We start from the raw sequence: 111,960 nt of genomic DNA, 5'->3' as shown, positions 1-111,960 counted from the left end.
TGTCCAATATAAATGAATTTCTTGGAAAGGTTGTATATGAAGACTATATGTAACAATTATTGAATAATGAAAATATTACAGTACATTTGAATTGTTTTGATTATAGATTTCATTTTTATTAATAAACGATAAAGTAATGCATTTGAAAATTAATGTGTAGAGATGAATACAACAAACCAGAATATATGTATTAATGCATCAAAGTACAGTACATAGATCTGTAACATGGAAAACTATACAAAAGGATGTACTATAATTTGGTAATTAAGTCTTGTAGGATAATTCAAATAATTGACTTTGTATAGAGTTCAAGCCAGACCATGTATTTTATTAGATAGCATCACTCGAAACTCAATATGACTGTTTCAATATTCTATACTGCAGTCCACTTAACGGGTGTTTCAAAAAATGATTTCTTTATTGCTCATCTATCAGCTTGCCTAGCAATACACAGATGGAACATCACATCTTCCTTGTCTCATAAATAACTTTGGAAGAAAAAAAGCCTTGGTGCATGTGAGTCACTTGTTAGGGACATTGACCTTGGTCAGAAGATGACCCTATTGTTTTCGAGGTCAGTAGGTTAAAATCAACATGGCATTGATGACAAAAATGGATTATATTATCAAGCAATGTATACTTCAGTACGTTCAGTGCTTTGATTATTATAGTTCTAAGCATCTACGATATCAGTGCATGTATTGTTCTTATTCCTATTATGATATACATGTACATCAATCCATGGACATATGGCAGTGTTTTTATGTTTAGAATCCATACGTTCATGATGGGTTTAATTTTCACTAGATCAGTTTTCACCCTACTATAAGTAGCTGTTTACAGACAAGTAATTTTTATGATAGAACATCATTGACGTCGATATAAACATTTATACATAACATATTTTACAGCCAAACCACTAATGCTAGTATTTGTTGAAAGAATACTATAATTTTACTAAGCAAACAAATAAAATAACAAAGTACTCGTAGTAACAATTTATTTATAGCGTTTGTTTATAGTCTTTAAGTGTTGTTCCAGATTGCAAATAAACATGAACTTAGAATTTTCCTTAAAAAATTCTATTTTTTACAGTTACTTCTTTATTTCTTAAGGGATCAACTTAATACTTCCAATTTATGTTCCTTATCCCTGTGAGTGACAAGGTTCATAACTCTAGCACCAATATTTTCAGATTTATCTCCCCTTGAAAATTTTCCTTAAAAATATTATTTTTTATGGTTACTTATTTATTTCTTCATACTTTAAATATACGTATTTTCCTTATCATAAACCACATGTTATGTGACAAGGTTCATAACCCCAGCACCAATATTGCAAGAATTATCTCCACATATACTTAAATTTTTTACTTGAAAAAATATTATTTTTTACTATAACATTTTAGTTTTAAAGGTATCTACCTCAAGCTTCAAATACTTATTTCTTATCATCAATTACATCTTATGTGACAAGGTTCATAACTCTTGAAGAAATATTTTCAGATTTATCTCTTTTTGAACAAAGGATGTTCTTTAAGAAATATTTTATCTTCTTTACTTTTTAAGGTATCTACGTCAAACTTTAAATATATATATTGTCTTGCCATTACACATATGTTGTGTGACAAGGTTCATAACTATTTCCAGAATTATTCCCCCCTTGAACTTTGAATTTATTTTAACAAATGTTGTTTTTTTACTATGAATTAATACATGTACATGAATATACACAATTGATTTTTCTTTCAGTTTTGTCTTCTTTACTGATTCCAGTATTTTATCAGTTGAGCTTCGCTGTCTCCTGTGACAGCTCTTGTTTAAGAGTTAGAGGCCCTTTAATGATTTTTATTTTTAAAGATTGTCCGGACTATTTTTTTAAACCACTAACGCAATTTCAATGAACCTCTACAGGATTGATCAGTAGCTCATGTCCTTGTGCATGTTACACGAGTTTTCTGCTTGAATGATATTTAACCGAGTTATTGCCCTAAATAAATAGCTAGTATTTGTGTTGCAGGCTACACAGAAGCTTGTCTGGACTACTTGTCATCCAAACTTTACAGGAATAATTAGTACCAAGTCTAGTTGTGAATATTATCGGTATTTTAAGGTTCAATGATTTTTGTCACAGATAGGCCCTTTAATGATTTTTTGTACAGGCTAGTCCTCTAACACGACTAATGAAATTTTAACATGATTGGTAGCTCAAGTACTCGCGCATATTACACGGGTTTTCCGCTTGAATGAATTTTGATTGAGTAAGGGCCCTTGAATAAACAGGTGTATTTTTGTGTTGCCAGCTACGCAAAGGCTTGTTATAACTAATTGTAAGAAACTACTAGTGCAATTCTATCCATATTTTACCGGAATGATCAGTATTAAGTCTAGTTGTGCATATTTCAGTATCTTAAGGTTCATTGATTTTTGTCGAGTTATGGCCCTTTCATAATTTTATTTTTTAAAGTTTTGTTCTGACTACTTCTCTTATACTACTAATGCAATTTAAATGAAACTTCACAGGATTAATAGGTACCTCAAGTACTTGCATATTTTAAACGGGTTTTCCGGTTGAAAAAAAAATTTTGGTCGAGTTGTAGCCCTTGAATAAACAGTACATTTCGTCCTGTTAATGATTTTTGTGACATTCAAATGGCTATGATTAGGCGAGACATGCGATCACTGATGGCTCTTTACATTTTAGACAGTTTTATTTATTTTTTCTAAACATTATCATGCGCTCATTACCATGAGCTGGGATACAAATGGCCCCAACATAATTTAGGTCATGACGCCGAAACAGGAAAGCCAATTTTGGCTATATATATATACTATTTAAAAGGTTTAATAACAATCATAGCAAATTAACAATGAATATTCAATATTTCAACCTTCAAGGTCAAGGTCAAAGTTAGTTTGATCTTCACAGAGATCTTGTCCTTAAGGATGCCGTTTCTAAATATTAAGATAACCCATTCGTAAATAACAAATTTATGGCCAGTTACAGCAAAACAATAAGCAAAATTCAACAATTTGACCTCAAAGGTCAGGCATTTCTGACTCAAGGTCAAGGTCAGATTGGTCAACTTAAGGGATTGTTGTGTCCAAGTATGGAGAAAATTCATTTATTAACAATACAAGAGGGCCATGATGGCCCTGAAAACGCTCACCTGTATATAGGCCCCCGAGGCGGGGCCAATTTTAACCCAGGGGCTTTTAATTGAACAAACTTGGTAGACACCCATGATAAATATCTAAGATCTAGCTCTAAGAAGATTTTTTTTAAAAGTTTTAACTATACACATATAGGGAAAAACAATGATCAATGGGCGGGGTCAATTATGTCTCGAGGGCTTTTATTTGATCAAACTTGGTAGACAATTAACGCTTTATATCTAAACTCTAGCTCTTTGGGTTTTTTAACAGAAGATTTTTTAAGTTTATACTATATACATAAAGGAAAAAAACAATGAAAGTTTTTTCTTTTGGTTGCCATTGATACCAGAGTTCTGCTTCGAATTAAATTATTTGAACAATTTTTAAAGTTAACTACCAAAGGAACATTCCTGTGAAGTTTGGATGAAATTGGCTCAGCGGTTTATGAGGAGACGCCGGACGAAAAGCGATCACAAAAGCTCATCATGTCATTTGTGAGCTATAAAAAAGGTCAGAAGAAGGGCGGGGCTCTACTGAGCCCTTCATGTTTTCATGCCAAACCTGATAAATTTTATGATATAATACTCTTGTTTGGTATTTTACTAATCATGCTTTAAATTTTAGTATGCGTTTGTTTCTTTAAATGTCAAATAAATCAAAAAACCTGCAAGGAACCTTTCGAGTTCATGCCCTGCGCAGTAATATGCCATGGGTCATATCTTTAAGAAATAGTCCCAAAATTTCAAACCAGTTTGAGATAAAAATAAGCCATTCTCTTAATTTTATTTCAATATGTATTGATGAGGTGTGTGATAAAGCTAAATTTATCAGGCAAGCAGTTTATCAACAGAACTAAATGTAATAACATGATAAATAACTTCCTTTGTTCACTTCACAATATTTTACTTTTAAATACATTTTTCAAATTGTTATGAAAATAATCATGGATCTTAAAACGATATCATTACATTATGTTTATTGATGAAATTTAAAAAAAAAAACATGACATTACATTTAATGATTTCTTTCTCTCAATATTATATTTTATGGGGGTCATTCAATTCGTAGCTGCAATTTTACTTTAGAAATTAGCCTATTTAGCCAGAATCACTCAATTTTTATTCAGTTGTACCTGATTATCATCCATTTCCCGCTACTTTCAACAAATTAAGATGTCATATTCTCAGAGCCACTTAATTGTGACCAAAACTGTTTTTTTAAATAAATAAGTTTAACAGCAATAATTATTATAAAACAAGGCGTTTCAGTTTCGGTTTATTTTTTCCCATTAATTTGAAATAAAGCAGGACGGGATTTGAACAAAATAAAGTGTCTTGCACACACACGCACTAAACAGAGCAATTGCCTCTTTATCATATACTCTTATTATTTAATGTCCGTTATATTTAAAACTAGAAATGTGTCCATAGGACACTGATGCCCCCACACGCCACTGTTCTGTCAATCTTATGACTCTAGGTCAAATATTTTTTGGACTACATGTGCCACAAGTTGAAAACTAAAAATCAACAAACGGCCATAATTCTGTTAAATTTGGTCGCAGCAAAATATCCTTCCTTTACTACGATCTACACATTAAGGTTGTTAATCCCTGGAAGTTTAAGCAAAATCTGCCATCCGGTTTAAGAGGAGTTGCGTTCACAAAATTTCTACATAGTATAAAGTGAAAAAATCAACAAAGGGCCATAATTCTGTAAAATTTGGTCGCAGCGAAAATTCCTTCCTTTACTGCCATCTACACCTTAAGGTTGTTCATCCCTGTAAGTTTAAGCAAAATCTGCCATCCGGTTTAAGAGGAGTTGCGTTCACAAAATTTCTACATAGTATATAGTGAAAAAATCAACAAAGGACCATAATTCTGTAAAATTTGGTCGCAGCAAAAATTCCTTCCTTTACTACCATCTACACATTAAGGTTGTTCATGCCTGTAAGTTGAAGCAAAATCTGCCATCCGGTTTAAGAGGAGTTGCGTTCACAAAATTTCTACATAGTATATAGTGAAAAAATCAACAAAGGGCCATAATTCTGTAAAATTTGGTCGCAGCGAAAATTCCTTCCTTTACTACCATCTACACATTAAGGTTGTTCATCCCTGTAAGTTTAAGCAAAATCTGCCATCCGGTTTAAGAGGAGTTGCGTTCACAAAATTTCTACATAGTATCTAGTGAAAAAATCAACAAAGGGCCATAATTCTGTTAAATTTGGTCGCAGCAAAAATTCCTTCCTTTGCTACCATCTACACATTAAGGTTGTTCATCCCTGTAAGTTTAAGCAAAATCTGCCATCCGGTTTAAGAGGAGTTGCGTTCACAAGATTTCGGGACGTACGGACGGACTGACTGACGGACGGACGGACGGACGGACAAGTGCAACGCTATATGCTCCCACATTGTGGGGGCATAAAAATGATACTCATGTGCTGTAATATCTTCCTTATTCTACTTACATTAAAGTGTTTATTCTGATTTATAGAATTATATCAGCCCCTACATGTTACTATATACGTGTATATGAATAAAGAGATTATACTTGGAAAACATCTTGACACTGGAAATAAAATAAAAAGTGAAAGTGTTCCCTGTAGCAAGGACAATATATCTAGTGTCGTTTGAATAGATGAAATTTGATTTGTCAACTCATAAATTTCCTTGAAATTCTCTTTCCAATGGTACTTAAAATAAGATTGAGGGAGTGTCTGTCAGAGGTTGAAGGTTACTCGAACAAGTTAATAACACAGTTGTTATATTACCAAGAACTGTCGGAGGACATCGATGCTCGACTATTCGAAAAAATTGTCACAAGGGTGTTTCGTTCAGTTTAATAATGCTTACCTATATGAATACATAAAATTGTCTGAAAAAAGGGTACAAAGGCTTGTTATTAAGATGTTTTATCGAGTAAATCAATGCTTGATAATTATGAATGCATAAAATTGTTACAAAAATACACAAACCCTTCAGAAGTTATGGAGATACCAGCTTATAAGCAAAACCTTAACCATGAATTGCTTAGTTGAAAAAGGGGCATAATTATGCAATAAAGAAATCAGAGTTATGGACTTAAGCCAATCAGGTTAGATAATCACAGAGAACAAGTGTGTGAATATTCAATCCATTTTCTTCAGTAGTTATAGAGGCAAACCCTTAAACACAGGGACGCTGACGCCAACAAATGGGTGACTGAATTAGCTCGAATATTCTATGAAAAGTCGAGCTAAAAATGAGTTTAACTGCGGAATAACATCCTCATTGAGGTGGAAAAAAATATTACTTTAGTGCAGTTATTGCCTTTGAAGCAAGAAATATGCTTTAAAGAATAAGATACACATTACATTTTTAAGTAAATTTAAGGAGTCATGAATTAATACGTAGGCCACAAAAAAATCGGCAAAGCTATGTTAACAACACTATGAGTGATATTCTCTGAGTAATATGGGTTTTATATCACTAAATAGAAATCAAGACTTTCATTTATAACAATTTGACAGAGTATTTCTTGCATATCAGACTGGTGTTTCCATCAATTTTAATCATGCCGGAAATTTCATCTGTCATGGGGGTGCCAGATGAGTCGCGTGCTATACAATGTCATACTTAGAATGATGTAATTTTGCCGTATAATGAATGAAGTTGAAATTACATACGCTGTTGTACGAAAATATATACGGTTGTTTTGACATAAATTTCCATGGAAATTTGTTTTATTAAGGTAAAGAATTAAAAATATGCTGGATTATGGTAGAAAATGCAAGAAAAAATGACATATGTTTGCGGTTCGGATCGGAATATCCGTCCCTCTGGAACGGGTCCATGAATGGGACGCCAGGGGATATTCTGATCTGAACCGCAACATATGACAGCTATTATCAATCTCAAACTAGAACTATGGTCCCATTTAGTTAACATAAGATAAACTTATAAAATGATAAGATTATATTCAAAATATTATAAAAGATAACCAACAAAAATGGATCTAGCATAAATAAGAAAGGATCACTTCTTACATGTATGCATGATTGTGTTTACTATCTGACTTATTTCTTCCTACTGACATCATAAAACAGAACAATAAAACTCTAAATTGCCAATCGTTTCTTCGTAGACACCAATCGCAACTACTTGGCCCTTTCCGTCAATCTTAGGATAAGGACCTCGAACACAATAGTATGAATACATAGAACGGATGCGGTATTTCTGTCTAACCTACGCTAAGCACTAAACATGTAAACAAATAGAAATTTAATGTTGGGAGTTGTTTACAAGTTCATTTCCAATATATGTAGTAAAATTCCACCTAAAATAAATTAAGTGAATTCATAGATTCAAAAGCAAACAAACATTATTTGTATATTTATTATTATGGTTGTAGGAACCGAAAGTACAAAAAAGAACCACCTGTTGACATTCAGTTGGATTTGTTTAAAATTGTACATCAGTGGGGGTATTTAAATTACAAGTTGTTGTCAGAGATATTTTTAGTCATAAGTGTACCGACTTTTCTTTTGGATATCAAATATATACATTCGTTTTACATTATCTCTGTTTCTGTTTACATCTGAAACCACGTGGTAAAACTACTTTCAATCCGTTTTGTTTCTGAGGTTATTATAGATAATAGCCGAGGCAGTTCCGATTGCGTAGACATTAAATAGTAAACCGAAATGAGGCGGAGTTATGCCAGCCGGACTACTTAACAAAATCGCACTGGGCTGTTATGAACATAAACGCGTTGCTTTTCAGCCATTCCGGAATGTTTTACATAAAATAAAATGGCTGATGAAATAAACTCGGAAATTTTAATTCCAGCTGTGGTTTTTCTGTCTTGTCTGATGGTTGTTGGATTTGTTGGTAATCTGCATGTTATTTTCGTTTATGCGTTCAGGTTAAAGCCAACAAACCATGCAATTTTTATTATAGTTCTAAGCATTTACGATATCAGTGCATGTACAGTTCTTATACCTTTGATAATATACAAGTGCATCAATCCACGGACATATGGCAGTGTTTTTATGTGTAGAATCTTCGCGTTCATGATGGGTTTAATTTTCACAGGATCAGGTTTCACTCTACTATTAGTAGCTGTTTACAGGCAAGTAATTTTTATGATAGAAATATGATAGAACACCATTGACATCAAACATTTATACATAACATATTTTATAACCTCTAATGCTAGTATTTGTTGAATAAATATTATAATTTTACTTAGCAAAACAAATAAAATGGTAACACACATGTAATTTATTTATAGTGTTTGTTTGTGGTCTTTTAATGGTGTTCAAGATTGAAAATAAACATGATAATTGTCTATATTGTGGGTGGTCTAAAATGATGTTGACCTTTGCTATAACTGTTGCGAAAATGTACTTATACTTTCTGTATCATAAGCTTATTCTTGACCGACACTCTGATAATAATCTTCCAAATAATTAATGTCATATGCTTTGGAAAACAGTGTAAACAAGGTAATTTGAGAATATGTGCTTAAACTCGGATTTAAACGTCAAAAATTCCATTTATTTAGTTTCGCCTGTTGTTTCTCGTTTAGGGCAAACGCATTTTTTTACCTGGGGACCATATGACGCTTTTCATGGAATGGCACTTACGTGTTACATTGAAGGTTTCATGATAATTGCAATATGTACAGATCTGCGGATGTTTCAAAATTTTACCAGTTCATGTTAAATGTTGAATCTCCTTTTGACGGTGCTAGGGACTGTAGACGGTAACTTGCACATTCCAGTACAGTCCATGAACAGGCTCAATCAAACCGAGCCTGCAACATTTTCAATTTCACCGTGTTGGGCTTTCTTTTCTCCTTTTTATTACTGATTTATCAAGTCTTTATTTCTGTTTTCATTTCAGGTATAGAAAGGTATGTCGGCCACATGGATGGCAGATAAAAAATCGAGTTGCTAAACTGCTTTGCTTTATTGCTGCGATATTTGCCTGTGTTTGTGCATGTCCATCAATTGCAATCAGCGAGGTAAGGACACAATCCTTGGAAAATAAAACATTTACAAAGTGCGTTTCAGTTGAAGGGACCTTACAATATGCCCTTTATTATCGTATATTTTTGGCGCTGGTGTCTTTTATGTCTTTATGCGCTTTGGTATCTCTGTATGCATGTATTTTAAAAGCAGCATCAAGATTACACACCAAAGAAAGCTTTCGTGTTGTTAACAAAAGTGGTGTAACAGGTTTGAAGCATATAAAACTAAATGTTTTAAATAGACATAAAGAACTATCGACTTCATCTACAAAGACAATTGATTCGCTAGATAACATTGAGGGCAACACAAGAGATAACAGCGAGACTTTAGCCACCTGCTCAGCCAACCAAATCAAAACAGAGACAACGAATGACAATCACCAGAAAAGGAAAAGAATAAGAAAAATAACACTAGCTTTTATATTAGTGACTGTGTTCTTTTGTATTAGCTATATTCCATTTTTATCTTTGCATATCTTTGTCAAACAGAGACAAATGTCCTCCTCATACCTCAGTATAGATAGTTATATTGCAATACGCATTACAATGACCTGTATATTTATCAACAGCGTGGTAAACTGTTTTATATACAGCTGCTTTGACATACAGTTCAGACAGGAAATAGGGATGCTATATAAAACGTTATGTCGCAGACGAAAAGACCGACGATCCAATTAATACATAAAAACCTAAGAAAATCATCTACTGGACTTTCTCCTGACCAATACAAATGAATAAGATTTAATCAATATAGCTGCACGTATGGATTTTTTAGTATTTTTTCGACTTTCACTATGCAATTTATTTTCAGTCTTGGTACAAAATTTTCAAAGTTTATATAATAATATTTAATAATTAAAGAAATAGTAACTTAAGAAAATAACAGGAAAGAAATGGAATGCTTATTGTTTCCGCTTTGTCAGTCCGTCCCTTAATTCCCTTAAGTTTACCCGAAATACTTCTCGACAACCACAGATTTGAACCTGTCTGCGATTTTGATATTTCAAAAATAAAAGCGAACAGAATAAAACACTGATATATAAGATCGTGCAGCGGGAAATAAAATGATTTATTTCCATTTTTTTTGTAGATGAAATGTTTTGAGCAAATTTGTACATGGGCTGTGGCTGTCTACTGACTTAGTTAAATTTTCGACAGTAATGGTCAATGGTAGGAAATTTTAGTAACATCACAACCTCATGATTGTAGTTGCTGATAAAACGAAAATTTCCTACCATTGACCACTAATGTGGAAATTTAACTAAGTTGGCAAACAGGAAGTGGATGAGTGACATACTTGAAATTGTATTAACGGTATATGGGACCACATGATGATGCTGTATACCAAATATTAAAAGGCTGTGATAAGTAGTTGCTGAGAAAACTGTTACGAAAATTTCTAATCATTAACCATTAATGTTGAAAAATTAACGAAGTCGGCAAGCAGGCACCATACTATAATCCTTCACCTGTGCAACCTGGCCAAAAATCAATCTTCAGGATTGAAAAGATTCAATATTCAAGTAATAATTTACATGTTGTATGCGATTAATGACTGATTTTACGGTATTTACAAATGTATCACCATATTTCTACTGCGTGACTAAGGCGGTAAGGGCTATATTGCATATTCTGACCTGGTTCTTTTATATAATTTACGTGGACCGTTTGCAATGCGTAAATTATTTTCTTTGTTAACTGCGCAATATCTTACGATATTTTACTCTTAAATACTTTTTCAAAATTTTCATGAAAATCAACACTAATCTGGAGCCTTGCTGCTTTAAAAGTAATAATCAAAGATGTTAAATCTGCAATTTGTCAATATAAAGTATATAAACAGTTACTATAGCCAAGTTTTGGAAAACTTGTTGCATGTTACAAAAATGAAAATTTGATCGATCTTTTTAAAATATTTGGCAATTATATTTTAACAAAGTTAATCGTTATTATGTCACGGATAAATTAGAAAATGGCGCTAAACCAGTATATTGTCACAGTTTTTACACAATTTTGGTTGACGCAATGCATTTTCCTACTGTATTCAATCTCTTTTTTTGTTTGTTGTTGTTTTTTTGTGTAACAACAAAATAATTAAAGTATTTTCTCATCCATCATTTCATTTACCATGTTAATAAATGTATAAATTCTGTAGTTCTACTTTGTAAATATGTTATGTATGTTGTATTTTATTCATTTACTTTTTTGTTTCATAGATTATTAAATATATGTAGGTGGCGTACCTTTAGAAATGTTTAGGGCACGTTTTCCCGTTTTTCCCCGGTTTTAATGTATCTCTCCTGCAAACTTAATCAATGGTCATATAATATTTCTGTCGCCACTCGTGTATGTATGTGTTACCCAAATAGGTAATAGTTTAAATGCGATAGGATTGTGTTATAACGGTTTGCAGGGTTATATAAAAATATGTAAATTATATATGTATTCATCAAGAATTCTATTTTTAGGCAACTTTAAGCAAATAGCTTTATTATACGTTTAAATGATTGTAATAACCTGTTTGTACAGATCAGTTTGTGACGAGAAATCATTTAGTTTTGGAAACTTTCAGGGTTGTATTCTAATTTTGACTTAAACTAGCATAAGTTTTTTAATTGGCACTATCATGTTACAATTACTGACAATTAGCGGAATCCCGGTCCTAAAAGTGAATTGCAAGTTAACTGTTAATCGATAAACAGGCAAAACATTAGAAGCGTGCGAAACAAAATTTCATACATTAAAGACAACTGGCTCGACTTCGACATACTTTGTTTCACGGAAACTAATCTTGATAGTTCAGTATCCGATAAAAGTTTAAAAAATAGACAACTATTCTTTCTATAGAAAAGATGCCTCGTATCATTCTGGGGGAATTCGGATATATGTTTCCAATGAGGTAATTTCTAAGAATAACCTCGACCCCAACATACGAACCTCTCAGACACTCAACATATTTAAATCTAGACTAAAAAATCTGTTTAAAGCACCAACGGTTTCGAAGCATTAATTTTATGGCCAGAGATACTTATCAATATTGCATACACGTTTAAGAAATAATATTTCATTTAAATAACGATTTATATAATAACCATTTGCGCGAAGACCCTTTTTCTCAATGTGATATTGTGATTGAAAATGCCGAGCATTTATTTTTCAAAAGTAATCGTTACGTCGAACAACGAATAATACTCATTCGAAAAACCCGATCTTATCCATTAAACATTGATACATTATTGCTCGGTCGTGAAAACTTAGAATACGAAGATAACGTTGTCATTTTCGAATCAGTTAAAAAATTTATCAAGACGACCCATCATGTTTTTATTCTAAATTTTGTCATTTATATTGGCCAATTTGTTCTAATCTAACTTATAAATGTTCATTACCAATCATTCCCCAAAAATCAAACTACAGTTCAACTATTTTAACAACTACAGTGAGATCAGGATGGCAACATGTGGATGGATCGCACATCAAAATCGAAATTGTACATTAAATTTTAATGAATAAATGACCTGTTCAAAAATAAAATACATATTTTAAAGTTTAAATGCATGTTAAAAGTAGTCATTTTTGCCTTAATAGTATTTTCTTCTGTAATATTAATTTCTGTGAAGGGCTTAATATAATGTAAGAACTTGTTGCCCAATCCATTTACATTTTGATATATACACATTATTTGTATGATATGTTTGTAAACATGTATTTAATGCAATAAAATATGTTTAAACTAAGTTTGGACTATATCAATATGAAATGACTTTTATTCCGTTATGTGCGTAGCATCCCTATACAAGCCAAAGCTTTGGAGTGTCAGCTTTGACTCTTCGCCGGTTGTATAGAAAAGGAAATAAGTTTTGTTATATTTTTTTGATATGATTTTTTATATACTGTCATTTTTCTACAGCGTTTACTTTTTATGGATTATGTGATTTAAATTTGGTTAAAGGTATGCCAACAGTAATAGTTTTATAGAAGTACCCTTCAAGCGTCAAACAGACAGACGACGGGGAACAGTGTTGTTCGGATGCGCATCATTATATCCTTGATACGCCCTCGTGATATAATTCCTCGCATCCGAACTCCAAACTGATTTTATTTAGCGATAAAATCACTGTTTGGGATATATTATTTCCTAAATTACACTTGGGTTTGTGGGTAACAGTAAAAATATCATCCCGAGGAAAATACTCTTACCCTAGGCGTAGCCGAAGGTAACATTATTTTTACAAGGGATGATACTTTTACTGTTATTTTCTCCCTCACTTTGTTCGTCCGAAAATAAATTATTTCTTTCCTAAACCATATAATCCAAACCAAGACATAAGATAAGGTTCTATAGATTGGGGTTTACTATAATGTTATATGAACATTATTACAGCAATACATCACACAGTATAATGTCATATCATTGGAACGCCTTAATCAGTACATAGTATTCCTATATATATAAATACTTCTGTAATAGCAACAATGTTGATAATAATTATACTATAAACATACTTCATCTGATGAATTTGAAATCAATTGATCAATACTATGAAATGGGACTTTTTTATCAATCCTGCCAAAAAAATATATATATATACAAAACGAAAAACAACCATTTTAAAAAATAAATATTCAGAAACACAGGTTAATCATATGCTGCGAGCCAGCTGTCCCAACCCCAACTCTTATTATAATTATTTAAATTTATTGTTTAAGAGGGGGGGGGGTAGGGAGAATCCAAAGCTCTGGCCAGCGAACAGTCTCTCACCGCCCCCTGCTTTCCGAATATTCTTTTTATATTAAAGAATTACTTAACGATTGGATAAAACTTAAGAAAAATAAATCAATTTGACAAATCCTCCTAATACAGTTATTGATAAGTCACATTGTAAAATCCAGTCTTTGTCAACTAACTTGAAATGTTCATTTATAAAACATTCTATTAATATATATCAACCGTCTCCTCGTGAATATACAATTTATAAAATTAAAGAAATTTGGCGAACCGTGCGTACTGTGTAGTAAACCTCGAATGATTTAAAACAGCGCAAAAACTCATGAAAATCTCGTGTCCCGTGCATTATTCTACCCAATATAAACCAAACACCAAAAAGATTAAAAAGTACCAAAAAGAAAAGAGTATTACTCACTTACCCATGCGTTATTTATTTTATTACCCCGAACAAATTCTGTGATGATCTGAAATTGTCAACTAAATCTAACTGTAACAAAAATAAACCAAAAGTAACAATAACTAATCTGTCCTTAAGTTTTTAGTGTACTGTAGGCCTACTTGAGAAGTTTTCGTTTATTTTATTCTTTAAGCAAGTGATGATATCTAGCAGTAAGCTGTGTTTTATTTAGAAAACAAAACACTAACCCATTTATACGGTCATGATCTGTGAAATCTGATCCTTCTGTATCCAGTAACATCACAGTCTCATGATTGTAGTTGCTGATAAAACGAAAATTTCCTTCCATTGACAATTTATGTCGAAAATTTAACTACGTCCTTAAACAGGAAATGGATGAGCCACATGCCTGAAATTAAATCCCACGGTATGGGACGGGACCGCGTGATGATGCTGTATACGAAATATCAAGAGTCTGTGATAGTAGTTGCTGAGAAAACTGTTAGGATTTTTTCCCACAAGACATTCATCATACTATAACCCGGGTTTGCACCTGTGCAACCAGGCTAACGTTCCATTGATAAAGAGTGGGACTGTCTTTTTGTGTCGCCTCGACATATAGGGATCACTTCTTCGTCGTTTGTCTGTCCGTCCGTAACAAAGCTTGTCTGGACTACTCCTCAGAAACTACTGGTGCAATTTCATTCAAACTTTACAGGAATAATCAGTACCAAGTCTAGTTGTGCATATCGTCGACATTTTCCGGTTCAATTATTTTTTAAGAGTTAGGCCCTTTAATGATTTTTATTTTAAAGTTTGTCCTGACTATTCCTCTTAAACCACTAAGCAATTTCAATGAAACTCTACAGGATTGATCAGTAGCTCATGTCCTTGTGCATGTTAGGCGGGTTTTCTGCTTGAATGATCTTTGACCGAGTTATGGCCCTTGAATAAATAGCTGATTTTTTTGTGTTGCAGGCTACACGGAAGCTTGTCTGGACTACTTGTCAGAAACTACTGGTGCAATCATCAAAACTATACAGGAATGATTAGTACCAAGTCTAGTTGTGCATATTATCGGTATTTTAAGTTTCAATGATTTTTGTCAGAGTTTTTGCCCTTTAATGATTTTTTTAAAGTTTGTCCAGGCTAGTCCTCTTTCACGACTAATGCAATTTTAACATGATTGGTAGCTCAAGTACTCGCGCATATTACACGGGTTTTATTGCCTATTTGTCAATCTGTCTTTCAATTTTAATTACGTATATAATCTGGAGACCGTAGATTTGTGTAATAACCTACGAATCGACGGTCTCCTACAATTGACGGTCTTCGACGGTCTTTGGAGATCGGGGACCGTCGAAGATCGGAGACCGTCGATTAGTATCCCCCCTAAATCGGCTCAGTTTAGGTTCAACAATACAAAACTAAAATTGTTGTTTTTTGTAAAAGTAAAAGAGGTTTATGTAATATTCCAGCCTTTAGTTTTGAAGGTAATTTGCTAGAAATTGTTGATGATTTTTCATATCTGGGTGTTAAGTTCTCTTATAATGGTAAATTTGCTAAAACAAAGAATCATTTATTAGAACAGGCAAGGAAGGCTATGTTTTCAATTATAGTTAAGGCTAGAAAATTGGATTTGCCTATCAGTATGCAAATTCATTTATTTGATAGCATGGTAGCACCTATATTGTTATATGGTAGCGAAGTGTGGGGAATTGAAAATGTGAATATCATTGATAGATTTCAATTAAAATTTTTATAAACTCATATTAAATTTGAAACAAAGTACTCCAAATTGTATGCTTTATGGAGATTTAGGGATATTACCTTTATCTATTCATATAAAAAGTAGAGTTTAGTGCTTTTAGAATAAGATTTTAAGTAGCAAACAAGAGTCAATATGCCGTATCTTGTAAGTTATGTCACACACTTTGTATTGTTGAAATGTGATGAAACTCCTATGGATAAATAGTGTTTGTAAATTACTAGATTCACTGGGTTCATCAAATTATTGGATAATAATGTTGCCACTTCTCTTCCTTCGTTTAAGAAAAGTGTTAAAAAAAAGACTAAAAGATCAGTTCATTCAAAATTGGCATAGTGAAATTTCAGAATCTAGTAAATATCTGAATTATAGAATGTACAAAGTGAATTCAGATTTGAAAGGTTTTTAGATATTTTACGATCTCATGTACATGTATCTACAGTACTATTGCGCTTTAGATGTATGAATCAAAAATTGCCTGCTGAGTCTGGTAGATGTTGTAATATACCAAGAGAATTAAGGGTGTGTAACTTGTGCAATACTAGCTCAATTGGAGATGAATATCATTACTTATTTAACTGTCAATTCTTTAATACTGATAGAAAAAAATATATTACTAGAGAGTATAGTACTAATGTTAATTCAATCAAGTTTTCTATGTTAATGAATAGCACAGATAGGAGTATATTGTTAAAACTTATTCTGTAAAAAAATTATTTCAGCATTTAAGTAACTGATAACTAAGCTTGTTTTCATAATGTAACACTTTCATTTTTGATTTATATTTGCCATGTAATACATCAGCATATTTCGTGGATATCTCTTTATATGTCATACTATATGTATATATTATTGTATATGTGACTGATGCCTCTATGAGGCCCAGCATTTTCAATAAACTGTTCAAACTGTTCAAACTAATTATCCCCATATACACTGGTTGAAGTACTTTAAATATAAACAAGGTTAGCTTTTAAAAAAGCTAGTAGCGACTCGCTTCGTAATTTCTTTCCAGGGACGTGTTTTAATGTAAAAATGACAGTTCTGTTAGCTGAAAAGACTTCAGCGAACATCAAAATAAAAGTGACATATAAAGTTAAGGAAGCCAGTTCTCTCAGTTTAACAAAGAGGAATATGAGTATATATATATGAAGATGCATGTAAACAGATAGAATGAAGTCCCTATGTCTATGCACATTTACTATATGGCCTGTTGACCTTGACCAGAAAAAAAAAATCATAAAAATGTCTCTTTATACGATTAAGTTAAGTTGTAATATGTTATTGGCGACGCCGGTGAGTGGCGTCGTCTATTATGGAACGCTTTTTATTTTTGCCTATGGAAGGAGCTGTTATTATTAGCAGTTAATTTCATGTTGTGTTAATTAGTTTTATTTTGATTCGTAAAAATCAAGTAAACAAATGTGTTATTATATTTGTATTTAATAACTTTTTATAAAAAGCATGTGCATTGTGATATTATTTTCACGAAATTTCAGGTTAAGTTTAACAGCTTGTCCCTTAGTTTTAATGACAATACTAAAGCCCGGATTTCGAATATCGTTGTGGTCTAGATTGACCACATTTTCAAAATTTTCCTACAAGAAGAAAGTTCACCTGCAATTGAGTATAAGGATAGGTAATGGAACTGTTGTAAACGATTATCCTATTGATTTTATCCTTATTACATTTATCTGTTGCGCAGAATGGTTGTTTTTACAAAGTGTACCAGTATCCGGATGTTGAAAGCTATCCGATTTTCTGCAATTACTGCTGACACATGGCCATCTATTTTTTTATGAATACATTACCATTAATTTGCATGGCTTGATAAAACTGAACCTGCAGCATTTCATAATTTTGCTGTTTAGGATGTTCTTTTGGGTTTCAGGTTTTCTTTATTTTAAGGGGAAGTAACTCATGTTTACTAAATTATTTGTTCTTTTCTGTCTATCTTAGGTATTACTTATAATACTATTTTTGTTGTATATAATTCACCAGTTGTAAGGTCATCAAAAGCATGTTAATGTTAGGATTTCATATTTATTTAATATAAACTGGGAATTATTAATGTTATGTGCATACATGTATATCTTAGACAGTAGTATATTGATATATTGAGACTTATATTTTCTGCATTTAAAGAGATACAGTTATGTCATTATTATTAAAGGGATGAGACTTTCATTTAAAGTTATAAATGATAAAACATGTATTGATTGAAAATGTCCTTAAACTTGGATCAAGCAATGTAATTAATAAAGTCTCAAAAAATCATATTCTGAATAGTTATTCTATTTTTTTTCTAACATGTGCATAGTTTGAAAAAAACAGCTTCGGTCTTATCTATTTGTAATGAAGAGACACCGGTCTCAACCTCCAGGTCTCCTGCATCAACCCGACAACAGACTGTACATAGAGTAGATTGTTACTTGCCCTTGAATAAATTTGTGCACTAAATTTATAGTGGGTGATTTGTGCCACATGAAAACCAACATAGTATAAAAAGTAACTGGGCGCCAGATGAAAACATGAAAATACAATCTACCACAAAGTGGTTTGTTTGTTGCATTTTCATGTTTTTGCCCGGTGCCCTTGATGCAAAATACAAATCAGCCTTCGTAAAATTTCTTATGTTGGTCACAGGTTTGAGTTCTGGTAAGGCTCAAAGTTTTTCTCATCCTGTGACTGCATATAAGCATGAGTTCAATTTCCTATGCTCTGTAACATAAGAAATTCACGAACACAAATCGATATAGTGGGGAAATATGTTGTGGTTTAGAACTGTTTCATTATTAAAGAGAAAATGTGTAGCAGGCCGGATAGCTCAGTTGGTCTTCTGAAAGTCATGGGTTCGAGTCATGGTCAGGCAGTTTCAGTCAGGGTTTAGAAGTGGTTTTTCAACTGACACATGTTTGATTCATTTAACAGATTGCATTATTTGAAATGGACAAAGGCAGTATTGCATGATACTTTTAGATCTACAAAGGGCATTTGATACAGTTGAACACACTATACTGCACATCTGGGATGAAGAAGTTGTTTTTTCTTCTTCTTCATGAAACTTCAAGCATCTGCCATATATAATGACATTCTTACATGGTTTAAGTCTTATCTCTGATAGTAGCTGGTTGATGTGGCTGGTACTCATTCTACTACTGCTCTGGGAGTACCTATGCTGTCCCCCTGATGTTCATTTTAGGTCCTCTTTTATGTCTAATATATGTCAATTACATGTCTTCAACCCTAAGCAATAAGCTTTTATTATAATGCACAGGCACGAGTATCAGACCTTGGAAGAAAAAATATGGCCAGATTGATAAAAAAACCTGTGTTCATCTTAAAAGTGTCAACAACCGAAATAAAATGTAAATAATGACCCCCTTTAAAAATATACTTCAAGTTGATAGTATATTTTTAAAGGGGATCATTATTTACATTTTTTGTTTTGGTTTTTATAAACACAGTTTTTTATCAATCTGGTCATCTGGTCATATTTTTTCTTCCCAGGTCCGATACTCGTGCCAGTGATTATATGCTGATGACTCAGGAATCCTTGTGTCTCATAAATAAATCTGAAGAAATTCTTTCTTATAGCATAAGTCTTATAAGATTGCTTAATTGACTATAAATTGTCTTTGCATCTTGGCAAGACAGAGTCTATTCTTCTTTGGTTTAAGTTTCAACTTAAACTGGCCCTAGCCTCCAGGTCACATGTAATGGTACTGCTATAAAGTACACATCTTTTGTTAAGTATTTAGGTGCAAATCTGGATCAAATTCTTTTGGCGTCGCCCTTTGACGCTTTGCATCAATGATTTTCTTGTTTAGTATTGGAATAAGTGACAGATACAAGTCCTTAAGTAAACACAAGTTGTCAATCAATTCAGCCAGAAAAGCCGGGATCCTATTAAAAAAAATAGGATCCCGGAAATTGACCAGTCCAAGAATATAGTTTTCAGAAAAGCCGGGATCATATTAAAAAATAAAGAGATCCCAGGAATTGGACAGTTCAAGAATATTGTTTTCAGAAAAGCTGGGATCGTATTAAAACATATAGGGATCCCGGTATTTGACCAATTCAAGAATATAGTTTTTGATTTTTCCAATTAATTAGGCATATAATTATAAGTATTACGATTTTATTAATAAATAACTCTAAATATATCTATATCCTAAGTTAAATCAATTTAACTTTCATAACATACAATAAAAAACTTAACGTTTAATGGCCTTTCATTACGACAATATAAATCAACACAAATATAGTTTATTAGTTTTTTCCTCTATTATCTTATACGATCCCGGATCCCGGGCGTCCCGGATCCCGGCCAGTAAATACATACACTAAATACCGGAAAGGATGAAATGACCGGAAAAAAGGAAAATGAAAAAAAAAATGCACAGAACCAAGTGTCGTTTATGTTAATTAACCAAACGAAAACTTACTACAGAGTAAACAGGACTGGTGAAATCGCTAAATCAAAAGTCAGTGTAAATATGATTTACTGAAAAGAATCCATGAAAACAAACATTTTAATCATCATTATATCTTTTCGCTCAAAACAATACTTGCTGTTTTTTTAAAAATGGCGTGAAAATTGAAGGTTTTTTGACGCTATATAAGATCAAATTTGATTGGCTAAATAATTTTGGATCCTAGCCCTGATAGATAAATTTTGTAGAAAGCTGGGAGCTAAGCTTCGATTAAATTTTTGGATGGATTCGGAGTTTTAGGTTGTTTCTCAGTAAAATCCTAACGTAATACCAGCGAGCCGGCATAAAGTTTCCCTTTAAAAGGAAAGGCTTGCTCAGTTGTGCCATCATCCCAACCCTTTAATTTTTTTTTGTTTCAATTTATTATCACAATTTTTTTAAACTACGGTATTTGTATATCATATATATATATATAAAGGGTTTACATTTGTATTTAGTTTTTTTGTAAAAACTAATATTTTTTGTCAAAAACGATTTGAAATCTATTCTCTATTGTATGAAAGTAAACACTAATAAAGAAAATAATCAATCGTAAAAATACTAACATTGGCTCTCCCACATGGAGATCTATCTATCATACTGAAGGGAAACGAGTGTGCACATTTCATTGCAGAGAGAGTCATTCGTTTTTCATTTATATAGCAGCTTCATAGACAAGTAAATGCACTAAAAGACTTCGTTACGTGGTACCAATTAATAAGCATGTATCAACTATATGTTACACCTAAAATATCTATGATCACTATCTGTAGATCAGCACATGGTAAGGTTAATGATATGCATGGGCTATTTTTAGATTACCTCACCAAGACGTTTAAACTCTACTTAAATAAAAGACTCAGTAGATCTAAATATAACTCGATCATGCACTAATATTCTGTGTGATTGACAGAGCTGCATTACTGGTACTGGTACTGGTACTGCAGTACGTACTGCAGCAATTTTGCAAGTACTGGTACTGATACTGAATTACTCTTACAAAATTTTGCTACTACTGGTACTGGTACTGCATTACTGTCTTAAAAAGTGGTACTGCTACTGCATTACCCAGTACTTTTGGTTTTGATAGAAATTAAAAATAGCATCAATTTTCCTCATAAAATAAAGCTGTAAATTACATTAACTATATTTTATTTTTGTGAAAAAGTAAGTTATCAAATCTAAAGATAATTTGCTGCAATATTCCTTCAAATGTTAACATAGTATTCATCATAAAAAGCACCAAAGACTTTAAGTAAATAAACAGACTCAATTACTCTTTACCCTAAAATATCCTTATTAAAATCTTTTATTACTTTGTATTTACTAGTGTAACGTTTTTAAGGCACACAAACCCTGTCGGTGAAAAGCTAGCTCACCACCGAGAGTGGTTTGTGTCCTTATATACGGGAACTATTCCCTTCTGTTAATTCAACAACTTAAGTATTTGCATATTATCATGCTCATTATGACGTTCTACCAACGTCGTTACATTACTTTCCCCTCCGAGAAGTCTCGTCCCGAGACTTGGCCTGGGAAATCTTTGGGTACGGCAACTCCAGTCCGGCAGTTGTCTACATCCCCCACACTGGCCACCAAATGTAACGTTTTTAAGGCACACAAACCCTGTCGGTGAAAAGCTAGCTCACCACCGAGAGTGGTTTGTGTCCTTATATACAGGAACTATTCCCTTCTGTTAAGTCAACAACTTAAGTATTTGCATATTATCATGCTCATTATGACGTTCTACCAACGTCGTGTCATTACTTTCCCCTCCGAGACTTGACCTGGGAAATCTGTGGGTAGGGCAACTCCGGTCTGGCAGTTGTCTACATCCCCCCACACTGGCCACCAAATGTAACGTTTTTAAGGCACACAAACCCTGTCGGTGAAAAGCTAGCTCACCACCGAGAGTGGTTTGTGTCCTTATATACGGGAACTATTCCCTTCTGTTAATTCAACAACTTAAGTATTTGCATATTATCATGCTCATTATGACGTTCTACCAACGTCGTTACACTAGTAAAAGAGCAAAATAAACAGTAATTAATTTCTTCTATTCTAAATAATCCCATTTCAAGTGAAAAAAGTGACATTGGTAGCACCATAAAAAGTTGTCATTTACTTTGGTATAAATTGAACAGAGGTGTGAAAGGCAACAAAAGACTGTTGTGTTTTAAATGAAAGATGTTTGCGTTGTATTTATACACTTGACTGGTTACTAAACAATTAGATATGACATGAATATATGTTGTAAATATTGTTTGTAAAAAGTATGTTAAAACCATAAAGTTGTAAATATGTTATGTTAACTTTAAAGTAAATGATTTTATTTCTTTGCTGAATAATATTTGCAATTATTTGTTTGAGACTGTATTAATTCAAACTTAGATGAATATATAAAAGTAATGGTACTGATACTTAATTACTTCACCAAAAAAAGTACTGGGACTGCAGTACCGAGCTAAAATCTAGTACTGGTACTGGTAATGGTACTGCATAATTTGCCAAGTACTGGTACTGGTACTTAAGTACTACACCCTTAGTACTGATGCAGCTCTGGTGATTGACCGCCCTTTGGAGACGGAATACTACTATAGTAACCATTCTCTATTGTATAAAACTAATAAAGACAAAAACCAATTATAAAAGAAACTAACTTTTGCGTCTTGAAAAAGAATTGAAAAGGAACAATTTCGTTTATAATTTATTTCTTCCTTCTACCGATAAATCAAGTAAAAATAGAAATCCTATTTATATAAACAAACTGGGATTACCGAAGTAACTAAAATAGCTTAGATTTCCGTAATATTACTTTGTCTGATTCCGCAGTATAACGGAATCGCCCGAATTCTCACGATTGCAATCGGAACTGCCTCGGCTATTATTATTAATCCGAAGAGTGACGGAAAGGGCCGAAAAGTTGCGATTGCCACAATGATAGATTGGTTTCCCGTTCAATCATGCACTAACAAATGTAAGCAGGAAACCACCTGACCGGAACAACTTTTCCAAAACAAATGGCTTGGCTGCAAGCCAAAAAGAATAGCTATGTCTGTCGCCAATTGACATGCTTGTTTTATTCCTGATCCCTGATCAAATTGAGAAATTCAGGTTTATAATCACATGAATGTTTAAGCTGATATAATTCTCTAAAACATTTTTGGTTGTAGTCTTAGGACAAAATATTAAGAATTGCAAAGCATTAAAATTTAACAAAAGGGCAATAACTCTTAAAAAATGAGGTGGAGGGTTGTCAATCTTACTTAATGTCTCTAAAGCTTTATGAAAAAATATTTCTGGCCAAATATTTAGCATGGATAAGCTTGAGCACTGCATGCAGTGTTTAAACGCTTGTCACGTGCAACTATCAATGACCAATTTTTCGACCAACTATAAAAAAGACGTATATTGTTACAGTCATGTCATCTTTGCCGTAGCAGTTGCCATTTCTGTTGCCATCCGCAAACTTTAACCTTGATCATTACTTTTTAAGTTCTTGGTGAATTGTCTTCATACTCGGCCATAACAACACTTAGGGAAAGACCTTCAAGTAGACCAGACTAAACTTGACCTTCATTCATAAATGACCTTGACCTTCAAGGTTAAATGTCTAAATTTTGCTTGTTTTCTGCTATTAGTGGCTTTAACTTTGTTATTTTCGAATGGAATGTCTTCAAACTGGAACACAACAATTAATACTTTAGCGTAGACCCTCAAGTTAACCAGAGATACCTTCACTCATAAATGACCTTGACATTGAAGGTCAAATTATCGAAATTTTCATGTTTTTGCTGTAACTGGATATAACTTTGTTATTATATATTGAATGGATTGACATCATATTATAACAGCTAGAACAATCTTTTGAATAAGACCTCCATGTATAATATCAAACTCAAATTGACCTTGAGTCATGTATGACTTGGACTTTGAAGGTTATATTATTGAATGCTTAAATTGACAGTAACTTTGTTTTTATAAATGAATAATCTTCATACTTTGACAAAACAACATTTTCGACAAGACCTTTTAAAAGATTGAACTGATCTTGATCTTCAGGTTTAAATGACCTTGACTGTCAAGGTCAAATTATGAATTTTGGTTAAATTTTCATAATTTTGTTGGACAAAAGAAAACTTGCTACCAGACATATTGAATAATTAGATGTGACATTGACCTTAAGTTGACCTTCACTTTCAAGGTCAAATTGATGAAACTATCTTGTTTTTCTTTAACTGGCTATAACTTTGTCATTTATAAATGGATTAACTTCATATTAATACACAACATATTTTAGGTCAGGACTTTCACGTATATCAAACTTAATTTGACATTGACCCATCTATGACCTTGACCTTTTAGATCAAATTATTTTATTTCCACTGATTATCGCTAAATTTGGCTGTACTTTGGAAATTAATCAATGGATTATGTTCATACTTTGACAAGCCTTTTTGACAAGGTTCAACTGACCTTGACCTTTAAATGACTTGACCATCAAGGTCAAAGTATTGAATTTTGTTTAAATTGTCATTATTTGTTATAAATGTACGAATTTTATTAATATTCTGACAAAACAACACTTATGTGACCAAACAAATATTTGGAATAATTTAGATATGACCTTGATCTTCAAATACCTTGACTATCAAATACATGTAATTGAATTTTCATCATATTTTCTTAATTCAAATTGTCATTTATTTACAGAAAGGATTCATACTTGGACGAAACAATTAACATGTGTAAGTTAAAAATAACAAAGGGCAATGTTATGATATCAAGATCAGCTAACTCTTTACATGTTTATTCAAACAGGTAATTGCATTACTTCCCTTTACTTGATATTCATTAATGCTATGTTATATATATATGATAAAGCCTCTCCGATACCTGGACATACTCACTTGAGCTCTGGTATTAGCAACATGTATTAAATAGTCATAATAAATAGTTTGAATCTCATTATCATCCATACAACATAACAGGCAATATCTAAAATTTATGAAACTAAGAGTTATCATGAAGTTTTAAGTATGAAAAATTAAGAAAAGACAGTAACTTGGAAGTTATGAAAGGTACAGTTATTGTTCTAATGTGCAATGCACTTCTCCTCAAAGAGATCTATAACTACCTATGAACTTCCAAGTTAATATTTCAAATACCTTTCAAGTTATGCTCTAGACAATTGTTGAACAACAAATGTCGCCAGATGATAGCCAATTGCATGTCGCAGCTTCTGAGTAGCAGGAGACACAAAAATTGCTCACATTCATGCTTAAGTAGACTTGGAATTGATCATTCCTGTAAAGTTTGGATAAAATTGAAGGAGTTCTCCGGACAAGTATGTGACAGATGGACAGACAGACAACGGAGAAGTGATTCTTTATCTGTAGCAGGAACACAAGAATGTGGGACAGAGGAATGGACATACAAAAGAACAAACAGATACTATAACCTTATCACCACCAAAACCCCTGCCTTTCTGTGATAGATAATTAGCCTGTGAAGACATGTTAACATAAATATTTAAGATAAAATAATTGATTTTAAGGTTTGGAGGAGATAGTGTGCGAAAAGAAAGTCACCAGCTATTACGTTTGCAGCCATTCAACACTTTTCAACACTTGATAATTCTATGCACCAACATGATACATATCGTTACCTTATAGTATAGTAACTCCTATAAAATTATAGAAGGAGTTAAACCTCTTATTGCACTAAGGTGATGCTACATGAAAGATACTACATTTTGGGATGGGAATAGAGAAAATAAATAATGAAAACAAACTTCTGATGAAATATTCATAAGTGTATTTGATTTGATTGTACAATATTTCTTTATTGTTTCAATTCCACATGATGTAAACAACAGCTAGCAAAATATAAATACTGAACAACTTCAAACAATACATTTAGAATGCTCTATGAAGCGCTGAAACTAATCTGGGACATAATACAATGGGACATAAGAGCAGCGTCATGACAAAAACCAACATAATGGTTTTGCGACCAGCATGGATCCAGATCAGCCTGTGCATCCGCGCAGTCTGATCAGGATCCATGCTGTTCGCTATCAGTTCCTCTACTTGTAATAGAGTTTGTAAGCGAACAGCATGGATCCAGATCAGACTGTGCGGATGTGCAGGCTGGTCTGGATCCATGCTGGTCGCAAAAAACACTATGCTGGTTTTGTCGTGACACAGCTCAATTAATATAATGGGACAAGCAACAACCAACTAGATGACTTCATAAGGAATCTAATGTTGGCGTCCATTATTGATAGTTGATCCATCAATTATAGTGTACCGTATTTTGATCACATATTATGCAATTAATTATAAATAATTACATATATAAATTTTCATAACAACATATTTTAAGACCAGACAGGCATGTAAAAGGACATGTTTAAATTTTACACCAATGAGCTTATAATTCTCTTCTTTACACCATTTGCTACAGACCCAAAAATACTCATTCACAATGATCAACAACAAATTGGTGGTGTGCGCGCCTCATTGATGGAAAAGACCTATTGGAACTTATATACAGTAATTTATTTCCCATTACATTATGTCCCAGAACTTATCAAACCTGTATTTTAAAATAACCAACATAATAATACAAACACTAACACCAGTTAAAGTTTAAAAGTGAAATCTATACCATTAAGATACCGCATTTCATTCTCTTTTTAAAGGAACTCGACTGATGTCCTTAAGCATAAAACATAAAATTTGAATTTCTTATATACATCAGCTAGGGCACATAAAACAGAAGTATGTGCAAATATACTCTGAAAAATAAATGGAAAATTGTATTTTTGTCCTATTTTTAGCCCGATTTCCGGATCATTTTTTCATAATTAGAATAATTTTTCTGGAAAAAACGAGCGAATGATCAGAAATTTTGCATATAAGTTATTGGGCTTGACCTACATCAAATGGAACAAGTGGAGTCCCTTTAATGATAATACAGATTTTTTTTAGATAATCCTTTGTTGAATTATATGTATACAAAATTCTTTTCAAGAAAAGAACTTCGCTTAATACATGTATGTTTAAATACATAAATAATAATGTAAGCAAAATGCTATAAATGGCATACATGTATTTATTGTAAGCTATCGACAGGAAGTTGCAGCTTATTTATAGTAGTGATCTGCTAAATTTTGATAGTTTAAAAGGTAGGTTAAAACCTCTAAAATTAAAACTGCACTGCGAGTCTATAGCACAAAATGAAGGTTCATTAGGTACATTGAGTTAACTTATTTTTTTATGAAGGAGTGCCTCAGTGTGACAAATTTTAAGTCTTTTTATATAGTTTCATTATGTAAATATGAAATTCACTAATGATTACTTTCAACCTTTGGCCATAATTGTGCAACATCCTTTAAAAAGAAGGCACACATTGAATAAAAAAAAAAGTTTATTGTTTGTATAGGTATCAAATGTATATATAATCTATAGAAACAAAACTTATGACATGTAAACATCTAATTTGAGCACTGACTTTAAATGCCACCTATGCTTATAATGCCACAACTTTTAGATTTGAAAAAAAAAACAGTCAAACTAGTTCAGAAGACCATTATTTTTTAATTGGATTAAAAGCCAACAAATGCAAAAAAAGTCCTAAATGTTAAACTAAGCCACACAAAAATTACACCTTTAACTAGGATTGTTGTATATAGCCTGTATTGTCAGATAACATGCATTGTAACATTGTGATCATTAGACACGAAGTTTGACTGTACCTTGAGAAATGTCCCAGAATGAATAATCCTTAACCTGCTGAATTTCTTACTTGTCTAGCTTCCATGATTGAACTATTTATTATTACTTTTTGGAATATAAAGATGAAATTTTAAATCTAGTCATCCCAAAGAAACGAGCCTGGGCAGACTGCATGGAAGTGCAGGCCAGCCTGGCTTTATACTAGTAGCAAAAGCTTATCACTTTTGGTTCCAGCAAGGTAAGGGCTTATAAAATAACCATATTAATTCAATTTAAAATGAATGAAGAAATTCTATGCATGTAACAATGAGTTATTCACTATATGCATCATTAAAGAACTAAGAACTAACACCAAAAATTAGTTATTATAAGATGATAAACTAAAACAATAAATAAAATCATGCCAAAATCTACAATTATACTTTAATATTTAAATAAGTTTTATTTTCACTTAAGCATTTCTCTTCTGCCAATTATTCTTTGGTTCATTAAAGAAGCTTTTCATAGCAATTGACTACGGTACTAAAACTAATTTACATTAATAGTCAAAATTTAATAAGGACTTTAAAAAGTTTCTGATAAATTTGTATTGATTTTGTATTTATACATTAAATAGAATGCCTCTAACTGAAAATACCATGCAACCACCATGCAACAACTGCAGACCATGATCTATGCTATCTGATCATTGCACTGTTAAAAATTCAGTTACTACTTATTTTGGAATTTTCCCTAAAAATGATAAAAGTTTTTTGTTTTTTTTATCAAGATTGAAAAACAGATCTGATATTAATATTTGAGATTCTTTAAAATTTACATGATGGTGAAAACAGATCAGATAGATATGACACATTATTTAGAGATTCTCTTTCTTATTGCAAAAACAACTTACTTGAAAATGAAACAAGGCAGTTTTAAGGATGGCTATATCCCCTGCCATAGTATAATTTTTAACCCCACACCCCCAGACAACCTTGAAAGAAGCAATCTGGTTTTTGAGATCCGCAAATATCTCATAATGTTTATCATTAGTTCAAGTGACTTTAAAAACTTTAATTCCCTCCCTGCTATGTGTCAGGAGATTAATAATGTTCAAACTCATACCAATTTAAGAGATTAAAATTTAGTAAAGATTGATGATAAAAAAGTGCATGCATTGACTAACTAAAGAGAGTTTAACAACCATAATTCTTTTAATATTTTGTTTCATAATACATAGTGGAAATTGTATACATATTATACCATGGGTTTATACAATGACCTGCCATAAGAGACACAAATTCCTTTTTATCTCAGGACATTAATATTGTCTATCCTTACTACTTGATACATTTCATTTTTCAGTTTCCAAATTAAGTTTTGTATGTCATTTTATCATAGTCAAACTCATCTTAAAGTGAATTGGTCTATAATATTGGGTATGTAAAACAATAAATAATTATGTTGATAGTATTTAGTAGTGGAAATTACAACAAACCAGGAAAAAATTATGTAGTGAGATACTTTACCCGATTTCACAAATAAAGTGTTGTTCTAGAACAAAATATTATTGCTCATCATATAAAATTTAATGTTCATAATAAACATAATAAAATCACATTAAACTTTATTCTAACACGACCCGCATTTTTCCCTATTGAACATAGAAGAACCGAAAGTGTGTGTTATTATGCTATAAAATCACTGTTTGACGTTCTATATTTAGACATGTGACGTAATCATTATACACGTGACGTAACCACTAAAAATGTGACGCGCTGACAATAAGTACGGAAACAAATCAGGCGCAATTAAGCTAATTATAATGTACGGCAGCATTTATTTGTTGATGTCGTGTTAGAATCGAAATAATATATCCAAATCGGTGATTTTATTGCTTGATAACATCACTGTTTGTCGTTCGGATGCGCATCATTATATCACTCGGGCTACGCCCTCGTGATATAATTCCTCGCATCCGAACTCCAAACAGTGATGTTATTGAGCAATAAAATCACAGTTTGGGATATATTATTTCTTAATCAACATTTCACTTTCATTTCAAGCATTACTTTTTGGGAATATCCAAGTGAACTATTCCTATTGTTTTTATCCATATTTGAAATCCTTACGGAAAATGTTACGATTGTAGATCAATCCTCTTTAGGTTAATGAAACATAAATACCATAATACACCAAGGAAAGCACACAAGACTGTAGGGTTTGACAAAAAATAGGAAACTCAACTAGTTCTGGTTTTGGAGACAATATTATTTATTAATAATTAAAAAAGAAAATGACTTATGAAATTGCATAGATTAGAGCAAAAGTTTAATAAATATATCTTCTGACATATATGATATCACATGTATATATATAATCTGTATCATATATACACACAGAGCAATCATTTATCATTTAACAACATTACATCACTAACAAACTATTTACAATGTCAATATGAGATACAACATTAAAAACTCACAAAAATAACAGTTAGAAATATTTTCTAAGACTTTAGTCAAATTCTTTACATCCCATGGTTAAAAAGTTAAAAAATATGAACCAGTCTATGATGGCAACACTGTCATTGGCCAATTTCAAACATGAGCAAACAAGCAACCAATCAGATGCTGCATAATTAGACTGGTCTTGAAATTTACACGTAAGGAGAAGTAAAGGCCCCTCATCCAGTATTCAAAAGGCAAACTTGGTGAAAACAAAGTTACCTTTCAGCTTGCTTAAGTGCTTTAATAATGACAAATTAAATAATGCTTCAAAATTCATATTCTATTTATTTTTTGATTCATAATTTAAAATTATTTATGCCAAATTAACACTCATTAGATTAGGACAGATAATTACTGAAGGACTGAAGCAATCCTATACAGCATTATTTTTATTTGCTGCCAAAATATTTTTGAAACAAAGTTAAGACTAGAAATACACGAAAAATATCTTTGACAAAACATAACACAAATTCATAGAAAAAATCAGCTGCATAAGTACTTTATTCGTTCTTGCATAACTGAACAAACTTGTGATTGTTTAATATCTAAAACAATATTTTGTACTAGTAATTCAATTTTTTTAAATGAGCATATAAAACTTAAAACCGTAACATTTCGAGGTGGGAGTTTTCAGAGACACAAGCAAGCAACAGAAATAGAACTGTAAACATAGTAGACGACAGCTTGTATAATATTATGTCAAAATATAATCCAAAGTTTAATTTTTCTCTGTTTGGCTGGGTGCAAACACATTATGGAGTAGAGGTGCCTTCAATTTAAAACAGTCTGTTATTTTTCCCCAAATAGTCTTATTTTTCCCCCAAGTAGTGGTGACACTGATGTTTTTGAGCAATTTATTTTAATTAAAACAAAGGTAGTCTGAAACTTGAACCCAATGATTTAAAAGATTGAAAATGAAATCTTAAAAAACAAACATATATCAATCATTAAGCTTAAAACAAATGAACCAAGTTGTAAACAGTATATGCCCAAACTTCTAACAAATGATATGTAGACATCATGTAAAAATAATTTAAAGCAGCACTCCACCGTGAATTACCAAAATAAAAAAAATATGTGAAAAAAAAAGCCCTTACTGCATTTAGTCATGCAGTAGAAATACAGTAATAATTAATGCAAAATCATTTATTAATTGCACATAACATCTAAATTATTCCTTAAATCTTATTACTTTTCTTAAAATCTTAGTACTTTTTCTCAAGTTTGATTACCTTGAAAAATATTTGTGCTCATCTGGAAGCATGCATATTTAAAACACACTTAAATGTAGTTATTCAAAATGCTTCTACTTAATTTAGCAATTAGACAACAACCATTTCAATTTATTTCTAAAATGTTTGATAAATGGCATCCAAGACAATCATTTTGAACACAAATATATTTTTCTACAGTAACTGTGATTTTCAAATAATTTCAAATATTTAGTATTTGGAAATGCTACTTTGCATATGTATAAAGGTTTAAAGAAAATAAACAAAGAAAATAAAAACTGAATTTTTAATGACAAACTAAAATCTAACATAAAATATATATTGATACTTGTCCAGAAATATAGAATATGACAACATTCTGTAAAATAGAACAAATATAACAAATAAATTGTATCTTTAATATAAAGCTTAACAATACTTTAACAGACATTTCTGATTCACATCTTCAAATAACTAAATAAACATAAAACAAAATAAAAAGTAAAAACACTTGAGAGGATGCTGCCTGCGTTGTAAATATAAGCTGTGTTTTGAAAGGCAGTCACTGATTGGTCAAAGCAAGTCATGTGATTGTATTTCCTGGTCCCACAAAGATGATTGGTTGATGAAAACTAATGAAAGTCCAGTAGTAGTATATATATATAAAATGTATATACATGTCCCTAATGGTATGAACATCTTTAATTTAGGTGAACTTTAAGTAAACTGCGCGGCTGATCTACCTGTAATAGAAAGAAAACATGCATAATAAAAGATACATTAATTTTAGGAGAAAAAAATCTATCTATCAGTTACATAAAGCATGATGGGTATAAGTTGCTCACCAGCATAATTTGTATTACATATAAAAGCAAATTTATCGATATGAACTTTTTAAAAATATTATCATTAAAGAAGTCCAATTTTTATAAAAAAATAACTAATTAGCTCCCTTATGGAGCCAAAGTCTTTAAATTGAGTGATGACAGTCTGATGGCCAGTTTGAATGGGAAATGGAAGAGCTACCAGAGTTAGAACAGCTCTTCTGGACTGTTCATTTGGTAGCCTTCTATTTTTAGAAGCTCTTCTATCTATTCCACCCATTAGACAGAAGACTTGGAAGAGGTAAAAGTCACAAGATCAAGCATTACTGACAAGGATTGCGAGTAAAATAAAAACATTTTAATACTGCGGTTGTTTACATTTTTACTTTTTTCTGATTGAGAAAATAAATATTTTATCACAAATCAAGCACAAAGTCATTTGAGCTGCGTCATGACAAAACCAACATAATGGGTTTGCGACCAGCAAGGATCCAGACCAGCCTGCGCATCCACGCAGTCTGATCAGGATCAATGCTGGTCGCTTACATACCCTATAACAAGTCAAGAAACTGATAGCGAACAGCATTGATCCTGATCAGACTGCGCAGATGCGCAGGCTGGTCTGGATCCATGCTGGTCGCAAACCCATTATGTTGGTTTTTTCATGATGCGGCTTATTTATTATTAAGGTCAAAATAGTTTGACTAGACATCATTTTGAAATGACTGTCTAATGTTCGATCGGTTGGCCTTCTTTTCAGAGGTCTTCTTAACTTGCCAATTCTCTAGCTAGAAGAACCCAATCGAATTAGATTTAAAATCAGATATATGTACCAAGCATTTATTAACCTTCCATATCCCTGGTCATTCCAGAAATCAATGTACACTATTTTAAATGAGTTATGGCTGTTCCAAACTTATATATATTTATAATTTAGTCAATAACAATAAGTTTTTTTATATTCAATTACCCTGCCCCTTGAATTGGAACTTTTAGTGACCTACATAGTGAGGTATTGTTTCAAATAGGAAAACATTGATGGAAAAAGCTTACACATTAAATTACAACAATACCCTTCTTAAAGGCACCATTATTTCAAAAGAGAATTCATGAAATCAGTAAAAATCAATCTGTGCTTTCTTTTAATTTTACCTGATTACTAATTTAATGTATGGAAAATGGATTTAAACTGTTAAATGATAATGAAAAGAAATTGCTAATTGCTGGTTGTCATTGAGTACAAGCTGTTCAAGAACCTGGCAAAGAATGTCCATATTAATAATTATATTTTATTATTACTAATTATAATTTATTATTAATAATTATATTTTATTATTAATAATTATATTTATTTATAACAAGACAATGTTGTTAAACAAGAGCTGTCGGTAGGACAGCACGCTCGACTATTCTAAGTGCTTGATAGTAAAAGAGCCTTGATAATGTTAAATTTTCTAAGTTCACAAAAGGGCTAATCTTTTTTTATAAATTCATGTTATAGGCCTTCGAGAGAGTCTAATTATACAGTATTGGCTTGACTATTTGGAAGGTAATGTCACAAGGGTGTTTTATTGAGTATAATAATACTAATTACCTATGAATACATAAAATTGACAGAAAAGGTACAAAGGCTTGTAATTAAGATGTTTTATCAAGTAAATCACTGCTTTATTATTATGAATGCATAAAATTGTCCCAAAAAAGGCACAAACCCTTCAGTAGTTATGGAGATAACAGCTTACAAGCAAAACTTTACCATGAATATTTTAAGTTGAAAAAGGGAAGAAAAATCAGCCTAAATGCAAGATAGAATTATGGATCTTTGTCAGTGACCTACAATTCTGACCCTAAATGCATATGGGAAGTTTTAAATAAATATCTTTAATAGTTATTGAGATGTGTAAAACTTGCATGTTAACATTAACCAAGAGACTAAGTAGAAAAGGGGATATGAATCAGCCTTAATGCAAGATAGAGTTATGGAACTTGGTCAGTGACATACAATTATGACCCTCAAATTATTACCCTAAGTACATGTGTAAAGTTTCAAGTAAATATCTTTGAAGACCTTTAACCTTTAACCAAAATCTCTAAGTTTCAAAGGGGCAAATAATTCTGCAAATATTGCAGACAGAGTTATGCAATTTTGCAAAATGATGTACATTGTTACTATAAAAAAGTATTGTAAATTTCAATTGAATATCTCAAGCAATAATTGAGATATTTGACTTTACAAAAAAACTTTAACCAAAATTTCTAAGTTTCAAAGGGGCATAATTCTGTCAATATTGTAGGCAGAGTTATCCAACATGTCAATCTTATGAACCTTGTTACTATAAATAAGTATTGTAAGTTTCAATTGAATATCTCAAGCAATAATTGAGATATTTGACTTTACAAAAACTTTAACCAAAATTTCTAAGTTTCAAAGGGGCATAATTCTGTCAATATTGTAGGCAGAGTTATCCAACATGTCAATCTTATGAACCTTGTTACTATAAATAAGTATTGTAAGTTTCAATTGAATATCTCAAGCAATAATTGAGATATTTGACTTTACAAAAAACTTTAACCAACGTCGACGCGGATGCTGACGCCGGGGCGACTACAATAGCTCTCATATTCTTCGAATAGTCGAGCTAAAAATTAGTAACTTTAACCCATAACCTGCTGGAATTGAAAATGATTAGCCTTTGCCACCAGTATAGAACAAGGCCAGCCTGAACATCTGTGCAGTCTGACCAGGCTCTATACTGTTGGTAGCTCAGTTTTTGTATTTTGATATTGAAAACCCTATAGACTTTAAATAGACTGTTCCAAATTGGAAGTAGGACAAAACCATTCAGCAGATTATGGGTATGATATCTTAAAAAAAAAAAAGAATTTTTTTTTAGTGCATGTATTTATGGATTGAACAATTCAAAATTTAACTGTAATGCAAGTTATTTTATCCCATCCACAGCCCTAAATCTGCATTATGCCCTCAACCTACATAATACCCAAAGAGGAAATTAAACAAATTTAAAATGAAACTTCAAAAAAAATTGCGAAGATTGGAGAAAAAAAAAGCATTGTTTATCCGAAAAATTTAACATGATTATAATTTTTATAACATACAGCAGGCATGCAAATGGTTTAAATTAAATTTCTAGCTCAAAAGGAATAGGCTGAATAACACAAAGCGCTAAGGGAATTAACTATACATGGATTATACAACTGTACATACTATATGTATATTAACATAATAGATCAATGATATATTTTAAGAATATGACAGTAGACAAAAACATAAGCACTTCAAGTGTTGTGGACAATGTTAAAAGACAGATGCTAACAGTACAATAACACGTGCCTTCATTATAGTCATGTGACCTATAGTACCAAGATAGTCATACCAGCCTGATCATCAGTTAACACAAACCTGTGACCATCACCAGCAGTGCGGTTATTCACTCTCACAAATCTGTAACCAATGCCACAAGTACAGTCATGCAAGTCTACAAATTTGTTACCTATGTCACCAGGCAAGTCTACAAATTAGTTACCTATTTCACCAGTACAGTCAGGCAAGTCTACAAATTAGTTACCTATGTCACCAGGCAAGTCTACAAATTAGTTACCTATGACACCAGTACAGTCAGGACAGTCTACAAATTAGTAACCTATTTCACCAGTACAGCCAGGCAAGTCTATAAATTAGTTACCTATGTCACCAGTACAGTCAGATCAAACTACAAATTAGTTACTTATTTCACCAGTACAGTCAGGCAAGTCTATAAATTTGTTACCTATTTCACCAGTACAGTCAGGCAAGTCTACAAATTAGTTACCTATGTCACCAGTACAGTCAGGCCAGTCTACAAATTAGTTACCTATGTCACCAGTACAGTCAGGCCAGTCTACAAATTAGTTACCTATGTCACCAGTACAGTCAGGCCAGTCTACAAATTAGTTACCTATGTCACCAGTACAGTCAGGCCAGCCTACAAATTAGTCACCTATGTCACCAGTACAGTCAGGACAGTCTACAAATTAGTTACCTATATGTCACCAGTAGAATCAGGACAGTCTACAAATTAGTTACCTATGTCACCAGTAGAATCAGGAAAGTTTACAAATTAGTTACCTATGTCACCAGTACAGTCAGGCCAGTCTACAAATTAGTTACCTATGTCACCAGTATAGTCAGGCCAGTCTACAAATTAGTTACCTATGTCACCAGTACAATCAGGCCAGCCTACAAATTAGTTACCTATGTCACCAGTACAGTCAGACCAGTCTACAAATTAGTTACCTATGTCACCACTACAGTCAGACTAGCCTACATGTCATTGCATTCTCTTTATACACTGTTTTGTTGGCTACCCAATATTTTCATATTGAAAACCAGCCAAATAGCTCATGAACACCTTCATAACAAAAGAGGTCCACAAAACAAATTCAGTGTATTTTTTTAACAAAAACATACTTTTTTTTGACAAAACAGTTATGTAGTGATAAAATAGAAGACACACAAACCAAAGAAAATGTAATACACACAACAAAGGGAGACAATATAGCATGACTCTTACATGAAGCAGGGGAGATTACTCCACAGTAACACTCTTTGCTAGGTTTCTTGGGCAGTCAACCTATAAATATAACCATAATTATAACTATAAAGAAATATTTTGCAATAAATAATAGAAAGCTTTGAATTTTTACATGATTTAGGAACAAAACTTATAAGGAAACTAAATGCTGAAGAAAAGTAATTTATAATCAGATAGCATGTTCAATACACCTTTATAGGTAAAAAAGTGGAATTTTGATTATTAATTTATTTGTCTGTTTTCTTATTAATATGAAATTATAATGGTAAAATCTTGTAAGTTTATTAATAATAAATTTACGATTTAAAGATTCAAGTTTATCATAAGTCTACACCAATCAGAGTGTCATCAAACAAGGATTTTTGTAACTATGTTTGTTTTTTCTTTAGCATTGATTACAAAATTGATGATTCTTTGATGATTGTCAAAAACGCTTCTTTGATAACACTTTAATAAACATTTTGAAAAATCATTTTCATTTACACTCTTCACTAAGTTATCTTCTACAGCTGGGTTTGTAATGGTGATTTTACATTTTACTACAGTGAACTAGTATTGGGTGGGAGGTTGCAGTACTGGTACCTGATATATTCCTTTATGATTACTTTGTTAATAAGAGCTGGTACCCGGTATATTCCTTTAGGATAACTTTGTTAATAAGAGCTGGTACCCAATATATTCCTTAATGATAACTTTGTTAATAAGAGCTGGTACCTGATATATTCCTTACTGATAACATTGTTAATAAGAGCTGGTACCTAATATATTCCTTAAAGATCACTTTGTTAATCAGAGCTGGTACCCAATATATTCCTTAATGATAACTTTGTTAATCAGAGCTGGTACCCGATATATTCCTTAATGATAACTTTGTTAATTAGAGCTGGTACCCAATATATTCCTTAATGATAACTTTGTTAATTAGATCTGGTACCCGATATATTCCTTTATGATCACTTTGTTAATTGGACTATAATTATAAAAAATACGTATGAATTTCACATGGTTACAACCAGATAACTTAAAATGAGCCAGCCAAATAACAGAAATGTCATTTTTTCAACCAAATTACTGAAACATACTTTTTTCAACCAAATTACTGAAGCATACTTTATCAACCAAATAAATTACTGAAAAGTTAAATTTGCTTTCCCTTACCAAATAACTAAAATGTGTAATTTCCCAAAATTACTTTTCAGACTTAATGTACTATTTCAACCAAATTAGTGATATGCATTTTTCTTTTCAACCAAATAACCAAAATGTGTAGATTTTTTAATAACCAAATTACAGAAATTTACTTTTTCATTTCAGCCAAATTATGCAAATTTGCAACTAAATTAAAGAAGCGCAACTGAATTTTTTTTTCCTATAATGGGAACCTTTCAATGGAAATGTAAATTTTCTGCTAAATTACAAATATATTTTTCTACTATATTTTTAAATTTTTTTTGCGGGGTGGTAGTGGTGGTGGTGGTGGGGGGTTTACATCGTTTCAACAAAGTATAGGTCATGTGGCAACTTTCCAGCTTAAGTGGTAAAGGAAGACCTCACATGGCCTTCCATGCATTATTTCAGACACGAACAGGCACCTGAGTAGAACCACCGACGTTACGTAAGCTAGCTAGATAGCTTCCTCACATGAAAGAATCCAGAGTCCCTGTCACAATTGAAACCCATATTGTGGTGAGGGGCAAATGGCTTGTCAGAATATATTTTATAGCAAATAATGGAAAAATATTTTCCAATTTATGAATGGAAATGTACATTTCGATAAAATTTTAAGAAATACATGTTTTAGCAGTCTAAAATGAGCTTGTTAGCTGAATTATAGAATTGAACTTTTCAATAAAATGATTGAAAATGTTGTTTTTTCCCTGACAAATGATGGAAATTAATGTACTTTTCAGATAAATTAAAAAATGTTAAAAGATTAATGAGTCATTGTACATTAAAAATAATTTTACTTAAAAATAGTACTAGTAGATTAATTAATTGTCCATTAATTCAATGTTAGACAATGGCTATAAAGTTGCACAATATGTCTACAATGTAATGTCATATTAAAATGATATTTTAGCCGTGTCATGACAAAACCAACATAATGGGTTTGCGACCAGCATGGATCCAGACCATGCGCAGTCTGATCAGGATCCATGCTGTTCGCTTAAAAACCCTATAAGTAGAGAAACTGATAGCGAACAGTATGGATCCCGATCAGACTGCGTGGATGACCAGGCTGGTCTGGATCCATGCTGGTCGTAAACCCATTATGTTGGTTTTGTCATGACACGGCTCATTTAAAGATGTGAAAATTAATTAATTTCTTTCAAGTATGTATCCTGTATACAGAACAAACATCTAATTCAACACACACAAAAAAAAGAAATGACATTAACTTCATTAAAACACATACAAATGTCTGAAATCTAGAACAGAAGTGAAACCTCAACCAAAACAAAGAAAATCACCTCCTCATCCAGAGCAAGAACGAACTCTAGAGAAATTAAACAGTTTCGTAAAGAGACTTTTGAAACATCATTTAAGTAATACAATTTGATGTAAAATGATTTGTGGATATGGGATAAAGCAAAAACATTCTTTTCTTTTAAAGTTTACTTTACCTGAATAGCCTAAGACACAAAATTACTATGGTTTTTATCAAGGACCAGGTTCAACGTTATTTGAGTTTTAAAAGCTGTCCTGCCATTGGTCAAATTTAAAGTTTTGCGCTTAAAACCAACCAATAAAAATAAGTATACTTTACAACAGACTGATTTCCAATATTACTTTTATTTATTTTTGACCTTAGACCAAAAATAAGCCTTTTTATTACTCAGTCCAGAGATTTATTTCAACAAAAACCTACCTTTTTTCATGCATTGTTTTTTTTTTCTCGGAAAAAATTACTTTAAAAAATATTCTTACATCATATCCTCTGAGAACAGCTATATGAAATGAGAGCAGTTGCATTGGGATCACTGTAAGTACTCCTTGAAGGCAGTCAACTGTATGGGGGACCCCAATGCACTTATACCCATACTTGGACGTCTCGTCATCTCCAGAATTACAAACTAAGATTGGACGACCCTAGAAATAAGAGTAACCGTATAGGGACAGAGCTAAAGAACACTGAGATAATCATAGTTTGCAGGACGGGTTGTCAACTCTAGAAAGCACTGCATAAGTGACACAGTCTAGCTGGATATGTGTATGAAGACTGGTTCTGTAGCCTGAACTTCGGAGATGTGTAAACCTTCTAAAACCATGTGAATAAAAACGACATAAGGACTGCAATATGTGTTTACACACTTTGTCACAGAGGGTATAAAGCATTGCCTGCTGAAAGCTGAATATTAAGCATAGAAAATTATCAACATCTATGACAAACAAAATAATGGATGATGTACAGTTAGCATTGTAAAGAAAGATTCTGGGACCTGAGAATGTTAAACAAAATTTCAGAGGGAAAGAGAGTAAATGATGTTTTTATTTAATTTATACATTTTTTTTTCAAGAAAATAGAGCAAAAGCAATCAAATTTTCTATAATGAAACTATCAAATAATACATGCATTTCAAAAAAGTAAAAAAAGTAAAATAAAAGAAGTTTTGTCTCTCCATTTTTCAGGGAAAAAAAAAAATAATTTCATGCGAAAAACATACTTTTCCAAAATAAGAATTTAGCATAGAAATGAGATTACAAGTCATGAAGTTACTGGGTATAATCAAAGTTCTGATGAGGGTGGAAAATAAAGTGGCTACATCTCCAATAAATCTAATAAGGGTTAAGTTTAAATCAGGGTAAAGGTATTAACATGCTATAGTGTTAGTCATAAAAGATTAGTCCACCCTGTGTTATATAGAGCTATTCCTGGCAATGACCATTAAATATGTGCAAATAAATGTCAAATTTTATAATGGTTTGTACTGCTTTCAACATGTTATCCTGATCTACATTTGTATGTTAACTAAGCTTTTGAGTTTTTATTTTATAGAATTATAATGTACTGAAAATGTCACAGGATGAGAAAAATATGCAGTCTGAACCTCATCGGCACTTGAACCTGCAACCCTAAGAATACCATTCTGCAGCTCAACCCACATAGCTACCTAGCCCCATACTCATTTTCTCCCCTTGAAGTGAACAGTTCACCACAGTGTTATGCAGGCATTTACTTTTATACTAAAATATCCTGAATTTTGTACGAGACTGACAGACATGTGTATACAAATTTATACAATATGCCATGAACAGTTAGAAAGCACACAATCACCAATAGCAATATGAAATGTTACAATTTTCACAAACAATATAAGAAAATTATATAATAGAAGCAACAAACACTTATGAGTCTTTGATATTCATTTGCACATTAATCACACTGGATAACCTGTCATGTATTATGAAGGATGCTTTGCTTTGCATTATGCTCAATCATAATTTTAGTGTAAAATAATCAATAAAATTCATTAAAAAAAATAAAATAATACAAAAATAAATAAAACTTTAATTCATAAAACATAATTTCTAAACATTTCTGTTTCCTCCTAGCATATTCAAAATTGTTATAATATTTAAATGATTTGCTGGTGAAAGCATCCTGCACCAAACATTACACATTATCCATGGTGATTTTTTTTTCACACTAGCAAAGTATCTACTGCAGTACAAAAACACTATTGGTAGTATAGTATACTGATCCAGTAAAGCTAAAATATTATGTTGCCAAGCCAACACCGCAAGGCTCGTTACTTGATAGCTCTTACATCACATTTTCGTAGTGTGGCGATATGTAACGAAAGAAGTTGCATCGGGATCACAGTAAGAATGCCCTGAAGGGCGTCGATCGTGTGTGGAACAGAAACGTATTTACTGGCATGATCTTGCGTCTCTTTATCATCTATATTACCGATTACAATCGGCTGACCCTAAAATGTAATTAGACATTACTATCTGACTATCCAAATACAAAAAGCTGCAGTAAATGTTCCCCTTAACCAAAGTGCATTGAATGCTTTCTTCATATATTCCTTATATTGTGCATAATTATGATGATGAAAGGAAAATTAAATGATCACCGACTGATAATGTAAATATCAAGACATAGATTGATTATGTCAAAAATCCATGTCAATTTCCAGTTTTAATTAAAATTTTGGCAAGTTCATGATGAAATTTTCAATTTTGGCAATCAAACAATGAGCCCTTTCCAAATTTTTATTGAAACAGAATTTCAATTTAAATAAAACAGAAAACAACCTCCTAAAATGTGTGCCAATATTGTTAAAAGTGTTTTAATGTGACCAAAGATTATTTCAATTACACTGAAACAAACGTTTTAAAAACCGTTACAAAAAAATTAGAGTGGAATTTTTATAAAACAGTCTATTCTCTGACTGGTTGATTTAAAAGTTGATAACTTGGAATTAACCAAATTAGTTCCTAGTTGCCAATAAATGATCAACTCAAATCAACTAAGAACTAGGTCATAACCTCTGTTTAACCTTTAAGCGTGCAGCTATTTAAGCAACCAGTGCAGCCCAAGATAAGTCAGCTTATCCGAGCCATTTTATCATGCTCTGCACTGTTTGCTATTCAGTTAGTAGAATGATTATTTGAAATTTTCCCAAAGAATGAAAAATGGTCTTGTCCAGATTGAAAGATAGACAAGTTCAATTAATATATTTAGGGTGGCAAGGGTTAAAATCCTTATAGCAAGATGCCTTATAATAATACATATATATCAAGGCAAAAACTTAGCAATTTTCTTTCATGCAAAGAAGAACAACAACAATAATATTAAATTAAAGCATTGGAAAACTGCATGCTCTGACTAAACAGTGTGCTCTGGAGTGAAATCATTTTGTTAAGATACATTCATAATAACTTTGATCAAGATGTTCAAATTAAATCTCACAATTGCAATAAGCAATTTCTTTTTTCAAGTCTAGAAATATTTCAAAATTTCCTAACATCACAATAATCAATTATTGTAAATCTAATTCTACATGGTCACATATTTCTAACTTGCATACAAAAACAATTAACTTCTCTGCCATTTTTTAGAGACAAAATTAATGAATTCCTCAGCAATGTGTTACATTCCAGGTAAAATAGCAATAAAAAACAACAAAAAATTCCAGACGTTCATCTAAAAATAGATTATTTTCCATATCAAGAACATTATCTATTTTTGCTGATTAAAGAAGAATAACTGACGTAGCAAATGATTTCACAGGACACAGCTGCAACATCTTGATCAAAGTTAACCTTTAACCTGCTCAATTTGTGTAACGGATTTCCCCAGCTTTGAATTTGGAATAGTCCATAAAACTTCCAAGGGATTTCCCTGGCTTTGAATTTGGAACAGTCCATTTAAACTACAGGTATTTCCCTAGCTTTGAATTTGGAATGGTCCATTTAAACTTCCCAGGGATTTCTCTAGCTTTGAATTTGGAATGGTCCATTTAAACTTCCCAGGGATTTCCCTAGCTTTGAATTTGGAATGGTCCATTTAAACTTCACAGGGATTTCCCTAGCTTTGAATTTGGAACAGTCCATTTACACTTCCAAAGGATTTCAGTATCAATATACAAAACTTTGATTAACCAACAGTATAGAGCCTGGTCAGACTGCACGGATGTGCAGGCTGGCCTGGCTCTATACTGGTGGCAAAGGCCTATCAACAGGCTCCAGCAGGTTAAAGGTTAAGATAAAACACCAAGTGATATACATGTATGACAATCATGATATAAAGAGCATTCATCAAAAGGAAGGCTGTGACATCCATCATGCTTCAATAAATAACATACAGACAACATACAATAATGATTGTAGTTAATGCTTATTTAACTGTAACCTGAAACAAGAATTGTTTGCTCAACTATTCTCAGTGCTTGATAGTGGAGTAAAGACTAATTTTGTAAGTTCAAAATGAGGCATATTTACATCAAAATGAATAACATAGTTATTTACAATTATGCAAATGGGCGTGAAGGTCAAAAATATGTATTCCATGTTTAGTATTCCATGTACAAAAGCAATATTTTCAAAGGTTTTTCGATGAAAGGGTGGTATAAAAAACCTTAACCAAGGTGAGATGCTGGCTGAATTCTGGGTGAGGAGGGTAGCCCTCCTTGTTTATATTTATATCAGACTAAAATACAATTCAGCAGTTTCTTTCCTTTCTTTAACCACAAACCTGCTGAATTTCTTAAATGAACCTGTCCAGCATCCTTTATTTGGAACTATCCATTATCAATTTAAGGGATATCAAGATAAATAATTGAAGTTGGTCAGCCAACAATAATATAAAGTTTGGTCAGGCTATTACAGCTGATAATGGGTTAAAAAATTAGGAAAGAAAAACCCATGCTGTCGATTTGGAAATAGTTCAAGGTACAATGTTTGACACTGGTAACGACCAAATTTCTTCACATAAGCTGACTGCATACCCTCTCCAATTCTAGGGAAGCATCTCTTTGCCTTTATATCATAGGGTTAAAAAAAAACAAGAAAAAATTAAATCATAACTCATCAACACCTGAAACTGATAAAATCTTATAAATTTTTGATTCAGCTCACTGTGAACTTAGGTCTGGAAGACAAAAGAAATTTTTAATTATTTACAAAACTTGTGCTGAAATAAATCCATAGTTATTAAGTCTTAAATCAAGTTAGGACAAAATAGTTAAAATCAGTTTAAATTTTATGTTATAATACCTTATGAAAAGTGATGTAATAGTTAGTGTTTAATGAATAATCATACTTTCATATCTTATATTGACTTTCTACGTGCATAAAAATGTTATGAAACCACCAAACAAAAGTATGATTTTTTGTTATCAGCAAAAACTATATTAGGCCATGTACATGAACATCAAATTTTATGGGTTTTTGTTTTGTTTTTGGTTGTGTTTCATGTCGCACCAACACAGTAAAGGTCATACAGCGACTTTCCAGCTTTATTGGTGGAGGAAGACCTTGAGTACCCTTTCAAGCATTATTTCAGGCATACAAACAGGCACCCGAGTAGAACCAACAATATTCCAAAAGCTAGCTGGATAGCTTCCTCACATGAAAGAATCTAAAGTCCCTGTCAGGTTTTGAACCAGCAGCCGTGAGGGGCAAATATTATGTATTCCAAGAATAAAATCATTGATCAGTTGGAAATACAAACAGCCTACTAAATAGACTTTGTACTTACATGTCTTGCTTTAACTTGCTGCAAAGCATTCATACATTTCTGAAAATAAATATTATAGAAACTTAAATATTTCAATTATTTAATAAGATACTGGGAATTCGCTTAATTTCATGGACATGAAATTTCGTGGTTTTTGTCACAAAGAACATTTTTGTGGATACTTTAAGTTGTGGACTATTAATCTAAAGGGTAAAATGTAAATGATTTGATGAAAAATAATCTTATAGCAGACAAAATGAAATTTCGTTGGATCTTAAATTTGTGGATTGACCTTCCCATGAAAACCATAAAAATTAGTGTACCACAAAAAATAATGATTTTGAAGTAACCATACAATATTCTACAATTATAGTATGACTATGAGGTAAATATCCAAATTTATGGACCTGGCTAATGTGATAACACTAATAACACATAAACCTGGTCCATACACTTTGATATTCACTGAAATCATCATGCAATAACTGTTTTATTACATGACCATAGAAAAAGTCTTCATTTGGTAAATTTTTTAAAGTTGACCGATTTCTTTTTTTTTCCGTGTAAACAAGCCCTAAATAAGCAGAGGAAAAGCCTAAAAGTTGTTTTTCAGTTCACAGCATTAGTTTTGTTTTTAAAAGGGAATAATAGTTCATAAGAATGCAAAGTAAAACACATAATTATTTTTTGTAGACTTGACAAAAAGTCGTAATCTGTAATTTTAACAGGATGTTTATATTACATAAGGTTGGCTAGTACCCCTCTATCCCGTTAAGCCATTAAAGACTTGTTTCTAATAATAGACGGTAAAATTTAGCACCATAATTTATTATGTTGTTTGTTAATATCAATATCCCCTAGAATTTATTGACTGTCATGTGACCTTGTCTCAATCAATCGCAATGGAGAGAAATTGTTTGTCATATAATTATTATTTACCATTCTAAGTTATGACAGATTTTTCAAGAAACTGTTTTCAAACAAGTTCACTATTAATAAAGTTAAGTCATTGTGCAAATTAACACATGGTAAGCCCTGCCCAAAACTGAACTTAACAACTTTAAACAGCTTCATTATCTTCCAACATCAACCTTTTGTGTTACATAAACATATTTTAAGAACATTAAACTTAATAGAATTTAATACAAAATCATGGCAGATATAATCTCCTTGAAAACTACTAATTTGTAGCACAACAATAACTGAATATTAAATTCTAAATCCATAAATTGATAGCTAAACAGCAACTTACAGAGTAGACTTTATCACGTGTTACAACCATCATTACAGGCATGGCTTTATCCACTAAAGCCAATGGTCCATGTTTGAGCTCCCCGGCCAATATACCTTCTGAGTGCATGTAGGTCAACTCCTTGATTTTCTGTAATACATATTTTCAATATACATAATAAATTGAGCTGTGTCACGACAAAGCCAGCATAATGGGTTTGCGACCAGCATGGATCCAGACCAGCCTGCGCATCCGTGCAGTCTGATCAGAATCCATGCTGTTCGCTTACAAACCCTATAACAAGTAGAGAAACTGATAGCAAACAGCATGGATCCTGATCAGACTGCGCAGATGCGCAGGCTGGTCTGGATCCATGCTGGCCGCAAACCCATTATGTTGGTTTTGTCATGACGCGGCTCAATTATTTATTGACCTTAATATGTTTTGATTTGAATTTTAAATCATGTATCTATATATTTCTTATGACTGATGAGAACCATATGGCTAATATCTTCCATATTTTAGTGTTTTAATGATTTAATATTTTACAATATTTCAGTTATATGGATAGCTTTTGTTTGTATTTGTTGGGTTTTAAGTAGCAACAACAATTTAAAGGTCATACGGCGACTTTCCTGCATTACTTGTAGAGAAAGACCTAAGGTGTCCTTTGCGCATTATTTCAGGAACAAGTGGGAACCTGAGTAGAACCACTTATGTTCTGTAAGCAGGCTGGATAGAATCCAAAGTCTCTAGGGAATTAAACCCACAGCTGTGAGGGGCAAATAGTTTCAAGTTAACAACATTAAACACTCAGCCACAGACGCCCCATATGGTCTGCCCCATATGGATAACAGTTTATGACAATAACCATACCAATTTAGTTAAATGAATGAAAGTACATGTAAATTATTGACACCATACCAATGCTCCTTCAAGGCATGTGGCAAAGTTGTATCCTCTACCCATCACCAGCAGGGATTTTTGTGTATAAAGTTCTTGAGCCAGTTTGTGAATTTGTTCATCTAGTTGAAGGACCTCTTTAATTTGTTCTGAAAATAAAATGTCACTGTTATAAATATGCACATTTTTTTTCTCAGCCCAACCTGGTTTAAGATTGAGCACCAATCAGTACTGGATGAGACGAACCTAGCTTTTTTGTTTTGCTAAAAATGCATGACACATCCACTCCTCTGGTACAAAATCTGTACATATAGAGTTTTAAATAAGAGCTAATATAAGAGGTTTATACCAGAGAAGAAAGTGGTGGGGTGGCCTGTGTACACTACTTTATCAGTCTTTATGGTTCAATATCCCTATAAATTTTCTCAACATCTCAATTCTAATTTTTAAACATGTAGACCAGAGATCTAGATAGTGTACCTGGCAAATGTTTGAGACCCTGTATGATTTCTTTCCGTCTTTCCTGCATTGAGATTCTGTCATCACACATCATAAGGCCAAACATCACCAATGATATAAACTGACTGGTGTACGCCTGAAATATATCAAATCTTTATGTATAAACTAGGTCAAGTATTGAAATCAAATTATAGCCCCTAAGCACACATTTAAAATTTAACATTTATATACAAAGCCTTACCTCTTTCCAGGTAATTTTTAATTAATTGATATAATTATCATGAAATTAGAATGAGCACAATGTTTGTTTGTTTGTTTGCGTATATCAGCACATTGACACATAACTGGCCATACCATGCCAAACCATATAATTGTTAACATGAGCACAATGTAAGACATAACCTGTTCTAATTAAATCAATATGATAAATACAATTCCTTTTGGCCAGTTAATGAACACTTCTCAGTTGTACCCTATGTGCATCTTAATTCTTTTGGTAATGTAATTGTGCTGTCCCATTTACAGTTTTCAGGATATTTGACAGGCCTTAAATATTACCTTGAGGGGGAATTTCCTTAAGCTCCATTGCTTCATACATCAAGCAAAAATTAATTCCTAAGATTCTTAGCTCGAGCCTCCATTGCTCAATCTCATAACTAAAGCTATTCATTTGATACTTTGAATAAAAATATGAGACGCGTCACAAAAAATAACATAATAGAAATATGCGACAGCATGATCGACCCGCTGAATTCGACGTTGATAGGTCCATTGTTGCTTCATTCTGTACTTGTTAAAAGGGTTTGTACGAAAAGGCATGGATCCTGTCAGGACTGCAAAATAGTCGCAGTCTTGCGTCTATATGCTGTTTGCAACGCAACTAAAAGTTGATTTTGACTGGAAACTAAAAATATGTAGGGAGACAAACTTTGTACTGGCCACACCGATTTCTGGTCCGGCATTGATGTGAACACCACAGTGAGAGCCTCTACATATACTGCTGCCTACTGTGTTAGTGATACCCACAATGAGGGCTCCACGACTTTTACAGTAATTTAAGGCCATTAATGTGTCCGCAGTTTCACCTGGAATAATCATTAACCAGTAGATGACAAACACTGAATAATACATAAAATTTCTGAATCTGTAAAAAGCATAATCAAGCAATAAGCCAATGACTGGAGTGTGTATTATGATTTATCCGATCCTTTTAACACGACTCTTGACAAATTGCAATTTCTGCAAGAAGTAAAACTGCGAAACTCTACTGTTTTAAAATTGAGATATTGACCAATGATGAAAACTACATTTTTATTCAAATTTGATAAAAAGCCTTTTCTAACAATATCATAAGTAAAATATTACTTCTTTCTGCCTTTGAACTGAATTTTATGCTCTTCAATGATGCTGAAGAGACTGACAGCAAATTTGAATGCTATACATGCCTGTAGTGTCTTCATGCTTGGTAACATGATTTGCCTATATTGAGTAACATTTGCCTGCACATTACACAGAAGTGCAGTGTGACCAATACACTGACCGAGTTGTTACCCATTGCTTCAATTTTCATGCTAAAACCCTGCATATTAACCATGGACTGTTCCAAAGTCAAAGAAGAACAAGTCCATTCTACATGTAAAAACTAAGCATAGGCAGGGTTTTAAAAGAGAAGGTGAAATTACCTGACTGGCTTATAAAGAAGCAGACATCATCTCTGAAGACAGGTGTATTTCTGTCCAGAAAGTCACTTGCTAACTCCACCATCACAGGTAATTCTGTGAGCTCCTCAAGCAGCTGCCGAGTCTGCAAAAAGAAATTACATGAAATATCTAAAAATACATTTCTTTTTGCAAAATATCCTCTTTATGGGAATGAAATTAAGAACTTAATATTTAGCCCTTAGCTTGCTGGTAGCGAATGATTCTGTGATCAGTACAGCCTAAGATTAGATGGCAAAGCAGTGACATCTGATCTTGGTCGTCAACTGTTCCCTATTCATTTAGTACAATGTACTTACCTTTAAATTTTGATTTTGTTTAAAAAAGATGAATGGTTTTGTCAAGATTAAACGAAGGACAAATCCATTTAAGGAAGATATTCAGTCTGGTAAGAGTTACAAGAAATCAACAAGCAGTGATTTAAATGAAGAAATTGAATTTTACTAATTTCATATACAAAGTAAACTAGTTCTAACATCTTTCTAATAAAACCAAAACGATCAGAAAACAGTTATATCGGGTACAAATTTAGCAAGACAAGGTATAACACTTACTGCTACTGTGCTATGATAACTGGTTCCACAAGCTATGAACAAAAGTCTTCTACACCGCTTTATTTCGCTCATGAACTCCTTGAGTCCACCGAGGGTGACTGTATTCTCCTCAAAATTGACGCGCCCTCTCATTGTGTTAACAACAGACTCTGGTTGTTCAAAGATTTCCTTTTGCATGAAGGAGCTGTAGTTACCTACGTACATAAAATGGCAAAAACTTTGATCCAGTGCTTGTAAATACATGTATAAGAGTTTATAATGCTGTATAAATGACACCTAGGAAATTGTTACGAAAAATCTTTTCAGACTGATTTTCCGTCTTGATTTTCGACAGTTATTGCCATGGAAAAGACAATTTTTAATGACAAAATTGACATCTGCATCTAACACAGCTACCTAAACTCTTCATAAAAAATTCCTAAAAGAAATTTGTTAGCCTACTGCTGTTAAAGCTACAACCACCCAACAATTTGAAATTTATGAGTAGAACCGTAAGTGTTATATTATACATGTAATAATAAAATTTCTTTCTTTTTAACAATAAAAAACATCAGATCTAAAAATAGCTCTTTCAAGCAGACATACCTTTCATGATCTGTTGAAGTTCCATCTTAAGTGTGATCACCTCTCGAACACTCGACTCATCAAGCTGGTTCCGCTTGATCCGGTGCAAGGTAAGGCTACCCTTTGTAACTGCGGCTACATCATCATCCTCAAGAAATATCACCTGGTTGGTATGTTCAATTATTGCACTGCACGTAACATAAAAAAAATGTGTCTGAATAGATGTGTTTTTTTTATTTTTTTATTTTTTTTTTATTTACGTAGTTGAATCTATTATTTTTTATAAGACAATTTAGATTGACTGTAATACAGGTCAACATATGTTCAAGAAAGATATAAAAAGATAAAATAAAAAATAAACATCCATAATACCTTAAGCTATTTCAATGAATGATATTTAAATACATGTATATCAATATAAAGAACATCTGTTCGCAATTTTTATATAATTATTTGTAGTTCATAAAGGTTTTTATGCAACTGACAATTTTCAACATATTTTTTCCACTTATAAGAGCAAAATATTTAGGTAGATTTCAAGAGGTTGAATTTTCTACTCCAATGCATAATAAAGCTGACGATAGGGGAAAAGGGGTCCGCCTTAAGACACATAAGTTTCCTCCAATAGTGACGCTGAGATACAGTTTTATTACAATGTTATTGCAGCTTTAACAAACAAAAGTACAATGGTGTCCCCCAACCTTCATCCAATTTTCTAAAATACAAATTGCCATCTAATCAGTCTGTGTTAATTGCTCCATTTTACTTTTCAATTTAAGTAAAAATATCATTCCTTCAATGTTTTTTTTCAAAGTACTGACTTAATTTAGACTTGTATTTCAAATACTATTTCCTTAATGATTAAATTGATTGGTAACAATTTATACATATAGAATAACTTAACAAACATTGGATACCAATATAGTGATAGAATACCAGTATTCCATTTATGTTGCATGTAATGTAATCAACAATATAACCTTGTTTATACATTCACAACAATATCTCCATTTATCTGATTGTTATTTTATGGAATATGTGATTTACAGAATGTTAAAGCACACATCAAATGATAAACAGACTTTCCCAAAGTAAAAAAAAAAGGTGCAGACATGTTCAGACATTGCAGAATGATTTTATTTTTTAAATATCTGCACATACAGAAGGTGCACATCTGGTTTCAAGACAATCTCTAAATATCATTTTGTCTTCACATTGAACTTTCACTTAGAAATAAGATCATGCAGCTATAAAAAGGAAAATTCAGAATCAAAAGAAAAAAGTTAAAAAAATTATATATACAAACAATGAATAAAAAGATGCAAATTTAAGGCAAAGGAAACAAACAGGGAAAAAGAAAACCATTCTGAGGAAAAGAAAACAAAAGTAGGAAAAACAGGGAACTACCAGGGAAAAAACATGCAAATGGGAGAAAATGAAACTATTAAAATGGGAGAAATGGAAACATAATTAATAGCGTATTGGTGAATAACACAAATTGGGGAAAAAGAAAAGAAATTGAGAAAGAATTAAACAGATAGGGTAAAGAGGAAGCAAAAGAAGTACTGGTACCAAGAAACTGACTGGTACCAAGAAACTGTGTCCACAGGACTCAGTTTCTCCCCTACATTCCACTGTTCTGTTTTACAGACTGTCAGCAGGAAGCCTGTCAGATAAGGGAAAACCATAAACGACCCTACCCCAAGTAATGGGGGCGTAAAAAGTAAACAAATAAATCATAGTAAGTAGACACTATAATTACCTGGCATCGGATGCAAAGAAATACTCGACCTCCTTTTCTGGCCCGACAGTATGATATTCAGTTTCCGAGAAAGATCTTTGAGCTGTTGGCGCCGTCATGAACCCACGGTTATCTGGTGGTTATTAAAGAAAATAACAACTATAACAACAAAATATACCACACATATCAAAGCAATCCTGTTTCCTTTTTCAATATCATTTAGATGACCAAAAATTGATAAAATATTTATCACTTAATAAAACAAGAGGGCCATGATGGCCCTGAGGTCGCTCACCTGTATATAGGCCCCCCAACCCCCACCCCCCCCCCCCCCCCCCCCCCCCCCAACGTTGCAGAGCCAATTTAACCCAAGGGCTTTTATTTGCACAAACTTGGTAGACACCCATAAGAAGATGTTTCATGCTAAACATTTAAGCTCTAGCTCATTGGGCTTTTTAAAAGAAGATTTTTTTAAAGTTTTTACTATACACATATAGTTAAAAACAATGACACCCCTGGGGCCGGGCCAGTTTTGACCCCAGGGCTTTTATTTGAACAAACTTTGTAGACACTTACTAGAAAATGTTTCATGCTTAATATCTAAACTCTAGCTATTTGGGTTTTTTCAAAGAAGATTTAAAGTTTTTGCTAAACACATATAAAGAAAATCAATGACCCCCGGGGCGGGGCCAATTTTGACCCCTGGGCTTGTATTTGAACAAACTTGGTAGACACCTATTAGAACATGTTTCATGCTAAATATCTTAGCCATAGCTCTTTGAGTTCATTAAAAGAAGATTTTTTAAGTTTTTACTATATGCATATAGGGAAAATCAATGACCCCCCGGGGCGGGGCCAATTTTCACCCCAGGGCTTTTATTTGAACAAACTTGGTAGACACCCATTAGAACATGTTTCATGCTAAATATCTTAGCTCTAGCTCTTTGGGTTCTTTAAAAGAAGATTTTTTAAGTTTTTACTATATGCATATAGGGAAAATCAATGACCCCCGGGGGCGGGGCCAATTTTGACCCCAGGGCTTTTATTTGAACAAACTTGGTAGACACACGCTAGAAGATGTTTCATGCTTAATATCTTAGCTCTAGCTCTTTGGGTTCTTTAAAAGAAGATTTTTTAAGTTTTTACTATATGCATATAGGGAAAATCAATGACCCCCTGGGGCGGGGCCAATTTTGACCCCAGGGCTTTTATTTGAACAAACTTGGTAGACACTCACTAGAAGATGTTTCATGCCAAATATCTAAGCTCTAGCTCTTTGAGTTCTTTAAAAGAAGATTTTTTAAGTTTTTACTATATGCATATAGGGAAAATCAATGACCCCGGGGCGGGGCCAATTTTCACCCCAGGGCTTTTATTTGAACAAACTTGGTAGACACCCATTAGAACATGTTTCATGCTAAATATCTTAGCTCTAGCTTTTGGGTTCTTTAAAAGAAGATTTTTTAAGTTTTTACTACATGCATATAAGGAAAATCAATGACCCCCCGGGGCGGGGCCAATTTTTGACCCCAGGGCTTTTATTTGAACAAACTTGGTAGACACTCACTAGAAGATGTTTCATGCCAAATATCTAAGCTCTAGCTCTTTGAGTTCTTTAAAAAGAAGATTTTTTAAGTTTTTACTATATGCATATAGGGAAAATCAATGACCCCCGGGGCGGGGCCAATTTTCACCCCAGGGCTTTTATTTGAACAAACTTGGTAGACACCCATTAGAACATGTTTCATGCTAAATATCTTAGCTCTAGCTCTTTGGGTTCTTTTAAAAGAAGATTTTTTAAGTTTTTACTATATGCATATAGGGAAAATCAATGACCCCCCGGGGCGGGGCCAATTTTGACCCCAGGGCTTTTATTTGAACAAACTTGGTAGACACTCACTAGAAGATGTTTCATGCCAAATATCTAAGCTCTAGCTCTTATGGTTTTTTAAAAGAAGATATTTAAAGTTTTTTCTTTCGGTTGCCATGGCAACCAGAGTTTTGCATGGAATTAAATTCTTTGAACAATTTTTAAAGGTGACCACCAAAGGAACATTCCTGTGAAGTTTGGATGAAATTGGCTTAGTGGTTTATGAGGAGATGTCATTTAAAGTAAAAGTTTACGGACGGACGGACGGACGGACGACGGACGGACGACGGACGGACGGACGCCGGACGAAAAGCGATCACAAAAGCTCACCCTGTCACTTTGTGACAGGTGAGCTAATAAACATTTATGATTTTTATTTTTTTTTCGCAAACAGAAAACGAAACATTGAGTGACACAAACAAGAATTTGACTAAAAACAAAGGAAAACATATACATATAACTAGCAACTAAAATCTGTTTCACAGCTCACAAAAAATAAATTTTCAGTAACAACATGATATTGTATAAATCATGATAATCTTTGTCATGTTTATGAAATAAGTAAACATGAAAGTAAGAGTTAATGAATCTGTTAAGCTATTTTTAAACAAGCCTCATTGACAATATATGAAGATCATATTTAAAAAAGCTTCCTAAAAACGTAAGCCACTTTATGTACAGAGTTCTACCGTTAAGACATTTTTATGGTTCTACACATGTCGAAACGTGTACTGATTAAATTTATAACTGTAAGATAATATAGAATGTTAAATTAACCAATCAAATATAAGAAAATGAAAAAAAAAACTTACGAAGATGTTAAAACTAGTTTACTTGGTATATGAAAAAATAATAATTTACAAGTTTGACAAATATTTATTTAAAAAAAATAGATTTATAGGAGAAATGATTAATATCTTTTTTTTTGAAAATGAAGTCTTTAATACTAATGTCTTGATATTTCATCTACGTGTCTGTTGTAGCATTGGGCAAGAATATTTTTTCAAGAATTTTACAGGCAACATTAGGGTATATCATTTTTATATATACATGCATGATCTTATATTATATTCCTGGTTATACTGTAACATACTGCATCAGTCAATTTTTATCATACTCCCAACCCCCTTTCCGGAGATAGCAAGGTCATTGACTTCCTGATTATCAAACCCTTTGTAAAGACCTCGATCCACTGTCAGGACAGTCAGGATAGCAAAATCCATTGCTAAATTCATCAGTACTGCTAGTTGAACACATTGCTGGACAAATCCAGGGTAATTCACTGGCTCATTACCTTATATCCATCCACAGCCAGGATTGGGGGTTGGGGGTAGGGGTGGGATAGGGGGTTGGGGATGGATGAGGTTTTAATTGACTGATGTATCAGTATATCAATGAGACAGACAGACAGACAGACAGACAGACAGACAGACACATCTGTGAGGTTTAAAAAAAATCTGTTGCCCATAACTGATGTTAAAACTGTTTACAGGCCCAAATTTTACACCTTTCTCATTTTGTCACCTTAGTGCAGTAAGGAAATAAGTTCTTTTAAGTTTAATAGGAGTTAATCAGTTATTGCACTAAGGTAACAAATTTTGATTGTAATTCTCAAATCTTACCCAGTAACTAAAATGTCCACTTATATAACACTTGTACTTAATTTAAAGGAGCTCCACTGAGGTCAAAAGGCCTAAAACATAACACTTGAGCCGCATCATGACAAAACCAACATAGTGCGTTTGCCACCAGCATGGATCCAGACCAACCTGTGCATCCGCGCAGTCTGATCAGGATCCATGCTATTAGCTATCAGTTCTTCTACTTGTAATAGGGTTGGTAAGCGAACAGCATGGATCCTGATCAGACTGTGGGGATGCGCAGGCTGGTCTGGATCCATGCTGGTCGCAAACCCATTATGTTGGTTTTGTCATGGCACGGCTCATTTTAATTTCTTTCATAGATCAGCTAGAGCACTTATACAGAATGATATACAAAAGATAATTTAGAAATATACTGAAAATGAATTGCAAATCATATTTTTGAACAATTCTTGACACGATTTTGGCAGAAAGCTTGGCAACGTTTTTCAATTTTGGGTATTTTATATAATCAAAAAACTTATTATGATGAAACAGAGTAGGCGTATGATCTGAAATTTTGCACACAATTTATTTGTCTAGACTTACATCAAATCGAACATTAATCTCGAAAATTTTTATTTCAAGTCCCTTCAGGTCAAAAAACCTCAGTGGAGTCCCTTTAAACCATAAATAACACATGACCTGCCTGAAATGTTTGTTCTTAGACCAGGTTATTCTTCTACATTAGCACTCTTATAAATTGATATATCATATTTACTTTAAAAACTGCACCCATTCATTAACAGTATTTGTATTTACTATATTCCTTAAGATCTGCATGAAAAAAGGTTTAGCTTTCTGAAATTTCAGTATATGAATTTTGATTTAAAAAGTAACTTTATATACCAAGGGAGACAACTTAATACAATTCGTCCTATATATTTTATTTAACCAGAGTTATCCTTCCTGATACATGTAGCATAAGTCTGGTTGCAAATACACATGGTTGCAAATAAAATAGTTAAAATTATGAAATAATTGTATTATTATTATTATTATTATTATTATTATTATTATTATTATTATTACAGGATTAAAGACATTTATTTCCCCAGACCATAAAATTGTTTAGCTTTAAAAATTATGAATAAAAATGTAACTTCAAACTATCTGAGAACAGTTTAAGAGTTTTATTGGATATTTGAATGTTTGAAGACATTGAGTAAATAAACGTGTAATTTAACTATAATCTTAATAACTGTTATTCACATTTCCATTACAACAAACAACCTATCATGATTGCATGAATTTCGTTCCCTAGACATTTCAAATTTTAATCAAATCCCTACCAAGAGGTGCTGCGAGCTTGACCTTATTTTAGAACAAATACGGTAACACATCTTCTTATCTAGAAGTAATGGGATTTTCAAGTACCATAAACAACAATATCAATTCAAGAAGATATCCTTCTAAAGCTGGAAACTTCAATATATTTGTCTTTCTTGTACTTTAACAGTATTTCCCTTTGTTATATGGTGCCATTGTAAACGGTTTATCCCTCTCGCCCACTACAAGATTAAAACAAAGCTTTATGAGAATGCACCCTTAACCTTAAATTTCAACTCGAACCAGACACCAGTGTTTTTGTACATTTCATTAATTTTTTTTTTTCAATTAAATTCTGCAAGCTTGTGTCTTATATCTATATTGAACTTCAAGCCGTATAGTTATATATATCATTCACAAAACCAACCAGATTCTTTATCCAATGCTTACGGTATAAGCTTTATTTAAAAAAAGAAATAAATACAGTGTACAGATTCAATATTTCACCGTATTTTTATTTAACCATATTTTTTTAAAATGTAAAGAAAGTTTAATTTTAAGTTTTAAGTATGAAGAGGGTGCTTATCACATTTACATTTATTACAAAATCTACATTATTTTATTAATAGTAAACATTTTATATGAGATATTGCAGATGTCTAGCCAAAGTCTTTAAAGCTTTCCATATCAAGGCAATGCAGAAAAAATTGCTGACAGATCACTTTTTGTTAGAGATATTTTAAAATGGTTACTCTGCTTTTGGTATTGAAAAGAAGATAATAAATGTTATATCAATAGATGTTTACAAATGTATACTAAATTAAGAAATATCATAAATAAATATTCATAAAAGTTAAATATTAAGGATAGGGTGTGTCACAGCATTTAAATAAAATCTAAAAAAATTACGAAAATTAATAAAAAAATAAAATTCTAATTTCCACAGCCAAATATTATTATTTATTATTAATAAAGAATTAAACAAGAAAATGTCAGATCTAATGTGATTGTAATGAAAGTGTGGAGACAAAGATATACTCAAAACCTAAATTTAGAAGAACTGATAATTGGTGCCGTGTCAGGACAAAACCAACATAATGGGTTTGCGACCAGCATGGATCCAGACCAGCCTGCGCAGCCTGCCAGTCTGATCAGGATCCATGCTGTTCGCTATCAGTTTCTCTACTTGTTATAGGGTTTGTAAGCGAACAGCGCAGGCTGGTCTGGATCCATGCTGGTAGCGAACCCATTATGTTGGTTTTGTCGTGACGCGGCTCAATATTGGTGCTGCAAATATGTGCCTAGAAGTTACTCAAGAGAGAAAGTTTTCCAAAAAATTTTGTTTTGACATCACCATTTTATGCAAAGCAGGAGATGCAAGCAAAACAGTTATAAAGCACAGTATTGCAATCTGCCACATAAAGAACAGCCAGTTGCAGTATGCAAGAAGTCTCTTTATAGGACATTGGCAAAGTACTAATACATTAATATATTCAAATTTTTTGCATTCCTTTTTTTATACAGTGAAAAAGTAACAATAGGAAGGAAACAATGAAAAAAAAACAGTTCCTTTTATGTCCTTAAAATAAAACATAATGAAACAAATATTTTTTAAAGAAATAAAATTGAATATTGACATTAATTTTTCAAGAATAAATTTTACCTTAAAAAAAACTATTCATTTATTTTTACAAACTACATCAAATTTACTAAACCCCAGCAAAATGCATTGATATTCACATTAAAGTAGTCCTATTCATTTTAAATGAAACACAGTAAATAAACAACACTGGAAACATTTAAATGCAATTTACCAAATTAACCTTTGCATCATATAATATTCCAAAGATTCGTAACTCAGAGTAAAGACTGATACTCTTTTAACTACTAGTAATATACTCTTCAAATATCATAAACCGAATTTTAGTAATGTCATTTTGTGCTGCTAAAATACACATTTATTGTGAGATACTATTTATATAGTTTTACAAAAACCATGATATATAATAAAGTCCCATAAATGATTTTAGCACGCAGGTCCCCTAAGCTATATATGTAAAACCCCTTAAATACGGCATTTGTGTACGTAGCCAATGATAGTGTTGTACTTTGCGAATGTCAAGAATATATCACACATTAATGTCACCAATACCTTCGTTCTGATTAAAGTCTTTCGTTCCTAGAGTCAAACAAGGATTTTTATGCTCATTACATAGTACAAACAGCATGGTACATACATCATTAGTACATACTTTATAGTACATACTTCATAGTACACATACCTGTAGTACATACTTAATTAGTACATACCCTGTGATAAATGTACACTTAACTGTACACATTTTACCAGTATATACTTCATAGTACATATGTACATACATTATTAGCACTTGCTCCATAAGTACATACTTTGTAGTACATAATCTCACTAGTGTACACAATCATGCACTACATACATCACAAGTTTAGACCAAACCAGTATGTACTTAATAAGTATATACTACATAGTACACAGAAATTGTACATTCAATACAGTACAAACATATAAATTATAGCCACAGAGTTATTAAATAAAGAACACAATGTCATACAATTAGACCAATAATAAAAAGGTATGTAATTAAAAGGTTTAGTGTCACAGAAAATCATTCCAAACAGAATAGCATGACAGAAATAGGATAGTTACAATCTGATGAAATGTGAAAAAAACACTAAAAATTTGTAAAACAAAAACAAAGTAGAACTATTTGTATGATTTGGGTCTACTATTTTTATATAAATGTACAATATTTGTAAATCAACAAGGATTATTCTACATGGTATAGGGCTAATAATCGTGTATACATGTTGTCCTTATTACAAGTTGCTAGGAAACGCTATTTCCATAATCATGTATTTTCATCTAATTCATTTGACTGAACTAATATTAAAATCTACAACCGAAATTTTATTATAGCAATATCAACACTAAAAATAGAAACATAAAAAAATAGAAGAATTAATTTATATACATGCAGTTACTAATCATGCAGCCATCCTGTTTTTGTCTAAATTATCTACAAATTACAATATAATACTCTTTTATACCAATACAATAAACAGAATTACTCTCTCGACTCCCACTGGTAGCATGGTCTTAAAAATATAAAAAGAAAACCAAGCAATGAGCAAAGCATTAAATTGAAAATCATGGCATTTTATGTCAAGCTCCCGCTCTTAATTTTTTGGGCAAAATCTGAACAACCCATCAATCTACTCTGCTCAAATTCAACATCCAATACCCTCTTTCTTCTCCGTGCAAGACATGCAGTCTTAGATAAAACAAGTTGTTATACATGTATTTAATACAATGGAAATAATTTATCTATTGGATACTTAGAGTACTGTCAAATTATTTCAAAATATTCTAGGGATAATTTTACACATATATTGCACAAACAAAGACAATGAAAATATCCACAGGTCATTTTTGAAACTGGGAGAGAGTGTGGGGTCCTTTTTACGGTTTCATTCCAATTTTAGGGGACACAACTCATATATGAAAATGAAACCATTTTAAGAACCATGATAACATAGTACATATATGCATACATACAGTTCATGAACCAATATCTGTTGGTGACTATTTCTGTCTTAAAGTACCCTGCTGATTTTATTTGTTTGTTTTGTTTGGTTTTACAGTGCACCAACACAATTTATGTCATAAGGAGCCAAAACTTGGCTAACCTCAGGTGTTACAAACTCATTAAAGTAACACCAGGGGTCAAAACCACCTCACCCGCTGGTGCTAAGAGATGCATAGATTCCCGAGATTTGAACCCATTAAGTCGCCCCTTACAATCACAGAGGGATAAATGGTGGCTGCCAGTCTGATGTCTCAATCCCTAAAGGCAACTCCTCAGCCTCAAGGAGCTACTGATTTAATAAAGGCAATAAGTATCAAAATACTGACAACTTACAGCCAAAAGACAGGTCACTAAAGTGTACCTTTATTGTTACTCTTTTCTAAAACACTTAATTTGACTGTAAAAGGCAGATAATAGCAAGGGTTGACATTCTGTTACACAGAAATTGTCTATATCAAATACTGGTCCACATGGTCACCTTAGTGCTATTGAATTATACAAGGAGTTAACCTGTTATGGCACTAAGGTGACAACTTCTTCTTTAGAACAATTATTTTGTCAATGTTAAAATGTTTACATGATAGAAATTCAATTTTCAAAGGTAGAATTTACACAGAAATACAGTGAAGTTACTTAAGGTACTCATTCCTCTGTTAGCATAATGTAGCTTCTAAATTATTTAGTTCTTTTTATGACATATACTGATGAACAGTTCAGTATGGATTCCGAATTTCTGAAAAATAATTTAATCAAAAACAGTGTTTCTAAATACTCAATAAAATGTTAAACACATGTAGCATCATCATTCACAGATCTTGAAACAAATTTATTGAATTTCTTTGGCCTAATGCAGGAAAGAGTACCTTTAAAAATGAAACAAGAAATCTGTGTAATGAAAAAAAGAAGAATGAAAAAGAGTCAAGTATTGTACATAAATGTTTAAATAACATGAGATAGCCCCCTGAACTATGCTAAGATATTTCATATATTTCATAATTATAATGGGTGTTATAAAAGAAAAATAAAGATATTGAACTGCATTACAGTAGTGTAACATTTGTGTGTGATTATTGCTATGTAAATACAGTGATGAACTTATTCTGATATGTGGAAACTACCGATATATAATCAATCCACCATTGCTAGATACGCATTAGAAAAATGTCACCATTGCTAGAAAGCATTAGAAAAATGTAACCAATTCCAATTATATCAAGAGGTCATTCTTTATTGGTAATTTGTATAAAATATGGCCTAAAAAATGGCCTTGAATCTTCATAAGATTTTCTGCCATGTAAATTTGCTTTAAATTGGCAAAAAGGATTTTAATTTTTACAATTGCCTTTAATTTGTTTCAGGGCAAGGCTATTGCTATTTGTATTGTTAACTATTTGTATTCATGAACTAAACAAGGACCTAGACCTTCTTGTTCTGAAAGTCAAGGCATGCCTTTAAGGTTGACAGTATATAATGCATTATAATGCATACAATCCAAAACCATTCAGTGAGATGTGGGGGATGCTTGATGTGTAGGTGTGTCTGACATACAAACATTTAAAGCTGCAATAGTCAGTATTTTTTTTGTATTTTTTTTTGACAAATTTTATCAAGCTGAGCAGAATGTGCACAAAGAGACACAATGTTTCCCAAGATCACTTTATATACATTCAATTATTTTGAGTACATCGTCTCAAGCAAATAAGAAAGAGAACGAGTCCTAATAATTTTAAGAAACAGATTCATTTCTGAACAAAATGTATATAGCCACTTTCAATGCTTTTTATATCTAGGGTGATGTCCATAACTTATGTGCATGTACTAAACACTGTCAAATGAAATAGTTCTTTAAGTGACCTATCTTGTAATGAGCATTATCAAAACTTGAAAGATAGTGCAACATTTCCCCAAATTTTTTATTTTTTCTTATTTGAAAAGCACACAATAAACAAACAGTATATCTAAGCCCATCTTCAACAAGTAAAGCTCTGAATTTCAGTACCGCTTCATATATACCATATTCCAATTCTTTTCCGAGAAGCTTTGTTTTTTTTTAATATGTAAATAAAAACAGGAATGGCCAACAGATAACTGTTCAATATTTTCAATTATACCAAGGTGTTCAGGTAGAATTGCATATCGAAGTGACTACTAAGTGTTCAGAAAAAAAAGGTATAGCTCCTTTTGAAGAATAGATGAGTGTGTTCAGGAATTACCTTTCTGTTGATGATCTGAACAACAAAATAACAATGTAACATGATGGTTATCTATTAATATCAACATTTCCAAGACTGAGAATGTGACAATTAGCATTAATTAGTAAATTTTCACCCGCTATCTGTTGTCATCTGTGTAGAGCCAGGACAGTCAACACGTATATGCAGTCTGAACTGGCTATATAAGTTGGCAACTCAATTTTTGTCATTAAATATTTTAACATTTTTTAATCCCTTAAACTTGTTAGGAACAGTTCCAAAATCAAACAACGAACATTTCAGACCCCGATCAGACTGTACAAATGTGAAGTCTAATTTCATTCTACAACAAGAGCACCGCATGCGATGTTAACGCTCGTCTGTTAAAAATTCTAAGTTAAAAAGGGACATAACTCCAAAAATAATACTTCCAGATTTATGCCCCTTGTCTAACAAATGTGTCTTGTCATGATAAGCATGTATGATTAGTTTCATATTGATAACTTTTTAAGTGTTTGAATAATGGGCTACATTAAAGTTTTTTGCACAAAAACGACAACAACGCCATAGCGAACATAATAGCTCGACTTTTACTTTGAAACAGATGAGCTAAAAATGATTCATAATTGCAATTACTGCTGCCAATGCTTCCACTTGTGTTACCCTTTTGATGTAATTGTCACATTCTAATGTCCAAACATATATAATATAACACAGGTTGGGAATACTGGAATATTAGTATGTACTTTTTTTTCCTTCAAAGGTGATAAAAATACTGCAGTTTTCCAAACTGATTGAAAACAAACCTTGCTTGATTTGTGATGATTAAGCAAAATAAAAACAAAAACTAAAATTAAGAATTTGTCCCTTGATGCATAATCATAAAAAGACCATATAAACGAAAAGAAAAATATCCAAATCAGTCACAAATCATTTTAGGCTTCATTTTGACAATTCAGTTATATAGTATAATTAAAAGTAGTTACCTTTACTGTAAAACACTGGTATATGGTCTGTTGACAGCTTGCTTTTTGTTTTTACACCAATCACCAATGGGCTTCCACGTCTTATTAATTATAGAAAAATGAAAATGTCATATGGAACACTGTTATGTTAAGTAAAATAACAATTCATTATCATTTTACAAACATTTTCATACATATTTTTTGAAAAGAAAATTTAGACCACAATTCTGGTGTATTGCATACTACACATCTATTTCATTGACATCGTTTTTATTGACTTCATGCCATACTGACATAATTTCCTGGTTATTGTTATTATTTATTTATGTACTATGAAGAAGGCTATTCAGCCAAAACGTTGGTATATTAAAGGAAATTTACAAAAATTACAGTTGACTACTAATTTTTTACTATTTATACTTGAATATAACATTGCAACAACAATTATATCATTATTCCTGGTAACCTTTGGCGAGGAAAATTTCAGGCATAAATAATGTTATATAAACCTAGTTCCTATACATGTATGATAAAATTTGATACAACTAAATAATATGACTTCATGCTTTTCTCTATATATAATTATATTATATTGGCGATGAACATTTATATGTTTTTGCCAAAATAAAATATTGAATTGAATTGAATTAAATTGGAAAATCAAGAAAAAGTTTCTACTGAACATATTCTGTTGTATCATTTTTGTGTATAATAAACATTCAGAAAATATAGTAAGATATGTACAAGTATGTTATGAAATATAAAATTTACCTTGTTGCCACACATTCCCCGGGAAAATGTGAGCTCATGAAGGCGAGGGCGAAGGCTCCTTCCTGTAATATATACACACCAATATTACTGTTTAAATCACAATATCAATGCACAGAGTATATCAAATTTCACATTACCCTTCAATTATTGTCTATTCAATGAAAAAAAAATGCATGACAATTGTACTCGGGGAAAAAAAATCGGCCACTAATTTTTGCAAGCAAGGATAGATAGATTGAGAGCTAACAATGTCTCAACCATTGCTTCTCTGTATAATATTAGTATTTGCAGTGTAGCATAATCCTTTAGGAATTTCAGTTTTTCCTTCAAAATTTCAGTTTTTCCTTCAAAATTTCAGTTTTTCCTTCAGAAATTTCAGTTTTCTTTCAGAAATAAATAACAATCAATTTTTTTTTCAAAAATAATTCCAACAAACATTTCCAATTAAAGATAATAATACAATGTTGCATATTTTAAGTGTAACAGTATCATATGTTTTTGATTATTGTTACAAACTAAAAATACTGCTTCAAAAGGAAGATGGATTGAGATAATGTTTTGTAGTTTGCAGGCCAAACAAAACCAGATTGTTTCTAAATTCATTTAAAATGATTGTATACATCTGAATTTATTCGTCTAATTTTACTTAAGAATAACACTTGTAATTTTCATAGCAATATAATTTCAAATATTTAAATGTTGTTTTACCACAGATCTATAAAATAAAACATCCATGTATATAAACAATTTCCCTCAGAATAACCCAATAACACCAAACTCTTACAATTTTTTCTATCTATGCCTTAAAAGCACTTTTATTTCGATTTAAATGAAAATTTCACACATTATGAGTGAAAAAATAAGTCTTACTCCCTCAGGTTTATTGACATTTTTTTTTCCCTTTTGGTGACCATAATTATATTATTTTCCAAATGAGTGGTCAAACTAAATTCTATTACGATACCTATTCAAAATTGGGAAAAAAATTGTTTTACAATCTAAACAACTTATGATAATCAGATTCAAATTGACCTTATACATGAGGGTAATAACCTTTTTATTGGATGGTAAAAGTTTTATTAATGTACTAAAGATTGAGACACTTTGCTGTGATATCAAATTTTACTGTATACTTATAACATATAACAAATTTACAACTATCTTCTGGTCAAATGAAGATTCATCATTCAAAAATAGTTTGAAAATGAAATGAAAGAAAATAAACAGTTGAAATAGAATATTGCTTTTTTGACTGTCATACTTTGAACCATTTCAGGTTTTTATATAAGCTGAAGAAAGTATATTCACAAAAAGTACTTCTACAATTATAAAATAAACAATAAACAACCTCATCGCATATATACAAACATCTTTTTATAAAAGATGTTGCACAACTTTGCATAACAAGATGTAAGGAAAATCACTAATAAATATTGTATTCCTTTTAAATACACTTTGATTCAAAAACAAAAATCATAGCAATTCTTTTGTTTTATTATGCATATATTTATTAGTATCATAAGTACACTGAACTTTGTTCCATATTATAAAATAAAGCAGACCTGAGACAATCACTATGGCCATTTCAAAGTTCTAGTGGCCGAGTGGTTACCAAGTCAGAATGATTATCAAAGGGTTGCTGACTGTGTGGGTTCAAAACTCGTCAGGGGCAAGTCATTGTTTCCTTGAGCAAGAAACTTTACACTCAGTGCTTAGTACTGGTTGGTCAATAAGCTTATAATATATCCCTTTAAAAATGAACTCATACTCATGCTTATACCTCTAATCTAACAGAAATGTATCTTGAATTTAGTTCATGAATACTTGACATAAACATAGTATGTATAGTAAGAAAGCAAGAACAAGTCGATATGATATGTATAGTTTAATTTAGATATTTATTTTTGTTACCATTTATTTGAAATTTGTTAGATACTGATTACGGAGAGTTTTCAGTAAAGCTTTACAAGCTTCCTACTCAATCCGTAAATTTTATTTTATGTACTTTATTATGTAAATGTGTGAATTATAAATAAAATATTGTTTAAACTAAGCTTATAGTTTCGTACATAAACTAAAACAAATTATATATCAACTGACTTACTAAGGAAAGAACATTAACTTTATAACATCTTTACTATAAAATAAAGATACCATCTGCGTGTACTAACCAGTTGTTGTATAACTATTTCGACAACCTGTCTGAATGTCCCATCATGGACATATGTGTCGTACACATGCTTAGCCAACTTTGCAATAACCTCTGTGTCCGTTTCAGATTCAAACACAAAACCTTTGTTTTCCTGTAAGTAAAATTAGAAATATTTATTATTCAGTAATATTGTATATGTTTATTACATTGATTTTAATTGGACAATCATCTTATAAATGACAGAAGAAATTTTATGATTTTTTATAATTAAGATTTAAGAATAAAATTCTTTCAATTGTGCCCAGTAGTTTATGTAATTAAATGAACATCATTCTCTTCATACTGGTCCTTATACATTTAACATGACAATATCTTAATACAAATGTAACTACATTAACTAGAAATCAAAACTGTCACAATTTTTGGTGATTTACAATGTTTATGCTCAGAAGAACTTGGTCTAAATATTTCAATTTTGGCCCAAATTTATAATGTTTATTCTAATGAAAATTTGTATATTCAAGATAGCGTAACCATTTGTATATTATATATATACTTTTTATATATCATTTACTATGTCATTGTACTTTTTTTTATTTATTTCTTTTGATATCTTTACTATGTCACTGTACTGTACTCTCTAAAGATGATACTTTTAACTCCTGCTTGCTTTTAATTCTACTTTTGGTGTTAAATTCCCAATTGTACATCAATATGTAATTCAAGAGTCTTATACCACCATGCTAAAAACTACTATATATATCAATGTTATATCATTCTGTGCTGAGTTGCAATAGACGCATTGGTAAAGTTGATAGATCGAAATTAAAATATATGAAAGGATTTAAATGGTGATGATGATAGATCAAAATTAAAATTTATGAAAAGATTTAAAATAAGTGTTTGTCTTTATATAAGAAAAATGCTCTGTTAAAAAATATTCAATGTGAATTAAAATCGAGATGAAAGTACACCACATAAATAATGCTTAAATGATATTTCTCATAAATATAATTACACTAAAGTATATAATACAATATGCACTTATATAAAGTACTGGTACACTTGTTAAATTAAACATATTGAATTTCAAGGTTATTACTGTGATTACAGTAACCTGGCCTTTTTTATGGGGATATATTTCACAGATTCTCTATTGAAATGTCATCAAAAGATACAATGTTTGCTTTTGTCGAAATGATATGAGAGCAAAAAAAATCCTTCTTTTCCTTAAATAAATATGATAATTACTAAAAAAGTAAATGGTTTTCATATTGTTGACTGAATTTATACAAACTATTGATTAATGTCATACTAGTCCCTTTTAAAGATATAAGTGAATGTATGCTATTTGTTACTTAAATAGAGATAAGTCTTGATTTGGTTGGTTGTTTTTTGGGGGGTTTTTTTAAGGTCTTGCACTGCTATATTTCTGCTCAACTTTGATAGTTTGAAATGTTAAACTAGAATGTGTATCAAATCAGGTGTATGCCACCAGTACAGAGACAGGTCACTCACCTCATAAGAGCAGTTTAATTCTACACCAGATTTAATTTTTTGATGCTGAAACCCCTTAACCCTCTTACCACCCTAAATATCTTGAATGGACTTGTCCATCTGTCAATCTGGACAAAATCATCATTTTAGGGGAAAATACAAACTAAGTACTGAATATAAAGCAAACGGTACAGTGCAGACCTGACTGTGCCAGCCTATCTTAATCTGCACTGGTTTGACTGGTAGATTTATTCTCTGCCAGCACTGAGGCTTATATTCCAAGGACGGCAACAGCAACGCCGAGGCAACTGTAAATATACCTCCTTTTTTTATCTTTTTTAAAAAAAAAGTCAAGCTATTAGTCAGGTTAAAATCATAATGGACTGTTCCAAAATTTATGTCTGGGCATTTCCTTTATGCAGATTGAGCAATGGAAGAGCTAAAACCCTAAACTGTGACATAGTATATACTCACCAAAAGGGATTTAATGTCCTTGTAGTTGGTAATGATACCATTGTGAACCACCAAGAACTCTGAAAATACAAAACAATACATGTAGGTAAACTTAAATTACAGTTCCTGACAAGTGACTGTGCCTTTCACAAAATATGTGCCCTTAGCCATTGTTCTGGTTGCTTATGGGCAACTTCCCTGTTTTTCAATAAAATCATGCACAAAACATGATGTGATTAAACTGATTTAATTTATATTAGGTTCATAAGATTACTTACTGAATAATACACTACTTGTTTTGTGATTTTATACTACATACTTGTGTAGTGATTTTACACTACTTGTGTAGTGTTGTTGAAAGTAGTGTTGTTCATTAGATACTACATTTTTGGAACCCACATTCAGTATTTACTACATTTAATTACCGATACTGGTATACAGTAAATAGCCTGGGTTACCGAGGATTCAGAAAAATTATTTCCAGTCCCATCATGTCAAAAAACCTCAGTGGAGTCAGTCCCTTTAAATCAATGAAGACATATGTTTATTAAGACGTCATAACTTAAAAAAATATTCACTGTATTATTGGTTTTGATATAGCCTCAACAATGAAAATAAAGATTTTCTCTGAAACCTGTTACCTTTAGGGTATCTCTACATATTGATAATTGTACTGGAAAGGTCAATATAACATCTATATTACATAGAACATCTGCATGTAACACCAAACTGTAAAACCCTGTAATCAGTGACATCACATTATCTATAATGTCCTTTTTCCCTATTGATCAACACTGGGATGTAACAAATCTGTGTATGCATGTAAATGTTTACTGTTCTTGCATTGAATTATCATGTATGTTCAAAACTCAGGTCTGCAAACAATTCAAGGTTGCACCCAGACACACAACCTGAGTCCTCCTTCTCAAACAACTTCTTAACACACAGCTAATCTATTACATCATTAATCCATTATCACTGGTCAACTCTTGTTTTAGAAATTCAAGGCCCACAAAAGTAAAAGTAAACTCAAATCTGAGTGTATTTAATCAATAACTCAAGATGACCTCCCTATACCAGCAAGCATTACTTTCATATACCATTGCACTATTGCATGTTGTTTTATTAGACAATTAAAACAGGCGTCAAGATACAACATGCGACATAGTGCCAACAGTAAAGAGATAATATACAATATTTTTTTTAAATGTTAAGTAAAGTTATTTAATGATACTAGATTTTTTAGTTTCTTGAAATGTTTTAAGAAACCAAAATTTCTCTTGTCGATTAAATTCCTCTACTATTATAAATACTGTAAAGTAATGTCATCAAGTGCATTACAGTACAATCACTATTACTTGATCTATAAGGTCATTGAAATACCATGCACAGTGTAATACCATAGTAAAACACCATAGTGGGGAAATTAGTTTGGAAAAACCCAAATTTTCAGAGTTCCGGATAACATCTATTTAATTCTATCATATCTTAAGGTAGATCCAGCACTCTTAGCTTTTCTACTGGTCATTAAAATATTACTGTTTAGTGATGTTTATTCTCCCACATGTTTAAACAAGTATATATAAGTATAAATTGTTAAATCTCCCACACGTTTAAACAAGTATATATAAGTAATAACAGTATATCTGTGACATTAAAACAAATCTTGTTTGATATTACTAGTATGCATTCTTCAATGTCACCAGTGCAACACTATTCTCTAAATATCAAAATCATAGAAAGAATACATTTTAACCTTGACCCTGTTAAATTATTAAATAATGTAATGGATGGTTTTAATATTAGAAAACCTCTATAATGAAATTTTAAAACTGAGTAACAAAACAGACTGTTGGCCTTGGCATTAAAGCTGCATGCCTCCAGATGAGCAAAACTATTTTAATAAAATCAAACTTGAGAAAAATGTACTAAGATTTTAGGAAAAGTAAAAATATTCAAGATTCAAGTAATAATTTACATGTTATGTGCGATTAATGACTGATTTTCCAGTATTTATTACTATATTTCTACTGCGTTACTTATGCAGTAAGGGCTATTTGTGCATATTTTGTCCTCTTTTAATTTGTTGTAAGTTGTAAGTGCCATTGATAATGTATAATATGCTTCCTTTTGGTTATTTCACTAAATAATTTTTTTTATACACATTTAAGTCTCACTATAGCTTCTAGCATGTAGAGTGTTACAAAATTGAAGTCAATGTGTTTTCTGATTGTTACATAAAAATATAAAATGAGCCGCGTCATGACAAAACCAACATAGTGCGTTTGCGACCAGCATGGATACAGACCAGCCTGTGCATCCGCGCAGTCTGATCAGGATCCATGCTGTTCGCTATCACTTTCTCTACCCATTATGTTGGTTTTGTCATGGCATGGCTCAAATATTGTAAGTGATTAATTTAACAAGAGGGCCATGATGGCCCTGAGGTCGCTCACCTGTATATAGCCCCCCCCCCCCCCGGGCCAATTTTTACCCAAGGGCTTTTATTTGTTTATTTGAACAGACTTGGTAGACACCCATAAGAAGATGTTTCATGCAAAACATCTAAGTTCTAGCTCATTGGGTTTTTTAAAAGAAGATTTTTTAAGTTTTTACTATACACATATAGTTAAAAACAATGACACCCCTCGGGCAGGGCCAGTTTTGACCCCTGGGCTTTTATTTGAACAAACTTTGTAGATATTTACTTAAAGATGTTTCATGCTTAATATCTAAACTCTAGCTATTTGGGTTTTTTCAAAGAAGATTTTTAAGTTTTTGCTATACACATATAAGGAAAATCAATGACCCCCAGGGCGGGGCCAGTTTTGACCCCAGGGCTTTTATTTGAACATACTTGGTAGACACCCATTAGAACATGTCTCATGCTAAATATCTTAGCTCTAGCTCTTTGGGTTCTTTAAAAGAAGATTTTTTAAGTTTTTACTATATGCATATAGGGAAAATCAATGACCCCCTGGGGCGGGGCCAATTTTGACCCCAGGGCTTTTATTTGAACAAACTTGGTAGACATTCACTAGAAGATGTTTCATGCCAAATATCTAAGCTCTAGCTCTTACGGTTCTTTAAAAGAAGATTTTTTAAGTTTTTACTATATGCATATAGGGAAAATCAATGACCCCCTGGGGCTGGGCCAATTTTGGCCCCAGGGCTTTTATTTGAACAAACTTGGTAGACATTCACTAGAAGATGTTTCATGCCAAATATCTTAGCTCTAGCTCTTTGGGTTCTTTAAAAGAAGATTTTTTAAGTTTTTAATTTATGCATATAGGGAAAATCAATGACCCCCTGGGGCGGGGCCAATTTGGACCCCAGGGCTTTTATTTGAACAAACTTGGTAGACATTCACTAAAGGTGTTTCATGCCAAATATCTAAGCTCTAGCTCTTACAGTTCTTTAAAGAAGATTTTTTAAGTTTTTACTATATGCATATAGGAAAAATCAATGACCCCCTGGGGCCGACCCAATTTTGACCCCAGGGCTTTTATTTGAACAAACTTGGTAGACATTCACTAGAAGATGTTTTATGCCAAATATCTAAGCTCTAGCTCTTACGGTTCTTTAAAAGAAGATTTTTTAAGTTTTTACTATATGCATATAGGGAAAATCAATGACCCCCCAGGGCGGGGCCAATTTTGACCCCAGGGCTTTTATTTGAACATACTTGGTAGACATTCACTAGAAGATGTTTCATGCCAAATATCTAAGCTCTAGCTCTTACAGTTCTTTAAAAGAAGATTTTTTAAGTTTTTACTATATGCATATAGGGAAAATCAATGACCCCCCGGGGCGGGGCCAATTTTGACCCCAGGGCTTTTATTTGAACAAACTTGGTAGACACTCACTAGAAGATGTTTCATGCCAAATATCTAAGCTCTAGCTCTAAGGGTTGTTTAAAAGAAGATATTTAAAGACTTTTCTTTCGGTTGCCATGGCAACCAGGTGAGCTAAAAAAAAAAAATGCATAATCAAGAGAAAAAAAACAAGCATTTTAGTTTGTCTATAATTACAAAAGTAAACAATAACACTAAATCATCATAACTTCCTTATTGAAAAAAGTTACATAATTTATTGATAAAAAAAGTATAATATCATTTATTATAATATGGGCCGATGTCAAAAAATAAATAATAAAGGTGCAGTGCATGTGCTTACAGACCAATCACATAAATTATCAACATTTTATCTTTTTCAAGACATAAATATAACAAACTTTTTTTAAATTTGGGAAAAAAAATCTCAATATGATTTTAATAGTGATGTTCTTCTGTATACAGTGAAATCTGACAAACAACCAAGCTGGCTGACTTTACCCTAGAAACGTAAGAAAAATACAATTTACAAGGCCTTAATTAAATTCCTATAAAATGGTATTAACCCTTAATATGCTAAAAATTTCTTACATAAACTTGCCCAGCTTCCATTTTGGGACTGTCCATTATCAATTTTAGGGATATCTAGATGAAAATTTAAAAGGATTTGTAAGAATGCCAGGCTTTTTACTGGAGGCAAAGGCTGATCACCCCTATAATTTCAGTAGAGTAAAATTTAATAAAGGTAAAGAAAAAACAGGTTTTACTATAACTGATCAAACAGCTATTGACCAAGCAATGATATACTGTCAGATAACAAATAAGGGACTGTTTGAATAACTGCACGTAAAACATTAGCATATCTAATTGTCTCATCACAGCTGTCAAACTAGATGTGTTTAATTAAACAGCAGCTGAACTTTTCCAATGTCTCCCTGCCACATACATGTATATGCATAAAATTTTATAATTCTTTTGTGACATTTTTCAGTTACTAATGATGTATACAAAATAAATGAAAAATATCTGAACATTACAAATACAGTCATGTAATACAAAATACGTGTCACTATTGATAATTCAATACATTTTCTGATTAAAGTTTCTTGCCATCGCATGATACATGATATCGTAAAACAGAAATAGGTGTAATGAATTATATATGACATTGATTTGAAAAAAAAGGAAGCAATGAACTTAACAGAGTGGATTACAGTTATTTATTTGTTTTGTTGGGTTTTAAGTGACACTATTAACAATGCTATATTGGTAGAGAAAGCCCTCAGGTGCCCCATTCCCGCATGTTTCAAGTACTAAGTGTAAGAGAAGAAGCACTAGAGCAGTTTGTTTATCTTTTACAAAAAATTCAATGCATGTTCAAGGTTTCATTTTTATCTGAAGCAACAGATGTGCTTTCTAAAAAGAACTGATTTAGCAAGGGGTCAAGGGGATTGTTTTAATCTACAGGCTAAAAATACAACTGATTTTTAACGCATTTTAACTGATAATATTAAAATAATTTAATATTTAACATAAATCTGGTATATAAAAGTAACACCCTGTATTTATGTTTATTTTTCACTGTAGTGACTTCGAATTTATTGGTATTTAAGTGTGCAACACCCTGTGTTAATGTTGACATTTTTACCCCTATCTCTTACCATTATTTTCATCGGATCTCTGTGGGTGACAGTTCAACTCACTAGGTTCACCGTGAGTGGCCCATCTTGTGTGCGCTATACCACAGTGTATATCATATGCTTTTGTGCCAGATATACCATTCTCTTCTGAAAATACATATCAAAATCATCCGTAAAAGTTTAAAAACAAAAAAAAATAATTTCAAAATGATGTTTAATAGTATGTTCACTCTTCCATTGTACTCCCCCCCCCCCCCCCCACCCAACACACCCACCACCTAAAACAAACTAAAAACCAACATCCTCCAAGGAAAAGGCTAAAAGCATAATCTTTAAAGAAAATGTGAGTTATGAAATAATTTAAAACATGCCAATGTTATAATAACACAATAGAAATCGAACAAGAAAATTTTGAATGTGACTATAAATTCATACTGAAATGGGGCAATAAAGATATGAATATATTGTAACTCTACCAACAGATTAAAAATTTTTTACTAAAAATTACAAAAATATCATTTTCTGTAAAGCCATTAAAATGCACACATTAACAAAATTATTGTAATTTTTAAAAAAAATTAATTCTTTTGTTAAGATTTGTAAACACTGTTGTAAATATTTTGGTATGCTATCAATTTACAAAGTTACTTTACAATATAAACTATTAATATAACATTAGCTTATATATCTATAACGGAAGATCGTTGCATATCAATAATTTCTTTTATTCAAGAGTGTAATTTGATCCAATCAGTCGAGCCATGCACAATCTAATCAAAAGAAAAACACACAAGCTATTTTTTTTTCTTTACAATTTTTTTTAACAAATATCTCGGGTACAAAAAATCGAGGAACTTCCTGGTCGTAGATAAAGGCAAAGTGCATGACAATTGGCAATCAGGCCTGAGGGGGATTTCTTTCCGCCAAGTTTTATGTTTGTTAAATTGAATATAATGCAAACAGGAACTGCCAGGGTGCTTTGTAAGCAAATATATGTAAATATCATAAAGTATTTAATTATGATATACGTCATTGAACAGTTGAAATTTGAAGTGTATTCTCCAATGACATTACTATTTTTGTCATAAAAGACCTTGTTATTTTCTTTTTTTTTTGCCTATTACATTTACATATTTGTTTTATAATGTCTTCCTGGTTAACAACTATAAAAGAAAAAAAATTGGGTGCAGCCCAAAATAAAAAAAATCCCAAAGTCATGCCATTAATCATAAATAATATATCAAACTTCCTACATTGACAACTTAAAAAAATATCAAAGCAATGGTACAGACGGATACGGTAAGTAGCCTCAGATTAAAGAAGTCTGACTTAATCAAATGCAAGGCATCTTTTGATGCTAATCATTCTAAAAGTTCAGTAACAGAATGTAAGAATCCAGCTTTTACTGGTGAAAGGAGCATTTATTAGTCAGGTGACCCTCTGTCCATTATAGCAGCCAAGTGAGTAGAACGGCAGTTGAACATTGAACTTCTATAAGCTGACAGGATTCTTAGATTCCTAACATCAAATGATATAATGTCCCTGGCCAGATACAAACTCACAGTGGTGATGGGCATAAGTGACATCATAATTATTTCTTCTTAAATCATTTTTTCTCCAAAATAATATACCAACACATCAAAAGATAGTGCAACCAATGCAGACCATTCTGTCTGATCATGGTCAGACAAAACACATTAAAGCTTCGCATGCTATAAAAATAATAAACAGTAATTTTCTCATATTACATTAATTACTCTGTCAAAATGGAGAGACTGTGAATGATCTGAAATTTTTGGACAAAAGTTATTGGTTAAGACTTATATTAATGTTACATAATAGTTGGGAAAAAACATTTCATTTCCCATCATGTAAAAAAACCTCAGTGGAGTCCTTTTAAGGTAAAATAACACCACACCTTATTGAGATTTTTTTTTTTTATATATCATTCTATATAATTTGTTAAAGAAAATATAGCACCTGTCTTTTCTAAAATGCAGGTATACTATATAGCTTAAAAATGTTAACTATTAGCTTTAATTTTATTAGTATATAAGACAGTATCTTTAAAGCACTTTATCAGCTGAAAAAGGTGTTTTCAATCTTTTTCTTCTAATGTATCAGCTAATTCATTTAAATGTTATTATTTAAACATATTTACAGATAAAGCAGTCAGAAATGAAGTTTTTTTTTATTGCTCTGTATTATACACCCATGTGATAATATTACAATTAAGTGTACATAATTATGTTGTTTGAAAGATAAATCAAGTGGTAAATACAGTTCTCGCCCATCTCTTTTTGTTCATCCTTGTGATATAATTCTTTGCATCCGAACTCCAAACAGTGATTTTATTAGGCTTCTATCGATCCTGGGGATATTTCAAACCAAACTCATCAACAAATAAATTCTGCCGTACCTGAACTAAATTGTGCCTGATTTGTTTCCATTCTTATTTTCATTTTTATTTTTATTAATATGCCAAATGTCTAAATGTAGATCATCAACAGTTATTTTATTGCATATTAATTTTACAAACTACACTAATCTATGTTCAATAGGGATAAACGTGTGTCTTGTTACAATATAAATTAGTTTCTATAATCAAAATGCTGAAAAATTTGAAAATAAGCAGGCAGACATACATATAGCCTTAACCTTTTAACCTGCGGAAATTTAAAGTGGTTAGCCTTTGCCACTAGAATTGAGCCAGGCTCATATAGTCTGACCTGACTTTAACTAGGTAGCTCAATCTTAAATTTTAGTTAAACTTAAAATGCATTGCTCTAAATTCCAAACATGGCAACTCCGCCATTACACAAACTCAGCAGGTTCCAGTTTTTTTTTCAGACTGCACATTTGGATCAGTAAGCTGACCTGAGCCCTTAGAGATACCCATCTTACAGGCAAGTCATGCGTGTCACTGGCATTTACGTTTAATTTATTCAATTTTTTATCTTTGAATTGTTTTAAGATACAAAAATTTTTTTTTTCCATTATGAATAATTTTAGTCAGACCTTGCAGATAAAGGAGTTATGCTTGTTTTTTGTTTGTTTGTTTCATTTTATGCCTTTACCAAACATATAGGGGGTAGTTTCCTAACCATCGTTCCTGGAGAGTTACAACAGTACTAGACTACCTTTCCTCCGCGCTAAACAACCAAAGCATCTCCCGGGGATCGAACCCACACCAGAGAGGTAACTGGATTAGAAGTCATCGACTCTAACCCCTCGACCACGGTGGCAGTAGGAGTTATGCAGGAGATGAAATACATGTATAACTTTTAGCTTTTTCAGAGATCAACATCACCATCTGTGGCATAAAGCAGCTTGTTCAGTATCAATAAAACAGTGTAATTGCCTGTAATAGCATATTTCATAGCATATATTTCATTACACAGATTATGGCTTTTGTCATTAATAGAAGGCTATGACAAATCTGTATAGAGTATTTATTGACAAAATACATGTACAGCTAGTATAAATTTCTTTTATTCTGACAAGCTATACAAAAACCTGAATATGAAGTAAAACTCTATATATGAGCATCCGCGCAGTCTGATCAGGATCCATGCTGTTTGCTATCAGTTTCTCTACTTGTTATAGGGTTTGTAAGCGAACAGCATGGATTCTGATCAGACTGGGCGGATGGGCAGGCTGGTCTGGATCCATGCTGGTTGCAAACCCATTATGTTGGTTTTGTCGTGACGCGGCTCAAATAAGCCAGTCTCTTATTAAGTAACAATAATATCAAAGGTCTGAATTCTATTGGCAGTAAAGTATATACTATTAGCATATGGAAACAGACAAGCGTCTCACTCGGACTGCAGAAACGTAAGCCAATTAATGGAAAGATTCGCCTTGTGGTAACAGTACTGTGTCTGCCTCTCAGCCAAAGGATGGGGGATTCAAGGCTTACTGGGGCAATGACCATGTTTTCTCATAAGACAGTATAACAGGTGTGTTCAAGGAATGAGATTCTAGAAAGGTTCTTTTAAACTATATGTTTTTTAACAAAAATGCTTAACATAATTAATGTTTTGACACTATAAGCAGCCCTGACTAATAATATTATTTACAAGGTGGTTGTTATAACAATACAATACATGTATGTGTAAAACTTAAACAGTTTAAATAATTACATTTATGAATTTATGTGACTAAATAATACCACTTGATATTCATTATGAGTTTAACAGTATTAAATTTAGTAGGAAATGGGAAGTGGAAACTTAATATTATTATAATAGTATTTAGATAGGGAAGTCTTTTTGCTCTTCCTGTATGTAACAAACTAGAAAGATAATCCTATTTTCTCTGAAGTGATCCATTAAATAGACAGCATGACTTTGTGTTATTGAAATCATAAAATGGTTACGGCAGATAAATTAACAAAAAAATATGTAAGCGTTAAAATTGTTTTTGAAATTATGGAAGATTTGTTGAAAATAATGAAGTAACCTCGGTTAAGCACAGACTAAGGATGGTCCATGTTTGAAATTTTTGACAGAAGGTACTTTACTAAAGGGTAATATCAGCATGAGGAATTCATTTTGTTATCTTTCCTCTTCATGAGAAAATTTATTAAAGTTATTTCACTTCTTTTTGAAATTATTTATAGGAGCTCAGCTGAGGTCCAAGATCTGTAAATATAAGATTTGATAGTGGAACTTTAAATAGAAAATTTGGAAAAAAATTAACGTAACATAAATAATTAAAAAAAAATAAAATAATTAACAAACATACTCAGAATTAAATTAAAATGTAGTGTGCTTCTGAGCCTGTTTAAACTGGCTTTACAAAATAAGCTTGCACCATCAAAATCATTATTTTAGAAAAAAGAAGTGAGCAAATGATCTGAAATGTTGCACACTAGTTGTTGGTATAGACCTAAATAAAATGGAATACTAGTAATAATCTCAAACAAGAGCTGTCAGTAGGACAGCAACGCTCGACTATTCTTAGTGCTTGATAGTAAAAAAAATGCTTGATACAGTTACCTCCTCCTGTTAACAGGTTGGGGTCATGATGGTGAACAAGTGTGCAAAGTTTCAAAGCCATATGTCAATGGACTTTGAAAATATTTGAACTATTACAAAAACTTTAACATAAATTCTAAGTCGAAAAAGGGGCATAATTCTGTCAAAATGCTTGATAGAGTTACCTCCTCCTGTTTACAGGTTGGGGTCATGATGGTGAACAAGTGTGCAAAGTTTCAAAGCCATATGTCAATGGACTTTGAAAATATTTGAACTATTACAAAAACTTTAACATAAGTGGTTACGCCGACGCCGACGCTCGGGTGACTGCAATAGCTCTACTTATTCTTATCGAATAGTCGAGCTAAAAAACAAAAACATTTCAAATCCAGTCATGTTTATTGTTAAAAAAAACTCGGTGAAGTCCCTTAACCATCCCCTTATCAAAAGTTTGAATGAGTCAAAGGCTACCAATTTCTAAGTAAACATCGTAATATTCCACTAAAAAACTGAAAAAAGAATAATGAATCAACAATGTAAGAACAGGTGTTTAACTGAATATAGGGGAAAAAAGAAGAGAGCAGTTTCCTAGAAGCAGGGGTAAAGTCTTTTGTGTCTCACAGCAAGTTTAACTATTGTCATTGATAAAAGAAGAGAAATGACCTAAAGAACAACCATGAGGAAAACTTATTGTAAAATAAAGTTTATTGGGAAGGATGAGATCTTAACAGATAAAGACTTCTTTATGAAATCCTTATCATGTACAGTAAATCAAACAGTATCAAATTTTGAGGAAAACTTTAACCAAGGTTTTATGCAATACAATAGCCATAGTTATATTACAGGTAATACATTAATGACTTCTAAAGAAGTGTCAAATAATATAAAATTATTTACTGAATAAATAAACTGAATAATTCATGACTGTGACAAGTGGAATTATCTTGTTGCTTAACAATTATTTAACCAATGCTTAGGTTTCAAATTTAAAAAAAAAATATATATATATTTAATACAGGGAATTCTTCATTTCATGTTTTATGTTATCATTGAAATTTCAACCTTCGAAACTGTCCGCCGTTTGTAATGTTTAATATAAAGTTTATTGCGTTTTATCTAAAACCCATAATACATGTATGTTGAATATAACAAAGAGTTTGGTCATTTAAAAAAAAAATCTCCTCGAGACACTTCTTAACATCCTTTTTGACCATGCCAACTTTTACTTACTACATGTAATGATAGGTCTTTAAGATTATAATATCTAAAGAGAAATTCTTTAACATTATACACTACACTTTAATTTTACTTGGTCTGCAGAAAAACTTACTTTGTAGTTCTCCCTCTAGACTGGCTACTTTGCCCCTTTTCTTCACTGTTTTTAACGTACATTTTTTGTCACTGCACTCAGAGGAATCAAATGCTACACCTGTAATACAAAGCAGTTAAAATGTAATTATGTCACTGTATAGAACTGTCTACTTGGTAGAAAAGGTGTGAGTGGCTAGCTCAGATGGTGAAGCTGCTGTACAGTATTTTACCAGTTTTTAGTAAGAAATTCCGGTCTCACATTTTTTTTTTATTCTGTCCATCTTTTAAGCCTTTATTTTGCTCCAGCATTAAATTACAAACTGTGCATTATAAAGTGATCAATGTAAATATCAAAACAATATACCATCCAGCATTTACAGTGAGCCTAATGAGTGGCAAATTAAATGACCAAATACACTTTTCCCATTCTATCATTGCACTTTTTGCATGAAAGCACAATAAAGTAAGGGGGGAAACAACTAGATAAGGTGCAACAAGTCTTATAAAGTACAAAATAAAGACTGTATGAATAAAAGAAAGTAGTACCTGCAGAGTCGTAGCCCCTGTATTCCATACGCTTCAAGCCTGTAATGAGGATCTCTAGGATCTCTTTCCTTGTAGCAGGTACCAGGTAGTTGAGGTATGCAAATATACCTGAAAAATACAATCATTCTTATTAAAAAATAGCTCAAAGTCAAAAATCTAAAGGCTGCGAGAAGCATTAAATAAACCTGAGAAATTGATACACCTGAAATAGTTATGTGTTTAAATATTCTGCTAGGTCTTAATGCTAAACTGACATTCAATTTGCATCCTGCTCCGTATCGACCACTGGGGACTGTGAGCCTGCTAGTGCTAGAGGCAACAGATTCTACACATGCCATCGGTGCCATCTGATTATGGTCTGCACTGTTCACTATTAGAATTATCACTAAAAATAATGAATGTTTTTGTCCTGACTGAAAGATTGGTATTATTCTGTGCTATTTAGAGTGGTAAGGGTTAAAGAGAGAAATTAAAAAAAATTAACAGCTTAGTGTCAGTTAAATAATTTACTGTGTCTAAGGTCAGACTGCATGGATATTACACAGTCTGGACACACAAATCATTTAACATAGCAACCACCTTCAAACGGTTATTAAATAATTAATGTATATGCATGTTAACACTAAATATAATGATGATTTTGAAAAGATAATGTATAAAAACAAACTTATATAAACTAAATAAAAAATACATTACATAATTATGCATGTGCATCTAAAGAAAGAATGTAAATTATATGAACAGTTATAAAATGTAATTTACATAAACGCAGTTTAAAATTGATACGTATATCAAAGTATACTAAGTATGTGTAAAATTATGTTTTGCTATATTAAAGTGAAAATAAAATAAGTTTTGCATAATTTTTGTATAATTATATTAGTTGCTTAGTCAGCAATGTAAACTTACAATCTATTTCTAAATCACGAGGACTGGATGATCATAATTATGTTGTTACCATTATCATATTCAACATTGAAATAACATGAGCCGCATCACGACAAAACCAACATAGTGCGTTTGTGACCAGCATGGATCCAGATCAGCCTGCAAATCCGCGCAGTCTGATCAGGATCCATGCTGTTCCCTTACAAACCCTATAACAAGTAGAGAAACTGATAGCGAACAGTATGGATCCTGATCAGACTGCGCGGATGCGCAGGCTGGTCTGGATCCATGCTGGTCGCAAACCCATTATGTTGGTTTTGTCATGGCGCGGCTCAAATAATAATATTTCAGTGCATATTGTAGTGTATATTTATAGTATGCCTGCCATCAAAGAATATAATTGAAATCGCTGTCTCCTGTCTTGCAAGCATATACAATTCAATGTGTACCCCGTTGGCGATTACAAGCACATGTTACATCCGAACACTGCACCTTTCTTGGGAACTTATATATTTTAACTTGAAGTTTTCTTGCAATATTAAGAAGTACACTTGCTTATATACTGTGTGCAATTAACTTTCCTGTCATTTGAGTAAAATTTTCTTTTCTTTTGTACTTCAATTAAATTTTGATTCAGCATGCCAGAAAGTAAAGTATTCAAACAGTGAGGACCTCCAAACAAATAAACAGTCTCAGACTCTCAGTTAACCCTTAACCTGCTGCCTTGTGGCATTGAATCTACTCATGCACGACCAGTGCAGACCTAGATCAGCCAGCTCAAGGTCATGATCATGTTCTGTTGTGTTTGCTATAAATCCAGAAAATATTTCTGAAAAATTTGCCTTAAAAATCTGAATGGTTTTGTCCATATTGAAAGATGGACAAGTCTATTTCAGATATTTAGCATGGGAAAGGCTTAAGTAACAATTTATTATATTACAACACATTAGCATAATTATATAGACTCAGCCAGTAGGTAAAGTCTGGAATACAATAGAAAGTTAAATCCCTCTCATCTTTTATAATATTTGAAAACAAGCTGATCACAACTGTAAACAACAGTTACCTTAAATATTTAGTGAAGATAAATTCAAAATGGCATCAGGATAAAAGAGAAACCATAAATTTTATTCAAAATGAAAGGAGAAATGTTAGATGTAAGGTCAACTATATGACATAGGTAAAATGTACACAACACAGAATATTTACATTATAATGTTTTTGTTTGTTTGTTGGATTGAAAGTCAAACAAGTGCATAACAGAATATAATAGTAAATCTCATTGTTATTCAAATTTTAAACTTAGGAACCATTTTTATTATTTAGTTTAAAACCTGAGAGCAAAACCTGAAGTTGAAGTACTGTCCTGAGTGGTAAGCCAGCTTGCTACGTGCCACGGTGGCTTTAACTCAAACAAAAACCAAAATCATAAGGAGTCACTAGAAGTATAATTAAATTACTAAGGACATATAACACCAACAGGTGCTAATATTTTACCCCTTCACAAACTTAATTATGGGCCATTTCATCATCTGGTCTGATGTCAAAACAATTTTTTTTTCACAAAGCAGCTTTTGAGCAAACAGGAAATTTTTATAACCCCAACAGGAACTCAGAAAATATCTCACGAAATAAATTTACAGTTATTTCAATTCAATTTATAATTAATAATTTGATTTCAGAAAAGTACACATTCTTTTCAAATTCAGTTGATAAAACAGGCTCATTTTTTCAGTGTGATTAAATTTCTCAATCAATAATGCTTGATTTTTACTCTGCATGTAACCATCTTACCAATTTTAAAAATTCTCCTATTTTTCACAGTTCTGATCAAGAACATTGCATGGTAAGAGCTATAATACACTTATGCCAGCTAATAATGAATGGCAAGCCAGCAACTTATAGTGAGGTAACAATGAATTGCCGGTGAGGTAAATTATAACCAATTGCAAGTAAATTTCAAATGGTTTCAAGTCGCTATCGCTCCCGTCGAAGTTTCTAATTTCTGTAGAACAGCACGGATGAACACTAACATATACATGGTAAGGTACTAAAGCAACTGCCAGCAAATTATAAATAGTGAGGTAGAAATTAATTTCCAGCAACTTCTAAATGATGAGTTAGCAATTAATTGCCAGCAAATTATAAATAGTGGGGAGGCAATAATTGCCAGCAACTTTTAAATGTTGAGTTAGCAATTAATTGTCAGCAAATTATAAATAGTGGGGAGGCAATAATTGCCAGCAACTTTTAAATGTTGAGTTAGCAATTAATTGTCAGCAAATTATAAATAGTGGGGAGGCAATAATTGCCAGCAACTTTTAAATGATGAGTTAGCAATTAATTGTCAGCAAATTATAAATAGTGGGGAGGCAATAATTGCCAGCAACTTTTAAATGTTGAGTTAGCAATTAATTGTCAGCAAATTATAAATAGTGGGGAGGCAATAATTGCCAGCAACTTTTAAATGTTGAGTTAGCAATTAATTGTCAGCAAATTATAAATAGTGGGGAGGCAATAATTGCCAGCAACTTTTAAATGTTGAGTTAGCAATTAATTGCCAGCAAATTATAAATAGTGAGGTAGAAATTAATTTCCAGCAACTTATAAATGTTGAGTTAGCAATTAATTGCCAGCAAATTATAAATAGTGAGGTAGAAATTAATTTCCAGCAACTTTTAAATGTTGAGTTAGCAATTAATTGCCAGCAAATTATAAATAGTGAGGTAGAAATTAATTTCCAGCAACTTATAAATGTTGAGTTAGCAATTAATTGCCAGCAAATTATAAATAGTGGGGAGTCAAATGCCAGTAAATTATAAATGGTGAGGTAGCTAGGCATTATTAATTTACAGGATAATTTAATGGAATGAAAATTTAAAGTTAGTCAACAGTAACGAGCCTGATCAGCCTGCATGGGTGTGCAGTCTAGCCTGAATCTACCCAAAGTCTTATCACTTTAATATGTTCCATTGGGGTAATTGTTAAAAAAAAATTACATGCTATAACATAAATAGAACTTTAATCATTACTGTAAATTTCACTATCATTTTAGCTTTCAATAATTTTTTTTTCAATTTAAAATTAAAATCGTAATATATTTATATAAAATTTATTCTACAATTTAATTGATAAGTTAGAGCAGAAATGTAGATGGAACATATAAAGACGGATCATGAACTAACCTCCCATTTCAGCAAAACATCCAGTATCCCTCATTACTCAGCTGTTTTTATTTTTCTATGCTACAGATAAATATAATTCTGATGCAATAAACCCCATAAAAGGAATGTCCAACTGAAAGCAATGCACACTATGTTTTGAATAAAACTTCTAGTTGACCTTTTTTTCCAAGAAATTACCGGTATTTTATAGACTCAAGACTTATTTTTGAATAAATGAATATAATCATAATTCAAATCTTTTTATTCTCGTTTTTTCCCCAAAAAGTAAAACTTTAATGTTTTCCTCAAAGTAGTTTTTCCTTCAAGAGCAACATTGCATGAATTTTCAGAAAAATATCTACATCAAAATCTTATCTAAAACCTTTTTGTGCAGAAAAGTAAACGATACAATAAAGAACTATAATCAATATCATTCTGCTTCATTAAACTTCAAACAATCCTTTTAAAAGAAAAAAATATTCATTTTTCATTCCAAACTTCCTGATTCAGGTATAAAAGGTGCAAAACAATAATCTACTACTAAATAATGCTTAGATTATAGATACAAATTATAGGAAATACTATCTCTTCCTGGTCTAAAAATCCAGTTATGCAAGAACCAGTTATGCAAGAACAGTATCAATTTTGGGGTTTAAAGAGATAATTAATACACAAGACTCGGATCTGTATAAAAATTCCATTATTTCGGCCCCAAGTACACAATACAAGATTTTGCAGAAAGCTGCCAAATTGCAGTCCTTGAAAACCACAATCTTTAGTAAAATTCTGTTAGTAACTGCATGCTAATTTTGTATTGTCATGCAAGTCAATCAGGCCACAGTCAGAGGTGGAGGACCAATAATTTAAGACATAATTTGAGCCACGCCATGACAAAACCAACATAATGCATTTGCGCCCAGCATGGATCCAGACCAGCCTGCGCCTCCGCAGTCTGATCAGGATCCATGCTGTTTGCTTACAAACCTGATCAGACTGCGCGGTGCGCAGGCTGGTCTGGATCCATGCTGGTCGCAAACACACTATGTTGGTTTTGTCATGACGCGGCTCATTATTATGTTGTCAGCCTATTTAATACCGCAGCCGAAAAGACAAGTGCATTGTAACCTGAAAAACTAAGGTAAGACAAACCCAAGGTTGGCACACATGGTACTCCCTCCTACTGAGCTTTCAAAATACAGCTGATCAACAAGCCATTAAATAAAAATAGTTTTAAATGTATTAAAGTATGAACATATTTTTTCTCAATCATTTTAACTACATTAAAATTAATAATTTTCTCTATAAACATAATTATATAATCATATCATAAATGAAAAAATACATGTACAGGCATAAAGTATGTGCTATTTTACATGCACATAATGAATATTTTCTTGTTGGTTTTTTTTTAATCGTTTTTGGTCATTTAAATTCATTGCAATCCCTGTTGTTACTGACTTAACTAAATTTTAAAAGTCATACCATATTTATTGCTGACATGACTGGTTTCACAAACCCTGATTGCTCCAGTAAGATTATTTCAAATGCATTAATAAATCTCTAAACTTAAATCAAAATTGACACACTAAACTATAAATGTTCACTGATTTTTTTTTAACAAACTAATTTATATTTGATAAAAATTTACAAAAAAGAAGCAAAGATTCTGGTTTATTACCAAGTTAATGAAAACCACAACTTTTCTCATTTCATATATCACGTAGCCCATTTAATTAAGCACTTCAGTTGATAAAACATATGCTTAGCAACATGCAATTTCATTAAAATAACTCAAATTAATCTTGCAGAAATTGACAGAAATATATTCAGAGTTTTAAATTTACAGAGTTCTATTTCAAATCCATTCTTTTTAATGAAATGTTACAATGGGACAGTGGAGAGTGGCTATTAGGAACTTACATATATCTTATTTTCTTACATACACTGATCCTCATTTAAGTGAATTATGCTCTTCACTGAAGGCGAATATCACACTTAAAGGCCCATAATGCCCTAAAAAGTAAAGAGGGCGAATATCACACTTACAGGCCCATAATGCCCCAAAAAGTAAAGAGGGCGAATATCACACTTACAGGCCCATTATGCTCCAAAAAGTAAAGAGGGCAAATATCACACTGAAAAGCCCATATTATGCCCCAAAAAGTAAAAAGGGCGAATATCACACTTAAAGGCCCATTATGCCCCATAAAGTGAAGAGGACAAATATCACACTTAAAGGGCCCATAATGCCCCAAAAAGTAAAGAGGGCGAATATCACACTTAAAGGCCCATTATGCCCCAAAAAGTAAAGAGGACAAATATCACACTTAAAGGGCCCATAATGCCCCAAAAAGTAAAGAGGACAAATATCACACTTAAAGGCCCATAATGCCCCAAAAAGTAAAGAGGGCGAATATCACACTTAAAGGCCCATAATGCCCTAAAAAGTAAAGAGGGCGAATATCACACTTAAAGGCCCATAATGCCCCAAAAAGTAAAGAGGGCGAATATCACACTTAAAGGGCCCATAATGCCCCAAAAAGTAAAGAGGACAAATATCACACTTAAAGGCCCAAAATGCGGGCGAATATCACACTTAAAGGCCCAATATGCCCCTGAAATGTTTTACTTTTGTTTCTCAAAGCTTTTTTAACCTGAAATTGTTAGTTTAAGAAAACCTGAACTCTTTGCCAATTACATGAACCATCTTTTGGTTCTGTTGCTTTTTGGCAATAAGTTAAGTTGCAGAGATTAAGTATTTTGAATGGAAGTCAAATTGCTACTTTGTTTACATTTTCCCAAATTTTTTTAAAAGGGTCTCAAAAATTTTAAAGGGTAAAATTTTTCCCCTTTCAGAAACATCTTTTTTTCCGTGGGGAAAATGCCTCTCCCATTAAACAACTTTTAAAAATTTGTTTAAAGAACTCTATTTTTTTTTAATTTTTTTTCTGGGGCCCCTTTTGGGGGCCCCTTTTAAAAAATTTACCCAAATTTTGAGAAACAAATCTAAAAATTGAAACTAACATGTATCTAAAAAGGGCATTCCCACTTTTAAAATTATTTTTGGGGCCTTTATAAATTGTGTTGGCAGTATTTTTAAAAACATTATTTTTGATTTTTTTTTTGTAGGTGCAAAAAAGGTTTTCCCAAAAAGGGAGGGACTTTTCATCAAAACAGTTAAACAGAGCTTTTTTCTCCCTTTTTAAATTTGAAAATGTTTGAAGTTCTAAACAATTGTTTTACCTTGAGATTGCTTATATGAAGCACTTCCACCTATCTTAATATATTAATGAATAATAAACTAGATTCTAAAATAAGCTTTTATAACAAAAGTTTGAGCGATGCATTTTCCAAGAAAAAAAAAAAAAAAAAAAAATGTAGGAAAAAAGCCAAATTTTTTTATCTAAAAATCAATTATATAATGTTCACATGCAGTTTCTGAAAATTACGTAGGTATATAATTATTTTCTAAAAATGAAAATGTGTGAAGATATAATGTAGATCAAGTTAACTTTTGAATGTCAATAAAAGTATCAGATAAGGCGTGCTTCAAATGAGACATTTTTGATAAAATTATAATTCATCATAAATAATTATTTAATTTCATATAAAAGTAAACATCTCAAGTTAAAAACAAACACCTGCCAGTAATAAAATGCAATATATTAAGTAAATCACTTTTAATGTAAACAAGTAAGTTGTTTGGCTAATTTTGTTTTTCCTTATAATATATTTGTTGAAGTTTTATTATATTATCAGTGCTATATGTATACTGATCGTGTCCTGCTTTGATTGTGCCAGACTGAAACAGGTTTGACACATTTCAAATAAAAATCAACAATGCCTCTGACTACTCAGTAGTGATTTCAAAGCCCCACCGCCTGTCAGAGAGCCCTCAATCAGGTTAAGCATTGAGACTTGTAAAATCTCGGGTTACCTATTGTAGGGTGGTTTATTCGGATTTCCTTAGTTGGGCCCAACTAAAAAATTTAGCTTAGGTCTTTCCCGTATGCATACTTCTGGAACTTCAATCGAGGTCCCCCTTTATATATGAGTGCTTTAAAAACACTTGGCCCACATTAAAGAAACCAGGGGAAGCTTTTTGCAGAAAGATTTGGGGTCATCTTTCGGTTTCTAAATTTTGGGGCATTTTTCCCCTTCCCCCCTAAATTTTTTAAAATAAAACTAGATCCCTTCTTCCCTGGGGGAAATTTCGCCCAAAATTGGGGCGGGGGGGCGATAAAAAAATAGACTCAAAAAAACAAACAGCTTTTAATACGGTTTCCCCTAAAAATTTCCCTTTTGCACTTTCCCTTTTCCCAGTAACATTTTCGATAAAAAAATTTAAAAATAAAAGGGACAGAAAGCTGTCCTTTATAGATAGATAGTTTCTGCTATTTTTACTTTTGCTTTTTAAAAATTAATTGAAATAGAAAAATTTAAAAAATTTGTGGGATAAAATAAAAATTCTAGTTTTTTGGTTTTTAAATTTTTCAGGGTTTCCCCCACTTTGCTAGATTCACAAGGCTATATTGCCCCCCTTCAAAAAGCAGAGGTTGTTCTGAAAATTGAAGTGCAATGTATTTATATTAGTTTATACTTATTTTTTTTAGTTTGGTTGTGTAAAAAACTATAAGCTAATCGAAACACTCAAATCCATTCCTGGAACCAACCAGTACTTAAGCAATGAGTATAAAGTTTCTTGCTCATGGTATTTTTATTATCATTGCAAGCATTCTGAGAATAAATTAAAACTGGTATTCAGACATCATTCTTTTAAAGTTTTAGAGAACAAAACTGCTTTACATATTTCAATTCTTTATCACCATGCTATCACAAAAGCACACAATACTCTCACACAGATTGCCTGACAAAATAATTATTAGGATTATATTCTAATATCCATTAAAATTGATTGAGAAATGAAGTATTCTCTCCTTTGAACATGGCATAAAATACTTCATGTGAACTTTTTAAAAATTTGTTTGCCAAATAAATTTTGCCCAAAATTGTAAATTGACACTGCTTTAAGGGGGTTTAAAAAATTAAATAAAATATAAAGAGTGAAAGTTTAAAATTTTAAACGGGTTTTTAAAAATTTAGGGGGAAAAGCCCTAAATTTGGGGCCAAAAAAAAATTATTTTACAATGTCCCCAAATTTACAAGCAGGTCGCTCCACGAGAAAAAACCCCTTCCGCCTTATTATTGAACGCAAATGGGAGCCGGTGATGGTTAAAAGAACAGGGCTCTCTGTTTTTGGGTTGGTTGTTTTTGAGGCAGAATATGGGTACCATTTCCCCTCTCAAAATTTCATATGTTTTTTTTCCCCCCTTATCTCATAAAAAATCCCCTCCAAATTTTGTCTAAAATAAATCAAATCTTAAAAGGGGATACTCAGGCAAGTTAACGACAAAAATATCAAAATTATCTTTTGTATTCAAATCACGATACAAATGAACATTTATATTTAAAAGGTGCATTTAATAATGCGAAGATATATTTATAATGTAAAAAAGATCAATTTAATATTATCCATTTTTATTGTTTATTTTAAAGGTGCAAACTGCATTTTTTTTATAGTGTAATTAAAAGACACATTTAAACCTTTAAATACAGATCTACCAAATGTTTTTGACCATAAGGTCACTGACAACCAACATTTTTCTTTAATGGATGGCCTAAGCACGTCAAGTCTGATGTAAGACTTATAATGAATTGTGTAACAAAAATGTTTCAAAATTTGAAATTGACTGCAGTTAAAAGCCAGACACAAGATAACTTTTCCTCTGATGCAATTTAAATGTCTGGATTTAAAGTGGGGGCGATTTATATTGTTTTTTAACCTTTTTCTTTGGGGGGCCCTTAAAAACATTACGTTTTAAAAAACCTAAAAATTTAAAACCCTTTTTGGGTTCCCCAAAATTTCGTGATGGCAAAAATTTAATCTATGTTTCCCATAAAAATTTGACGCACATATTAAACTGAAAAACGTAATAGATAGCAAAAATACCCTTTTTTTATTTCCTTTTTTTAATGAAAAATATCCCAAATCAAAGGTTATTAAATTTCCTCTTTTTAATTTTAAAATGTAAAATTTAACAAAATTAATAAAATTCTTTGAAAAATAAAAAGGCCCATTCAAGTACAGAAAGATATAAAAAAAAGTTTTTTAAGTTAATCGTGGTTTTTTGAAGTTTTAATAATTTATGTGAAAAGGGCACATTTATTTAAACTTTTATAAAAAAACGTCCCTTTTAATACCAGGGTAAAAACACAAAAACATAAAAAATTTTATTATAAATGATTATCCATTTAGGGGTAGGTGTGCTCTGGGGGTGGATGAGGAACAAGTTTAGTCAATCCACTGTTCAGCCTAACATTGGTTTGTGTCACTAGCCATTTACCTACTAATCAAATGAGCCACGCCATGACAAAACCAACATAATGGGTTTGCGACCAGCATGGATCCAGACCAGCCTGCACGTACGCAAAGTCTGATCAGGATCCATGCTATTTGCTATCAGTTTCTCTATTTGTTATAGGGTTTGTAAGCGAACAGCATGGATCCTGAATAGACTGCGCGGATGCTGGTTTTGCAATTTAACTACTAATCAAATATACTTATCATTTTTCATCAAGATGAGAGTTTTTATAGGGCTTTAACAAAGTGCCCGTATTACCAGCTGACCAAAATATTGTTTTATCTTTCATCTTTTTACATTTTGGCTCCTAACCATAGTGCAGTTATGTGTTAACTCCTTATATAATTTGATGGGAGTTAACCCTCTACTCCACTAAGGTGACAATTACACATGTAGTTATAATTCTCTAGGTTTTTTTTTTTTTTTTTTCATTGCAAGTTTATCCACTACATGTGCAAATCTATCAAACATCTTGTATAATAATTAATATAAAGTTATGCATGTATAATGCATTGCATTTATTTCTTTACATACATACATAAAACATTATTTTGTCATCTATAATGTAAATAAAGCTGTTGATGATGGGTTAAACAGAAAATACTTAACATGAATTTAAAAGAAGTACATTAATGGTTTTGTAGGAAAGAGAACAGAACTTTGTTGCTTACATGTTTTTCTTAACAAATTAATTATACTTATATAAAATTTCTGTTTTATGTGATAATTTTCAACCAAGAATAAGTAGTCATTAAATTTAAAATAATTCAGTAACATTTAACATATTTTTCCCAAAATCTGACCTAGTATTCAGGCCAAGTCTATATAAATAAATGCTAAAATATAATAATATAATCATCATCTAAAGGGCTCTGAACTAAAAGAATTAATTATTACACAGTAAGACTGGTCATTTCATTTTTTACAAAACTTCACCCAATGAACATGCTGAGCTGCTTTGAATCTTGACTATATGGTTTTATTAAAAAAAAATAAAAATAAATAAAAATAAGAAAAAAAAAGTACATGTATATAGGCCTAGTCAAAAGCATGTTGACCTGGCTCTATATGATACAACTATCATTATCATCACTTAAGCTCTCAATTTTTTATTTATATGTATATACATACAAAACATATGTCATACTGTCCCTAAGTTATTTGACATATTATTGTCACATCTGTCTTCCTTGAAATAACACAGGTTTTCTACATTAAGTGATACATTAAAACTTTGTGTTATTAATCACTTGAAGTCAAATTCTCATTTTCTGGTGTATATGTAATGCATACATTAACTGTATTTAATACATGCACTGAACGCATGCATTGCAACATACATTTTTCCATAAAATATCAATATGGCTGACAGTAAAGAAACAAGAGCTTAAATTTATATCCATTCAAACATTTACAATGCAAAATGTGACATATGCATTTTTTATAGTAATTGACTGCATATGCATGTTATACTGCATGTATATGCAATTGTACAAAATAATTGATATATTTAATTAACCAAAATGTTCCTGTTTTAACTTTTATTATCCACATCAACGATAGATATTGCAGTATAATACATTTAAATATTTCAATATTAACATTAAATAAATAAATCACTTAATTTCTTAAATATAAGAAACACTGGAAATGAAAACTTTCCTTTCAAATATTGCTGGTTTTTTAAATAATTTAATAAAGACGTATCATGATGAAATATGATACAATTTATCTTAACATCTATCATTTTATGTAGATCTTTATCTATATTACTTTAGGCATATCTAAGTTTTTATAATTATATATAAATTAAATATATAACACAGGTTTTGTTTATTTGCAACAGACTCTGAAAGCAGTCAATCATTAGTAGTTGATTGGCCAATATATTATTATGTTTTCCTAATTTCCCACATGATATTCACCAGGTTAAGATTTTTTTTAAAGCTGCAGCTGTAAAATACCTTTAAAATTAATAGTCTCCTAAAATTATGAAATATATGATCAATTCAAGTTTCCCTCTGAAATTTACACTGTTAACTATTTAAACAACAAATCATTTGATATAGGAATATAACTAATATGGAATCAGAAAGACAAAACACAATGTACATTATATACAGCAGTTTTGAATTTATTTTAGTAAGATTCATGCATAACTATCAATCTTATTATCAATTACTGTAATACAACAACTGTATTAAATCAACACATGGCTACATTATGGCAATCACTCCTTTTAAATTTTAAAACAATGGAAAGTAAAGGGCCCAAAAAATTATTACAAAACAAATTTTAAATAAAATTTTTTTTTTATTTCCAAAAAAATATTTTAATAAACTTTAACCAAAAAATTTAAAAACCCTAATTTAATCATTTGAGCTTACTTTAACCCCGTAATGCCCCATTTCAAAATTTTTTCAATTTCCCTAAAATTAGGGTCAAATATAAAATTTATAATTTAATCTAAATATCTGTGAACTGATGAATATATTTTTATAAATTTAATAATATATCTATCCAAATGTCTCATCAAATTATTATTTCTTGAAGTCCTTTAATTATGCAATAGCATGCATACTAAATATATGAATCTACTATTCAAATGAATTCTTTACTTCATAATTCTATACGTTTATAAACATAACAATGTATAATGTAATTTAGGACAAGTACTTTAAAATGTTGCTGATGCAAGTCAATTAAGCCAATTCAAATCATTCAAAATTGCAAATAGGTTAAATAAAGGAATCACTTACCGCACATCTTGCTTGCTTTTCCTTTTGGATGCTTCCTAATAAAAAATGCAGAATAATTTCAAACAGTGATAACGGACTCTATCTTTATTTCTTAACAGCTTAATACACACTACCTGTCAAACTGAACTGACACGTTTTTGCATGGACTGTTTATATGCAAATATTTAGATTTACTTCCGGGGATGGATTGTGTTTAAATATAGATATGGCTATCCCAAAGCAAAGCTTTATAACCAGGCAAGGTCCCGCTTTCGCAGTGTCAGTTTTTGTGTGTCTATGGTGTATTTCGCAACCTTATATTTAATCCTTTCCTAAACAAACATATTGTACATAATTAAACACGCATTAATACTGATAAATAGGGTTGGTTTGCGTCAGTTCATGCACGGCATGACGTGGGAATCCCGGAACTGCTCGGTTTGATACTAATTATAGATTTGGTTTCTGGCTTCAATTTTAATTTCGCAACCACGCTTCCAAACCGGTGACAAGATATACACATTGGATTGTGGGAAGACAACAAACAAAACGAAAATACGCTGATAGAGACAAAAGACAATTCTTTACCTGTATTTTACTTTCAGGAGCCCATTTTTTGCATGAGTTTTGAGCAGTTTTATTTACATGTACCGAAGGTCTATAAATACTGTTTTAATACGGTTTGCAACAATTAGGTTAACATTTTTTAATTTAAGAGGCTCGTGTGTGAAAAACAACTGCAGATTTTCTCCAAACAAACACTATTATCCCATTTTTAAACGGCATATATCTAGCAGCATGAGCAAAAGGAAAGACCCAACAACAGAAAATCCAAATAAGGAATTTTGTGACTTTTTGATGGGTAACTTTTTTTTTTTTATCAGTTGTATTTTTATTCGTACTCAAAACGTTTCGTACTTTTAAAGCTAACGCACATGCAGGTTTTGCTGCAACACACCAGATATGATCAGTTAGAAAAAGGGCCTAGTGCAATAGTTACAAAAGATTTATGTTTAGGGACATTAAGTTTATGATGTCATGATGCATACATAATGGAATTTTTTTTTAATTTTTTTTTAATTTTGGATGGGCAATAAAAATTGTCAGGCCCACCAAGCCCAATACTCCGGCCCAAAAGAAAACCTGGAATGGGAGAAAATTTTAGCCCCCAATAAAGGGGCAAAAAATTACGACCCTATATAGCCTTCAATTGTACACATTGACATTTTTTGTTAGGAGGTTTTAAAAAAACAATTTTTACTCGGGTCCCGGATTTAAACAGGGCTTTAAAATTATAATGCTTTTAAAAAAATTAACCCTTTTTAAGCCTCCAACATTTTAAACAAATCTTTTGGTTAAACATCTTTTTTTTAAATTTTGAAAAAACCATGGAATTAATTTAATAAAGGGTAGGCCCCTTTATTTAAAAACCTAATTTTAAGGGTTGGGCTTTCCCCCAAAATTTTAAAAAAAATCAAATTTATTTTCAATATTTTTTTAAAATTTTGGAGAAAAGTTGTAACTTTTTAAATTTATCACTGTTTGATCATAAATTTTGTTTTATTTTTATTTTCAGAGTTAAAAAAAATTATAAAAGGGAAAGTGAATCGGGAAAAGCCCCCAAATACAATGCCTACAGGAAAGCTGCTGGAGTCTTGGCAAAGCATTCAGAGAAAATAAAAAGTGGAAAGGAAGCCAAGGGTTTGGTAATTGATTAAATGGACTTGTCCAGCTTCCATTTTTGGAACATTCCATTATTACATTGAAAGTTTGCCAGCCTGGTCAGACTGTGTGAATTCGCATGCTGGCATTGCTTTAATCTTGTTGCAAAGACTAACCACTCAATTTAAGCTGTATAAATGTTAAATTATATACTTCTATGATTTTTCTTCAGTTCATTTGAACTTGATAATATTATTTATAAACTGTTATTCCTCCCAGTTAGTGCAAATAACAGGAATAAATCCTTTTTAAATAAAAATAAAGGAGTTAAAAACCAAATTTTTTGCATGAAGGTTTATCATGGGGGATTTTATTAACTTATTTAACCCCGAAATGACCAAAAGCCCTAGTTATGGGAGAATATATATTGATTTCAAGTGATTGATTCTTGAATAGCATGCTTTGTTTTATATGCCAGGGTAAAAAATATGCTGCCTACTTTGAACTTTTTTAAGTATGTAAAATGCTTTCTTTCAGAAATTATTTTGTATATATTATTTTGCATTGGGTAAAGTTTCAGCAACATGTCTTTATTTACAATACTTTTTGTGATATTTATTGTAGGAAGGCATTGGAGACAAGATTGCAAAGAAAATAGATGAATTCATTCAAACTGGAAAGTTACAAAAACTGGAAAAGGTATTTTTGATAATAATTCAAAGGACTTGACAGCAGCATATCATAGTTATTTAACAGAGGCATTGTGGCTGAGGGTAAAAGTGACAGACTAGTAATCTAAGGATAGCTGGTCGTGTTTGTTCAAACCCTGCTAGTGGCATGATGTTGTTTCCTTGAGCAAGAAACTTTACACTCATTGCTTAGTATTGGGTGGTTGCAGGAACAGATTTAATAGTGTGCATATAAGGCTATAAGCTTATATCTTCCTACACAATTGAACTAAAATCAATTCAGTATGAACTATCCTGAAACTTGACACATTTCTGATATCTTATATATATCTTAGATATATATTTATATCACTGTAGAATGAACCAAGTTTTTGTTTAGTCAGATAAATGTTTTGAACGTTGATTGTAAAACTATCTGTAAAATTGTAAAATTAATTGCTCTTAATTGTCAGTTGAGTTCAATTGATTGTTGCATTCTGGAGAATGTTTTTGCTCAAAACAACTTACATCCTATTAGGAGTAAGAGAAGGTTCATTCCCTGAAATTTATTTGCATTGAAATCTGATTAGAAGCCATGATTCAGTTCTTTATTTTTCTTATTGTGTATAGATCCGTGCCAGTGACACAAATGTTGCTATCACAGAGCTTACCAAGGTTACTGGGATAGGGTATGTTTTATTTATCATTTATCATAATTTTAAAAACAGGTTATGTAACTTATGTCTAACCTTAACCATGCTGAATATCTTAATTGGCCTTGTCACATGTTTCATTCATCATTTTTAGGGAAAATTATGTACTGACTGAATAGTAAACAATCAGCTGATCTTAGTATGCATTGATATCATGGATAGATTCAGACGCTGAAATTTAATGAAACAAAAGCATATGCATGCTGAAAATGTTTACTCTATAAAATTACAGTCACTATTTACTTTGTTATCTTTTTAGCTCACCTGTCACAAAGTGACAGGGTGAGCTTTTGTGATCGCTTTTCGTCCGGCGTCCGGCCGTCCGTCCGTCCATAAACTTTTGCTTTAAATGACATCTCCTCATAAACCACTGAGCCAATTTCATCCAAACTTCACAGGAATGTTCCTTTGGTGGTCACCTTTAAAAATTGTTCAAAGAATTTAATTCCATGCAGAACTCTGGTTGCCATGGCAACCAAAAGAAAAAACTTTAAATATCTTCTTTTAAAAATCATAAGAGCTAGAGCTTAGATATTTGGCATGAAACATCTTCTAGTGAGTGTCTACCAAGTTTGTTCAAATAAAAGCCCTGGGGTCAAAATTGGCCCCGCCCCTGGGGGTCATTGATTTTCCCTATATGCATATAGTAAAAACTTAAAAAATCTTCTTTTAAAGAACCGTAAGAGCTAGAGCTAAGATATTTGGCATGAAACATCTTCTAGTGAATGTCTACCAAGTTTGTTCAAATAAAAGCCCTGGGGTCAAAATTGGCCCCGACCCAGGGGGTCATTGATTTTCCCTATATGCATATAGTAAAAACTTAAAAAATCTTCTTTTAAAGAACCCAAAGAGCTAGAGCTAAGATATTAAGCATGAAACATCTTCTAGTGAGTGTCTACCAAGTTTGTTCAAATTAAAGCCCTGGGGTCAAAATTGGCCCCGCCCCGGGGGTCATTGATTTTCCCTATATGCATATAGTAAAAACTTAAAAAATCTTCTTTTAAAGAACTCAAAGAGCTAGAGCTAAGATATTTAGCATGAAACATGTTCTAATGGGTGTCTACCAAGTATGTTCAAATAAAAGCCCTGGGGTCAAAACTGGCCCCGCCCGGGGGGGGGGGGGTCATTGATTTTCCTTATATGTGTATAGCAAAAACTTAAAAATCTTCTTTGGAAAAACCCAAATAGCTAGAGTTTAGATATTAAGCATGAAACATCTTTAAGTAAATATCTACAAAGTTTGTTAAAATAAACGCCCGGGGGTCAAAACTGGCCCTGCCCCAGGGGTGACATTGTTTTTAACTATATGTGTATAGTAAAAACTTTAAAAGTCTTCTTTTAAAAAAGCCAATGAGCTAGAACTTAGATGTTTAGCATGAAACATCTTCTTATGGGTGTCTACCAAGTCTGTTCAAATAAACAAATAAAAGCCCTTGGGTAAAAATTGGCCCGGGGGTGGGGGGCCTATATACAGGTGAGGGACCTCAGGGCCATCATGGCCGTCTTGTTTTGCATTTGCTTTTTGTTGATATTAATTTTTAAATCTGAACTGATGGAAAGTAAGCATTTTAAAGCAGTGTGAATAAACCTCTTAGAAAATGAATTAAATTCTTTGCTTTTAGGGTAGGAATATGATTATTAACTACAGATAACTAGCATTGTTAGAGTTATCTAGTTATGTTAGAGTGAATCAATTCTATTAGGAACAGAGCAGGTTTTTCTTTCGAACAAACAATAAAATGGTTTACTCAACGATAAGTAAGATGAATGGTTGGCTCACAAATTTCTAATTAGTTTAAAAGATATTGAAATTCAAAAGAAGGAAACAAAATATTATTTGCTCCAAATATATAAGTTTTTAATTTCTTTAAAAATTATTTATAGAAATCACACCATACTTTCATTTTAGACTTTGTCATTGAATTACAAATCGGAACATCTCAGCTATTATTTATAATCTACTTATCCAAAGTTTGATGGAAAGGGCAATTTGCAATTGTGGAATAACTACACATATTTTCCTGAATCTGTAGATAGTATTTTGTATTGATTTTTAAGACAATGTTCCTATGTTCTAGACCAGCAGCTGCACAGAAACTGGTTCAAGAAGGAATCATGGGAATAGAAGGTAAGATGTTCACAAATTGTTTACTGATGAGACAAATATGACAAAAATTAAAAAAATTATGATAGGAATACAATGATGTTACATTTTTTTGGCCCATTTTGATGACTGATATTGGGTCATGTTCCCAATGTTTAAATTGTAAAAATTCCCAATTCTAGGTCAAGTCATGTTCCCAATGTGCTGAGAGAAAAAAACATGATGTTCTACATGTTCATGTATGTAAAATTGACCAAGTGCCAAGACCAATTTTCACTCCAGTGTTGGTGTAAGTTAGTGTTGAAAGATTGCAGTAACACTAAGGAGGTGATTAGCTTGGTTCTGATTCAGAATATAGAGAACTTTATCCCAGAGAATGAGTAAAATACTTGTTACAAATCAAGGGATAACCGCAAAACTGTTGTAAGTCTTTCTTTATATCATGTAAGTTGCTGCAGTTTTGCGATCAGCCCTCAGAATAAGGATAAAAAAATAACACATAAAGTTAAGTATACACATATTATAGTCTTGTGACCTTGTGACCTTACTATGTAATTTAATTTCAGATCTCAGGAAACATACAGATAAGCTGAACCATCATCAGCAGATTGGTCTGAAGTAAGTTAAATTTTCACAATTCTGGAACGTAATATGAACAAATCTTTCCACCAATATAGAGCCGGTTCTGCCTTTACATTTGTGCAGTCTGACCAGGTTTCATACTATTGACCAGGTTTTATACTATTGACCAGGTTTTATACTATTGACCAGGTTTTATACTATTGACCAGGTTTATAACTTTTGACCAGGTTTTATACTATTGACCAGGTTTTATACTATTGACCAGGTTTTATACTATTGACCAGGTTTTATACTATTGACCAGGTTTAATACTATTGACCAGGTTTTATACTATTGACCAGGTTTTATACTATTGACCAGGTTTTATACTACTGACCAGGTTTAATACTATTGACTAGGTTTTATACTATTGACCAGGTTTAATACTATTGACCAGGTTTTATACTATTGACACAGTTTAATACTATTGACCAGGTTTTATACTGTTGACCAGGTTTTATACTATTGACCAGGTTTTATACTACTGACCAGGTTTAATACTACTGACCAGGTTTAATACTATTAACCAGGTTTTATACTATTGACCAGGTTTAATACTTTTGACCAGGTTTTATACTAATATACTTCAATACAGTAATTAATACATCTTTGGATAAAAAGAATGGAAATCTTCATACAAGTAGAAAATGTAGAGATAAGATAAAAAACATAATTGAAACATGTAATCTAATTGACATTTGGCGTTTTAAACACCCCGAAAAGAGGCAATTTACATGGCACTCTAATGGAAAACCAGTCATATACTGTAGACTTGATTACTTTCTTATATCCGATTCGCTTAGAAACATCATTTCAAAAAGTAATATTTCACATGGCTTTAAAACAGATCATTCTCTAGTTACTTTGACATTTAATGATAATGCAATGCAAAAAGGACCTGGATACTTTAAAATGAACAGTGCTTTATTATTAGATGAAGTTTATCAAAGTCAAATTAAAGAAATTATTCAAACAACAGCAGAAATAAATAAAACATCAAATCCAAATACCTTGTGGGAAATAATAAAAGGTGCAATAAGAAATGAAACAATACGTTATGCAAGTTTTAAGAAAAAGAAAGAAAAAGAACAAGAGTTAAATTTGATCGATGAAATAAAACAATTAGAAGAAAAAATACTAACAATTGATTCCTATAAAGAAAGATGAAAATGAGTTAAAAAATGAAATTTTATTAAAAAAAACAAAAACTTGATGAAATTTATGAATATCGTGTAAATGGCTCAATTTTAAGAGCAAGAGCTATTCATGTAGAACATAACGAAAAAAATAGTAAATATTTTGCAAACTTAGAAAAAAGACAAGCCGAGAAAAAAGTTATACATAAATTAAAGGTAGAAAATAAAGAAATAACAGAAATAAAAGAAATATTAAAAGAAGAAAAATCCTTTTATGAATGTTTGTATAGAACTTCTCAAAACTCAAATATTAATTTTTTTGATACAGATATAAAATTATTAAATGAAGAAGAAAAGATCACATGTGAAGGGAAAATTAATGAATATGAATGTAAAATAGCTTTATCAGAAATGAAAAATAATAAAAGTCCAGGATCTGATGGTTTAACAGTTGAATTCTATAAATTATTTTGGAATAGCATAAAAGACTATTATCTAGCTTCCATAATTACTTCTTTTGATACTTCAAAATTAACGAACACTTCAAAAAGACAAGGAATAATATCCCTTTATTTCCTAAAACCGGATAAAGATCTTACAGATATTCAAATTGGAGACCAAAAAGCTTGCTCAAATTATAAACTTGCAAAAAAACATTTCAAATAGAATAAAAAAAAGTTCTGCCGTCTATAATAAGTTTTAATCAAACTGGTTTTTATGAAAAATAGATATATTGGTGAAAATGTAAGGCTGATTTTTTGAAAATTATTGAACATCTGCAGAAAGAAAATAAACCGGGTTTTTATTATTCTTTGCTGATTATGAAAAAGCATTCGACAGTCTAAGCATCATTTATATTTGATACACTGAATAAATTTAATTTTGGCAAAGATTTATAAAATGGGTTAAAATCTTTTATACTGATATATCAAGTATAGTTATCAATAATGGACATTTTTTCAGAGTCCTTTTTAATATAGAAAGGGGAGTACGTCCAGGGATGTCCATTATCATCTTTCATTATTTATTTTATGTATAAGAAATATTATCAAATTTCATAGAAAAAGATAGTGAAAATAAAGGAATAGAAAATCGCGAACAAAAAACAATAAAGCAATCCTTTTTTGCAGGATGATGCAACATTTGTTTAATGATGGATAGTGAAGTCTTTTGAAAAAACTTGTTATGTAATAACGGAATTTTTAGCCAAAAATCTCTGGTTAAAACAACTTAATACAAAAAAAAATCCACAGTTCTACGAGTGGGATCGCTCACAAAAAGTGATTATAGAACATTTGTAAATATAAAAAATTTCAATTGGACATCTGATTCAGCAAAAACTCTTAGGTATTCTTTTTCTCGTCTAATTAAAAAATAAATACAGAATATAAATTTAGAACCAAAACTAAAGAAACTTTTTATTGCTTAAAACAATGGCCAACACAGAAAAACTGACACTTAATGGGTAAAGTGATGGTAAATAAAAACATTTTGCCTTAACTAAACTGTTTGTATTCCATTTTCAGTTTTAGGAAAAACCCCATCAAGTAATAAGATAAAAGAAAATAATTAAAGCAATGTTTTTGTTTCTTTGGGGGGATGGCCCAAGCCAGAAAAAATCAAACGTAAAACATTAAAAACTTAATGTTAAAAATTTGGTTTGGATTTTTAAAATGGATCCGATATTAACTAATTTTTTTTAAATGCAGTAAAGGCAAAATTTGGGTCAAACGATATATAAATGGATAGGACATAAAGGATTTTATGGAAACTTTTTTATAAATCAAAAGATAAAACAGTATGGAAATGACCTTTTTAATATTTTGACTGCTTAAATCTTTCGAAAATCAGATATCAATAAGCTTTTTCCTCAATAATTGCATTTTGTAAACAATGTGCTTTCGTTCATGGTTTTTCATATTCAACAAGAACACAATAATAAAAAAGATAAACTTAAACATATTTAATGATGGAATAATTCGAAATTAAAACTTGATAATAAATTGGTAATATGTGTACTATAAAACATGGCATCAAAAAATGTATTCTATATTTTAGAACATCTATAATGATTAAGGGGAAAAATGAAACTCTACAAATTTGGGAAGACCCTTAAAAATATCTATGGTTATTGGAAAATGCTGTGAGTTTTTTAAAAATATTACACGCTTGTGGGAATAAATACCAAAAGGATTATCTTTAATAGTCTGAAATCTACAAGAAATTATAACGAAGTACAAGATACACCTCCTAAATAAAGTTTAAAAAAATTCAAAATCTAACAAATAAGCTTTTATTATTAATATTCAACTTTGAAAATGATGAAAGGTTCAAAAATACAAATGAAGAGAAATGGGAAAAAAGAAATAGAAAATGGTTTGGATTGGCAAAAAAATATATATGGTTCCATTTAAAAGTACTACAGACGTGTCATTTGAGAAATTTTCAATACAAATTATTCATAGAACTTATTCCAACTAATACAATGTTAAATTTAAGTATAGGCCTTTGTGTAATTCAAATCTATGTGATTTTTTGTGGTAGCAATTTAGAACGCTTTTACCAATCTTTTTTGGGGACTGTACTATTGTACAAAATTTATGGTCCCAAAATTACATTCTTTTCTTTTTCAATCAATATTGTTTTCTTCATATAATTTTTAGAAACAGTGTTTTTTTTTTGGACGAACTGAAAAACAAATATTAATAGTTATTTTTAGTAAAAATTATATTCATCATACTTATGAAATATTTTAATCCCTTAAAATGAAAATACCCCAAAAGCATGAACCAACTTTTTGATATTTTTTCAAAAAAACTTTTTGGGCTATTTGAGAAATACAATTGAAAGAGGAAATTGCTTTTCTAAATGATAACGTTGAATCAACCCAAACAAAAATGGGGTAACTTGTTTTAAACGCTCTAACCTACCCAAACCAACAGTAAGTTAAAAATAATTTCAAAAACCATAAAAACGTAAGAAAAATTAATTGAAATTAGCTCGCTTGTTCCTTTTTTTTTTGTCTCTTTTTTTTGCGATGTATGGTTATGTTTTTGTAATGTATGTAGGGAAAAAAGTATCTTTTTTTGAATTGCTATGTGTGTATGTTTGTGTATGTATATTTTCTTGACATTTTTTTTTTGTTGTTTTTTTTTTTCTCTCTCTTTCCCTTATTTTTACAACCCAAATAATGTTAAATTATTTTTGAATTTTACTTTCAAAAATCCTTCTTTTTTTATTTCCCCTTTTTTTAAATAATGTTAAAATGTCTTTGAATAACATGTACTTTAAAAATTTTCAGTCCCTTTAATCTGAAATACTCTTTCTATTATTTCGAAATAAAACGGAATAAATATATAGTAGAAATATGGAGTAAAATGGATGTTTTTTCATACGTTATGTAGTTTTTTGTTTTTGAAAATTATAGGTTTGAGTCTATGAAATTGCTTATGTTAATAATGTAATGTTTGTATTGTTTATACTTTCAATATTCAAATAAATGAAAAAAAAAAAAAAAGGCGTTTTTATACTATTGACCAAAGGTTTTCTATACTATTGACCAAAGGTTTATACTATTGACCAGGAATTAATTGATTTTTTAGTCATTTAAAATTGATGATCAGTTGCTTTAAAAAAGAATCTTACCACTTCTCTTTTTTTGGTTTATTATCAAAAATCTGTAAAAGTATTTTAAGAGTAATTTTTTTCTTTCCAGAACTTGAGGAACCCAAATCTTACTACAAGTAGCTCTATTTTTGAGTATAAATTTTCAACTTTAAACCTTAGGAATATGATTGCCAATGATGGCAAAAGGATCATTTGTTTCCTCAATTAGAAAATTAATTATCTCACAAGAACAGCTAGTTCAGGCTGGGCATCTACAATTGTCAATGTGAAGTATCTGTGGAGAGCAACTTAAGGCCATCTGTGCTTTGTAGTTTTTGATGTGCCAATAATTATGTCTGATAATCTTTAGACATGGTTTTTACATTGTACATAATTATGTTTGAGTCATAGCTATTTTGTTATGCTTAAAAATTTATTTATGGTTTTGTAGGCATTTTGAAGATTTTGAAAAGAGAATTCCACGAGAAGAAATGGTTGCCCTTCAGGTGAGTACACTGCAGATGTTCTAAGCTTATAAAGCATTAAGTTTTTAGACCTTGGCTAACCTTGCATCATCCAAACAAGGGTGTTCTTTTCAGCTTGTCTGCATATACATATATGTCATCATTACTAACATCAAACTTTTATGTTATCTGATATATTTGGAGGTAATGCATTCTGAGAAAAATGTTGAAGTATATATGCATGTATATTGTAAAATGCTTATTATATTGAAATGGTTCTACACAGTTATGTCCAAATATTACTTGAACTTGTAATAAAGAAAGACATGTTGATAGGAAGAGTGGCTGATAAATAGCACTTAGAGATTTTTTTCTTGTATAGCATAATTATTAAGTTTTATTGTCTATTTTTTCTTGTGCTATACTTGTATCATTTCTGACATACTTAAAAAACAACAAAAAAAAACAAAGAACAAAAACTAATGCTTTTAGGAATGTAAATTTTATTTTGACTTTGGATGGATTTTTTACCCAAAATTTTAATAAGGATCAAAACCATTACTTCTTGCATACATATATGTAATACATGAACACCAGTAACCTGGTAATTGTTACTTGATCATAACTTGGCTGTAATAATATATTGTACAATACTTTCCGATTTTATACATACATAACCTATAAATATAATTTGTTGTTGATACCTTCAGGATAAGGCATTTGGTAAAATTATTAAACAAAACCCGCTACAGGGAAAAAGTTTGGGCATTTTAGCGAGTAAATTTGATAAATAACATACTTTTTTGAAAAAAGAATCATTGTAAAAAAAACGGTGACTGTTTAAAAAGTTTTACCATGGATGCCCTACCTTTTTTATAAAAGGGGGGGCTTTTGAAGAGAATGTGATGGATAACTTCTTGACACGAAAGTGAGATTCAAACCCAAAGCTATGAAGGGCTAGTGTTTTAAAGGAAATTAACCACTCGGCCCAAAGACTCTTCCAGTGGCCGACCCAAAGACTCTTCTACATGTTCTAGTGTTAAATAAATTTAAGAATCTTATCATGTAATAAAGGTCACATCGATTTATATAGAACACTGTTAATTAAATTATTTCAGGAGCTGAATCTAGTGGTGATATTGATATCCTCCTGTCACATTCTTCATTTACATCTACCTCGAAGAAAATGGTAAGTTTTGTGTTATAAAGGCTGGCAAACAATCATATGTACAAATAGATGGGTTCAGAAATTATTATCTTAAGCTAAGCTGTATAGAAAAGATTGTATTAATTTTAAAAAACTCCCTGCTTCCTTATATTAAAGTACCGAGTCAAAGGATAATAAAGAAATTCTTTTAGCTTAAACTCAAATCTCAGGTATTTGATTGGTCGGAAACTTCCACAGAATGTACACTGACCATTGAAAATCCTAAGATTTGAGACAGAACTCAGAAAACAGTTTTAAGTTTTATAACTTCTTGGCCTGTATTCATATAAAGAAACATGGTTGTAACTCAAGTAGCACTCTGTCCTGCATCTTATTCATACTGTTATGACAGACAACAATGTTCTGTTTATGAATCACTGGAAACAATTTATTAATTTACATTTATGTTTTACAGATTTGAAAGACTTGGCAGACAGCCATTTCTGTTAATTTAATGAGATTGTGTCAGTTTGCTGGAACACTATACGCTCGTAATAGTCTACCATAATGTTCTTGGACAAACTGCAAGCATTTCTTGATTTGGCTTTTTTCATTTGTTATTTACATATTATAATTTGAAATTTTTTCAAATACACTAATTTTATTGTAATTTTTATCTTGTATGTTTCAGCCAGAGTTGTTGAAGAATGTTGTGGAGCAGCTAGCAAGAGATAAAGTTTTATAACAGACAGGTTATCTCTGGGTGCATTCCAAGTTTATGGTAATGTGATGACTTTTTTTTAAAATGATTTTGGTTTTTCTTTTTATCTAAAATGAAACATTAGGTTAATATATTGAAAGGCAGAAGTATATAATGATAAGTGTTAGGGCATACCTAGCATTTAGTTTATACAAATTTATTTTAGTTTGATAGTTCGATTGTGTTGGAAGCTATAAGCTTATTGAAACACTCACAAAAATTCATTCAGGCATACTTGAAAAAAAATAATCGCTGGTATTTGCCCCCTGGTATTCCTGTTTAGAAGAAATATAATACTCAGGCACTCGCTTGTGTCTGAAATTAGTGCATTGGAGGGGCACCTGAGGTCTTCCTCCACAGTAAAAAGCTGGAAAGTTGCCATATGACCTATAAAATGTGTTGTTTGCAATTGTAAAACTTAACCTACCTGACTTTTCCTGGATAAACTATACAGTAATTACCCAATGACTAATAATCCCTTGTATCTCTTAAATTTGGTAGTAAGCAGCAAATGACCAATAAAGCCAATATCTGGGGTCATTTGTCACAGAGAAATTTCACATTGTTCGAGGATTGAGCATCCACTGGATCACAAATCCAATGCTGTACCTGTTAATCTTAGCAGGCAGATTAGTTAAATATAGACGATTGTCTATACTGTACATGATCAATATATCTGTCATAAGTCTTTAAAGTTGCTTTTTTAAAAATTGAAATTGAAAATATACTTCAACTTCTTCAGGGAAACACCCTATGGGAGGCAAAGCGTTTGATTGTTGCCAAAAGGTGTTGTAGAGAAGTTAAAATTATTATAAAAAATTTACTTATAAGCTGGAACTGTTTTGAAGAGTTTGTAGATGGTCTCTTTGCAGAGATTTCATGTCATTAAATCCAGTTTAAGAGAATTGCATGAAGTATAATTGCATAAAAGAAATTTCTTGTAGCAGTTTAGATGATTTGAATCATGTGTATGGCACTTTTGTCAAATGAAAGTCATTTTTTACCAAAAATGCAGTATTATAGACTACACAGTATATGTTACACATTTCAGGGTGTAATGTAAGATGCCTGACACAGATGACAAGAAGTATGAGTATAGACGTATAGAATATCCGACTACTACCATATGATCAGTATTACTGTGCTCTACTGTATTTTTACTGGCAGCGATATGTTTAACAAGAATATGAGAGGAGTGGCTCTAGAAAAAGGATTTACTCTCAACGAATATACACTCCGTCCTTTAGGAAGTACAGGTATTACATTTTCTCTGTATACACTCCGTCCTTTAGGAAGTACAGGTATTATATTTTCTCTGTATACACTCCGTCCTTTAGGAAGTACAGGTATTATATTTTCTCTGTATACACTCCGTCCTTTAGGAAGTACAGGTATTATATTTTCTCTGTATACACTCCGTCCTTTAGGAAGTACAGGTATTATATTTTCTCTGTATACACTCCGTCCTTTAGAAGTACAGGTATTATATTTTCTCTGTATACACTCCGTCCTTTAGGAAGTACAGGGATTTATTTTCTCTGTATACCCACTCCGTCCTTTAGGAAGTAAAGGTATTATATTTTCTCTGTATACACCCGTCCTTTAGGAAGTACAGAGATTATATTTTCTCTGTATATCACTCGTCCTTTAGGAAGTACACGGTACTACATTTTCTCTGTATACACTCCGTCCTTTAGGAAGTACAAGGTACTACATTTTTTTCTCTGTATACACTCCGTCCTTTAGGAAGTACAGGTATACATTTTCTCTGTATACAATCCGCTCCTTTAGGAAGTACAGGTATTATATTTTCTCTGTATACACTCCGTCCTTTAGGAAGTACAGTATTACATTTTCTCTGTATACAATCCGTCCTTTAGGAAGTACAGGTATTATATTTTCTCTGTATACACTCCGTCCTTTAGGAAATACAGGTATTATATTTTCTCTGTATACACTCCGTATTAAAGGAAGCACAGGTATTATATTTTCTCTGTATCATTCTGTTTGAAATCACTTACTCCATCAGATTCCAAATCATTAAATTATATTGTCATTATTATTTGATCCAATTCAATTCCATTATTCCTTGCAGGAATGTTTGGAGGGATAAGGCTAACCCTCTTTATGACCTGCAGTTTTTTGTTTTTTTAACCTACCTAGTATTCTTGGAATCAATTCCCTTCTGTTTTTCAAGAGTTATTGCCCCTGAATTGAAAAAATATTTTTTAATTATTTGGTGGGGGATACCAATTAATTGACTGCTTATCTCATGTCAATTTGGCCAAGAAGTGCAGTTCAGTGTTTCAGTTATGTGTTCTGGGAAAATTTTTTTTTAAAATCTCCTTCAATTTTTACTGAAAAAAAAACAACAACAAAACAAAACAAGTATGAACTATGGTGTTTTAAATTGATGGTGCAACACTATTTCTAACAAGTTTATCAGTACAGTTTCATACTGTGCGGTCTGAAATTGTTCTACAGTTTATATTTATATTAGGTCAACTTTCAAATTTTCATAGTAACATCCCTAAAATTGGTAATGGACTGTTTTAAAATAAAAATCGGACTAGTCCATTCAAGAAATTTGGCAGGTTACAGCAAAAACATCTTCAGATTTGTTTATATCTTTACCGAAACATTGTAATTGTTCCAAATGAATATAAATTATGTAATATCAAACAAAATGTGATTGTACTTTGCCTAAGGCACTTTTCACCTTATGTTGTATGTTGTCAAAATATACAGAAATTTCTCTTAGCCAATCAACCAGTACTAAGCAATGAATGTAAAGTTTCATACTCAAGGAAACAACGGCTTGTCCATGATGGGACTTAAACCCACTCAGCCATGCCCCCTCTCTTCACAGCCTTATTCATATAGATTCTCATCATAATTTCTGTATTGTCATTGCAACCAAATAAACATATTTACTACAGTTCTGAAGTCGATACATCAACAGAAAAAAGCATTTGACATAAAAAAATTATTATTATTTCAGGGGTACCGGGAGAGCCGTTGCCTGTAGAATCAGAGGAAGATATCTTTGATTACCTTGACATGACCTACAAAAAACCATCAGAGAGAAATGCTTGATCTAAAATACGAGAATACCAAGATGTGTAATGGATAAAACTGATACACATGTACATTTCTTTGATAATTATCAAATACCTATAGAAAAAGAGATAAGTTTCTCCAAACTTCACTATGTACTTGCAAGCAGGTGTCAAAAATAGCATTCCTACAGTATAAAGGTTTTTAGTGATTTTATAGAAATGAATTAGTAACAAACCAGATTTTTGTCAGTGCCATCTCAAGGTTGGGACTTCATTTTGTACTAAATCTTGGTTTTTTTAAAATCAGATTTGAGAAAAATGGACAAGGATTTTAGGAAAAGTAAAGATTCATGTAATAAATAATTTACAAGTTATGTGTGATTAGTGATTGACTTTTCAGTATTTATAGCTATATTTCTACTACATTACTAATGCAGTAAGGGCTATTTTTGGTAGTTTATGTTGATTGCAAGTGTCATTAATAATATGTAAATTGCTTCCTTTCGGTCACTTCACAATTTTAAAAACAAAATTTTCTTGAAAAATTAGCATAAATCTGGAGGCGTGCTACAAATAAGATATTAACAGAATTGAAACATGTCCAGATTGTGTAAAAGTATATGTTTTATAGTCTATGAAGTAGAAAATTCAAATTTGTATATCATTAATTTTGTTGTCATCTTCAATGTATTTACCATTTATACCATTACAAGGTTTGAAAAAACTGAATCATCATTATTTATGTAGACAAATCTAATTCACGAAAAAAATTTTTTCTCCAAAAAAATTTTTAAAATTATTTAGTTTTCCCTTTTAAATTATTCTGTAAAAGATACCCAAAGTTGTATATTTTTTATATTTACTGCATACGGGGTTTCGAGCATTTGGTAAAATTTTTAAATTTTTTATGCAATGAATTTGAAACTACATTTACATCGTATGTATTTTATTGTTCTATGTGGTATTAAATTGTGTACATTGTAGAGAACACAGCGTGATAAAATATTGTTGCTTTTATTTTATTACGCTAAATTTACATTATGGAAATGTTCTTGCTCTGATTTTAGGTGTCATCTCTTTTGTTAATTTTAGGAATTTGGTTAATACCTTAGCAACCAAACGTACAGTCTGATCTGAATGTATTCCTGTCCACGTTTGTTTCCTTTTATGCCAATTCCAACAAATTTTAATACGCCAAAAGACCTTTAGAGTTTAATGGAATTACACCTGTCTGTCCGTAAAAACTATGGTTTCCACAGCATAACTTTTGAAGGATTTCAGTGGCTATTTTTTCATGGAAGTATTTCAGAATT

General features: G+C 31.7%; 1 protein-coding gene and 1 pseudogene across 9 annotated transcripts; one reads left to right on the top strand and one right to left on the bottom strand.

Annotated features, from left to right (window-relative positions):
- Window positions 1–26,337: 26,337 nt before the first annotated feature.
- Window positions 26,338–95,022, bottom strand: LOC132726701 (glutamine--fructose-6-phosphate aminotransferase [isomerizing] 2-like). Of its 9 annotated transcripts, XM_060712053.1 has the most exons (22): window positions 85,569–85,897; window positions 81,496–81,603; window positions 80,969–81,067; window positions 74,681–74,806; window positions 69,208–69,266; window positions 67,256–67,387; window positions 65,085–65,146; window positions 64,335–64,414; window positions 63,370–63,384; window positions 59,683–59,709; window positions 52,773–52,884; window positions 51,032–51,198; window positions 50,447–50,640; window positions 49,857–49,977; window positions 49,104–49,259; window positions 48,196–48,312; window positions 47,737–47,864; window positions 46,834–46,962; window positions 45,603–45,641; window positions 42,163–42,324; window positions 37,373–37,432; window positions 26,338–32,720 (listed from the first exon to the last, which is right to left on the bottom strand). In XM_060712053.1, the coding sequence occupies exons 1-21, from the start codon at window positions 85,600–85,602 to the stop codon at window positions 37,388–37,390; spliced, it is 2,112 nt and encodes a 703-aa protein (XP_060568036.1). In that variant the 5' UTR covers window positions 85,603–85,897; the 3' UTR covers window positions 26,338–32,720; window positions 37,373–37,387. The 9 variants fall into 9 exon arrangements, with proteins under 9 accessions (XP_060568036.1, XP_060568039.1, XP_060568034.1 ...); XM_060712056.1 differs by lacking the exons at window positions 59,683–59,709; window positions 63,370–63,384; window positions 85,569–85,897 and adding exons at window positions 60,618–60,665; window positions 94,729–95,022; XM_060712051.1 differs by lacking the exons at window positions 42,163–42,324; window positions 59,683–59,709; window positions 63,370–63,384 and adding exons at window positions 40,322–40,483; window positions 60,618–60,665 and having other exon boundaries at window positions 85,569–85,911.
- A 193-nt stretch (window positions 95,023–95,215) lies between these two features.
- On the top strand, window positions 95,216–110,943 carry LOC132726702 (DNA polymerase beta-like; annotated as a pseudogene).
- Window positions 110,944–111,960: the final 1,017 nt, after the last annotated feature.

The sequence above is a fragment of the Ruditapes philippinarum genome, unplaced genomic scaffold, assembly GCF_026571515.1.
Source record: "Ruditapes philippinarum isolate M1 unplaced genomic scaffold, ASM2657151v2 ctg2119_1_1_1_1, whole genome shotgun sequence".
NCBI classification, from domain to species: Eukaryota; Metazoa; Mollusca; class Bivalvia; order Venerida; family Veneridae; genus Ruditapes; species Ruditapes philippinarum.
This window is presented reverse-complemented; position numbering and strand designations above follow the sequence as displayed.

Bases quoted from the DNA above. Each gene is read 5' to 3' on its own strand.
- LOC132726701 (XM_060712051.1), bottom strand. From the start codon at position 85,602: ATGAGGGATACTGGATGTTTTGCTGAAATGGGAG. The intron at 81,068-81,495 runs GTACTACTTTCT...TTTGTATTACAG, and splicing joins CAGGGGCTACGACTCTGCAG to GTGTAGCATTTGATTCCTCT. The intron at 60,666-64,334 runs GTAACTACTTTT...TATATTTTTAAG, and splicing joins ACCAGTGTTTTACAGTAAAG to ACCATGCTACCAGTGGGAGT.